The following is a 124796-nucleotide window of genomic DNA, read 5'->3' as shown; positions in this document are numbered from 1 at the left end:
GTCAACACCAATCTATTCTTTCAGCATAAAATCAGAACAGTGAAGGCAGGGCTGGGTGAGGTTCTCCAACGTGTATCTGCTGGGGGCCAGGCAGGAGGTGGGAAAAAGAAGTGTCTGAGGACTCTGCCAGGTGCCCCAAGCCCCATTCACCCACAAAACCTTCTTCAGCTGCTTTACAGTGAGGCCTCTCCCTCCAGGTTAGTCTCCATTGGTCCTATCTTGAGTATCTTACAAAACCCCAGAGGCCTTCCCAGCATGCCCCACTGCAAGGTCTTGGGACTCTTTGTTTCTCACCTTTGACTCTAGGCCCCTTGCTTGAGGTTCCTGACATGCGTAAAGACCACACGCTCTCCTAGTTTTCCTTAGCGAGCACCAAGGGGCTTTCTAAAAATTAAGGTATCATTCACATGCACTAAAGTTTATCCCCATGAATGTACAGCTGCCAGGTTGAGACCACAACCAAACAATGTTCTCATCACCACTAAAGCCTTCCAAAGTCACAGCTTCCTCTCCCTCAGCCCCGAGAAACCACCTACCACTTGTCTGTCTCTAAAACATTTTGCTTGTCCCTAGATGTCATATAATTAGAAGCACACAGGGTTAGATCTCCGAAAATGGCTTCTGGCTTCTTTTGTTTAGCATGATGCATTGTGATCACCTATCCTGTGCATTGGTAGCCATTGTCTAGTCCCGTAGTTTGTTTATCCACTTCCCAGAGAAAGGACTGTTGGGGTCTCACTTGATAGGTTCATGATAAAACCGCTATAAATAATTGTATGCAGAATTTCATATAAACCAAGTTTATATCAATTGGGTAAACATCTAGGACAATATTTCTAAGTTCCATGGTAGGTGTGTTTGGTTTTTTTTTCCCGGAGCTGAGGACTGAACCCAGGGCCTTGCCCCAACCCCATGGTAGGTGTCTTTCTGACTTTGTAAGAAACTGCTGCATTGTCTTGCAAAGTCTGAACCACTTTTTATGCCCATCAGCAATAAAGGAGACTGGTTGTTCCACACCGCTGATGTATAAGCTTGTGTGTGTGCGTGTGTATGCGCATGCACACATAGATATGCAAGTGTTTGTACACCTGCTGAGTGTGTGGAAGCCAGAGGTTAATGGCAGGATATTTTCCTTCATTTCTTCTCTATCTTTTCTTCGTCTCCTTGAGCTTGGAACTCTCTGATTTGGCTCTACTGGCCCTGGGATATACCTGTCACCACTCCCCCAGTGCAGGGACCAGAGATGCACACCAGCACACTTGCTATTTCACACGAGTTCTGGGGGCTCAACTCAGCTTCTCATGCTCACACAGAGAGCATTTTATCCGGGGAGTCATCTCCCCAGTTCTAGAGTATAAATTCTAAGAAGTGACATCATGTGTTGTTGGTGACCACACTTGTACAATTTTGCACACCCAACAACAAAACACAAACATGGAGTCCCTTGTTCTAAAGAGAAGGAAAGAAAATACCATTGGAATTACTGAGCTAGAGGCTTTGGTCTTTTTTCTGTGGTCTTTCTCTTGGCTTCTGGTGGGCTGTTTGGTTTGCTTTTTAAATTCTTCCTTTGATGTTCTCCTGTGCTCTGTGGTGTGTTTGTGTGTGTATGTGCTGGGCAGACATGAAGATCTAGATATATGGTAGGACTCTCTCACAGGCTCAGGGTCCTAAGCATTATCTCAGCCGCTTCCCAAAGAGCTGCTATAAATGTGGGGATACTGACTGACTTGTGTGCTTCTGGGGAAGCCGAACAAGAACACATTCCCCACCAGACCTTCTAATAAGAGGCGCTTTGTAATTAAACTTTCTCTCTGGCTGTTACGTTAATGGAAGCCGCTAAGCCAGATGAGGCAACTCTGTCAAGGGTAATTGTGCAATTCAGGCTCAACACTATGTTTGAAGGAAGGTCTGGGAGCTGATCTCACTGATATGAACTGAAACCCGGTGCTTGGGCAGCCCAGCCCTGGGAGCTGGCAAGTCAAAGTCACACACCCATTAGCTTTGTGAACTGGGGCCTCATGGCTCTGTGTGTGTGGTGACAGGAGACACTGCCCCTCACAACTGTTATTGTACAGGTTGGAACTGGAACAAAACTCCCACCCTGTTCTGGGTCTGAACTTGGAAGGAGCAGGCCCAGCTTTGGGCCTCAGGGCTGCTGCACCCACCACCACCTAGCAGTAGGAGCAGAGTGGGAGGGTCCTTTCAGGTGAATGTGTAACCCTTTCTTCTCTGGCTGTCCTGCCCACCTGGTACGCGGAGAAAACAGAGTGGCTGTGAATCTGCTCCTGGATAATTTAGTGGAAAGGTCCATTTGGATAAAAGAAATGTCCCATTGTGCAACCTTGTCACTGTTCTGACCCACGGAAACAGAGGCACAGACGGGAAGCAGCCCTGTCTTCAAAGGAAGATCTGTCTGTCTGTCTGTCTGTCTGTAGCAGGGAAATGTCTCAAATGTCTCTTGCAACTAATCTTCAAATCATCCCAGTTTCCACAGATGTGCAGCATGTCCTGCTGCCAGGAAAGAAGGCAGGTAAGAAACCATCAATACAGAGGAAAACTGTCTCACACAGACAAACAAACAAACAAACAAACAAACAAACAAACAAACGGAAGGAAGGAACCGTGAAACCAGGCAGTGAGACGAATCGACCAGCTGGTAAAGGGGAATTGCCACCAAGCCTGATGACCTGAGTTCACTCCCCTGGATTCTCAAGGTAAAAGAAGTATGACTTTACACACACACACACACACACACACACACACACACACACACACACACACACACGCACTGAATAAATATAAAGGACTTACCTTGGCCCACAGGGGCTCACAGAGACTGGGTCACCAATCAGGTATTATGCAGGTGATGGACCTAGAACCCCTACACATTTGTAGTAGATGTGTATTTTGCCCTTCATGTGGGTCCCCTAACGTGGAGCACAGGCTATCTCGGCCTGCCATTGGATGTCCTTCCCCCTACATGAACTGCCTGGTTGGGTCTCAGTGGGAGAGGATGTGCCTAGTCCTGCTGGGACAGGATGTCCCAAGGTGGTCCCAAGGGAGGCTCCCCCTTCTTTGAGGAGAAGGGGAGGGGCCAATAGGAGGAAAGGACTTGTAAGGGTGGAACTGGGACAAGAGGCAGAGGTGGTAGTGGTACTGTAATCAGGATGTAAAGTGAGTAAAAATAAATAAGTTGTTGGAGAAAATAAATATAAAGGAATGTAAGAAAGCAAAGGAAAAAAAAAAACCATGAAAACAAGTATGGGGCCTTGAAAATGAAGCAATCAAGCAAACATGGTCCTGAACCATGGTGAATGTTAAGGTCGGGGAGAGGGCAGCCTTCATCCGTGAGAACATAGCACAGAATAACTCCACCCAGCTCAAAGGCAGATGCCTCAGGAGTGACAAGTGGGGACAGGGGGATGTCTGTCTGTGGGGTGAGGGTAGACAAGCCTGAGAGGGTAAACTTGGTGTGGATTGGGGGACATGAGGCTTTGGCAGGATAATGTCAAAGTCACTGTAAGATTAGTAATGGCCACTCTAGTCACAAGGAGCTAATCCAGCTCCTTGGGGACATCTGGCCATCGGCAGGAGAGAGGCTGCTGCTTTGCCTGTGTGAGTAGTGACTCTCAGATGCTGCAAATGACAGGCTGCCTCCTGCCTGGCTGTCTGTTCCTCAAGCTGAACCCAAGCTGGGAGGAGGACTGTAACCTTCTGATGCCCTGGACACATGGCAGAGGAACTTCTGGCTGTTTCCCTCATGGCACATCTGAACAGTCTGCCCTCTCACCCCTCATCTCCATGCTCCCTCTATTTGGCTGGATGGCTTTCCCCTGCCCTCTGTCTTGCTAGAGACAGAAGAGATAAGACTCCCGGGAGCCTAACCAAGGCCAGCCAGGCAGGGGGCAAACCCCAGCCATAAGAGGTCAGCCGGGGAAACCTTTCCAGTTCCCAGAGGATGACAGCACAGAGTCTGCTCCTGAGGGGCCTCCTCCTCTCTCCCTGTTTCTTCTCAGTTTAAGCAGCGGTCACAGGGAAGGAGTCCTAGTGTGCAGAAGTTTGGAGCCAATTCCTCTGACCTTGCTCCAGCTGTGCAGTCACTACCGGGAACTGTACGACCAGGCAGAGGCCAGGCCAGAGGTGGCTCTTAAGCTAGGCACCATCCCTGTCACACAGATGAAGACCACGAGCTGAGGCTGAGGCAAAAGAACAGAGAGAATGAGGTGTTAAAGGTCCCAGTAATTGAGACCAGCTGACCTTCTGGTCTCAGCCTTTGCGTAAGTGGAAAATTGTCCTTGGGGGTCAGAGGACAGGAATGAACCTAATCTTCTTTTAATCTGCCCATAAGCTCTTCAGACTTCCACTATCCAACACATCAGTACACACACACGAGAATACCCATGTTTCTGCTGTGTTTGTTACTAACAAAACTTAGATCTTCTGGAATTAGAAGACCTTCCTATGACACCTAGAGCCGTCGTGGGTGGCATGAATAACGAAACATATTCTCTTCCGGACTTAGACGTTGAATGGCCATCTTGGATTAAAGTGTCTGCGGGGCTTGGTTCTCCCTGGGCTCTCTTATTGGCTGTGGATAGATGGTTATCTTCCTTCTGCACCCTCATAGGGTGCTCCCTCTGTGTGGTGCTCAGGTCCTCGTTTCTCATAGACACTCCAGGCAGTTATAAAGATGGAGAGCTACATGTGTTACCAGGTACAATGACTATTCTTGATGGTTAGGTTGACAACACCTGGAATTAACGAAAACCCAAGCAGCTGGTGTGGTGGTTTGAATAGGAATGACCCCCATAGACTCACATGTTTGAATGCTTGGTCCACAAGGAGTGGCACTATAAGGAGGTGTGGCCTTGTTGGAGTGGGTGTAGCCTTGTTGGAATAGGTGTGACTTTGTTAAAGGAACTGTGTCACTAGCTGGGAGCCTGGAGCAAACTGGCCTGCAGCCAGATCAACAGGTTGGAGAATGTCCCTTCCAGGCAGCTCAACTGGTCTGAGAGTGTCTTTCTCAGCATCGCTTCCTTCCTGCTTCTATATGCTGGACAGAGGGAGGGATGGGATGAATCTGGTCAGTTTCAGGAACTTCCTGGGGTCACTGAGTTGCTTGCTTCCTGAGCTTAAGGAGCTTCTCTGTAGGATGGAGTCATTACATATCAAGTGATCACTAAATACATGCAGACATGCAAAATTCTCAAATGAGAATCCAGATCTGTGTGTTGTGAGTAGAACACACAGTAATGGCCTGTACACTCATCCACACTGCCGGGGCACCAGTTGTGCTGATTGCTTCAGGCTATTTCAGACAGAGAATAAAAGAGCCACATGTTGGAGGTGGTGGCAAATAAGCTGCCTTATTGGCAGTCAGAAAGGAGATAGGTGGGGGAAAGAATTAGTAAGTTTCAGAGGATGTGACCTTTGACCTGACTGTTGAAGGAAGGAATCCCAGTAGCATGGAGAGGACAGTCAGGTGGAGGCAGTGGCCTGTGTATAGTTGATAGTGGGAAAGACCTGTTCCTGCAATTCCAGAAGGTACATTCTGGAACACTTTGTCAGCCTGTGGGTCTGAGACATGGCTGTCTTAGGTCCCTCCAAGCTTGTAGTCCTGTGGGATGTGGGGCTAGAATACCCTTGTATTCTGAACTCAAAGCCAGAGGCTCAATCTGGAGTCCCCCGTGGAATGAGTACACTTGCTCCAGGAACCAAGAATCTGGGCCTGGCATGTTGTTCACGTACCCAAAGGCTCCCTACTGCCTTTGACAGTAAGTGGGACCCTGTTTTAGTTACTGTTCTATTGCAGGGTTAAGACACCTTAACCAAGGAAACATATAAAGGAAAGCATTTAATTAGGGGCAGGGGTTGGTTTGCTTAGTTTCAGATTAGTCTATGACCACCCTGGGGGAACATGGTAGCAGGCAGCCTCTAGTAAGAGCAATAGCTGAGAGTTCACACTTTATCTGTAATATGGGGGGCGGAGATTATGAGACTGGGCCTGGTGTGGACCCCTCCAACAAGCCCACACCCCCCCAGTTTTCCTAGAGAGTACACCAATGGGAACCAAGGATTCAAATATACGAGCCTATGGGGCCATTCTCATTCAAACGGCCACAGATTCATATTTAAAAGATCCAGACTCCCTATTGAGCAGCGTGTTTGCTTCTCGAACAATGCAGCTCAACTGGAGAATCCCGGGTGCCTGTTAGCCTTCCCGAGCTGTGCCTCCTAGAGCTCCCAGGGACGTCCTGGGGAAGCTGAAGCAAGGTGGCAGAAAGGGTGCACGAGTACGCGCATGCTTCTAAATTATTACCCGAGGCTCCTTCGCTCAGTTACGCCGGGTTAAGAGTGACCGTGAGAACCCAGCATCCGGAAGGAGGCCAGGAACACAGTAGGTGCCCAATAAATATTTCATAACATCCTGAGCGTGTGAACTCTATACAAAAGCTCACAACAGTCTCTCTCTCCCATGCTCTCCCGCACCAGGACAACTTTAGCAGGCAACCCATTGTGTCTGTTGATGGACAGAGGGGCAGGCGAATAAAGACAGCGCGAGTGTAGATGGGCTGGTCCCAGAAAGGCAAGAAACTCCGAGATTTTGGAAACGCTAACGGAACTTAACCCTTTGAGCATGCGCACTGGGCTTTCCACCAGGGTCTTGAGACTCAGGCCGGAAGCTGCTCGCAGGTGCCTCGTTAGCGCAGTAGGTAGCGCGTCAGTCTCATAATCTGAAGGTCGTGAGTTCGATCCTCACACGGGGCACAATACTTTTGGCCGTTCCAGGTCTAATTTCTTGCTAGAAGCGGATTTATTTCTGTTGTGGAGCTCTCGCAACGCAGAGATTCTTGTTCTGTCTAGGCGTGGAATGGCTTGGCGTGTTCTAGGAGGACTTGGATCTTGTAAACTGGTAACCGCTGAGATCCCGGACTGCCCGGGGGGTTGGGAGGCTGTACCTTTCTGGCTTGTTCAGGGTCGGGTGTGCTGCGAGGGGCGAGCCGAGCCGGGCAGAAGGCGGTGGGTGCCCACCCAGGCACGCGATGTCTTTAGGGGTCTCAGCCACTTCTGCAGGCAGCAGCCGTGCGACCACAGGTCAAATAGCAAGTCACATAGGGATGTGTCGGATATCACCCATCCCCACCTTCCGAACTGCTAACCTCCCCGGGATAACTGAGGCAGGGAGGACTCTTAGAGAGTCGTTTTCTGCTGTGTGTTTACTTCGGTGGCAGATTCGGTTGCTTGGAAGGTAGACACAGGTGGCTCTCTCCACTCCCTGGGATTCAAACTTCCCTGAAAACTCCCTGGATCACCACAAGCCCCCACTTTGGGTGGTAGTCCCCAGTAATGTCAGTTCGTAGTCTAGTAATCCCTCTCACGCTTGGTTTTCCTTTTCCTTCGTACACATCATTGCATAGTTTCCTTGGAGGAAGCTTAGAGAATACTTAGCAAGCGGACACGTGGCTCTACCGCAAGGTCCTTCCTTAAGGAGATCGAACCCGCCTTCCCTTCAACCATGAGGTTTGGGGTCTGGACTATAGGAATTGCCAAAAATGGAAACTGAGCTTCTGGTCAACTGTGTGGCTCAAGTTGGACTCTGGGCCATTGGGTCTGGAGTCTTTCTTCTTACAGCATTTTTGTTTTGATTTTTGAGACAGGATTTCTCTGTGTACCTCTGGCTGTCCTGGAACTCTCTCTGTAGACCAGGCTGATCTCCAACTCAGAGAGATCCTCCTGTCTCCACCTCTGGAGCATTTGAATTAATGGCATGAGCCACCATTTTAGTAGTCTTTCCTTCTTAGAGACCAATCGACATCCAAAGAGCCCTCACTATGATTGCCTAACAAGACCTTGCTGTCCACCGCTCACCTGGGTCACTGGGTCCCTGCTTTCACAGACTGCAGTCACAGGTGTGGCATTTCTTACTGTCTGCCAGCAGAGCCAACATGGAGAGCTCAGCTTCGCGAACTATTTCGCCATTGATGTCCTACTGAAGTCAGTCTTTGGGGCTCAAAGCCAGGAGTTGGGAGGTGTGTGTGGGGTCATGCCATAAATCTGCCTTTCTGTTCCTAGCTTCCTAAGCTTTGAAGACCTTCATCCACTAAAATTCCTAAGATTTTTTTCCACTCATGACCCCTCCCTTTTTGGCCTGAGAAATTTTGCAGGAACCTGGGTTTATAAGTATATAAATATGCAAATAAAATTTATTTTTAAGTTGAAAAATATCTTGTGTTTGGGGAGTCTGAAAGTTCATGGGCTGCTATAGTACGAATGCTGTGAATGTCCACCATCCACAGTGGACTTGAGGCTTTTCAGGTCTTCTTAGGTAGTCTGAGGGGGGAGCTTTAATTTTAAAACCAGTCTTTAACACCCATTCTGGTTATACATATAATTTAACCATTTATTAAAGATAAAAGCAAATTGGCACACTGATAAGATGAAAGTGTTCATTTAATTTTACACAATGAATTAAATCTTGGCTGAGTATTTGATTCTGCAACATATCGAATGTTTTCACCCTTCTTCAGAGATGACAGGTAATGTGTTGGGTATGGTAGTGCATGCCCGTTCTCACAGCACTTGACAGGTGGGGGTAGGCAGGCAAGTTCACAGTTATTCTCGGTCTCACAGCAAGTTTGAGGCAAGCCTGGGCTACGAAACTATGTCTCAAGAGAGCAGGCTCATAACCCACCTCGCAAAGTTGATGATACTTTGATTTTATAATTAGCAATGTTAAGAACATTGCTTTGCATAAATGTGTACATTCTGGGCCACTGCAGAAATTGTTGGAAATTCTGACCTGATCTCCAGCCAACATTTGCTTAGTGATTTTATTTTGAAACCCAAACAGTAATTTTGACATTGCGAGCTAGATCCCAAACACTCTACCAAGGAGCCGCATCTGCAGCTCAAACAGCAATTTAAAAAACCAAACATTTTAACTGTGATACAATCTAAAAATGCCCTAATTTGATGCAAGCTGAGGGATGGCGGTCCAAACACAGCAGATGTTTGTTCCTGTAGTTAACCTGTTATTTTTTCTATACAAACCAAAAGCTCAGCAGGTACAGCAAAAACCTGGGGGTTCATAGCATACAACAATCTCAAATCGGAGCTGAGATGTTTTAAGCAGTGGATATTGGTGTTTCGTGGGGTGACGTAATGGGACGGCCACATCAGGGCGCCATGGGAAACACTTATGCACAGACAAACCAAGGCTGGTGGGCGATACTCAAAGTGCACCTGCTAGCCGCGTTCTGGAAGTGCCCAGTGCGCATGTGCGTTTAGAACAGAGGCTGAGGTGGGACTGTGTGGTACAATCTTGGTAAGCGCCGGAATCATTATGTATTTGATATTGAACTAAGTTTTGTTTGTTGTGTGTTCAGAGACCTCTTACTGTTGCCAAAGTTTCATGACTCCCCCATTCAGTGGCAGGACTCCACACAGGGTCATGACTTACAGTTTAAGGAGCTGGGGTCTATATCACACAGGGCAAATGCTGGGATCTCAGTTTTACCAAACAGAGGCCAATATTGGGTCTACTTGTCAGTTAACCAAGGAGCTATAGAGCCTCTTCCCGCTTGATCGCGCTGACACTGTGCCCCTCCGATCCCTGCTCTGCAGTGGGGCCCGAAGCCCCGAGGCCCTCTTCTTCTGTGAAGCTGTCATCCAGCTACGCATCTCTGCTTTCTTTTGTTTCTGTTTCAAGGCCCCACAGCAAAGTAACGTGCGTGCGGGTGCGTGTGCGTGTGTGCGTGTGTGTGTGTGTGTGTGTGCATCCGCACGATGTTCAGGGTGTCCTGGAGGAGAGTGCAGCTGCATTCTGAATGATGCTACTTCACGGCAGGTTCAACACGAGCTGGGCAGGTTCCAGATCTCAGCTAGCAGTTGCACTTGAGCCTAGCCCATCAGCCTTGGTTTGTCTGTGTATGTGGGCCTTTCCCATGGTCCCGATACGGTCACCCTGCCCTGAATCTTTGTGCATGCTTAGTTGTCAGCCTGGAACAGTGTGGGTCGCCATCACTGTGACACAGATTCCTGCTGCCTGGGGATGTAGACAAGCTCTGGCAGAAAGGCAACCCCCATAAGTCTATTCTTCTGGCGTGCTCTCCTTGGGCTTTCAGTACCCTCCAGTGTTCGCATCTATACTTGTTTCCCTGTGAGTTTGTCTTTTGTTATGCTTGCCCTGCGTAGTTGTGTGGTTTGGACCCAGACTGGTACAATGACATTTAGCATCAAATTCAGAATCTCTGATAAGTGCACCCATACTCATAATCATGCCACATGCAGTCCTTGTCCATGTCAACCTCTATGGTGGTCACTTTGGAAGGTCCCCTTCCAACATACACAAACCTTGTTCAGCACTGGAGGAAAGCCCTACGAATGAATGAAAAGGACTGTGACCCACAGCACAGGGGCTGCGGAGATGGCTCAGTTGGTGAAGTGCCAGCACGAGGAGCTGAGTTCAACCCCCAGAACCTGCATTAAAAAAAAAAAATCTGGACATGTCTCAAAAGATAAGGTGGATAACACCTGGCAAATGGCATCCAGTATTGTTCTCTGCCCTCCACAAGCGCATACAAGCATGTGCATGTGTATACTGTCCCTCCCGCCCCCAATTCACACTGGAGTGTAGCCAGATGTGGGCTTAGCCCAATAAGAAAGAGTTGGTGCCAGAGAGTTTTACAAACAGAGCACTCATCTAGAGGTTGCTCACACACTCAAGCGAGCCCCTGAGAAACTCTCGATGCAGCCAGAACATGAAACATTTCAGTCAAGTTCAATGTTTATTCAGTCGTGGAGAGTTCACATTATTTATTTAAAAGTAACAAACATGGGGTTGGGGATTTAGCTCAGCGGTAAAGCACTTGCCTAGCAAGCGCAAGGCCCTGGGTTCGGTCCCCAGCTCCGGAAAAAAAAAAAAAGAAAAAAAAAAAAAGAAATAAAAGTAACAAACAAAACCAACCTGGGCAAGACTATGGATGCAGTGTTAAGAAGCAGGAAGAGATAATGGGAGATGCACTTTATATATTTGATTAAAGGTGAGAACCTTTGAGATGGCAATGCACAGCATGTGGCTATTTAGCTCAGAAAACCAGAGAATGCAATAGAAAACTGTGGAGAGAATCTCTTGCAAACGTATGGAAGAATCACCTGTCAATAAAATGCTGTTGGCCTACTAGCTCAGGCAGGAAATAGGGAAGTGGGAGTTGTGGTACATTTCTGGGATAGAGTCAAGTGGAAAGGATTTGCTGAAACACTGAGGAATATGGTTGCTCGAAACTGAAGGAGAGGTAACCAGGCATGTGGCATGACGTAGACTAGTCTAAACAGGGTAACTGAGTTAAAAACTAGCAGAAAACAAGCCAAAGCTACTGGCCAAGGCAACTATTCACAAATAATTCCATCTCAGTTATTTCTGGAACTTGTGCGAGGGTGGAAAAGCCCAAGGTTAGAAAACCATCTTCATTTGGGCAAGAATGCCTTTTGGGACAAGAATGGAAACTTTAAAGAGGTATTACATACAATTCTATGTCCAAGGTCACATATGAGTGCATGCACACACACACACACACACACACACACACACACACACACACACACACACACACAATTAGAGTAGGTCTAAATTCCAGTCAAAAAGGACCTAAATGGGATGGAGATGACCCAGCACCTAGGCGCACTTACTCTTGGAGAACACTTTGGGTTGGTCCCAGCACTCACAGGACGGTTTACGACCACCTGCTAATTCTTGTTCCAAGGGATTTGACACCTTTTTCTGACCTCTCTGGGCTCCTGCATGCACAAACTCACACAGGCACACATAGGCACACAGATAAATCCTTTTCTTTTGAAGGACTTAAGAGATGATGTTTGCAATACACAGCTGATTGTGGCAGCCAGAAATACCTCGTTTTAGAACTTGAATGCTTTTAAGTCTGCAGGTTCCTTTCCTAAGATACCCACCACCTTCTACATTCTATGTCCTCTATTTCTGTGGCAAAACACCAGCAAAGTCCTACATTGTAATCACTGAAAAGGGCCAGACTGAGGAAGAATCCCTGAGAAACCAATATTTGCACCAAGACAGGTAGTATCTTGTAATTATGATTCTGTGGATAATATAGAGTGTTTTCCAGATGTATTTGGTTTACCACAAGATTCTTCTTAGTGACCCCAGAAAACAGAATTACTGCAAAGTACCACACAACTATCATATAACCTAGCACAGGGCTGGGACCTCAGATGCCTGTTGAATAATCTTCACAGGTCCTCAGGGACGAAGGGAGGCCCAGGCAGCAGAGGGGGAGGGGTAGAGGCAGCATAGTGGCTACTGTCAGTAGAGGGCAGGACAAGCTGAGCCTGAGCCAGTGCTGTGGGTGGGGTTACAGCAAGAGGCCTAAAAGATCCGAAGCGCAGAGCACAAGTCTGCCATTCATTCCACTTCTGCAGGCCTCTAGCCCAGTCCTGCTTGCTGCTGGAGTGAGGCCCAGTTTTTGTTTGAAGTCACGTTTGCCTATGATGGGAATGTGAGTATGGCAGCAAGAGTGCAGCTTGGTTCTCTCCTTCCAGCCTGTGGGCAGCCTGTGAACTCAGGTCATCGGGCGTGGCTTGCCCCTGTCCTCACTCAGCAGCCTCCTCCACTTGAGTCCTGTTGTTTATCTCTCCATTTATCTTTAAAATTAAGCCCATCTCATCGGCTGAACTCTGTGCAGTCTTTGTAAGCAAAGAAGACAGCTCAGTTTTGATAATTTCCAAAAAGCTTTATGTGAAATATTCTAGAAGCCCTTTACAAGCCAAAGCATTATAATTCAATAAAAACATAATTTTATAGATATATTTCTCTATACAAAAGGCTGATCGTTACAAAAATTAGAATAAATAATTGGAAAATGAGTGCCACTGATTTAAAAAAGATATCTCTGATTGCTTCATGGTGAAATGCCTTCTATGTCACCAAAAGATGAGGGCGCGGACAGCTGCTCCGAGCCCGGGCTGTGAGTCCCCTGCGAAGATCTCGCACATTCTTGAGAAGATCGGATTCCGTGTGGTTCCATTCTGTTGGCTTATCTCTTGAAAAAACTGGAAAATAAAATTTATAGTTATTAGCAGCTCAGTTTTCTGATACTAATATAGTATTTACTTTCAATGAATAATCAATAACAAAACCAACATATTAAAAACAAGTTTCTTGAGCAAAAAGCCAACCATATTACCCTGCCCTCTGTGCTTTCATTTCCCAGTCAAGGAGATTCTGTTGCTGCTGCTGCTGCTGCTGAACTCAAAGTCCGCAGAGAGCTCTCACACTGTATGTGTAAGTCAGACACTGTGTGTAAGTCAGACACTGTGTGTGTAAGTCAGACACTGTATGTGTAAGTCAGACACTGTGTGTGTAAGTCAGACAATGTGTGTAAGTCAGACACTGTGTGTGTAAGTCAGACACTGTGTGTGTAAGTCAGACACTGTATGTGTAAGTCAGACACTGTGTGTAAGTCAGACACTGTGTGTGTAAGTCAGACACTGTGTGTGTAAGTCAGACACTGTATGTGTAAGTCAGACACTGTGTGTGTAAGTCAGACACTGTGTGTGTAAGTCAGACACTGTGTGTGTAAGTCAGACACTGTATGTGTAAGCTTGGCACGCAGAGAGGAGGACAGACTGACTCCGGGTCAGGAGCCTGTCCACAGCCACGTCCCTCAAATACTGGACAGCTGTAGTGCAGGGCAGTCCAGCTCAGCACTGAAGTAACTTGCTGCTGGAGTTTACACTGCTCCATCCCGATGGGAACACTGGGAGGGAGGGAGTACCGCTCCATATTTAAATGGCTTCAGCTTCTGAAAATGAGTTCCGTCCCCCCAATACAGGCAGCCATTACACTTTCATTTGCTGCCAAACAACGGGAGCTCGGCGGTGAGGCGCAGATTATCTGGGTGTGCACCGCTCCAGGTGTGTGTGTTGGGGGTGGGGGTGGGGGTGAGGTGGGGCTGGGGGTCCCTGCTGCAGGCTAGAGACCCAGGGCCGCGCCAGCTGCCTGAGTAAGACAGTGGACCTTGTCTACCAAAGCAAAATATTTAAGTCTGAAGAACGGACAAGGTTTAATTAATCTTCTGGCATAGAATGTCAGATGCAGCTTCACATGATACTGGAATTTCATGATTTGTTATTAGTCATAGTTCTTGTCTTCTGGGGATCTGTATAAAAGGTTGTTCTTCTAAGAAAGCTCAAAAGTCTCTCCAAAAATCAAATTTTGCCTTATCTAAACAACAGCTTTATTGGAAAGCCAGTTAAAAGTCTACATATTTTCTTGTCCTCTCCTTATCAGATTTTAAAAATTATATATGTATAATACATATATGTATAATTATATATGTATATAATACATAATTTTTGGTTTTGGGTTTTTGTTTTTTCTTTTTTTTTTTTTTTTTTTTTGGTGATAACCCAGGCCCTACACTGGGCCTCTTCATACACCAGGCTGCTCAGACTGGCTGGGCCTTGATCTGTCTTCTTATAGGACAGATTATAGGCTTGGAATATACACTCACCCACCAGCTCCTTTTCTGAGTTACTGATTCTACTGGGATAGGATTAGTTCCTTAAGGGCCAACTCATGATCTGAGCCCTATCCTGGGCCACAAGTTACCTAGTCAGCCCCAACCCCTACACAGCCATCAGGCAACCTGCTGAACTCCTTCAGGGGGTGGGGGTGGGGAGTGTTGCAGCCGTGTTACCAGTCTAGTCAGTGTCTACGCCTGCTAAAGAGATGGAGTCGTCTGACCTGTGTCTGAGGCTGCTCCTCGTCCTGTGTTCCCCAGCAGAGCTGCGAGGTTCCCACTGTCCCATTCTAGACTTCCTCCCACCATTGCCCTCGGCACACCATGTGCTCTACCTCCTGTTAGTCTCCACTCTGCTGAAATATTGTGAAATGTAAAATAACAGGCGGAGTCTTCCATATTTACCAACTTACTCTGTGTCGAGGAATCCATGTCGGAAACATCATTTAATCGTAAGGTTTGAGGCAAGCAGGTTGAGTCCATGTGTTGCTTTTGTAACCAAGGCACTTCTGCTCATGCAGAGGAGAGAAAAAAGATGTGTGAGCAGAAACCCTTTAGTACTGACAAACAGTGCTCGGTAACGCACACTTGCACGGACGGTTACCATCTCTTTCTTGCTTTGGGAAGAACAGTGCTGCCATCAGCAGACGTGGAATCAGTGTCAAGGACAGAGAACTGCCCAGAAGCTATGCTAACGCTTAAGAGCATTCTCAGCTAAAACAAAGGCCAGCAAATAGTCAGGAAATAGACGCCAGGCGCCAGAAGCATGGCTTGGTGGGAGAGCAATGCCTGGTACACACAGGCTCCTGGTTCCCAACACCAAATGACAAGATTATGCAACGTCACCGAGAAGCAGTGTGAGTGTGTCAGAGGCCCAGGGTGGTATGGCTAAGTGGGCTACCATGGCACAGACCAGGTGAATAAGAAGCAGGAACCCCGATCACGGTAATGAGCTCAGCAGCAAAACCCCAGGAGCCCTTCTGCTCAGTAACTGCACTCCTCCCTGTGACACTCTCACAGGGCTGGTGAGAAGCTTGGCAGGTCAAGGTACTTGCTGCCAACTCGACCACTAGAGTCATTCCCTGGGACAGCACAGTGGATGGCGAGAACCCTCTTATGGCCATGCTGGGTCCCCCGCACTCCATCATGTTCATCTGTCCCAAGTGATATCTTTCTCCTAAGCCCTCACCCTTCTTCCTTCAGCATGTAGTATTCTGAAACCTGGCCTAATGGCTCCTTCTGGCCACAATGTTCCCAACGTCACCTTTTATTTCCTGTGACTCTGTGGTGGGGGAGAGTGTGCACACACACTTAGTGATCAGGAGTCAGCACACCCACCCACCGCCCTCAGGAGCTGCTTCTCCTTCCACTGGGAGTTCTGAGGAGTAAACTTAGGTCACCGGGGACATGTGGACAACACTTTTACTGGCTGCGCCATCTTGTTGGCTCCCACTATCTTTAATCTCTGAGGCGTTGTTCTATTGATATATGCTTTGTGTTTCATGGCCTTCCTTTCACTGGAGGCAGATTCTCGTGTAGTGCAGGCTGACCTTGAACTTCTGAAGCTCTTGTCTCTAGCTCCCAAAGTGCTAGCAACGTAGGAGTGTGCCTCCACACTTGGCCTGTTCATCTTTTTAAAGTGAGTAATCCGATGTTATCGATACATCAGAAGTTATTGTAACCATCGTCACTGACTTTAGAACACTTAGTAGTTGTTTCCCCAGCACTTTCTGACGACCACTCATCTCTCCTCTCAGTACAATTGTGCCAGGCCTGACTACTTCACACAGATGGGCTCACAGTGCATATACAACCCTTCATGTCTGGTTTCTGCAACGAGACATGTTTCCAAGGTCAACTATTCTGAAGCACGGAACATTTTATTTGTAACAGAAGACCATTTCCCTGTGTGGACACAGACATCCTCTCTCGCCTCACGTTTCACTATGCAGCTCAGACAGACCTGAACCTCCCCACACCCTCAGCTTCCTGAGTGCTTGCTTGCTTTACAGGTACAGGTGCCAAGCCTGAACACATGTCTGCTGTTCACTGTACGAGGCAAGCTGGAGCCTGAGGGAAGTACATCCGGGGGAGGCTGCTGTTAAAAGGTAACACTCATACACTATAAAGAGACTGGCGGGAGGAAATGCAGTAAAGAGGACTAACCTCCCCAGGCCTTACTCTGCTTTAGGATGCTAAATTATGATTTCCATCTAAAGTTACACTTGTCCGTCTGTCTGCCTGTCTGTCTCTCTTATCTGTTTTGTGCCTGTGTGTGCACATGTGCAGGCTGGAGGACTGTGGAGTGAGTTCCTCCTCCATCGCAGGGATCCTGGGAATTCTACCGAGGCTGTGAGGCGCGGCACCAGGGGCCTTTACCCACTGACTCACCTCAACCAGCCCGACAGAGTTCCGACTTTTCAGGTGAACGGTTGTAGGCCTTATCCTACGTAAGCTCGGTGCTGGAAGGCCCTGTGCTGCTGGACACGCTGCTGCTCTGGGGCCGACTGCTTGGCCAAGCATAATCCTTACTAAAGTCAGAGTAGTTCTTAGAGAACAAGGCAGACTCCAGACCAAGAGCACCAAAGACCACAGTCACGTGGACGAAGGCAGTCCCGGGGGCGTTAGAGGTCCCTTCATTTACTGCCTGGTGAGGTCTGTGCTGGGACTGAGCTTGGGTTTCTCGTATGTGAGGCAAGCATTCTATGGCTAAACTCTGTCCCCAGCTACGTCTGCAGCCTCCCATCCATCCCTTGTACATCTCACCCCCAACATAATCTGAATGAAAGTAACAGAAGACAGCTGTGGAGTTTATTCACGGTAACAGAGTGTGTTAAGGAATCTGTAATAGTGCAGACCCTGTAGACACTCACCTTCATGTTCCAAAGCTGCATTTGTCTCCTGCCCTAAAAACCACTTTCTAGAGGCATCTGAAAGGGCAGAGGCTTTCTTTTCTGATTGCAAATGGAATTCCTTCTCTCTGGCTTCCTTCCACTGTAGGCACACGGAACAGAAAGACCGTTAGAAACTGAAAACAGACGGCTCGGGCAGAGCGGCTCCTCCATTTTCCTCTGCCTCTCTCTTCATAGGATGACGCACACAGGCCTTGTGTGGTGCTGTGGATTTGGGGTGCGATGTAAGAACCCAGGGCAGAGGCAGGTCTTGTTAGCATATGAAGCACAAACCTGAGTTTGGTCAGCTCTGCCCGACAAGCAGCAATTGTTCCCTAGGTTTCAGGACTTATCAGACTCAGCTAACTTCCCAGCAATGGAAGGGAGTTCATTTCCCTTTAATGTGAATGCTGTGCCTCCGCTACGAAGACTAGAAAAGTCAGAGATCTCTTCGCTTGGGTCTGCGACACACAACAATCAATCAAAGGCTAGTGATTCCTACTGGGCCCAGCCTTCCCCCTATAAAATGAGGAAATTCATCTTAAATGAGTTCAGAGGATGACTAAGTAGTGAACTTAGGACATCCAGAAATGCTACACAGAAACACACAGACTAATTTTGTGATTAAAATGCCAATTCATCAAATACCAACTTTAAAGAATCTCACAATCTGAGGTCAAAGGACAACAGAGATCATTTCCCCTCTACTTATTGGGGCACAGTCTCCTGCTTTCCCAAGACCATACGACAGGAGAGGCAGCTTTAGAACTCAGGACGGTGGACACAATGGATTGTGCAGGAGACACTCAGTGCACCCTCAAGTCGTTATTTTACCTCAAGTAAATCTCACCAAAGTCTACAGTCAGTTGACACAGGGCCAGTAATCCCTGTCTTGAAGGGAGGGCTCCCCACAATGTTCCTATAGCTAATAATGTCAGCATTCTGGGTACTACCCCACACCTCAACCTTCTTTCCTGTCCTTAATAAAGGGCTACAAGGCAGGTTCCCTCATCGGGGTGAGGAGGAAGGTGAACCTGGGTCAGGGCAGTGAAGTGCTAGCTTCCAGGAGGGCACTGATGTTGACTACCTAAAGCCTGGACCTCCCAGGTCAGCAGAATCCTGGCAGGTCACTTTGCTAAGGCTCTGGAGCTGCTGGGTCAGCCAGGAGATACCAGCTGTGACTCCAGCATCTCTGAGTGAGTGACAGGGGGATAAAGGATGAAGGTCATGCAGCAGGGCACAGAGCGGGAAAGTGAGCGCAATGACAGCATCAGCCCGCCTCATCCTCCTTACAGCTATGCTACTCTGGGTCTGCCTACTACTGGCTACAGTGTCTACCATTTAAATTCTCTCTACATTTTTAAGTATTATAGCAGTACTATATCATCAAGTTAACAAGAACAAACCCAGAAGTCAGTAAGCTGAGACATAACAATACAAACCAGGAAGTAGAACTTACATTTGTAAGCAGTGTCAGGATTGGACAATGTTCTTGAATAGCACCCATTACATGAGAATCATTTAATGGGTTAGAGTGACTGCCTTGTGTTTGTAAGGCCTTGGGTCCGTCTTCCCGGCACGGGAAGAGGTTAGCTTATCACACTAGCCAGCAGTCTGTAGGCTTGCCTTACCTTCTTAGCCTCCTCCTCCATCATTGCATCTAACACTTGGATTTCTTTCTGTCTGTCCTTGCGGAGGAGAGTGGCGACCTCATAGTAGCCCTCGCTGCGCTGTCGATCCTCACGATTCTGCTTATGTAAAGTCTGAATCTGCCAGTCAGCATTCAGACAGGCTTGTTCCGCCTTTGCCAAATTGTCCTCCATCACCTAAGAAAAAGTAAATTCCAGAAAGATGCGGCCATCCACCTACTGTATCCAAGGATCTACTTAGCCTTGGTGGTGTGGTCCCATCACCAGGGTGTTTGGACAAACGGACTTCCAGGCCCCGCCGCAAACCAATCAAGTCCATCAGTTAAGCAGTTAGAGGTGTTGGGGGGGTGGGTGGGCAGGGTGCTGTGGGGACGTTCAAGGCCAGTTCAAGCTTGGGTGGTAACCAGACCCTCTCTTCACAATAGCAACAGTAAGCTCCTGAAGTGACTGCTTCACAGCCTGCACTAAGAACTTCTAGGTGAGAGAAAGGACAAGACAACAGCTTCTGGTTTTAACACCTTGAGAAGTAGTTAGAAAGAAAAGCCCCCTTTCAGATGTACAGGAACCAGGGAAAGGAAACAAACAGTATGGTGTTTCGGAGGGGTCAGCTAAGAGACAGATGTCCCCACCAGTCCTCATTTTTAGAACACTGCCAACCCGAGACACACCCACTTAACATTATGGTAAAGGGACAGCACAGAAGTTCTTTCTGAACGTCTCTTGTCCCATCTCAATCCACTTCAGTTAGCACTCCCGAAAGGGCAGTTCACAAGAAATGCAGAAAATAACTAGAAATATTTTCTTAAGGCCTCAGAAATATACAGTATTCTCAACTCTGCCGTGACCCCTGATTTCACGCCAGTGCTTCCAATCCTGAGCTACTGGATAAGATGCCTTGGAAATTCCTGTACGCCTGGTAGAGCCCCGGGGTTCTGTGCCCTTTGTGCTGCCCGGGACAATTCCAGAGAACACAGGACTGAACAATGTGGACCTTATTCAGTTCTCCTGTGCTGTCTTCTGTCTTACTGTCCTCTCACAGGGCATGTAAGCACATCACCGAGGCAGTCAGTACATGAACGCAAAGCCCTGGGACATCTAAGGACCTAGACAAACAAATAAACGAATCATGGCAACTTCAAACACTTTCAAATGTGTGCTCTCAGAGGTCCAGCCATGGTCTCAGGCCATGTCTGAGCTCACGCATGCCACGTGAGCCAGGCTCGGCAGACTCTCACCCTCGGAGTCCTTCTGCTCCCCATCTGGCTGTTCTCTAGCAGCTTCTGGAACACGTGTTCTTCGAGAACCATTTTCCGCCTGTGCGCATCTGTGTCTTCTCGAATTCCCTTGGCAATGGCCTCCTGACTTGCAGTAAGATCCTGTTGAACACAAACAGACTTTGCTTTGTTCAGCCCCAAGGACAACGTAACTTTCTCATTGTCAAAGTAAAAAAGGGAACAGGGGTGGATAACTCTGCTGACCACCTCAGGGTCCCTGAAGTTACTGTATATACACCAAGAAGGGCAAACATGCTCAGAATCGACCTCTGAATTCTGGAAGTTAACAGAAGGTGTGTGGTACGCTGTGGAACATGTCTCAAGAGGAAGGCATCCATTCCTACCCCACCCAGAAGCTCTCTAACAGCCTTTGAAAGCCAGCAGCCTTGGCAGGACACCCTGTATAATGTGTGTGTGTGAGTCAAGGTCTGAGTGTGCAGACCTGAGAGGGTCCCACAGTCCCTCTGGTTGTCAGTGAGATTTCACACAATCAGAAAGTGAAGTTGAAGCTGGATTGCAGGCTGCTCTGCTGAATGCTCAGCAAAGACCTAAAGCTCGTGGACCATACGGCATTTCATTGCTCAGCTATGGAAAAGAATGAAGCACTGACTCACGCTACAGCATGACGGATCTCGGAAACACTGCTAAGTGAAAGAAGCCACCCTCGGAGGACACCGTATATATGCTGCATGCCTAGGAGACATCCAGGATAGGCAAATCCACAGACTAGGGCAACAGAGCAGTATGGCCAGGAGTAGGGAAATGGGACACGATGCTAATGGTACGGTAGTGGGGCAGGTGGAAGGCAAACAACCTTCATAAGGTCTAAGGTACAAAGGCGGAACACAGACTATGTGTCAGCTGACGCGCTGACCACTGAGGATACCAGCAGTTGTACTTTAGTTCAGTATTGGGCTGAGCCCAGGGCCTGTGTGTTCTATCAAGCGCTCCACCACTGCACGCAGCCCCCGAAGTTATTTCTTTTTCCTTTAAGATTTGTTTTAAATTGTGTGTATGTGTGAAGTGCAGGTGTCCTCAGACATCCTGGAATTGGAGTTACAGATAGTAATGAGCCACCTGATACCTGACATGGCTGCTGGGAACCACACTCTGGTCCTCTGCAGGGTAGCACATGCTCTTAACCACTAAGCTTACTCAGTGTTCAAACTATACGCTGACAATACAGTCCCCAGGATTTACTTTATGTGCATGGACATTCTGCTTGCATGTATGCATGAGAACCACGTGTATACAATGCCCGCAGAGGCCAAAGAGGGAGCTGGGGTTACAAATAGTTGTGAGACCATGTGGGAGCCCTCAACCACTGTGCCACTGCTCAGGCCCCAGGACTTATTTCTTGATTTGGAGATTTTTAATTATTATTTTTCTAATGACCAATAAACAGCTTAATTACTTTTATAATTAGCTAAAAATATTTTAAATTATATGCAGAAAAGGTACATATATAAAGATGTTATTGCTAAAAGTTATAAATCACTTACATTTAAGGTTCAATATTTTTATTCACGTGTATGAGAGTTTTGCCTGCATGTATTCAAGTATAACACATGTGTACACACAGAGCCTGCAGAGGCCAGAAGAGGGCACTAGAGTACCCATCCTTCCACTCTGGTGGAGGTACAGCTGGTTTTTAGGTGTTGTTAATGTGCTGGGAATTGAACCTGTGGCCTTTTAACCACTCGGCTGTCTCTCCAGCCCAAACATTTAAGTTTAAATACGGTTCGGCTCTACAGCAGCTCCTGCAGATGCTAACCATGAACATCCACAGCCATCCAGAAGGAGAACTGCAAAATACTCTTTATAACAATGTTTTTCTCAATTAAAACCTTGCATTAACAGCTCTTTTCAATGATAAAATATATAACTATCCATTTGCTGATTTAATTCCAGATAATTGTAATTTAAAGCATTTCCCATTTCTTGCTTTGTGTTCCTCCAATCCCAAAGGTTCAGGGAATCTGAACCACTCAGCATGAAGCACTTTAGATTTGGGAGGGTTCTGGATTCTGAGTACCATGCAGGGTGATAAAGTTCCCAACATGAGAGATTTCAGACTCACTGGGGTGTTCCCATCACTGTCACGCAAACGCAAGGGAGCTTGGCAAACAGGAAACGAGAGATCTTGAGGCAAAACTTGGGCTCAGGCTGGTACTGCGGAAGTGTGGCTATACTACTGGAGAACCAGGAGTCTAAGCATTACACACACGCACTCTGCCATTAGCTAAGTTCCACACTATTCTGCTTAAAGGGTAAACCACAAGGGGGTCCAGCCTTGACACAAGTCAGTGCAGGGTCTGAAGGGTCTGAAGAAGGTCTGGAGAGAGCTGCTTTCTACCTTTTCATAAAGTCGTTTCCGTGCTTCCAGTTCCAGCTGTCTCATTTCCAGGTCTTTGGCTGTGGCAGCAATTTCTTGATCTCTCATTTGTACCTACGGACAAAGCACAAACTGTCAAGGCCCCAAACCTCACAGCACAACTTTTAATAGGTTTAGTGATCTTGTAACATGACATCCCACTACGAGCACTACAAAAACAGGCAGGAACCGGGTTGAAAACTGACTAACTGGTGACACAGCAGTGCTCTCTTGGCATCCAGGACTCATCTGGGTTAAGCGTATGTGTTTTAAATAGCAAGCACAGCTGCCATATGCCCATGGTGACAGACAGACTGACGAGCAGGTGGAGACAGACTGGCGAGCAGGTGGCAGCTCTTCCCTGTTACGGGAACTAGATCCCAGTTAAAGAAAACCAGGCAACTGAAAGTTGGGCTGGAGACAAACAACGTTTACTCTTATTAAAACAACGTGTGAGCTCCGTATACCTTGAAGCTTCCTGTGAGCTGTCTGACCTGTCTGTTCTGCTCTCAGCGTGGATGGTGTTTATTTGGAGCTCACTGTCCCCAAATGTAACTTTACTTGGGGCTCTCACTTTTGTAAGTCAGTGGTTGGGTGAGGCACTCTCCACAGAATCTTCCTAAGCGTTTGGATGCCTACAGACGTAGGTGTTGTTAGTGGTGAGGATAAGGTAAATCATGTGTTTTTGGAAAACAAAACAACAACCAATCAACCATCAGTCCCCATAGATTCTTCCAGCAAACACATAAGGACTGTTTGTATCATGGTCTCAGTCACTACTGAGTATGTATACTGTTGACAGACAACGCACTAGTAAATACTTGTAAGGAAAGAGGCCGTAAAGTGAGTGCCTGTAGGATGCAGACACACATCAAGGGATAAAATCATATGGTAACTGACCTTGAGGAAGCCATGGGGAAGCACTAGCTAAGGTGAGGTCTGAGTGTGAAGCCAGAGTCCTGGGGGCACAGAGAGGGGAGGCAAGGCTGGGCACACACCACCCTACTCTGTTGGGGGTCCAGGCACAGAGCTGATCTGATTATGAGTTTTCAGAGATAAGTAGCTATAAAAAACCCACATGAATGTGTGAGTATGTCCTTGCTGCAGGTGAGGCACTCAGAGCACAGCACTGGGCTGTGCAGAGGCCTCTCCACTGCTACTGAGAAGAATCAGGATGCCTTACTGTACGTCAAGAGGATCTGGGGTAAAGATACCAGAGTTCTGAGCATGGATCACTTTTGGGAAAAAACACACACTCTTTGTTAAGAATACAAGGCTATTAACTTGATTCACTAGTGAGGTAATTTAAAAGAATTGTAGATTGTAAAAGCCAATTAAAATCAGTCTTAAACAAAGCAAGAAATATTAAATTAAATCCTTTATAAGAGTTAAAAATTTAGTATTTTATCAAAACTGGATTTTAAGCTTCTAAAATTAATGCATAAATTTAATATAATACTAATGAGAATTCCAATTGAATGGGAGAGAGGATTCAGAAAAATAAAAGTATCCGTTGGGAATGTAAATATTGAGTCTCATGAAGGGAAAGAGCAATGGGGCGATGAGGTGAGAGGCCCAGTACTGGACTCAGTGTGGACGGGAACAAAGCCAGGGAGAAGATGGGGTGCACAGGCCTGTCCATGAGCAACAACCCTCGGCCAGCAAGGGACTCAACAGCTAGTACTGGACGGCCTGCCTTCCAGACAGAAGTAAGCTCGGTCCCTAGCTCAGCCCTACAGTCAGTTGTCAGACAGACCTTGGGCTGGCTAACCTTTTCTACCAAGCACCAGACAGCAAACACTTTAGGCCTTGAGAGTCACAGCCTTGTCAATAATTCTAAAATCAAGATATGACACTATTGACATTTTTAATAGGTACTAGGTAAAGACCAGCTGAAAATATTTACCACAGACAAGGAAGGGTTAATATCCCAACCACACACTGCGTGGCAGCCACCAGCTATGTGTGACTGTTGGGCAGAATGCAAATTTAAAGGCGAAACCAAAGCTGGCTGGTTAGGGTGGCGGGGGTGAGCCTGGAGATACCGCAAACTGAGACGAACCTGGATTTTATTTCTATTTTTAGGAAAAGGTTAATAACAGCGTTTTTGTGTGTTTCTGTAGGTGGAGGAATAACTATTTTTTTATATTTTCTTAAGTTAATGTAAATTTCCATCTGCCGTCTACTTTTGTGTGCCATGGTTACTTTAACTTTTGCACTGGTGTTCGGGTCACTCGCAGTGACTGTTTACAGATGGTACTATGCTGTGCGCTCAGGATAAAACCTGCTCAAGGCACCCATACTGTAGATACCTCAGCTTTAGAAATGAGGAGGCACAGAAGGGCCAGCTCTCTAGCTCCAGATGTTCTACACTGGAAATTCTTTTTATATTGACCACGTGTGGGTTTTTAAAATAGAGAATATTTCCCCCACCTCACAACTGATACCTGACAAATTTTACTTCTAAAGAAACAGACGTTAGGTTGATTACTTCTCTTGGTATAAGAACAGGTGCCTGTTACAGTACATAAAACCGAGGGAGCTGTTCAGTGTTCACCGTGGACTCCAGCATCTTACTTAATCTGACGGTGTTTGTTACATGAGCCCAAAGATCTTATGATTAAAGCTGATGAACCTTTCTCTCAATTTCATCTTCCAGCCTGCGTAGCTCCATTTCACGTTGATCTTGCTGAAGCTTTAGCAAACGTCTTCTTGCAGCATCCTGTAAGTGTATTTCCTTTATCTCCAGTTCCCTTTTCACAGCAGCTAGCCTGAAAAACAAACCCTATCACTTTCCAACAGCCCTTTGATTTTTCCCACTGAGTGGCCTGTGCTGTTTGGGTACATTGTATCCACCACAACCCAGCTCTGATTCCAATACATAAACACAGTCAGTACTCAAGGGGTGGTGGTTAGCGCAGTGGCCATACCCTTTCAGATTTGACTTCCAACAGTCAGCTACTTTCCCAGTGCAGGGATGGAAACCAGGGGCCTCCTGCATGCAAGGCAGGAGTACTTACACCAGGCTGCAGCCCAGCTGTCAGAGCATTCCAATACAAGCAATGCTCTACTACAGGAGGAGGGTGACCACAAAACCACTATAATGGCATCAAACATGGTACCGCATCCTTTACAGTTTTAGTGGAGACCATCAGTTCTAGAATTGCTTTAGACTGTGCAGAGAAATAAGAATCAATAAATGTACAGATTCAAAACATGGAGAGAAGACAATCTCCCAAGCTGAATGTAGAGGCTCCCACACTGTTTTCCCAGGGGGTTAACTGAAGTTTCCTCAGTACTAGGGAAGCCAGGGCAAGAGATTTCCTCCTTTGTCAAGGTTTAAAATTTTAAGACTTTATTGATTTAATGTATATGATGAGTGTTTGCCTGCGTGCATGCGTGTGTGCGTGCATGCGTGTGTGTGTGTGTGTGTGTGTGTGTGTGTGTGTGTGTGTACCCTGTGCATGCAGAAGTCATAAGAAGTCTTAGACCCCTACGAATTGGAGTTAGAGATGGTTGTGATTGCCTTGTGGGTGGGTGCTGGGGTCCAAGCCCAGGTCCTCTATGAGAGTAGCAAATGCTTTTAACCACTGAGTCAAAGGCTCTTGTCAAAGATCTTGGTTTTTTTTGCTTTGACACGGGGTCTCACTGTGTAACCCCGGCTGTCCTTGAACTCTGAGTTCAACATTCCGCATGCCTCTGCTTCATAAGTGGTGGGATTAAAACCAAGCACCAACACATCTGGCATTGCCAAAGTTCTAAATGCACAAGGAGAGGAATGATTTAAGCTTTAATTTGTTGGATCAGAGCTAAATTTAAAACATACTTTTGAAAACCACACTGCACCAAGAGTGATTTTTCAACACTCTTATTACAAAGCACTTCTGCCTACCATAAATGATTTAAAAAAAAAAAAAAAAAGAGAGACAAGGTCTTACTCTGCAGCCCAGGCTGATCTAGAAGTCTGTGATGAAGCAAGCCCAGATTAGCTTTAACAGCCTAACAATTTGGGAGGCTGTTAGGATTACAGGCATGAATTATGCCTGGTGTAGAATGAATATTTCTAAACAATGTTTTTAAAAATATTAGAGCTCGTATTACTTCTGAAATTTCATGCCAAGGGACAATATTCAACATTCCTTTAGAATTAACTTTACTACATGGAAGATTTTTTTCAGTGGCATATATGCTTTTTACTAATATACATATTTGCTTAATGGAAATTACACTGGGTAACTATATACGGTGTTTTAAGTAAGAAAAGGGAAGGAGGGGTTGGGGATTTGGCTCAGTGGTAGAGCGCTTGCCTAGCAAGCGCAAGGCCCTGGGTTCAGTCCCCAGCTAAAAAAAAAAAAAGGGAAGGAAACAGAACTTATCTGACTTCCATTCTAGATTTCCACAACAGTAGACTGCACCTGTCCCTGCTGGGTCATGTGACCTGCACCTGTGTCCCTGCTGGACCATGTGACCTGCACCTGTGTCTCTGCTGGACCATGTGAACTGCACCTGTGTCTCTGCTGGACCATGTGAACTGCACCTGTGTCTCTGCTGGACCATGTGACCTGCACCTGTGTCTCTGATGGGTCATGTGACCTGCACCTGTGTCTCTGATGGGTCATGTGGACTGCACCTGTGTCTCTGATGGGTCATGTGAACTGCACCTGTGTCTCTGCTGGGCCATCTTCTCCTCCTCTTGAAGAAGCATCTCTCTTCTTGTCTCCTCAGCTCTACGGAGCATCTCTTGCTTCTGGTACCACGCCTCATCCTTAGCTCTCTGCTCATCCACTTCAGCTTGCATATTTTCAACTGTCTGCCTTAAGTAGACACAATGTTTACTATTATGAAAATGCAAACAAGATACAAAATCTAGAACCTGGTGAAAGCTCAATATGTGACTTTATTTCCAGATAATCTTTAAAGACATCAGCTGCCTTCAAATTTAGATTTGATACATGTACTTTATAATTCAAACTGATAGCTCATTAAAAACTTTACTTGAGGTTGGAGAAAAAGCTCAGAAGTTAAAAATCATGTGCTGTTCTTGCAGAGAATCAGGCTCGATTTTTAGCACCATTTCTGGCAGCTTATAACTACTTGTGATGACCCTCTGACCTGTCTGGGCATCTGCACATACATAGTGCACACAAGCCCATGCAGGCACACTTCATACACATAAGATAATCTAGAGAAAAAAAACTTTCTTACTTATACTGTTTCATTCTTTGAAGAATAATTATGCCATGATTACCTCTCTCTCAAAAAGTCCAGTTCATCGTTCCTTATCCTTTCCCGTTCCTTTGTCTGATAGTCCACAATGAACTTTGGATATTGATTAAATATAGGATACTGCCCTTTTGTTAGTGCAACAAAAGCATCCAGCATGCTATTTGGATGAATATCAGCAGGCGTGGTCTCCATGAGATGATAAACTTCTCTAATTACAACATTTAAGTCCAGGTTATTCCGATGGTGAAAAAAGTACTGTAAGAAAACTTGAAGTTCAAATCAAGGCTTACCAGCGAAGCCCACTGTTAATACCCGGAAGAAGCAGTAAGAACGAGTCCACATGAGATGCGGAGACACATGCTAGGGAAGGGAAGCAGCAAGTGACCTAGAGGAAGTTATGGGCAAACACTAGCTAAGGTGAGGCCTGAGCTATGCAGCGAGTCCTGGGGGCACAGAGAGGGGAAGAAGACGCTCTGTGTGTGTGTGGGTGTCCAGTTACACAGCTGGGTTGCTTTTATGTTATTGTGTAATAGTTTATGCAAGCAGAATTGACTACAAATCTGGGACTAGCCTCAAACCTGTGATCCTTCTGCCTCAGCTTTCCTCATGCTGACTTTACAGGTCACACATCTGCAACTCCAGCTCGGGAGGCAAAGGCAGAAGGGTTGCCCTGAGCTTCATGCTGGCCTGTGCATCAGAGGGAGTTTGAAGCCTCCCTCTGGGCTACAAGACACAAAAACACAAAACCGGCCAAGCACAATGAAACTACCAAGTAGTAATCTACACACATTTCTAGACAATCACAGACCAGAGGGGACACTAATGAGATCATTCAAAGAACAAGCAAGCAAGTGTTCAACAGTCTTTACAAAGGAAAAAATAAACAAAAAGCAGTTATAACACCTGCTTGCCAATAATCTACACAAGGTTAGGGATGTGGTCCAATTTTTTATCTCTTATATTTCTACCACCTAACATCAATGTCCAATGCAAGCAGGTTCTCAGCCAGGAATGTGCTCCTCAATGTAAACAACTGAGACTGGAGACTTCTTGCTTGGGATTTGCTGTGAGGCAAGCACGCTATACACTGTCTGTACATCAGCGCCGAGACCTTTCTCTTACAGATGGGCACTTACCTCAAAATCATCCTTAAGAGTGCAGTTGAGCAAAGGCGCTCTAGAACAGGTATTGTAGGCCACCACGGTCATCAGGAGGAAGGAAGGGTGACTGGAGAAGATATTATCGAACAACCGAAGCCACTCCTCTCTTGTCAGCACTTCAGAGAACAACGTTTCAAGGAGAGGCCAGGCATACACCTAAAGCAAACATGAAATGTTGGGACCACACCAGTATTCTAAGAGCCACAGCAGCACTGCCAGTTTAAGTTATGCAGCAACTATGCTATTAAGAGCACTACGTTAATTTGGATAGCACTTTGCTTCCCCACAGGCTAGAGACTAAACCAGGCCTAATGCACACGAAGCCAGCGCTCTACCACTAAACTACATCCTCAGCTCCTACGTGGCCTCTTCGTAGACTTCCAGAAAGGCAACTTAATAAAGAATAGCAAATTGTTAAAAATTCAGAATGTGGGCAGGACAGCCCAGCAGCCCAGCTGTTTGCCATCAAGTGGATCAAGTGGATGACCTGAGTAGGCCCACAGATAGAGACCGCACACTCGCACACACACACACACACACACACACACACACACACACACACACATTCCCACATGCACACAATAAATTAAAAATTATATTATTCATTGGGGAAATAGTGTTTTATCCACTCCAGAATCAATCTTAGCTCTCAAAATGAATGTTACTCTAAAGCCCTTCTATTTCTTACCTGGGAAGTTATATCACGGTCTATGAAGTGCTGTAGCAGTTCCTTGTCATGAAATGCCAAAACATTTTCTATCATAGTAAGAATATTGATGGGAGGATTGGGAAAGTACTCAAACCAATGTTGACACCAATTGACTACAGAGGGAAAAAGTCAGAAAATCTGTCTTTAAATACCTTTATTATTATAAAGGGATTTTCGACAGTCACATTCTGTGACTGTCTATATGCATATATTCATATTCCCAGGCTAGTCTTAAATCTCTGATCCACCTATGTCAGTCTACCTAATTACACTGGGCCTTTTATCTTTAGTATTGTGGTTGGCCCTAAGGGCCTCGTTACATGCTCGGCACTGCCTATCCCTAAGCTACACCCCAGCCTATTTACTCATTTGCTCCTCTAGTTGCAGGTTTGAAGGCAGGTGTGAACCTGTGGCCTACCTGCCTCATCCTCTGAACTAGCTGGGATTACAGGACTGTACCATCAAACCCTATTAATCCTCTTTTTCTTCTCAATATGCTTGTGAATAAAGAAGAGATAATATAACTTTTTAACTGCTAGAACATCAGGTTCCAGAACTCACACTGATGGTGGCTTTTCTCACCTCATTTAAACCTCTGCTGGGAATGTCCTCACAGGTATGCCCAGCAATTCGTCTTGATGATTTTAAGTCTGGTCAAGTTGACCATAAGGATAAATCACAACACACAGCCTTTCCTAAGAAAATCCCCTTCTAATCAAAGACAGCAAAACAGGAGTCATCAGGAACCAGAAGGTCCAAACATGTTTGATTAGGAATGGTTTGGATTTTGTGTGTGTGTGTGTGTGTGTGTGTGTGTGTGTGTGTGTGTGTGTGCATACATGCCTTTATTGGCACATTTCCAACCACTGCCCTGCTTAGCAATAAAGAAAATTTACCAATGTGGTGCTCCATTCTATAGATGGAGCCCTAGGTAGAATAAAAAAAAAAAAAGCACAAGAAATGGAAGGAATTTATCACAGTAACAGGAAAAGCTAGATTCCTCAATGTTATGACCTCCTATCTCAAATTAGCAACAGAAGTTTCATCAGCAGAATATTATATAGTTTATGAGCGCTATTAATTCATTTATTACTGTATAGTTAGACTTGAGTTAATAATTAAGCCAGAGGTAAAATCTGGCAAAGATTTCAACTTCTTTAAACTGCTGTGGTTAGTGTGAGTCACTTTACACTGTCCTAACCTCGCCCCAGAGCTTGGGGTCTCTGCCTCGGTCTCATCTGTAGAGAGGGGACAGTCGTGGCTATAGCACAGGGTAGTGATGGAAAAAAAAGGAGCCAACAAAAGTGAACTGAGGACAATGTGCCATACAAACCGATAAGTTCTGTGAGCCTCAGGAGTGTGAGGGCAGCAGCCAGCACCTGGGCACGGGCGGCAGGCGCCGCTCACCACTGTTCAGTCCTGAAGCAGTCCCATGAAAAGCACCAACCCTCAGGAGGTGCAGACCCAGCCCAGAGCAATACTGTCTAAGAGACTCACCTCTCTGCATTTCCTGTAAGGTCCCCCTGTAAATGACTGCCCTGTCCGCTTTTGCTCTAAACTTGACTCTCATGCTTCTTGACCTAAAAGTAAAACCTTCTAGATTCCCTAAGTGTAGCAAAGGTGCAGTCGTTAAGTACTTACTTATGAGAGTAGCAACAACTTCAAAACAGATGAGCTGATTGTTCTGGAATAATTTTACAAATGGAAATGCCAAAAGTGGAAGATACGGCATGTCACTGAAGATTGCAGACCAGTGAGCTAATGCAGACAGGGTTCTGGGAGCAAAAAAAGGAAGACAGACCAGAAAGCAACAGCATTACTAAAGCATGTCTGGTAGGTGACTCAGACTTGGTGGAGACTCTCTCCCATCCTCAGTGCACAGTTCGTCTCTTTAGAAGCACTGTGTATTGTGGTGCACACCTTGACCCCAACAATGGAGGAACAGAGACAAGCAGATCTCTGGGAGTTCAAGGCCAGCCTGGTCTATACAATGAGGTCTAGGCCAGGTAGGGTTATAATGAGACCCTGCTCCTCCCCCTCAAAAGAACCCAGTCTCCCCTTACCACCAACAAAAGAATTCAACCCCACACAAATGGTGGTATTACATAAACACTGTTCTGTGCCTTGAAGTTTTTAATTAACACTTGAAACATTTATATAGGATATGTAGCATAAATATCCTCATGTATTCTTTGTTCCTATGAGAGTGTGGTGTTGACCTACCTCACTTATTGGTATAAGATTCCTATCATTGGGTCTCTAGAACCTTTGTGCTTTTATGGCATCGAGTATCATTACATGAATACCTATCTCAGGGGTTAAGAGCACTGACTGTTCTTCCAGAGGTCCTGAGTTCAATTCCCAGCAACCACATGGTGGCTCACAACCATCTGTAATGGGATCTGGTGCCCTCTTCTGGTGTGTCTGAAGATAGAGACAGAATACTCATATTAAACAAATAAGTCTTTAAAGTTTCTTTAAAAAAAAGTGTTATCTACTTGGTTGTCAACTTAACTGTATCTGGGAACAACTAAAACCCAAGTGGCCGGAATCTTCTGAGCTGGGAAGATCCACCTGTAATCTGGGCCCTCCCTTCTGGTGACAGCACACAGAAAGGACACTGAAAAAGGAAGCTTGCTCTTTGCTTGCTTGCCCTCACTCTTGCTGGCAACCCTGTTCCTTCACTGGCATTAAAGCCTACTTTCTCAAGACTCTGGAGGATACCGAAGACCAGCGGAGGCGCCCAGCCTGGTGGACAGTTATTATTGGACTGGGTGGACCACAGCCTGTAAGCTACTGTGCTAAATCCCCTCTGTGTGCGTGTGAGTGCGTGCGTGCGTGCGTGTGTGTGTGTGTGTGTGTGTGTGTGTGCGAGTGTGTGTGTACATACATACCAACCACATATATAAATTCACATTCATTCTATCAGCTCTGTTCCTCTAGGGAGCCCTGACTCATACACATTTACACATTTCTGTCAAGCTTTTAATCTAACGGGAGGCAGGAGAGATTACCCAGCCATTCAGAGTGAGTACTGCTGCTGCAGAGGATCCAAGTTTGGTTCCCAGGAAAACTGACACTCCTCAGAGTCGGCGGACCTTTCCGAGAGCTCTGTTAAACATAGAGACTCTGACCTGGCAGTCCCCAGTGTGAGTCTGTTCCATACAGTCATCACACAAGGGTATGCACATGGATCAATGTTGTGTGTAAAGCAAAAAATAAAAATAAAAATAGCAAAACTAAACCAACCAAACAAACAAACCCCTGTAAACCACTCTACCTGCCTACTAACAATATAAACAGTCTAAACTGAATTATCCCTCCATGTGCATTTTTAAAAGTGATGCAGGGCCAACAAGATGGTTCAGCAGACAAGAGGGCTTGCCACCAAGATTGACAGTCGGAGTTTGATCCCTGGAACCATCATGTACAAGAGAACCAAATGCAGGTTGTCTTCTGACCCACCATGTGTGCCACAGCACATGCGCACACAAAATCAAGTATTCCGACATGTACTACAGAGGGCCGACGAGAGACTTTTAAAGGAAAACAAAAAGATAGACATCATATATCCTATTTTGGTTATCTGTATGTGCAGTAGGGACATGTATCTGCAATCACTCTCTACTTGGGAGCCACGGCAGAAGATTCCCCAGTTGTAGGCCAGCCTGGGCTAGATGAGATGTGGGGTGAGGAGATCAAATCAAAGTAACTAGTGTGCCTTATCTGCAGTATATACCTATGGAAGTCAGCAAGCAGACAGCCAGTTGCCTCTGGTGCAAGTCAGCTTAGGGCAGAAAGTAGCAGTTCCCTAAGATCTTCTAAACTGCTCATCGATTTTACAAACAACTACATCTGCTTATAGGTTTATCTCATGTGTCCGTGTGTATGACATGCATATATAAAGGCAGAAGGCATTTGCTTATAGGTTTATTATGTTGAGAGCATGCGTGTGTGCATGTGTGTGTGTGTGCGTGTGTGCACCTATGGCGTCAGAGTCTCTGGAACTGGAATCAGGAGAGGTGTGAGCTGTCTGACACAGCTGCTGGAAACCAAGTTTTGATCCTCTGCAGGAGCGGCAAATGTTCCTAACCAAGAACTCTGTTCTTTTCAAAACATTAGAATGAACAATTCTCAGGTACTCCAGATGTCCAAACATGTGAAGGTAGATGGTGCAGTCATCTGCCATGCGCAGTTGCCCATGCCGACAGAAAGACACTATCTCCACCTTACTACGTCTGTTAAAGCAGGTCTGTACTGTATCACTGCATTCACTAATCGTTAAACACACATCTTTAGTACAAAGAGAAGAGGGAGGGCATGGCAGTGCTGGCAGCATGGCTTAGCAGGTAAGTGCGGTGACCTGAGGTCAATTCTGGGGACTCACGCGGTGGAAGGAAAGATGTAACTCTCACAGCCCCTTATCTCCACACATGCGCATCACTCACACACATACATGTGCTCCATAAATAAATGAATGAATAAATGTAATTTTAAAAAATTTAAATTAACAAACCAGCATTTTCTTATGTAGTGACATAATTATAAATATAAAGAATAAACACAGCTTCTTCAGTAGAGCCTGTAGCCAGGCAAGTCTCAACTTCCTGTAATAACAGAATTAAGCTAAAAACAATAATTCTCTCATTAAATTATGACTTTGAATTAAAATTATAAAACAAATAATGTAAGAGTAAATAAGAATTTTGTTTCATGTGTAATGAGTACTTTGTCTGCCTGGTGCCCTGGACGGCCAGCAGAGAATGGCGGACTCCTTGAACTGGAGGTGCAAATGGCTGTGAGCTGCCATGTGGGTCCTCTGAGGAGCAGACAGTGCTCCTAACCTCCAGCTTTCTCCCTAGCACCTAGTTTTCAATTTTTAAATGAAAACATAGAAAAAAAAAAAGTAGGTGTGATGGCTTCTCCTTCTAAGCTCAGCATGTGCAGGCCTGAGGCAGGAGCATGAGAGTTTGAGGCCACCTGGGCTATGTGGGTACGTTCCAGGCCGCAGTGATCTAGAGAGTGAGATTCTATCTCAAAGAAAAGAAATTAGAAGAATAGAAATTGAAAAACAAAAGAAAAAAATGAAGACTATAGTTTGAAGTATTTATACAGAATTATAATTAAAACAGTAACTTTAATGGTAAGTGCTATATACAGAATGGCTTCATGCATCAAACTTACTAATGTTGTGAAACTCTCTTGCCACCTTAGCAGAGCTTAGGAAACTGTCTTCAGGAAGTGCCTGCCCACACACTCTGTAGGAAGAAATGCGACGAGAGCATTTCCTGACCATCTGAATCATCAGGCAAATGTCAGCATCTCGGATGCTTTTATTTACTGACAGAATTCATTCTTGATTTCCTACAATGATGGGATCAACAGAAGGAATATGTAATCTGTTCATCCCCCGAATACGGGCAAGTTAGCACTGCAGAGGAATGTGTGAAAATATTACATTTCTGAAGTAATATATTCCCAGGGCTTTCTGCCAAAGTGCTTGCTGTGTCTAACTCTGCAAACTTGAATCCAAGCATCAGAGGCAAGACACGAGGGTATTCAAAAAATATCTGAGTGATAGTGTTATTTTATGAAGACTTACTATGCACAGCAGGCAAGCATATTAAATGTAGAGAGTAAATGAATAAAATAAGTCTTAACATCAGCTGATATTTCATAGAAATCAAAAGGGCAATAAGTTAAAACTTAAGGTACCTCAGATTTTTAAGAGTATGTACGGCAAAACTAATGAACTCAGCACCTTTTCAGAGCAGGAGACTGGAAACAATCCAAACGCTCACTAGTAGGGACAGGGCAATGGATCATGTGATGAGCACAGGCAGCTAGAATCAGATGCAGAATACTTCTGCACACTGTGAAATGCTCTCACTTAAAGCAGGGCCTAGGAATGTGTGAGAGGTCTAAACAGCTGCATTAGGAAAAGCACAGATACACATGTGACTATGTCATGTTTGCTGAGAGCATTACTAATGGAGAAACAAGGTGGAGGGAACAGAAGCTAGACTGGCTTGAATAAACCTCATTTTGTATGAGAGTATAAAACAAAACAAAGTTCAAATTAAACAAAAATATCAGGGGCTAGGAGACAGTCAGTGACCCCGTGTTCAGCCTCTACTGAACCAGGAGCACTGGAAATAAACAGGACAAATTAACCTAACCGTGCAGTGAATTTGTGCCGTTAGCATAGAAATGGCCATGTCATTTTAAAATAATAATTTGATTATACAGGCTATGGGTTACAGTCTAAAAGAAATAAGAGAAAAAGCATTTGAACTATTTTCAATAATCATAACATGAACCAGGCCTGGTGATACAAGCCTGCAGAACCTGAGGCAGGAGAATTGTCAGAGTTAAGGCAAGCTAGGCTAACATCCCAAGTGTGGAGCCTGCTAGAGCTTTATAATAAGAACCCACCTCAAACAGAAAACAACAAAAATACCAACCAACCACTCAAACATACACGTAAAGTCTAGCAGCCCCATTCTCAAACATACAGGACAGAGTTCACACACACACAGCACCAAGTTCAGAAGTCAGGGTGTATGAGGGAAAAGCCAGCTGTAGATGTAGCTCAGTAGGAGAGAACTTATCTACCATGCAAAAGGCCCTAGGTTTGATCCCAGTCACACACACAGACATGCACGTCAATGCTATTATGAATCAAAATCTTTTTTGACTATTAAAAGATTCAAATATAAAATCAAAGCTATGCAAAAAACTAAATCCTAAATGGATAGAAAATATAAACTCTTTCCTGGCCCTGTTCACTGGAAAAACATGTTTAAATCTGAGCTTATAATATATAAATGTATGGCTTTGGGCATTTTAAATTAATCAATTTGCTAATTTGAAAACTGTTAACATTTTTAAAAGGTACCAATCATTTAACCTGTCCTTCCTTCATAAACTGTACACTAGAGGGGCCTGGAGGTTGATGGGAACCTTGTCTGTCTTTGTCTGTGCACACGTTCTCATGGGGAGTGGGGAATGTGGGGAATACATGTGCGTGAGGAGTCCACGTGCCCGTGAGCAGAGGTCAGAGGGCAATCTCAGCTGCGTTCCTCAGGTACACGTCACTGTGTGTGAGACAGGGTTTCTCCTGGTCTGAGCCTCACCGACTAAGCTGACTGACCAGCCACTGAGCTTGCACAGACCTGTTTGTCTGAGTCCATCTCACCACCACTGGGATTGCAAAAATGCCCACGGCCCCCAGGTTTTTATTGGGTTTTAGGGATTGAACTCAGATCCTTTGGCCTACAAGGCAAGTGCTTTATGAACTGAGCCATTTTACCACCCCCAGGAAATTTTTTTTTTTTTTTTTTGGTTCTTTTTTTCGGAGCTGGGGACCGAACCCAGGGCCTTGCGCTTCCTAGGTAAGCGCGGAAAATTTTTGTTATAGAAATTTTCCACAAAATAAGAAATGGCGGAACTAGATTGTCAGTGTTTTGCTAATCTCTGGGAAGCAAAGGATCCAGATGATAATCAACGGCCAGTAACACTGTCAAAAGAGAGACAACCCGTGGTCACAAACCTCCTAACAGAGGCACACAAAGCCACCTGTAACGTTACCTGGAGAACCACCCACCAAAGTGGAGGACATTAACGACCCGACTGTTATAAGGAGCCCTGTATGAATGATCAGGTTAGAGGACATTATGGAGAAAGAGAAACAGCTGTAAGGGAATAGCAAAATCCAGACTCTGATGGAGTCTGTCAGGTAATTCAGGTTCTCCAGCAGACACATCGCCAGGGAACAGAGGGTCTGCGGATGAAGTCTCAGAGGCCTGGTGTGGTGGCCAATGCCCAGAGTCCCAGCTCTCATGAGGCAGAGCAGCAGGACTGCAGTTCCAGAAGAGTCTGGCGTACACGAGCTCTGTCTCTAAAATACCAAAACAGTGGAAAATAAAAATATGGTCTACAGAGCAAGTCCAGGACAGCCAGGGCGCAGGAAACCAAAAACCAAAACAGCCAACCAACGAACCAACAAACCTGGTGGGGGCTACAACTTGATCAATCCCGAAGTGAACGAGTTAGCATAAACTTTGCCAAGTCACTCAGTAAGGGGATGCTGAGTGGGTATGTGAGGAGAACAGAGCAAGCTCTTCCTTGATGGTGGGGTCATGGCAGGCAGCACAGGGACTCGTGTCAGAGGAAAGGTCCCTGGCCTGAAGGCTTGTGTATGCATGTTTAGCATAGCACGTGTACGTGTGTAGGGAGGCAGCGGGGAGGCTGGTGTGGAGAGGACAGAGCTATGCAGCGAGATGGCCCCGAGTCAGCAGCTACTCAAGCGAGCGATGGCTGCTCTTCACCATGTGGGTCCAACTGTCACATATGCTTCACCTTCCCATCACAAAGCTTAACTCTGAAAGCCGGCCTTGGATTCTGGAGACTGGGTGCAATTTCAGCTCTGACAAACGTGACCACATCACATTACCAACCTCTGTATACCTTGGTTTCTATACCTGTAACACGAATTAAGTACATATTTACTTAATAATGAAAGATATTTGTGCTCAGCCTTGCATGTCACCTATAAACTACACACTTGAGAGTATTGCATAATCAAGTTACTGAAAAAAAGTCTTACGATGTTTTAAGAAAGTTTACAATTCTGTGCAGAGTCATCTTCAGAGCCATGTTCAGCTCTGTGCAGCACTTGGGCTGCAGTTGGACATCCTCGCAGGTGACGCTCATGACCAGCATTTACCAAGTATCTTCTACAAGCCAGACACTGGTGTGCGCAAACACCCCAATAACCTCATGATGTTGGGGTTCTTAGCTTCAACCCTATTTCCTGGCCAAAAATAATCAAGGACAGGGGAGAAAAGACACAGCCTTTATCATTTATTAAATGGCTGAATAGAGTCCAAACTGCATATTATGTCTTAAAGCCCAAGCTTTCTGCTGAGCTGAAAGAGATTACAATTTTCTGGAACGTCAGCATGAACTACTACCTATGCACGATGGGATGTGTTCAAACGAGCAGCAAGGACAGTCAGTGATGAGCAGACAGTGCTGTGTGAGGTAGGGATGTGGAAGCACTGCAGGCCTGGGTGCCGCCCCGCGCCTCGCCGTGGCGTGCGAGCCTACCTCTGTAGTACTCTCAGCAGCCTTCTACTTTTGATGGGGTATTTCTTCTGAAGGTCGAGATAGGCCGCGTGGGTCCCTTTATCCATCAGGCTACTAAACGCAGTGTGGTTTTCAGGCAGCTGTAGCAAGGAACGCCAAATAAACATCCTGAAATAAAAAGTTAATTTTAAAAAGTTAATTTCAGAACTTTTTTGAGCAAAATGGACTTAAGAATAAAAGAATTTGGAGCTTACCTGTATTTTGTTGGATATTCCCCATAGCCTTTTAATAAGACTTGCAAGCGCTTTTTATTTAGTCCTTCTGACAATTCGTTCTATAAAAAGATTGTATTAGTAAGTGACAGCTATGCAACTGAAAACATGGTATCTAGGCCACAGGAGCTTCCAAACTTTGGGACACAGCACAGAAGACAGGCAGGAGCGCATGCCTGCAGTCTTAGCACTCAGAGGATAATGCACTTGAAGCCAGTCAGTGCTGCAGGGAAGAACCTGGTCAAACAGCACAACAGAACTGAACACAACACACAATAAATACGCGAGTGGCTGGACTCCGTGGCAGACATGCTCCCTTTCTCCCACCCTCAAGTACAGACAAAACAGAGTCTATGACAGTCACTCCATATTATCTCCTGACAACACTCCAGCACAACCACACCCATTTAAATGTTTATAGGAAACATTATTAAAATAAATGTGAGCAATAACAAGTGTTGTTGAGGATATGGAATAACGAGAACTCTCTCTTGCTGTCAGGTTATGAATTATGCCAGCAACTCAGGAAAACTGACAGCATGTAGTGAACAAAGCTATGGTACCCAGAGGCTCAGGTGTGTGTCAGAATACATACTTAGTATATATGTGCAATCCAGAGTCAGTCCCCAGCACTTGCTCTTCCCAGCAAAGACAGCATTATCACTGGGCAGAGGCCATGAGTAGCAGCAACATTCCACTCTTTGACGTGGTTGTGGGTAGCATGGGTAAATTAAGTTTGTGAAAAATCACTGTGTATTTTACCTGTATGTTGTACTGTCAATAAATAAGTTCCCTGAAGATACTATTAAACATTTCTATGAGTATATTTTTTGTTTCAAAATAATATATATGCTTTGCAGAAAAAAATTAAAAGAATAGGAAACCATTTTAGAGAAGAACGCAGGGCAGCGAGAAGGCTCGATGTTTGGTGAAAGTGCTTGCTTGCTGTGTGGCCTTGTGACCTGACTGTGACCCTGGAGCCCAAAGTGGAGGAACGGACTTGAACGTTTCCTTATCTCAAAAAGTTTAACACACAAAACATACACTTACACAATGCACACACACACATATGCATACATATATATGTACATATATACATACACACATGCACACATACATGCACATACATTCAGGCATGCACACATACATGCATTCTTGCATACACTTATTTTAGAAAACAAAACCTATAGAACTCTTTGCCTCAAGGCGCTTGTGGTATTGGCCGCCTCTAAGGAGTACAGCGACTCCAGAGGGAGCAGTGCGAAGTCTGCTTCCTGTTTCCCCTTATAACCTCCTACAGCAGCACTGTCTAGCAGAAATGCAATGTGAGTCACAACTAGAATTTAAAATTGTCTAACAAGTACATTAACAAAAGTAGAGAAAAATAGGAAAAATTCATTTTTATAATTTTTAACCCAACATAATCAAAAGTCACTGTAACACATAGTCAGTATGACGTCAATAAGATTTTATATTCTAGGTTCTCCTACTTTCTTGCTGCACATGTTTTACACTTACAATATTCTTTAAAAACATTTATTTAGTATGTGCAATGTGCATGTGTGTATACACTGCGCAACACACATGAAGATTAATGGACAATTTTGACAGTTGGTTTCTGTCTACTGTGTGGGTTCCAAGGATGGGACTCAGGTTGTGAGGGTCTGTTGTATTTTGTTTTGAGATGCTGTGTCACTCTGTAACCCAGGTTGACCCAAAACTCACAATCCTGCCTCTACCTCCTAAATGCTGGGCTGCAGGTGCGAGCCATGCCAGCCCTTCGAGAGCCTGGATTCATAAACCTCGGTTCAGATTCCCACACCTCAAACATCATCAGCCACACATAGCGCAGAAGCCACAACGTAGTCTACAGCAGGTCACAGCAAGCTGGAGCGCAAGTATAAAAATATTCTTACCTCCTTGTTTTCTAAGTTCCCAGTCAGGTCCTGCTTGAGTACTCTAGTTTGATTTTTCCTCTCTTTACATCTTGCTGGGCGCTGTACCCTTCCTGACATTACTTTTACCTTCAGATTATTGGAACTCACTGTATTGTTAGGCAAATCTTCAATCACCTTAACTAGAGGAGGAGGAGGCTGAAAGAGGAGGGAAGACACTCTGTGTATTTATGTCCCTGTATGGATCTCCCCCGGTCGGCATTCTTGGAAAGCATGTCAAGTTTAACTTTTACAGTTAGTTTTTAATTTATACAGGTATTTTTTATACAGTTAGTTTATACAGTTAGTCTTTAAGTTATGTCTAAGAATACTTTAGAATGCTTACTGATAAGTAAACCATAGCATATGTCTGTCAAAGTCCTCTAAGTATAAATATAACAGCAATAAATAGCATTTAGTCCCAAAAGGTGGCTCAAAATTATATGACGGCAAACCACTTTCCCTTGCCACAATGAGGTCACCACATGATGACACACAGGACAACACACACAGAAGGCATGGCTGGACGGATGGCCCAGGAGGACGCTGAGAAAAGCACCCTCACTGCTGCAGTGCACATACTCTGAGAGAGCATGGGGTCCCCTGCCCTGTGTGAGTCAAGGGCTGTGGTCCGCACCGAGGGCTGACTGTCCCTTCAGCATCAACTGTGTTAGAGACAACGTAGGCAACACCACGCACAACCCAAGAGCTCATTGTTAGGGGCTGCCAAACGGGAAAGATCTAAGTCAGCTGACTTGAACAGACATGACTCAGGAGAACACTCTCCTCACAAAAGGCACCCCCTTTGAAACCAAATGGTCTTCATTATTCAGAGGAAAGAAACAAATAAGGACATGGGCTGAGTTCTAAGGACAAGGTCCAGTGCTCACTTCTGCGATTTAATTCTTCATCTTAGGATGGAATCAAAATGATCTGACCAGATTATGCCAGCCTTTAATATTGCTGATCTGCCATTCTTTAATTTAAAAAAAATTATTTATGTTTAAATTTTTATGTGTGTTAGTGTTTTGCCTGCATGCATGTTTGCCTAAGGGCGTTGGATCCCTGGGAGCTGGAGGTACACAGGCAGTTGTGAGCCAACATGTGGGTGCTGAGAATTGAACCTGGGTCCTCTGGAAGAACAGCCAATGCTTCTGACTGTTGTGCCTTCTTTCTAGCCCCTTATTCTTTAATTTCAATCCATTCTACTAAATTTTTGTTAAAGCCTGTAGGATGATGTCACAGGTGAAGGCAGGTACAAGATAGAATGAGGCCTGTCATTGGATGAGAAGGAAGGATGGGCAGGAGAAAAGTTTTAGGGAGGAGGAGACTGGAGAGGGAGAAGCTGTGGAGAGAACATGGAGGCGGATGTTAAGATTCCTTCTGCACATTTACAGGTTGTTATGAATGTTCTTAAGGGATGGATGTGCACAGGGCTTTGTGTGTCTAGGTGGGCAATTACATCCTATCAACTGGATCAGAGGTTATTGTGTTGTGTGTTCTTTCATGTGGTGACTTAAGTTTAAGAGAGTGTGTGGTGGCTGCCTTGGATGTGTACGTCTGGCATGGTGGTAACCTGCCTTGGGTACTAGATAGGCAGAGAGATTGCTGCCAGGCTCAGAGAGAGGCCATCGGCAGTGTGATATGGGATGGAGAAGAGCGGGTGAGAGGCTTTGCTGACTGAGATGACGATGTCTACCAGATACCTTGGAGCACTGCAGTGCCAGATCTAGTGTGGGATAAAACATAGCATTTTTTATAATTTTACAGCAACAAAAGCCCATAAAGTTATTTCCCCTGCTGGGGCGTTTTCCTTGGCTTTGAGCACAATCTTTCCGAGGCAAGAACACTGGATGTCACTAGATTCAATGTCACCTCTGTAATGAATACATAAAAATTCACTGACTTCATTAGAATATCATCAAATGACAAGAAAACATAGTAAAACTCAGGTCTATACAGGAAACATGGCTAGTTATTTATGAAGCAGCCACACAGACACAGGACGATGTGTCCTAAAAGTAAAGGGCGACTGCACGTGGGAGCTAGCTGTCCCTCCCTGTGGCCCCGTGTGCTCAGCACCAGCAGCATGAGGAGGTCTGTAGCTCACTCTGTCCGCTTACTTTCCATCCCCGTCAACGTTTTCTCAGCAGTAGAAAGTCAAACGGAAAAGCTGCAGAGGCTCAGCACGAGCGCGTGACAGACTGGCGATGTAAAACAGTAACATATACTAAATGTTTCAACAATATAAAAGTAAGAACTATGGCACCTACACTGTATATTTGATGTAGATTACATGCAAGAACAACAGATTATAATCCCATATTATAAAAAATATGAATACACACATACAAAACCACATATATTAGATGAGTCTTGTGATTTGAAGTATATAATTATATAAAATTATCGCAAGAACTGAGTTAGTAGATGGTGAACAGATTTCATGATAACCAATAAGATAGATAGATAGATAGCAGACAGACAGACAGTAACAGAGAGAGATGATAAATAGGTACCTGATAGTTGACAGGCAGAGATGATGGGTGGATGGTAGACAATGCCTCTATCCAATATCTAGTTTCAAATGTAAGAAAGCCTAGGATTTAGCAGTGACTTGATTAGGAAAGAAAGAGAGAGAGAGAAAGAAAGAAAGAAAGAGAGAGAGAGAGAGAGAGAGAGAGAGAGAGAAAGGAAGGAAGGAAGAACGAACCAGACACAGGCTTGTAACCTAGACGAGGAGAACACAGAGCAGAACAGAAAGGAGGAAATGAAGTTAGGGGCCTGTCTTGGGAGAGCGGTCACAGGAGACACTGACGGGGGTGAGCACCAGGCTGAGAAGGAGCACGGTGAGAAGTTGGAGCTGGAGATGCAGCTCTTCAGGACAGAGTGCCCTGATGACATTAGAAGGAAGCACAGAGGAAGTACTTCACTGTTGGTGGCACAACATGACAGCAGAGAGCACATTCAGTTTCTCGATGCCATACCTTATTTATTTCTTGTGTTAAAGCCTGGACTGAATACACATTCAGACTTCCATTTTCCATGATAGCTGTTATGTAGCGACCGTGTGGGCTAATTACTGATGAGCTAACTCCTTCTTCAACAGTCCCGATTTGAAAGAGAAGTTTACAAGTCTGTATGTTGACAAACCTCATAATCCCATCTTGACTTAGCACACCAAGCACCTGAAGAGACAGAAATGATGGGGCCTTAACATTTGAAAGCTAAAGCTGAAAGTCTATATACATAGACCACGGTGTGTACACACACACACACACACACACACACACACACACACACACACACACACGCACACGCACGCACACGCACGCACACGCACGCGCACCCCTCTGTAGCTGAGGACTGAACCCAGGGCTAGCAAGCGCCCTACCACTGAGCTAAATCTCCAACCCCTACATATTTTAAAAGTAAAATATTCATTTTATATAATTTTTAAGAGGGCAGCTCAATTTCCAGTGAGCCATTACACATTTTAAATCACCAATGATGGCTCATGTGGATGTGTCTTTAGACCCAGACATGTCTGGCTCTGACTACACAGTATGGAACGTACACTGGGAAGCTATGGAAGGCCTTGGCTTCTCCCGGCAGGCCTCCTCCCCTGAGACACAGGGACCAGTTGCTGACTCTCGTCTCCACACGGCTGTCAGAGGTGGGAAAGAGACCACGTGCTCTTGGCAAAGTGCCCCACTCTCTGCCTGTGTTCGGCTGTCCTGATATTGGAGAGAGGACTGAGATTACAGTTTGTACATTAGATGTGGTAGAAGAGCAGCTGGGTAGCTAGTCTGTGAAGGGGAAAAATTAAACTTGTTATATAATTTGAAAAATTAAAGACATACTATAATGACAGCATTAAATGAATAACCTCTCTTGCTGCATGAGGGTTAGGGCCAATGGCTGATGGTGTAACTGCACGTGACTCTGACATTCCAAGCAGGGTTGTTTTATAAAAGGTAGTCTGGCAATGTCCGGAGGGAAAGTGTGCTGTCTGAATGGCTGGCTGGCAGACATAGCCGTCCACACGTGCAGCAGGCTGTCCTGAGGGCAATTTACAAGGACCCTGTTCCATCTGCCTTCATGAAACTATCTCAGCTCTTGGATTTTTATACTACAAAGAAGATAATAAAAGTGACATTTGCACAAATTTAGTCATCCTACAAGGCTTTATTTATAACAGAAAAGGACTAAAAATAGATTAAGTACCCAATAAAACAGAGGGCTAGTTTAAAAAGAAATAGGAAATATTAAAAAGCCATGAACGAGAAAGACATTTTGAACTGATACTAATACGGGATAATTTCCAAATTAAGAAGACAGTGGGGGCTGGGGATTTAGCTCAGTGGTAGAGCGCTTACCTAGGAAGCGCAAGGCCCTGGGTTCGGTCCCCAGCTCCGAAAAAAAAGAACCAAAAAAAAAAAAAAAGAAGACAGTGTAAGGCTGTATCTACAGAGAAAACACGCATGTAACAACAGTAGTTCTGGGAAGGAGTGACTGACTACCCAGACAGCAGGAGACGGGATGAGGCGCACCGACGCCTCGTGGTAATTTATATTCCCAACCATAGAACACATCAACAACTTAGAAATCTTACATACTGCGTGTGTGTGTGTGTGTGTGTGTGTGTGTGTGTGTGTGTGTGGGCAACCACACGAAATGTGTTCAATTTAACTTCATCACTGCGACTGTCAATGAAAATAAAGGTAAACAACTATTTGTCAGTAATATTAAATAAATAACACAAGCTTTTGAATTCTTATTTTCAACTCTAGATTCTTTACGAAAATAAACTATTCAAAGTTTTAGATTGGAGTCAGTTGTGCAGTTAGTTACATCGAGAGCTGAGGAAGACAGAGCTGGGATGGAGGCGAGGCAGGGAACCACAGGGCACTAGGGGAGCCTGTGTGGCTGGAAATGGCCAACACTTTCAAAGACTAAGGATTATTGCAGAAGAGAAGTGCATGAACAACAGAGCCAACACAGGCCTGGAAGTGGGAGCTTGCTCTTCCTGTTACTAACCTGATTGGAGCCAGCATCAAAGCTATCAGGCAGGAATTCCAGATGGCGAACAGCTCGTACCTTCGTAGGCATCTGAATGATTCTGAAGAGCTGTGTGGCCTCCAAGCACCACAGATGCACGTGATTGGATTTGCCTCCAGCAGCCAAGATTCGGCCATCTCTACATTTAAAAAGAAAACCGAACAGTGAAGGGTGAGGCCAGCTGAGCGGCTCACACTGCAGAGCTTCCTGTGGGGGTAAACTCCTTCAGTCATGCTGGCCATGGGCGCCTCTGGCAGCTATGAACTCTGGAATCGTGGCTATGCTACTGAGGAATGGAAGGCTACGTGTGGCCAGTGGACTAAGCAGGGTGGCTCAGGCTTACTGAAGAACCAGAAGTGTTACCTATGGCCTTAAAGCACCAGCTTAACTTTGTGGGTGACTTGCTGAATGAGGTATTAGGGGCTGAGGATCATGTACACTTTAATATATTTTTAGATTATTTATTTATTAGGCAGGTGGTAGTGGCACTTGGGAGGCAGAAACAGGCGGATCTCTGTAAGTTTGAGTCCAGCCTATATGTGTGTGTGTGTGTGTGTGTGTGTGTGTGTGTGTGTGTACATAAACACATATAATTTGTGTGAATGTTTTGCCCGCATGTTTGTATGGTTACCATATGTAACCCCAGTGCCCCTGAAGGTTAGAAGAGGGCAATGGGTCCTCTGGAACTAGAGTTATAGGTGGGTTTGAATCACTGTGTGGGTGCTGGGAATTTATGTCTTTTGCAGAAACAGAGCAAATAAGTAAATTTGATGTCAGCTAGTAAGAAATTCTGTGCAGCTGTAAAGCTGGATGGAGACTTGCTCCCTGGATGACATGACTAGACTAACTCTCGGAAACATGGAGAAAGTCCACATTTGCCAGTAAAGGTGCTGTGGAAGGATACGATTCTTGTACAGGACAAGAAAGAGCCTGTCAAGTGTGCCTGGAGCAGAGGGGGAAGAAGATGGAGAGGGGGTTGCCTGTGGCAGGTGACAGCCTAGGCTACACGCAAGGCAGTGGATGGACTCTCCTCTGAGTGTGGTGGGACGTTCAAAGGGAATAAAGCAGGAAGGTGACTGGACCAGTGAGATGATGTGCAAACAGCACTTGACTAGTTTGGAAGAGATACATTTACAAAGGAGGGATAAAACAGAGCAAAACGGGATATTAATGTCTGAACGAGCCTGGGGTGGTCTGGATTAGATAAGAATTTATGCCAGTGAACAAAATATCATGAATAGTTCAATATACAGGTTGGTAGAGTTGGTGAGATTTCCTAAGCCCTAAGAAGAAATGTGTGTGTGCATGTGTGTGTGTGTGTGTGTGTGTGTGTGTGTGTGTGTGTGCGCGCACACGTGCGCGCATGTGCAAGAGGGAGAGAGGGAGGGAGAGAGGGAAGGAGAGACAGACACAGAGACAGAGACACAGAGAGACAGAGAAACCAATCCACTTCCTAGTCTTTCCAGCAAGCCTGGAAAGGTCTATAAAGAATGAGCAGTCCAATCCCAAGTCCCCCTGGCATACAGGGTTTCAAATCATCATTTCCCACCACGTACTACTCACTCTTTAGAGAAAGAGCTGACTGTAGGATTGGAGCACTTAGTTACAACAGACCAAGTGCCTGAAAATGAGACATAACTTCTAAAAACTCCTAACTACTGTGGCTTGAAATTTCCCACCTAAATCCAGGAGTTTGGAAAGATTAATGATGAAAGAGAGAGTTCCAATGGCCATCTTTGGAAGATGCCAATAAACTAACCTATTGTTTTAAAAACTGGTTTTAGAAGGAAAAAAAAAAAAGAGAGAGAGAAGCACTAGGGAGGCTGAGGCAGGAGGACTGCCATGAGTTTGAGGTATGCCTGTGTTAAGAGTAAGATCCTATCTCAAAAACAAATACAAATAAGCAAAACCCAAAAATAACCGCAAAAACAACTAAGGAAAAAGAGGGGCGGGGATCGAGTTTTTTTTTTTTTTTTTTTTGGTTCTTTTTTTCGGAGCTGGGGACCGAACCAAGGGCCTTGCGCTTCCTAGGCAAGCGCTCTACCACTGAGCTAAATCCCCAGCCCCGGGGATCGAGTTTTAATTTGCCCTTCTACTCTTTTCTATAATCTATCCCAAAGCGGGTAAAGCGCCAAGGTGAATGCTCGCTTTTACAGCTTTTATGTCCTACGTGAACAGCTAGAGAATCAGAAGTGAAGGAACAACAGAAAAGGAAGTTAGTGAGAGGCAATACAGAGCTAGAATAGCCAGCACCCTAGGAAGAGCAACAGCTCACAGCTCAATGGCACGACACTACTGCTTGCTCACACACCAGGCCGGGGTAGGTGGTGAGCACAAATCCCTAGAGACAGAGGCCTGCACCGCTCCTAATGGAAGCACACGTACAGATGCACGTAGGGGCTGGAAGACAACCTTGGGCTGTGCTTCTGTAGGTGCCATCTCCTCCGTCTGTCTGTCTGCCTGTGTTCTGTCTGTCTCTCTCAACAGGAACTTTCCAGGGCCCGGAGCCCTATGGACCACTGACCAGCATCTTCCCACTGGCGTGACTATAAGAATATGCTATCACACATATAAAAAGATGCTTTTTAAAACCAACCAACCAACAAACAAAATGAACATGGTTCTAAGGATTAAATTTAAGCTTTCAAGTCCTCGCACATACTTATTGATTAACTTATGTATAAGAAATAAAATTGAAACATACTGTCAAATGAGATGTATAAAGCTTGCTACGTCCTGATCAGAGCACAGCGGTCATTGGATCCACATACTGGACAATCACTGCTGTCTCAGCACTGGTGTATGACAGTGCTAAGCAGCACTTGTTCATTTGTAAACATTTGATAACAATAACGTGGTATGTTCCCCAAAAGCAGCCCTTAATCTTCAGAAACATATTCTGGAATATTTACCAATGAAATAACACATGTAAACTTTGCTCCTAGACAATACAGCAGAGAAATAAATAGTCAGAGACAGAAACAGGACCCGAATTAGCTGACAACTGCTACAGCGGATGAGTCCTTAGGAGTTAGTGTATTTCTCCATTTTTACTTATACTTAAAAGTTGCACAATAAAGTAAAAATAAAGCCAAAGTAAAACAAAGAGTCTGCAGATCATATCTAAAGCTGAAGGAATCTTTTCCTAAAACTACTGAATGGAAATTCAGATTTTTAAAACAGAAACTAAATTCCTTAAAATGTTCATTACCTGGTCACCGCAAACACTTTGTATAAGATGTTACAGCCTTCAGGTGGACCTGGCAATTGGTACTTGCAAAACAGAGTGTCACATTCCCAGGCGAAGATGGAGTTGTCCTTAAAACAACTGAGGATGGTGTTACTTAATGGTAGAAAGAAAACCTAGGGACAGAGAAGGTTGGTTACCTTTCACTGAAGGCCACAGGGTCCCCTCAAATTTAAAATTATATATAACCATTTTCTCCTTTATAAACTGATCTCCTGAACTAGAGAAAATACGAGTTATTGTATAACAGAATATTGGTATTTTATGAGCTATACTTAATACAACTGCAATGTAAAGTATAAAGTATAAAGTAAAGCCTTCAACTAAAAACAATCGACTACACTGATGAGGAAGAACACAAATTCTAAATGATAATACAAAATCTGTCACCTTTTAAAAATTCAGAAGAAAATTAGATACCTTTTTATCATGTTTTATAACTAATGAACATATGTATACACATATACAAGTTACACATGTATTTATGGAGTATACAATCATCTGCCTGCTGTCCCATAGATGTAATGAAGATGAAAATTTGCATCACCAACATTACAGCGTGTTGTAAAGCTGTAGCACCACTCCCTGCTCAGTGTCTGTGGTGAAGCTGCGGTAAGCCGGCCTGCACTGCAGTTGTATTAAGTATAAAGCAACGATGTACAGGGCCTGACGCGGTGATAATGACGGGTTCTAGTTCATACCTACTCTACTTTTAGCCATTGCTGCAGAGTATAATCCTCCATCTTTTAAGTTCACTGACTCATCTGGCTACAGCTTCCCACACCTCATGCTCACCTGGTCATGACTATGTTAGGAAGCCCCCCAGGGTAACCTACCTGCTCCATCTAGACTGTAAGTATGTTACCATGTTCACACAACCAAACTGTTCAACAATGCATCTATCAAAACATGTGCAGGGCTCACAACTCTATTCACATGGACATTTTTAAAAAACTATTAACAATGCTAAGGAATACTACATGTTGGTGGAAACCTAGAGAAGACTGTCCCAGTCAGTTGGTAAGTAGGATAACGCAACCTGCCTCCAGAGTCTGAAAGCATTGCTCCTGAGCTAGTTAACGCATTCCTAAGTGTAAATCCTCTGGGGGCGGGGGAGTGTACACACTGTCAATCCGAGCACTCAGAGGCAGAGGCAGGCAGAGCTCTGACTTTTCGACAAGCCTGGAGCTACAGAATGAGTCCCAGGACAGCCAAGGCTACACAGTGAAACTGTCTGAAAACAAACACACGAACCAACAAGAGAGAATCCTGTGGAAATAACTGAAAAAGTGAAGACAAATGTAAATAATTGTGTATAAAGCAAAGTGAAAGTGTGTATCATACCACATTTTATTGGAGATTTAACTAATTTAATGGGGAACTATGGGTGAAATTCATTGATAGCAAGGCTGAAAATAGCATCTTTTATTCCGCTTCCTACTCTTTTTTTTTTTTTTTTTTTGCATAAGCTTTATTTCACATTTCCTTTTCAATACAAAAGTTTTGCCAGGGCCAGGGTGTGGTTGTGGCTCAGTAATAGAGTGATCATGTGTTCTAGCTCCTCAAACAAGACACTGAAACTGATCACTCACAGCTTCAATATAACGCTCTCGATCTATCTGCACAAAAATAAGTGTGTGTGTGAGTGTGTGTGTGAGTGTGTGTGAGTGTGTGTGAGTGTGTGTGTGTCTGAGTGTGTGTATGAGTGTGTATGTGTGTGCGTGTGTGAGTGTGTGTGAGTGAGTGTGTGAGTGTGTGTGCGAGTGTATGTGTGTGGATAAAGCCTATGAACACACTAGTTAAAATTATCCAGTCCATTGATGATAAGACACAATAAAAGGCTAACCAAAGTACATAAGATGCAAGACGCTGACAAACAGGCAGGGTCCAGTCCACACTTGTGCTCAGCTCACACGTTACACTTCTGTGGTAACTCACTGTGTGAGATTTCTAACGTGGAGTCACAGAAGGAATCTGCAATGAACACACTACAATCCATAATGAATGTATTAAGACACTTTCAAAACTGGTGTCTGAAGTGACTTTGGAAAATTCTGATTTTAATTAGCAGTCATTTTTTTTTTGAAGAAAAGTAATAAAGTTTATTCCTACTGGGAGAGGCAAAGGCTTAAAAGCTAATAAGCATCAACTGCTATTTTAGGTGAATAGCTGTGATAAGATTATTGCCTACATGATTATTCATTACCAGATTTGTGATTTTAATTGCTAGATTTTAATGATTATAAAATTGTTCCTAATGAAACATGTCATTATTATTTAGATAATGTCATCTCCTGACAACATTAAGTACTTAGAAAAAAACTTTAAAAAAATTAACAAAATATACAGGCAGCGCTGGGAGGGGGGCATTGAGCTCAAGGGGCTAGACTTCTTTCCTTGTGTAATAGAATTCTAAGCTTCCTGGATTTGCCATTTTCTGTTGCCAAGACAAAGTGCTGTGGTCTGAGTAATTTGTAAAGAAACAGTGTATTTTCCTCCCAGCTCTGGGGGCGCTAAGAACATGGCACTGGCTCCTGCTTGGCTCCAGTTAGTCTGACTACATCACCACACTGCATCCCAGCAGCAGAGGAGCGGTCACCCATCTACACAGGAAGCCAGAGGGTTCCAGGCTAAGGCTTCCTTGCTCTTTCTCTAATTTTATCACCTTTCCCCCTTCCTGTTTTCTCTGCCGGTTCCACAGAACACTTAACCCTCTGAGGGCTGAACAGTTTAAAGTCCTGCTAAACACCCACACAGCCCACCTGGGACACATTTCCAAGATGAGCACCTTCAAGAGGCAAACACACCCAACTCAGCATCTTCTGGAACGTTGGGGAGGTATGCAGACTCACACCAAATACGAAACTCAGGCCGATCTGTGCCAGAGCTGAGGCTGTCCCATACCCAAATCCGTCCTGGAGAAAACTGGTCTTCCAGGAGTGCTCTCACTCCTAAGATCACAGGCTCGGAGGCCCACAGGAGGGACAAGCTCCAGTCAGAGACAGCAAGACCGAGTAACACGAGATAATCAGATGGTGAGAGGCAAGCACAAGACCCTAAGCAACAGAAACCAAGGGCACTTGGCAGCATCAGAGCCCAGTTCTCCCACCACAGCAAAACCTGGACACCCCAACACACCGGAAAAGCAAGATTTGGATTTAAAATCACATCTCATGATGATGATAGAGGACTTTAAGAAGGACATAAATAACTCCCTTAAAGAAATACAGGAGAACACAGGTAAACAAGTAGCAGCCCTTAAAGAGGAAACGCAAAAAATCCCTTAAAGAATTACAGAAAGAGGAACACTCCTCCATTGTTGGTGGGATTGCAGACTGGTACAACCACTATGGAAATCAGTCTGGAGGTTCCTCAGAAAATTGGACATTGCACTACCTGAGGACCCAGCTATACCACCCTTCTGGACATACACCCAAAAGATGCTCCAAGGACACATGCTCCACTATGTTCATAGCAGCCTTATTTATAATAGCCAGAAGCTGGAAAGAACCCAGATGCCCTTCAACAGAGGAATGGATACAGAAAATATGGTACATTTACACAATGGAGTACTACTTGGCTATCAAAAAGAATGACTTCATGAAATTCTTAGGCAAATGAATGGAACTAGAAAAATATCATCCAATCACAAAAGAACACACACAGTATGCACTTGCTGATAAGTGGATATTAGTCCAAAAGCTCAAATTACCCAAGCTACAATGCATAGACCACATAAAGCTCAAGAAAAAGGAAGACTAAAAAGTTCAGATGCTTCAATCCTTTTTAGAAGGGGGAGCAAAATACTCAGGGGAGGTAGAGGGTGGGAAGGACTTGGGAGGAAAGGAGGAAGGGGAAGGAGGAGAATTGGGGTGGGGAGGCAGAATCAGGTATGAGAGGTGACTGGGATAATATACAGAGGGTCAGGAATTTGAACAGAGGTGTGTAGCAATGGGGGATGGGGAACTGGGGGTTGCCACCAGTGTGTCCCAGATGCCAGGAAAGCAAGAGGCTCCCAGGACCCAATAGGGATGATATTAGCTGAAATGCCCAACTAAGGGGAGGGAGAACCTGTAGAGACCATATCCAGAGGTTAGGCAAGGTTCCCAGTTGAGGGATGGGGGTCACCCACCCTTCTCAAAATTTTAACCCAGAATTGCTGTCTAAAGGAAATACAGGGATAAAGTGTGGAGCAGAAACAGAAGGAAAGGCCATCCAGAGACTGCCCCACCTGGGGATCCATCCCATATACAGACACCAAATCCAGACACTATTGCAGATGCAAGGAAGCACTTACTGACAGGAGAGGCTCTGCCAGAGCCTTACTGATACACATGAGGATTCTTTTTGCTTTTGGTTTTTTTTTTTTTTTTTTAGGAGCTGGGGACCGAACCCAGGGCCTTGTGCTTGCTAGGCAAGAGCTCTACCACTGAGCTAAATCCCCAACCCCAAGGATTCTTGCTGCTAACCATTGGACTGGGCACAGGGACCCCAATGGAAGAGTTAGAGAAAGGTCTTAAGGAGCTGAAGGGGTTTGCAACCCCACAGGAAGAACATCAATATCAACCAACCAGACCTCCTGACCTCCCAAGGACTAAACCACCAACCAAAGAGTACACATGGATGGACCCATGGCTCCATCTACATATGTAGCAGAAGATGGCCTTGTCTGGCATCAAATAGGAGGAGAGGCCCTTGGTCCTGTAATGGCTGAATTCCCCAGTGTAATTATGCCAGGGTGTTGAGGTGGGAGTGGGGGGGGGAGCATTTCATAGAAGAAGGGGGAAGGAAGATGGGAGGGGGGAACCTGGAAAGGGGATAACATTTGAAATGTAAATACATAAAATATCCAATACAAATATATGTGATTAATAAAAAAAGGAGCAGGACTTCTCTGTGGGCAGAGTTTTGCGTGCAAATACTCTGTGTTTGAAAATAAGACAGAAGCAAAGTGGAGATGGCAGTGCACCCCTAGTCCCAGCACAGAGGCTGAGGCAGGAGAGGAAGTTCAGAACAGCCTGGGATAAAAATGAGAGCCCATTACACTACAAAACCAAAAGCAGAACAACAAAAGTCAAGGCTGGTAACTGTAACAAAGTGAAAGCCAGGTGAGTAATTAATTCACAGACACCCAAAGAGTGCTCTTGTATACAGACTGACTGGCAAGGACTTTCTTTATGAAACATTTTCTGACAGAGATCATAAAGTTTCTTCACAGAGAGATGAACAAAAGTCATCTCAATTACAAGGATCTATTCCTCAAGTCCTTACTGAGAAATGAAAATCTTATCACTCACCATCACAGCAACCAAGAGTTCCTAATTTGAAGAGGACAACTGGTTCACCTCTTGTTATTTAAGGAGCTCTAGACCAGTGGCAGCTGTGGTGGGGAGGGAAGGGGCTGAGTTAGGGGCGCACAAGGTGAGGCTCTCAACAACTGGCTTCTATCACTCCCTATTTTTGTTTTGTTAAGATGAGGGTCTCCCTAAGTTGCCCGGGTTGGCTTTGAAGTGAAAATTCCTCAGAGAATTGCCCGCCCCCCTCCGTGGGTAAAGGCACCTGCACCAATCTGACCACCCAAGTTCAATCCCTGGGACCACATGATGGAAGAAAAAACTGGCTTCTGAAAATTGTTCTCTGACCACATGGCATCCTTGTGTATGTGCACCTGCACACAATAAATGCATACAGAAACAAACTATTTTTAAAATATAGCATTATATTTAAAAAAGGTCCTCCTGCCTCAGCCTCTGGAGCAGCTGAGAGTACAGTGGGCATCACTGTGCATGGCTGATGTTTAGCATTGCTTCCAGACTGCAGACAAATGCAGTGGGAAGACATCCGGATGACAGTCAGTCCTTCAAAGGCACTTCAAGGGCCTAACACACGGCTCTGGGTTCATTTCCCACCCCGTCCCATCTCCTGAAAAGAACCAACACCACCAAGAACAACAAAAGACACTTTGAAATCAAAGATTTCCCTAACTGGCCATCACAGGAGTGGCAATGTTTGAGTCAGTGTCATTACCAACTGGAGAAGGTTCTGGAATGATGCATATTACAGGGTCTGACCCAGCAGCAGCGCATCCTTGAATACATGGGTGCTTTAGGTCTCAGTCAGCTCAGTTCAGATTAGGCCACCAGGCAAGCAAGGTCAGGTCAAACTTTGCCATAAACTGAGATAAGTCCTTCTGAGTTTTAATGTTAATAGACAATAAATACCTACAGCTCAAGAAAAATATTACTATCTTATTTTTAGAACACATTTTAAAGAATACATCTAGAGGCTCAGGGCGCAGCACAGTTGGTAGGGATCTTGCAGGAAGCCGTGGGTTCAAACTCCAACATGGCATAAACTGGGCATGATGGCACACACATGCCTTAGTCCCAGTACACAGGAGGCAGAGACAGGAAAATCAGAAATTCAAGACCATCATTAGCTACATAGTGAGTTCAAGGTCAGCCTGTGCTTCGTTAATTTTCCTCAGGCAGACCGATATGTAATGGATGGGTGGATGATAGGTGACAATTTCCCTAAGCACTGATAGGCCCTGCACACATTATCACAGTAAGTCTTGAAGTCATCACTTCGGTAGGTGCTGCTGCTGTTTGCCTCTTCCACTGGGTAAAATTCCTTGTGGAGAAGGTTACCAGGAACTGACTCAAGCCTTTAGACAACTTCTTACTTATAAGAAAGAGAGGACAGAAAAGAAGTTAAGCAGTCTTATTTTGAAGACTGGGTTACAGTTAGTTTCCATTTTAACACGGTGCGCAGAGGCAGAAACTATTTGGCTCTCCCCAAATTTTGCAAAGGCCAGGAGTAAAGAGCATTTCTATTTACTTACTTATTTCTGAGGCAGAGTCTCACTAGATAGCCCTGGTTGGCTTTCGGCTTGCAACTGGCTCTGCAGATCAGGCTGACCTTGCACTTGGCCTCCAGTGGCCTCCTAAGTGCTGAGACTGCTGCATATGCTGCATATCAGGCTACTTTACATTGATAAACAGGGCTGTATAGTTCTGGGTCTGTACTATATTTACATTTGTGCACATGTGTGTGTGCAAGCACATATGTGACAGCATACATATGGAGGTGAGAGGACAACTTGCAGGTCTCAATTCTCTTTTTCCAGCCTGTGGCTTCCAGGGATCGAATTCAGGTCAGCAAGCTTGCTGGTGAATGCCTTGACTTGTTGGGTCACCTTGTTGGTTTGCCCAATGGTCTTTTTTTTAATAGTTTGCTGGTAACTTACAGACTACAGTATTCTATTACTTTACAGTCTTTTTACAAATACACATCACAGCATGTTCACACACACACACACACACACACACACACATATATATGTATGTGTGTGTGTGTGTGTATATATATATATATATATATATATATATATATATATATATGTTGTATCCTCATGCTAAAATCTGGAGGTATTTGTACTGGCTGTGAGTGAGCAAGCAACGTCCTTACTGGGAGCCGTGGTAAGAGGAGCAGAGGCTTCCCCTCACTGTTCTGTGATCTTCTCCACAGAGGGCACAACTCACCGCACTTCTCTGTCTGCTTTGGGATTTAAAATTCAATTTAAGTGCTAAAGCAATTAAAGAGGAGCAGACCTACTAAGACATTTGGTCTATGTCCCTAACAAATACTTGGCTACAACTTCTATTTTCTTTTTAATTGTTAAAGAACTCTGGGATTTCCATGGAGAACATATGACAGATTTTTGGTTGACATGTATTAGTAGCTGCTCACACTAATAAGGAAGAGATTAAGGCAATACCACATTACAATACAGCCTAAATAAAGCAATCTCACTGGAGACACGGGTACTCCTGAAAACAGTAGTTAGCTAATCAGAGGGGAGAAGTAAACTCTGAAAACAAAATAAGTGAATATCTTGAAGGTACTATATTTATACATGGAATACTAATTAGTGGTTAAAAGGAACGAAACACATAAAACAGGGCTTATAGAAAGAGTATTACCAAATAGTTTACTTTATGAATTTTATGAGAGACAAACCAAACCACAGTAGAGAAGTATTAGAACTATCTATGAAAGGATATGACTACTGAGCAAGGGAGGGAAGCGATGCATACTGTGAAACTACGCACTGAGAAAGAACATAGAGAAATGTCATGAATTAAAGAGAATTCACTGTTGGTACTGTTGTGTGGAGGTTTTTAATCCATCCACATGGCTGCTCTGGCAAAGGATTACATGCAAAGACCTAGGTGTGTGACCCGGCTGGAATGCAGGCTGCCACATACCTTAAATCCCTCTGCTGAAAATATAGACACACCCTCAGTGCACACCTTCAATACCAAACCATGGCGCTAAGGTTAGTTTGAAGAAGGAAGCAGCCAAGTTTGAAACTGGTGTCAAATAGAGGGGCAGACAAAGGGATGAATCAGAGAAAGGCTTGACAGAATGAGTCAGAGACAGGATACTCCCAACCCCCATGAGAACAGACAGGTTGCGGATGAAGACAGAACAGACTAGAGAATGAGAAGGAGACAGAAGATCAGAAAGAAATTGCTAGTTTGTTTGAAGCCAAGCAGAGCAATTTAGTCAGAAGCTGAGTAAAGCCAGTTTGAATGAGACAGCTTGGAGAGTTCAGGCCTGCTGGCCAGTGTTCGGAAAGAGCTAGAATGGGTGAGTTTATTCAGCAGTAGGCCTCTGAGATGACAATTAAATCAGGTGAGTAAAAGCTACTTTTACATTGCTGGCTACGTCCAAGTAGACTTTCTGGTGTATTTCTGCATGCTATTTATCTAGTACAGCAAAAATGAACGCTAGTTTGCTTTTGAGCACGCCATCCTCCGTCTAACCTTCAGTTCACGTGTTGGCAGTCCCTCATAAGTGTTAATGGCGATCACTTGATGCACACTGATTGACTGCCTGCTTTCTGTTGGTTTCCCTCTGGATGCTTAGTTGGATGTATGTTACTTTTTGTCTTTTTTGGTCAATTTACTCCTTTGAAAAGTATGGCTTCATACTGTTCTTTTGCTTAGGGTTACCCAAGGTCATTTATGCTTCCATATGAATGCAAAAAGCATTTTGACTTCTTTAAGAGGACATGAAGCTGGGGCTGGGGACTTAGCTCAGCGGTAGAGCGCTTGCCTAGGAAGCGCAAGGCCCTGGGTTCAGTCCCCAGCTCCGAAAAAAAGAACCAAAAAGAGGACATGAAGTTGAGGTTTGGTGGTGGGAGAGTGAAACTAGGAGGTGTTGGGGGGAGTATAGGGGTACTTGTGATCAAAATATGTTGTTTGCATTTAAGAGATTCTTAAAGAATTAATGAAAAACATTTTTTAAAAATTGGTTTCACCACGAGATTTTATTCTCACGTTATCTTTTTCTCTAAGTTTAAGAAGCAAGTGGCGCACAAGGTCCTGGGTTCAGTCCCCAGCTCTGAAAAAAAGAAAAAAAAAAAAAAAAAAAAAGAAGCAAGTGGCCATTGCTACCAGCAAAAGTCACAAGACTTTTTTTGGTTAATTTTTGGTTAAGATCAGATAGTTCTGAACCCAATTAATGGAAAGTTCCTGGATTAGTTCAGTGACACAGTGTTGTACAGTCAGCTTTGCTCATTCCTATGTAATCGTGCTTCAATATAGACTCACCTTTAATGTGCTTTACATGTTAGAAAAAAATGAATCCACAACAAAAAGCGCATTTTCATCTCCTTTGCCAAAAAAAGAAAGTAAGAGAAGAAAAAGAAAAGGGAAGGGGTATGATGAAAATTTCTCAGGCAACAGTAAGGATCACCTCACATAGGTCACAAGTGTATGCATCTGCCACACTCAACTGACGTGTAGGCACTTTGATGTAAATTATTCTATTAACAAATACTTCAACCATGATCCACTAAATGCAGGCTAAGTACCTAAGTACAATGTTGCTTGCATTTAAACTTACTTTATAGTAACATGTATCAAATTCACAGTAGAGTAACACGTAGATGACAAGAACCCATGTTTACTAAGAAGTTCTTATAGATCTACTGCATGTTTAAAGTTGTTCATAGCAAAACTGGAAAACATCTTAAATGTTTTAGATGTTTTAATGTTAAGCCAAGACATCTTAAAGTCTGTGGTTACAGCAGTAAGCATTTCCCAGCTATAGTAATTTAAAAGTCTCAGTGTTCTGAGCATAGCCGTAAGCAACACTTAATCCCAACTACTTCGCCTGTGTTGTGCTGTGGGAACTCAGCTACTGAAGCTTCAACAATTCATGGCTAGTGTACTTCTCTGAATCCTGTGCCCAGGACTCCGGTGGGAGAAGCACAAGCCAGGGCGCTGACCTTCTGGATCCCCACGGACTGGCGGACGTTCAGCTTCCTTTTCCTCTGGAAGGTATCCAAGTCCCAGAGCTGAGCTGTATCAGAGGAAGTCGTAATGGCGTATCTCCCAGATGTGTGCACAGAAATGGAACGCACAGACGATTCATGTCCTCTCATCCAGCTAACCAGCTCCTTAGTGACTGTGGTAACAGTGAAATTGTAAACCATCACTCACCGATACACAAAACACTATATACACCATGCCTGGACTGATTCAGCTACTGGACATAAAGGGGTCATTGTGGCATCTGTTTGATCATCAGCAAAGGTGGCTAACATTTACCACGGGGAGAGTCGGTAACATACAACCATGTGAAGGTCAGGCGAGGCCTACTGAGAGCCTAAGGACAGCCTCAGTGGGGCACTAGGGCTTGAGTGTTACCACATGTGACAGTTTTATGTTGCAGAGTGGTATAGCTAGGCCTCTGTTTCTCAAGGGGTAGTTTGAGGATGTGATTCATACACTGAACGAGGGGAAGTGATTAGACGGGACTAATTTACATTGTTGTAACAATCCAGACAAGAACTAGGGGCTTAAACTTAAAAAACGGCAATGGAGAAAGGAGAAAGTTTAAAAGCTGTCAGTAATGGAGAAACAGCATCTATGCACTAAGCTTCTGGCTCCAGTGATCCTGGTTCAGCTACCCAAGCAGCCGGGTGCTGTGCCAAGTCACGTGGTAAGATGCAAAGAACAGCCTTAGCATGTCAGGAAGAAGGATAAATCTGATTTAAAGAACTGATACTGCCAGGCATCATGACTCGTACTTGGGAGGCTGAGGCAGGGGGATCACTATAAGCTTAAAATCATCTTGGGCAACATAGTAAATATGAGGCCAGCTCTGACCATACTTTATTTTTTTTTATTTCAAAAGATAAAGAAAGCCATATAGTAAACATTAAAATGGAATTTGGGGCAGGTGTGGTGGTATGGGTCTCTAATACTAGCACATGCATGGCAGGCTAAAGCAGAAAGGTTCTGAGTTTGAAGCCTGGGCTACACAGTCAATTCCAGGCCAGAGGCCGCACAGCAAAACTGTCTAAATAAGTAAACAAACAAACAAGTAAAGGTTTTGACTTTGAGGTAGTCATGTGCCTGTCTGTGTAAATAGAGAAAACAGAACGGTAGAGAAAATACCCAAACTATTCATGGTGATTAGCACTGGGTAACGGAATGGGACTTTTATCTTCAGGCATGTGTGAATGTTTCTAAGTTGTCTCTATTACATCACTCTTGTGATCCAAATTCTTCTAGAAAGATAGAAGTGAGGAGAGAAAGAAAGCACAAAGCGGTCAGATTGCCTCAGGGAATGGCAGCTTCCAAATACTAGCCTAATGTCTGCCATTACTCCGCATTCCTTCCTGACCCTCAGCAAAAGAGGGAGGGTAACACTGTTGCTTTTCTTAAGCTACATCTAAAGCACTACTTTTCAATTCATTATGCTGCCCTCTCAGCTTATGGTGGGGAAAAAAGCTCCTGTTTCATGAAGCCCGATTCTTTTTTCCCTGATGTTGAATAGAGAATTAAGAGCTGGCTATCTATGCTGCAGCTCTTTGTCTATGGGTGGAGCCTAGGAGACTGCTTCCTTCCGGGACAGCATGGCGTGGGGCATCACAGCTGGGGTCTTGTTCAGACAGCCACCTGTTGAAGTACATGTGTGTAGTAGCTTCTCTGTCATTCCGAGGAGACTCAATCGCAGAGACTTCCTGGTCAATTCCAAGTTTTAAGTGCTATCAGGAAGTAGGCCAGCCGGCCGAAGATGAAACAGTCAGGGAGACTTGCCACCTTGGAGAAGTCTTGCTATTGTGAGGTAGTGTTGCACTGTAGGGAGTAGCCGCTCAAACAGCTACTAATAGATGCTGTGAGGAAGCAGGAAATGGCCACAAATAGAAAGAAAGAGGTGAATAGGAAGTTGGCATTTAAGGATCTTAATGGAGTGTGCATTCAGTGAGAGTAGGCTATTAAAATATGGAGCTCAGACAGAACAAAATGGTGTCGTCCAAGGAAGCTAGTTGTAGGCATAGACAGACTTAATGTTTTAAAGAAAGAGTATTTGTCCCAGCAGGGTTGACTGGGTTTCTAGGCACTACTAAAGAAAAAATAACTATTTCTGCTTATTTGCAGGGAGAGTGCAGGATACAGATTCCAAGCTGAATTCTGGCTGCTTTGCTTTGCTTTATATAAATGTGGAACCCTGGTCAAATTATTTCACTGCCTTAGTTACCTCATCTGTAAAATGGTGGTAACAATTTACAGTGAGTTACTAGGATGAAAATCAATTAGTACTTAAGGTCAGGAAATAGTCCTTGGAAAAGAATAAATACAATATAATTATCTATTGTCACTATTATTGTTAACCATATTTATATCTTTCTGAATATTACATACTATCAATTATTTAGTAACAAAAAATACAATTAGTTTTTTTTCCTTTTCACTTGTGAGTGAAGAGTAAGAGGTTTAAACTATAGCTCTCCCGAATGTCAACTTAAAGAATATATGTAATATAGTATGAAATATGTGGTGTTTTTTTGTTTGAATTTAGAATACCTACATGTAGGATGTCATACAGGTGAAGGCAGGTACAAGACAGAATGAGGACTGTCATTGGACGAGAAAGAAGGATGGGCGGGAGAAAAAGTTTGAGGGAAGAGGAGAAGCTGTGGAGAGAACATGGAGGCGGATGTTAAGATTCCTCTCTGCACATTTACAGGTTGTTATGAATGTTCTTAAGGGATGGACGTGTACAGGGCTTTGTGTGTCTAAGTGGGCAATTATACCTTATCCATTGGGTCAGAGGTTATTGGGTTGTGTGTTCTTTCAAACGGCGATTTAAGTTTAAGAGAGTATGTGGTGGTGGAGACATTGGGCCGCCACAGAATTGGGATGTGTATGTCTGGCATGGTGGCAGCCTGCCTCAGGAACTGGATGGGCAGAGAGATTGTTGCCAGTCTCAGAGAGAGGCCATCAGCAGTGTGATATGGGATGGAGCAAAGCGGGTGAGAGGCTTTGCTGACTGAGATGAAGATATCTACCAGATACCTTGGGGCACTGCGGTGCTGGATCTGGTGGGGGTAAAAGACAGCTGACTTTTATAATTTTACAGCAACACCTGCAGAGTATGGAATTTGGCCTCGAAAGAGAGGTGCCATATTTGCACTCAGGGGAAGAATTCTTTAATCCTGGGGTTTCCCACATGGTAGGAATATCTTTACTATTCAGTTGTTCCTTAGCTACAAACAAATGGCTTCTACAGGGACTCAAAACGGGGACTGGTCTCACCAGCAATGCTAACAGACTGGACATCATGATGGCAGGAGGACTTTAGACAATACTTCAACTCTGGTGCTAACGGGGTGAGTGATGTTACAGTGTACACAAAAGCAGTAATTCAATTAACTATCTGCACGCTACAGCCTCAATCAAACTTGACATGAAAGCTTGAGAGACGCTTCTACCTCAGCAATAACCAGCATCTCAGCATGTGTGCGGGAGGGATTCACCACTCAAGACATAGGAGCACCCTTCTATAAGTCTCCCAGACCCTATGCAACTCTCTCATTGGCTGGCTCATATGTATGTATGTATGTATGTATGTATGTATGTATGTATGTATGTATACACACACACACACACACACACACACACACACTATATTAAGGCTGTAGTCAGTCACAGGTCCAATGCTTTTGTAAGTTCTGTGAGCAGTCTTGAACAGACTGCTCCTGAGACTTATAGACTGGGGAGGGCCTTGCAGTCTGCTGGGCTATTTTTTAGTCTGCTTCAGAAGACAAACAGGAGGACTTCTTACCTGTATCAAAACATTTAATAGAATAATCAGCTAATGCCACAAGGAACTCAGACTTCCTACGAAGATTAAAGGCCAGAGCTGTGCATGCTTGTGCTGTTCGCTGAACAAGATTAAACCTATTAAGAAACAGCTGCGTTAGTATCAGAAAGTCTACCAGTGATCATAAACTTTACAGTGGTGAAGTTCTCAGAGGGGAAAAAGAGACCTAGATAATCGTGGGCCAAAACCAGACAGAAGGTCTAAGAGACCCCCTGTGACTAATGAGAGCATTCCTACCACAGGCAAAATGTCAGGACTACGATAACCTCTCAGGAGTCATGCTAAGGGGCTGGATTCACTTCCTCAACTGGGAAGTCACTGTTAAGTTTTGGTTAATTTTTGTTAATAATTTGTTAATTGGGAAGCCACTGCTAAGTTTCTGTTATTCAGCATAGCAGAATTACAATTGCCCATGTCTTTTAGGAAGATGCTTCTGGAAGCTAAGACAACTGACAGATGGAGGGACAGAGAGGACAAGGTGGCTGTTGTGAAAGCTACTAGAGAAGCCCTTGCCCAGAGCTACAGGTACACACGAGATGTGCAGGACGGGCTGTGTTAAGCCCAGAGACACGGGTACACATGAGGACGCGCAGGACCAGCTGTGTCAAGCCCAGAGAGACCCGGCATGCATTAAACACAGGGCAAGAGAAAGAATAGGAGTTTCTCCAGTGTTAAATGATGATCAAAGTAAGAGGCCTAACAGGGCTGGGGGGTGAACTTGGGAGGACTGGGAACTAAATGTGATTGGGGTACGTTATGTGAAATGTCCAAATAATCAATGAAAATTGTATGTTAAAAAAAAAAGGCTAGGAAGCTTAAGAGTTTGTTGTGATAAAATGTGTGGGGAGTTCTTAAGAAAGCTTGACATGTAACTACATTTTCATTTACAAAACATTAAGCTTCTGTGCTTAGGAGAAAGGGCACAAGCTTGAGGATAGGGAATCTTAAATCTTATCTTAAAGATGTTAAGTTCTGGGCTGGAGAGATGGCTCAGTGGTTAAGAACACTGACTGCTCTTCCAGAGGTCCTGAGTTCAAATCCCAGCAACCACATGATAGCTCACAACCATCTGTAATGAGATCTGATGCCCTCTTCTGGTGTGTCTGAAGACAGCTACAGTGTACTTATATATAATAAATAAAAAAATCTTAAAAAAAAAAAAAGGGGGGGGGGTTGGGGATTTAGCTCAGTGGTAGAGCGCTTGCCTAGCAAGCGCAAGGCCCTGGGTTCGGTCCCCAGCTCCGAAACAAAACAAAACAAACAAACAAAAAAAAGATGTTAAGTTCTCCTTTCCGATCTGCCATCATGGGTGGAGCAGCCGACACAACACAGATTTTTGTGAAGACCCTTACAGGAAAGACCATCACGCTCGAGGCTGAACCCTCGGACACTATAGAAAATGTGTAGGCCAAGATCCAGGATGAGGAAGGTGTTCCTCCTGGTCAGCAGAGGCTGGTCTTTGCTGGTAAGCGGCTGGAAGATGGCCGTACTTTGTCTGACTACAACATTCAACAGGAGTCCACGTTCCATCTCGTGCTGAGACGTCGTGGTGGTGATCAGAAAAGGCAGAAGTCTTACCCCACCCCCAAGAAGGGTAAGCATAGGAGGAAGAAGGTCAAGTTGGTGGTGCTGAAATACTATAAGGGATGAAAATGGCAAAACCAGCCGACTTCGTCATAAATGTCCTTCTGATGAGTGTGGTGCGGGAGTTGTCATGGGTAGCCACTCTGACAGGCATTACTGTGGCAAGTGTTGTCTGACCTACTGCTTCAGCAAGCCAGAAGACAAGGAGTTGTGTATGAGTTAAGAAAAAGAAGGAACTGAAAAAAAAAAAGATGTTAAGTTCAAGGCCCCTATACAACATTCAGATCTATGGGATCCAAAAGATACTACACAGGCCATTTATGTCCTACACAGGCCATATATGTCATTTTAAACTTTCTAGGAGCTATGTTATAGTAAAGAAAAAGATAAAATTAATTTTAATATCCAAATCCTATTTCAATGTTTAATCAAATATTCCATTTTCCTTTCATACTAAGTCTTTGGTGTATATTTTAGCATTACACCTACAATGTATCTGGTCACCTTTTAAAGGCTCAAGAGATGTAAGCGGCTAGTAGCTACTGGAGAACTCAGCAGAGTAATTCTAGAAGCCAAATCTCAGTTAATAGAACACACATGACACCCGGTCACATAATGCCCAAGACTCCGCTGGTGATGAGATTATTAAAGAGAGCACTTGGAATAAGTAATAAATAAATAAGAGCACAGGAGGACGCAATCCCAGAGCAGGTGTCTGAGCAACACCAAGCATGGGGGCCGACACTGGAAGGAGCCAGCAAAGCAAGGGATGACACAGTCAGAGAGGTAGGGACAAACAGCAGAGTTTTAACTCGAAGCCTGAGGGAGAAGGGGAGATGGAATCATTCAGTGTTTCACTATACAACAAACTGAAAAGAGACCCTTGTGCTGGACATAGAAAGGACTGAAAGGGCTCCATGGGAGGAGTGCGGGGGTGGGGGAGAGGCTGCTGAGATGGCTCAGCAGTTAAAGAGCACTGGCCGCTCTTCCAGAGGTCCTGAGCTCAATTCCCAGTAACCACATGGTGGCTCACAATCATCTACAGGGGGAATCTAATGCCTTCTAAAGGCAGGTGGATGTATATGCAGAGAGCCCTCACATTAAATAAATAAAATTAAAAAGAATCATATCTGGTATCAGGACCCTGTGCTTACTGCTTAGTTAATGTTTACCCTTAAAACACACTTTGGTCTAAGGATTATTTTGAGCTGAAAACAATCAAGGGACCTATACAAACAAAGTTCTATGCTTTTCTAGTATTGATCTGTCTGGTCTACATAAATCTGAATAAACTTACAAGGGTGTCCCTCCTCCCCTGACTATCACAAAGGACAAAGGTCAATTAAAAGGTAGCCCCTTATCATCTTGGGGAAGGCACCAGAGAGGGATCAACATACCACATCTACCACTGTTCTATGTATGTTCACCTTCCCGCAGCTCACTGTCTTTCGAGAAGCAAGTCGTTTTCCTGTTCACTCCCACTCCTCTAAGGTTTTTTTTTTTTTTTTAAACATTTATTGATTTATTATGTATACATCATACAGCTTTCTGCCTGCATGTATGCAACTACAGGCCAGAAGAGGGCACCAGACCTGATTATAGATGGTTGTGAGCCACCATGTGGTTGCTGGGAGTTGAACTCAGGACCTCAGGAAGAGCAGACAGTGCTCTTAACCGCTGAGCCATCTCTCCAGCCCCTCCTCTAAGGTTTTATTGTTTCTGCTGCAAGTAATCTGGCACTTGGTGGCTCCCTGAACACCCACAGACACTCTGTCATAACCTGTTCTCTCCTTGTTAATCTCTTTTGCTTTAAGAACCCTGGCTCACAACTTAGGAGGGTACTTTTCCTCTCCTAGTACAGATAGCAAAGAGACGATGGACAAAACAAGCAGGGAAGGCCCAGGTGTGAAGGCCCAGGTGTGAAGGCCCAGGTGTGGAGGCCCAGGTGTGGAGGCCCAGGTGTGAAGGCCCAGGTGTGAAGGCCCAGGTGTGAAGGCCCAGGAGAGGCCGAAGGCATGGATAGGACGAGGGAGCAACCAGAACCACCATTTGGGAACAAGATGACAAGTTACAGATGGCTTGAACGTATTGGCATAATGGAGTCTGCAACGGGGGAAAAGAAAGAGAGGCTTTGGCATCTGCTTTCTCATAAATCAGGAGGCTGAGCAGTGAGAGTAAGATCTATATCCAACACAAGTAGGCAAAGAAATTGTAAAGCATTTGCAGCAGTTGCCGGAGCATGGCAAATAGCAAAGGAGCAAGGAACCACTAAGAATCACTGATGATGAAACGTGCTATTGTTAACGGGAGCCCTCACGCAGCATCTTGCTGTCCAGCAACAGGAGAAACTACAGGTGAGACTGCTAGGGAGGGTGAGGAAGAATGAGGGTGGGGCAGCCAGGGTCAATGCTATGTTTAGTGAGTAGAAATGATGGTTAGCAGATTTCTAACAGACAGCAAATAAATCTGTGACTTCCTCTCTTGGACTATCTGAGAGTAAGTTACCAAGGTCATGTTCCTGACCTAATCATCAAAGTCCTTCCACACCCTGCCAGGTGTCCCACAGCCTGACAGGAGGATGATGGGTGCAGACTCATGCCTTCCCCATGTCTCTTGTTTCCCTCCATCTGGAGGTTCTACTCCCTTTACTAACATTCTTGACTGTGATCTCTGTGACAGTTCCAGGACAATTTTGTTAGTGAACACCCCTACTAGCTAATGAATGACTCCATCTGGCTGCATCTGGGTTCTGTCTTTGTCAAGAACCACATAGAACTGTGCGCTTTTTTACTGTTCATCCGCCTTTATTGGTCCTATTAACTTTAATCGCTTGGTTTATACAGTGTGTGCCAGGCCTTTTCGTTTTACCCATTATTCTGTTTCTTCTATAATAAGATTTTGTGGTGAGGCTGGGGATTTCTCAGCGGCAGAATGCTTACCTGTGTGAAGCCCTGAGTTTGAAGCCCCAGCACTGGATGATAAAATAAAGAAAAGAATTTTGTAGGGAGAAAAAATTTTTTGACTGTGCCACATCCCAGTCCACATTAAAGTGCTGCTTATAGTAGGACTGCAGAGGTTGTGACTGGCATCAGGGGCATAACTCATCACTCTGTGTACTTATTTACTGCTCAGATTATCTCCTCCGTGGGCACCCCTGCAAGCTGGCTTTGTGTCCTGACAATCTTATTACTGTAGGGATAAGTTTTCTATGAAATGTTACAGGTTCATACCATAGCATGCCTGCCCCTGTACTGAAACTGGCCATTTCTGCAACGATCTCTGGTTTCTTTTATCAAGGATTAGTTCTTAGAATCTAAGAACTGAGCACAAGGTCTGTTCACTGCTCCTGGCATGCTGTCCTGGTTCTCTGACTGGACAATACTAGGAAAGATGTGCATGTGTAGTGTGCTCCTCCTCACATAGATGGCTGTTTATTTCTTCTCTATGCAAACCCACAGTTTATGCTGAAAAGTCCAACTTTAATCTAAAACCGAAGGGTTCACTCTAGCTTTCTTCGTCTCCTTATCTGAAGTCCTCCTGTGGTAAGCCAGACTCTTACTTTCCCAATATTTCTAATCTGATCACGGCTCTCTAAACCGACAGTGGCACTCGCCCCATGCAGACACTCTCTGACTGTTGCTGGTCATTCCCCTCCCACCTTGCCTCATGACCGGGCCTCACCATGGAGACTTAGTGATCGATCCTACTTAACTGCTTCTGGACCAAATAGGAAAGGAAGGAGGATGACTCCAACTCTGTGTGGTTCTTGGATCTAGTACACTGTAACAAAAAGGTCCAGAGGAAATCAAGTTTCTAAATCACCCAATGAAGTACTAGAACTTAATGACAAATAAGCGGTGATGGAAACTTAATTAAGAGAAAGTAAGCAGGTCTGGCGGGATGTTATCTCAGTGGATAAAGGGGCTTGCCCCTACACCTAACTGGCACGATTTCAACCCCTGGGACTCACATGGCAGAAGGTGGCAATCAACTCTCGGAAGCTGTCCTTTGACCTGCACATGCAAGCTGTGGCCTGATGTGTACGCGTACACACACAGACACACATAAAATGAAGTGCAATATAGAAATTGTAATGAAAAGAAAAACCAAGCAGGCAGGAACGGTGGCTTCCTGCAATGGGGAGGTTGAGGCAGGACCACTGCAGGGTCAAGAGGCCAACCTGGGGCATAACAAGACCTGGCCTCAGGAAGAAAACTCAGAGCTGCCAGCAACCCTGTAAACCACTTAAAGCAGCTTTCTAAGAACTCAGCAGGACTTTGTAAATCCTCGGTAAGTAACTGGAATAGTCAACGATCAATCAAGAACTCCCTAAATAATAAGGGACATATTGAAAGGCTCTGCTTACCTGTTTCCATGCAAGTCAAAAACATAGATGTTCCCCTGATGGTCCCCAGCAATGAAGGAATCTCCTGAGCCATCAAAAGCCACATTCAAGAACCGCAAGACTTTCGGATGGTATTCAGAGGTGCTGTGAACAACATTCACTATAATTCTGTCAAAACACAATTAAAACACAAAAAACAATCTAAATGTTACAATCTACACAAACCAGCTTTTGAGTACTGGGTTTTACTGAAGGCTTCCTGCCTGCTAATTCTTCCTACTGACGTTCCTTTTGTCCCTACATCAGTCTTATAAGGATTTCTAAACAGTTCAGAAAGCCATTCATTAGGAAGAAGCTGTACTGGCTGGTTTTGTGTGTCAACTTGACACAAGCTGGAGTTATCACAGAAAAGAAGCCTCAGTTGAGGAAATGCCTCCATGAGACCCAGCTGTAAGGTATTTTCTCAACTAGTGGTCAAGGTGGGAGGACCCGCACATTGCAGGTGGTGCTGTTGCTAGGCTGGTGGTCTTAGGTTCTGTAAGAGAGCAGGCTGAGCAAGCCAGGGGAAACAAGCCAGTAAGAAACATCCCTCCATGGCCTCTGCATCAGCTCCTGCTTCCTGACCTGCCTGAGTTCCAGTCCTGACTTCCTTTGGTGATGAGCAGCAATGCAGAAGTAAGCTGAATAAACCCTTTCCTCCCCAATTTGTTTCTTGGTCATGATGTTTGTGCAGGAATAGAATCCCTGACTAAGACAGAAGCTAACATTCATTTATTCTTTAAATACCAGAAAGCTTGCTACCTGTCAGAATAGAAGAAGCCAGACACTAGGGATAATGGAGACAAGGTTGTCACTTACAGTTTAGTAGCAAGGCCAACAGTAATAGGCACGTATAAACAGCATTACGATGCCTAGCAACAGGGTACAGAGTTCCTTTCTGTAACGTAAAACGCCCCGCCAAGCGTGAGTTGTAGCTCCACCTCTGAGACCTGTACAATGCCCTGGCAAGCGCGTGCTCTAAGGACTGTGCTCTTTGCTGTGCTCCTGCCCCTGACCTACGATAGTTAGCACTCACGCCACTCCTGTGCAGTACTTCATATCACTCCTTGAAAACCCATGAATCAGACTTCTACTCCAATGGTAAGAAATGAAGTTAATTCTTCAATATCATCCCATAGATACATTTAGTATGCACTAAAGCTATGTGGAAAATTCAAACATTTTAACCTTGGGCTTTAAATTACTCATACACGAATACAAGCGAACATAAAGGGGTACACATGGGGAAAAGATACACATAAATGTTGCTCACTGTGCACAGAGAACAGTGACATGGGTGGCTCTCTCCCCCTCTGCTTTCCTGAATTTGATACGTATTTGTTCATGATCATATTTGCGGGCAAACTTTGTACAGAATGTACAGCAACATTTATCTAGATTTACTATTTTTGGAGGAGAATTTCTGCGCTGTACATCTGCTGAAAAACTGTTTAGAAAACTGACTGGGCCAGTGGGATGGCCCAGCAGGTAAAGATGCTTCCCACCAAGCCTGGTGACTGGAGTTTGACCCCCTAGGCCCAAATGATGGAAGGAGAGAAAGATACCCATAGGTTGTCCTCTGACCTCCACAGATGCACCATGCTGTGCACACACCAAATGTAAGAATAAACTTGCGGCCCAAAACGTTCCTTTACTATAGAGTTGCACGCACCTGTAATCGCAGGATTCGGGAAGTGGAAGCAGGAAAACTGAGAATGTGAACACAGCCTGGGCTGTGCAGTGGGATCCTATCTCGAAAACTAGAATGGGAAAACAAAATCATGCATCGCCATTCGGGTCTTGAAGACCAGCACAATCCATTGTTTAAAATTACTTTGTGTGCATGAGTGCTCACACATGCCTGACACGTGGAGGTCACAGGACAACTTACAGGGGTTGGTGCTCTCCTACTATAAGGTACCCAGGGACTAAGCTGAAGAAGTCAGGCTTGGCTGCAAGCTCTCTTACCTTCTGAGCCCTCTGGCTTGCCCCCTTCCTTTATTTCAAGGATAGTATTTAACCATGAAAACGTTATCTTTTGTGTATGAATCTTTTAAAAACGATTTGTCTTTTGATTGAGTATATGTCTGTGCACCGTGCCCACGCCTGGTGCCTGCAGATGCTAGAAGAAGGTATTAGGTTCCCTGAGACTGGAGTTACAGAAGGTTGTGAGGTACCAAGCATGTGCCGGAAATTAAGCAAGAGCAACCAGTGCACTTAAGCTCTGAGCCATTTTTTCTAGTCCCTTGTATGTTGAGTTTTAATATTCCAAATTAAAATCTCATTTTCAAAACTTACAAAAGGATGCTACATTGATAAATGGATTAAACATTTTCCTCAAGGCTTCAGTGGTAAAGCACTAGTCTAATACGTATAAGACCCTAGGTTGAATCTTCTTCAGCAGTGAAAAAATTATTTTTCTTCAGGTTTATCTAAATATAGCTTTTTTAGATTGATCAGGGGCATAGAAAAAAATCCTACCTTACTGAATCTCGTGGTATTGAAAATACAAAAATTAAGCCACGCGTGGTGGTACACATCTGTAATCCCAGCACTTGGGATGTGCAGGCAGGATCACAAGTTTAAGGTCATTCTCAGCTAAATGCTGAGTTCGAGGCCAGAACTGACTAAAAGAGACCCTGTGCCAAAATAAATAAGGAAATAATAAAACAAAAGTTAATATCAGGGTATCTTTGGGTCTGATGACTCAGTCAGAAAAGTTCCTACTGCACAAGTATGAGAACCAACTGAGTTTGGATCCTCAGCACCGTGTAAGAGCTGGGCATAGTGGCCCACATCTGCAACCCCAGTGAAGGGGAGTTGGAAACAGACAGCTGCTTGGAGTTCACCCGCTATCCAGGCTAGCTAAAGCAATGAGCAGCAACAGTGAGAGTCCATGTCTCAAAAACTAGGGAGGAGAGACCTGATGCGGATCTCTGGCCTTTACAAGCACATCTACATATACACACATGAACGAACACAGACACACACACACACACACACACACACACACACACACACACGACCAACAGCCTTTTTTCTGTATCATTATAGTTTGGTGCCAAAAATTAAATGATTGTTCACAATATTAAAAATAACCAGCCATAGTGGCAAGGGCCTTTAATCCTAGTGGTCTGGCAGCCCAAGACGGAAGAATCACAAGTTCCTACCCAGCCTGCGCTACAAAGTGAGACCTTGTTTCACAAAAACCAAAGCCAGGCTGTCCTGACGGCTCAGCCAGTAAAGGTACTTGCTGACAAGCCTAATGACCCAAGTTAAACACAAACAAAAAGAAAGGAGTGTTTTTGTGGAGGCACAAACGAAAACTGCTCATTTTTTAAAAATCTTACACACTAGCTAGATACTCTGTGACAGCAAGAAATAGTAGATTGGCTATAGTTCTTAGACTTTTTCCAGGAGCCAAAAGTATGCTGCTTAAACGAACTCCACATTTGGAAATGAAAACGCTGAAGAATCTCCACTATTGACAAAATTGTTTATTCAATAGGTCGATGGGTCAATAGGCTAGATAAAGGGTAGATAGCCACCACGAACCACAGTGGCTGGCTAGTCAAATAAGTGGCTGATCCACTTATAACTGCACTTTCAGCCTACAAAAATGCTTAAAGTTTGATTTCTGGGGAAGCAACTAAAAAACAGAAAAGTCTCTAGGGAAACAAACCTCGAGACACGAACCCAAGTGATACCATGCAATCTAGGTGATCAGAAACACCAAGATCACTTAGACATGCACCATGGGAACCAAAATAAATGTATCACATGGGCAAAGACTCCCACTGACGTCACACAAGAGGCAGAATCTCAAACCAGACTGTCTACTCCAAACGGAATAAGAAGCACAGGCGGGTAAAAGTCTCCGCATTGTTGACAGTCCCAGCAACTGCAGAACGTAAGTTTGTTCCAGCACTGTTCCATAGTGCTTAGAAGTGTGGCCCACACTAGGCTCTCAACATTACAGATGTGTGCAATGTAATGACTTAAGGATGTAGAGCTTCGGCTTTTGGAGAGGTAGGTGGGCATTGCCTTCTTTGCTCCCATCACCTCCTGGCGTTTTTTTCCCAACTGGAAAGGACATTAATAAATCAAAGCAGGTGGAGTCTTGGCACTCAGCTGAACTGCAAATTCTTTTGCATAAATCGTAGAGCCTTCTCCTGCCTCCCTCTATAACCCAGGACCAGAATCTGGGACGCAATTGCAATCTATAGTTTCTGGAACTCCTCCTGAGGTCTCAACCCAGGGATGCAGCGCACGGCCAGAGTCAGAATCCCCAGGCCCGCATCCCTCTGCCACGCTATCCACCTCAGCCTCCCGCAGACCCGCCCCCTCGCTGGTCTCCACAGCCTGCGGCCTCACCCGTTGTGAGTGGCTGGCGATGGCTTGCGGTGCCATATCTTGCCGCTCTCCTTGTTGCCCAGGTTAGTGCTCTGCATGTCGAATCCCCCGCCCCCCCCCCGACTCTGGACTACAGCTGACCCGATGGGGTAACCGTCCCGAGAGCTTCCCAGCAGTCCCCGCGCGCACAACCCGGGAAATTCGAGCGGCCGCCGCGGGTCTCCGCCCCCAAGGACTGTACCAATTACGCGGGGGACGCCCTTTCTAGCTACAACCAATCAGAATTCGGATCAGCCCACTCCGCTCGGGCTATCCCTCCGCTCAGGATAATGGAAACGACCAACGACTTCTCTCTAGACTCCACCCCTTTCCTGAGGTTTCTCTCGTAACCCTGCGACCCAAAGGCTTCAGGGAGTTGTAGTTTTCTGAAGTCTGGGACTTCAGTTCTCAGACGCCTATAGAATCAAATAGACATCAAAAGTGTTTTTCTCCTGAGAGCCTGCTGCTTCCTGCATTTCGTTCTATATTGCGTTTAAAATAAGAGATTCATAGAAACAACTAATAGAAAGCAAAAGGCAAGCTGGTTGAGAATTGGAGGAGTTCCTTTCCTAGAACTTACATGCACTGCAGAACCCCACAGACCTAAATGAATTCCGTTTTGTTTTGTTTTTGTTTTTGCCGCACTCATCATGTTTTAATTGCGTAAATTTACGAGACGCTCCCACATTATGGTTTCCGGCCCACTGTTCACAATCTAGAAAAGCAAAAACGTCAAGAACCAGCTGCACTGGCATCGGAAATCTTTTTCACTTAGCAAAATTCACTTAGTGTTTCTCTAGTGCTTACAATGTGTGACTGATCCGCGTGCTTAACATACCAACTCGCTTAATTCACAGAGAAACAGTTTAGGTAATACTTTTAACTCCACTTCAGTGCTGTATGAGGTTGCAAATTAGTTTCTAATTAAATTGCCCCACATTTGGTATATAAAAAAGAAATTATGCCAGGTAGTGGTAGCACACGTTTTCAATCCCATTACTTGGGAGGCAGAAGCAGGCAGATCTCTGAGTTCAGGCTAGCCTGTTCTACAGGACTAGTTCCAGGACTGCCAGAGTTACTCAAAGAAATCCTGTCTGGAAAAACCAAAAAACAAATGAAGAGACCAGAAATTAATTCTCTCAGCATTCCCTGTCAATAGAGTCTGTCAACAAAGATTGTCTTCTTTGTCCAGGATAGCCACCTTCTGAAGCTTGTTGCAAATATCTCTGTACTTCTCTCATATATCAAAATAAACGAACAATCGTAAAGTAAAAATTGAATGAGGTCTTCAAAAGGGAATATAAACATTTTTAAGGAAAAAAAAAGATGTGAGTTCACCTCATTGCCTAGGAAAACGACCTTTTGCTCCTGATCAGTTTTGAGCTATAGTCCTCTGATGAAAATGTTGCTCCTGAGACTTAAGATATGTGTCACCAGACACCCTCGGGCTCTGCTCTAGACGTAGTAGATGCATATGTATGTATTTCCACCTTATTGTTAATAAGTCACGTAGCACCTGTAACACAGCTCTTGCCTTTCCTCAGCTTCAGTAGGAGCTTCCTACAACTGCTTACTTGTAGATCATCACTTCTGACCCACACGTGCTTCTATTTTCTTGTTTCCTTTGGGGCACGCATGCAAGATTGTTTGACTCTATCTGTGAGCTGAAATTCCCGTGTCCCTAATAAGGTTTTCTCTAAGTCTCAGAGCTTGACTTGCCATTTACTAAGGACACTTACAGTTGGTTTTAGGGTTCACAAGAATAGTCCAGAATAAAATTCTTAGATGAAACTCCTTAGCTTCAAGACTGGTGTGTGGGGGAAGGGGAAGCCTTTGATTTGCTACAGGTAAGCACTACCATTATCCCTACTTCCTTGGAAATTGGAGTAGGAGGAGAGACAAAATAGAATTATGATCTTTCTGCTCCTGAGCCCCATGATTTTCAACAACAGAAAAGCAACAACAAAAGAAGTGTTTGGTCAAGCATCATGACACACACCTGTAGTCCTAGCACTTGGGAGGCTAAGACTGGATGATTTCAAATTGGAGCCCATTCTGAGCCACAAAGGATACTTTGATTCAGAAAAAAAAAATCCTATGGATCATTAGTCACTAAGAGATAGACACATACTATATATATAAAGTGTATAATTGCATAAGTTTGACATAAGTACTCATCGTGAACCTACTACCAAATCAAAAGAATGGCTGTATCTGTCACCATAAGACTCCCTCCTATCTCTTTTTTGTGATCTTTTTCTATCCCCATCCTACTTGGTGTACTGACACGACTGGATGTTGCCTATTCCTCACATTAATTACTTACTAGACATTTATATAAATGGAGTCCTATTTGTTGGTATTCTATCTAAGCTCCACCCCCACAGCTACGGGGGGGGGGGGACAGCCAGGTATGCTCCGCCCCACAGTTGCCCGGCAACAGCCAGCTGTGCCTGACTATAAAGGGGGCTGCTTGCCCCCTCCTCTCCCTCTTGCTCTCCCTTTGCTCTTTGTTCTTCTCTGCTCTTGCCCCTTTCCTGTCCCTTCTCTCTATCCCCCTCCTCCCACCCTCCACGTGCCCATGGCCGGCCTCCTTTCCTCTCCTCTCCTCCTCTTCTCTCATTAAACCTGTCCATGGGCTGGAGAGATGGCTCAGCAGTTAAGAGCCCCGACTGCTCTTCCAGAGGTCCTGAGTTCAATTCCCAGCAACCACGTGGTGGCTCACAACCATCTGTAAAGAGATCTGATTCCTTCTTCTGGTGTGTCTGAAAACAGCTACAGTGTACTCATATGTAATAAATGAATAAATCTTAAAAAAAAAAAAAACCCTCTCCACGTGGAACCATGTTGGCTTGGTGTGCTTTGTCCATACACAGGCTGAGATTTAAACCCCAGCATTGGCCCTAACACTATTCACCTTTCCCTTTCACCCTCCAACTGGATTCTTTTATATACCACAAGCTTGAAATTGTTCTTAAGAGAGTCATTGTTTTGTTGGGACACCAGTTAGTCATCATCTTCATTGCTAAGTACTGTTCCATTATACCCATATAATCTGTCTGTCCATTCGGGAACATTACCATGGTTTCCCGGTTTTCTTACTCTACATGAATGCTCCTTTTAGTTCTCTGGGAGGTGTTCCTGAGAGTGGAGCCATCGCCTCGTGTGGCAGGTATCAGTTTAGCTTTTCAGGAGACCTGCAGATGTGTGCAGCACACGTGCACTGCCCCCCCCAACCCCCAGAGCAGGAGTCCCGGTGCTCCTCATTTGTAATCAATCTCTGTCATTTTGTCCACTCTGGGAATATCATGGTATCCATGGTGATTTTAATTTCTTCTTCTGAAATGGCAAACGAGGCACAGCATCTCTTTATGCAAGCATTTGTGTTCTACGTGTGTTCTTGCTAAGTATCTGTTCAAATCCTTTATGTGTTCTTAATTGGATTGTTTGAATTCTTTTTTAAAGATTTATTTATTATATATAGTACTTATATATTATAGTACTTATATATAAGTATTATATATAACTGTCTTCAGACACACCAGAAGAGGGCACTGGATCCCATTATAGGTGGTTGTGAGCCACCGTGTGGTTGCTGGGAATTGAACTCAGGGCCTCTAGAGGAGCAGTCAGTGCTCTTAACCACTGAGCCATCTCTCTAGCCCGTTTGAATTCTTTTTTTTCCTTCTCCATCTTTATTAACTTGGGTATTTCTTATTTACATTTCAATTGTTATTCCCTTTCCCAGTTTCCGGGCCAACATCCCCTTAACCTCTCCCCCTCCCTTCTATATGGGCTTCCCCTCCCCATCCTCCCCCCATTACCATCCTCCCCCCAACAATCACATTCACTGGGGGTTCAATCTTGGCAGGACCAAGGGCTTCCCCTTCCACTGGTGCTCTTACTAGGCTATTCATTGCTCCTATGAGGTTGGAGCCCAGGGTCAGTCCATGTATAGTCTTTGGGTAGTGGCTTAGTCCCTGGAAGCTCTGGTTGGTTGGCATTGTTGTTCATATATAATTGGGCTTTGAGACTCATTCATATATCCTTGCTTCAAGCTTTCCTTTGTACAATCATTTGCTTTGCAAATACTTTTCTAGTCTGTAGCTTGTATTTCCACTTAAAAAAAAAACAAACAAACAAACCAGTGTTTGTCAAACAGATGATATTAATGAAGACCAACCTATCAGCGTTTCATCTTTGGAGGGATTTTTTGTTGTTGTTTTTGGTTTTGTTTTGTTTTTTGGCAGTTCTTTAACTTTATTTGACATTGAGCAGGTTAGTTCTCATCCACATTGACCGTCTGTAGATTTTTGAATGTGTAACAGGCACGTAAGTTACCAGTGTGTAGAGCTTGTTTGGTGAATCCTCATCCTTGTTACGCTTTCTGGATAAATGTACTCAGAACATTCCTTATTCCTTTGGCCCAGACGGCTTTATTGAGCCTGGTGTCTATGCGCACATGCGGAGTCCCCATCTCCTTCATGGCGAATTTCCGAACTTCTCTGAGTGCCTGAGGAGCACCCTTCTTGAAGCCCACTCCATGGATGCGCTTGTGAATGTCAATGGTGTATTCTAGGGTCACCACCTCATTGATGGCAGAACGGCCCTTCTTCTCGCCACCCTTCTTTGCGGGAGCCATCGAGCCTGCCCGCTCCGCTTTGGGAGTGGATGGAGTGGGATTTCAGAGCCACGACCCCTCAACCATACTCACACTTGGAGGGAGTTTTGGGAACCATCTTTAGGAAACCTTTTCCTATGGAACTGGGGGGATGGCTCAACTGGTAATGGGCTTGCTGTGCTGAGTTGGGCATGGTGCTACACATTTATAATCCTGGTGCCGGGGAAGTAGAGACAGGCAGATCCCAGGGTCTCCATGGCCAGTAAGCCTTGCCTACACACCCATGAGTAAAAACGTACCTACCCAGCCAGCACTCTAGTCCTCCCATAAACCCTCAACTCCATCTCTTTCCCCTCTATAATGGGATCTGATGCCCTCTTCTGGTGTGTCTAAGGACAGTAGCAGTGTACTCACATACAGCAAATATATCTTTAAAAAAAAACCCTGAATTTAAAAAAGAAAACAAACTAAATTGGGGGGAGGGTGAGGTGAGAGGGCTACTTAAAAGAATTTAAGGGTTGGACTGGGCAGACCGGCCAGCTGGTAAACCTTTTGCTATCCAAGTGTGAGCACCCATGTTTGGATGCCCCAAACCAAACCAGAAGCTGAGCATGCTGGTGTGAGTTGTAATTGCTGCACTGCTGTGGTGAGATGGGAGTGGAGACAAGAGAGTAACCAAAACACGTACAGGGAGCAGTAAGAACAGTTTGTCCCAAACAAGGTAGAAGGCAAAGACTGACACCTGAGAGGTTGTCCTCTGGCCTACATGCACACACTATGGCTCACATATACACACACCACACACACACTCATGCATGTGAAAAGAACACACACATACATGTGCATACGTCCTGTGCACACCTACACATGTGCACAAAATTAAAAGAAAGAAGTTTGAATTTGAGGTTGGGGAGGGAAGGGGCTGTCATTTCCAATGAGAACCAATGGATTTGGAGTTGGCCAGGGCAGTCACTGAACAAGTCACGGCAAGCTGTCTGACACTGATACATTGTGTAGGAAGGCTGACATTTCGAAAGAAGCCGTTCTGTTTCATCAGGACAAAGTCTGTGTGGCGCTGCCAGCTAATGCAAACCCAGGCAATGTTTTCCATTCCACTGATGACTCAGCTCTGTGACCTTGTGAGAGGGACAAGAGAGGCAGAAGCCACTCTAGGCAAATCAGGACATGGGCCACTTCCCCCACTTCTTTCATATGAGTCAGAAACAGAGAGAGAGAGATTGAATATTTATGCCTAGGTGTTCTCATAAAACATGCATGAAAGCAAGCAAGAGCGGCATTTCATGTAGAATGCAAAGGATTTGGCACTTACAGCTGAAAGTGTACGATATCCCAGGATGGGACAGAAACGAGCTGCTGATTGTGACAGGCAGCAAGTCCGTGTCCACGTACGAGAAGACGACTGCTGACATAGATTGGGTTTTTTTTTTTTTTTCCTCTTCTCTTTGTTGTTTCTTGGTTTAGTTTGGTTTTCAAAGCAGAGTTTCTATGAGTAGCCCTGGCTGCCCTTGATCTTGCTCTGTAGACCAGACTGGCCTCAATCTGCCAGTCCCTGTCTCTGGAGTGCTGGGATTAAAGCCGTGTGCCACCGTGCTTAGTTTAGATTGGGGTGTTTAAAAAGACCTCAAGGAAGGGTGAAGTTTTCTATTCCATAAGAGAATGGGCTGTGCCTGTAATTTCTGCTCTTCACAGAGCTGGAGAGAGGAGGAAGGTACAGAGTTAGCAGCCTCTGTCATACTTAAAGCTGTCCTGAAAGGCCAGGCCAGTCTAAGACTCGGTTCTTAGTCACACTGCATAATACTCCATCTTGTGGGAGATATGATTTTATGATTCCCCAGTATTGGCGAATGGTTTTTTAAAGGATAGACAGAAAAAGGAGCCTTAACCGTGCTATTGGGGACATTAGTATAGCAGCTCAGGAAAATGCTCTCAGTCGAGGCTAAACCTTCAACATTGTATTACCAGCTCTACCTGAAGACCTGGCCGATGGCTTCAAAGAGGATGTTGGGAATATTTCCTACGGCATGGAATAATTAACCTGATTCACAGGCTTCTAACAGCATCTGCAGGCTCAGAGGGCAAGCCATCAATCAAGCACAACAGGACGCTAGTAAACCACGAGTAAAGCTCCTGTAATTGCTGTAAGGAAAGAAGATACTTTGACTGAGGTAAGTGTTAATTATCCAGGAAACTGCTCTAGTGCCCCAGTCGGAGGAGAGTACACAGAGAAGCCATCCACCCACGCAAAGATGACCTAGAAGAAAGCTGTTTCTAACCCTTCTTCTCCAATGTTGTCACATCTCAACTGCTATTCAGGATCTCTCTTTTTCCATGTAGCCTTCTTCAGTGGTAAAACTCAGTTTATTCTTTTTTTTTTTTTTTTTTTTCGGAGCTGGGGACCGAACCCAGGGCCTTGCACTTGCTACGCAAACGCTCTACCACTGAGCTAAATCCCCAACCCCCCAGTTTATTTTTGATGAACTATGAGCGAGGTGTCCGTGTCCTCGTCTGTGTCCGTGTCCGGGTGTGCGGGCGTGTGTTCGGGCGTGTGCGTATGCTCTCTTGTGCATGTACTTGAAGGGGAGAGGTCAATCTCAAGTATTGCTCCTCCAGTACTGTTCACCCTGTTCTTCAATGTGGGATCTCTCTTTGGCCTGACGCTCCCCAGGTCTGAGATTACAAGCACGTATCACCGTGTCAGCTTTTCGTGTGGGTCCTGGGGATTGAAAGCAGGTCAACATGCTTGCAAGTGAAGTACTTTATAGACTGCGCTCTCTCCCGGGCTCATTTTTGTTGTTTTTATGTACTGGTGAGTTTGGGAAGTGCTGTACACACTAGTGAGGAAAGTGAGAGAGTATCCAGTGAAGTATTTGATCAAATCGACAGACATTAGAAGTACTGTCTTTTTTAGGAATGTCCAACGCCAGCCGCTCAGACTACCTAACTAACCCTGCAGAGAACCCTGTGCAGAGGAGTGAGGGTAAGCGCGCCCAATAGGACTTACACTGACTGGCATCTGTGGCTCCACCATTTTTCTTTTCTTTAGGACTTTTAAAAAATTCACTAGGGCTCTTCCCGTCTCTTTGGCCTTGACGGTAGAATCAAGATGATGAAGGAGCGTCATCCTTTGGAAAGCGTCTCAGTAAGACGCGCACACGCCGTGCCGCTGCTGTGGCTCTAAGGCCTACGACCTTCAGAAGTCGACCTGTGGCAAACGTGGCTACCCTGCCAAGCACCAGAGGAAGTATAACTGGGCTGCCAAGGTCAAGAGACCAAACACTACCGGGACTGCTCGGGTGAGGCACCTAGAGATTGTCAGCTGCAGATTCAGACATGGATTCCGTGAAGGAACAACACCTAAACCCAAGAGGGCAGCTGTTGTAGCATCCAGATCATCTGGAGGATTTCAATCGGTCATAAAATAAATGTTCTGGTTTCAAAAAAAAAAAATCACTTGCTCTTTTATTTTAAATACCATGGAGTCTTGTGTTTACATTAAGTAGAAACCTCTCATTCAGTATCTCATCTGTTCGTCTACCAACACGCTTAGAGTGATCATCTCTTTTAGTAATTATTTGGAAAATATGGATTAGAAACTCAGACATGGGACTCTACCTGTGTTCTTTGAATCCAAAGTTTATAAGGACTCTTACTTTGGGCAAAGAATTTAATGTCTCTGTGTCTTGATTACTTTATCTGTAAAAATCAGGATAATAAGGGGGTTGGGGATTTAGCTCAGTGGTAGAGCGCTTGCCTAGGAAGCGCAAGGCCCTGGGTTCGGTCCCCAGCTCCGAAAAAAAGAACCAAAAAAAAAAAAAATCAGGATAATAATGGTACCTTACCCTGGAACTATGAGATTCAGAACAGTGTGTGGCATGCGTGTGGGTGATGGGCATTAGGGAAGTCCTGCTCAAAAGGGTGCCATATAAATGTTTAGCAGCTGGCTTGCTGGGCTAAAGAAAAAAAAAAGACCCAACTGTGGCATTTATATTCTGGCAATTCTGTGGTGTAAATACTCCTGCCTTGACCAATTTCAAGCTACCAAAAGGCCTCCCCGACTAAAGAGTTGAGCTTCAATAAAGGTTTGTCAGACATAGAAAACCACAAGCTAACAGATGATAAAATGTGGCATTAAAAACTAAGACATATTTGTTACATCTTAAACTTATATTTTAACGAGAGCTTGTTACTTAGTTTTTAGTAACAGCTGTGTTTAGTCATTGACTCAGGGCATCCCTGAGAGAGTGTCATAGCTTGTTGATGCCACTTCAGATAGCGCACAGCTCACTCACTTGGCCATTTAGTCATTTTATTCAGCTGTCTTCTAGTGTCTAACAGACCACCTCAAAATGTACTGTCGTAAAAACAGTGATTTCCTATTTCTCACACTTTTGTGTATCTCTCCTCAGTCAAACACTTCTGGTCTACGTGGTACAGCTTTGGTCATTCATGGTTGCATTTAGTTTGTAGCTCAGATGGGGTTAGAACATCTGGGATAGTTTCTCACCCACCCATTTCTATCCCTCCTCTCTCTCTTCATGGGGGTCTTTCACCATTTTGTATGACTCTGGCTTCTAAGTGAGGGACATTACAATAGGAATGGCACAGAAGCGTGTCCTCAAGTCCACAACTGATACAGGAAGGAACTGTGTAAGTGCAGGAATCCTGGAGGCATTTTCTTTGAGCCTGACTCTTATTCTATATCCCTGAGGCTCTTGAGCTCCGGGTGTTTCTCGTGCCTTCACCCTAAGTACTAGGATTACCCATGTGAACCACCAGGCCTGGCTAAGAAACAACTTGTTAGAAGTTCTTTGTATAATAGTTTTTCACAGATGTCAGCAGGAAGTCCCAGAGGGACATCTGGAAGGAGTATGCAGAGAAATGAATCATCTTGTATTGGGTGGGGGGTTGTCTTGAGAAGGCTAGGCTAGTTCCAGGCAGCCTTGGCAGGTAAGGAGACTAGGCCTAAGAACTGGGCAAGTCCAGGCAAGCACAGGCAAGTTAATTACTAATAGAGAAACCCCAGATCCAGCCTTTACACTCTGATAATGGTTCCAGAATACCTAGAGATAGAGCAAGAGAAGGCCACCTACCTGGGATTTCTTCACAACGGTTTCCAGCCTCTACACCCTGGCAATGGCTCTGGAATGCCTAGAGATAGGGTAAGATAAAGTTCATCTACCCCAGAACTTTAATGTGCTCTAAATAGAGCCTGGGAACTCACTTGATTGTCTCTGTCTTGGTAATGGGAGACCCCAGCGTGCTGGACTTCTACAGAATAAAACACTCTGCATTTATATACTATTTGAGTCTGGGGTATCATTCTTCAGCAAATCATGGACCCTTACAGTCTTAGGGGCGTGTGTGTGTGTGTGTGTGTGTGTGTGTGTGTGTGTGTGTGTTCTGGAGTAAGTATACAGCTACAAAAGGAAGAGGGGGTAGATAAGCATCATCAGTGTCACACATAACCGCAAGCTTCTCATAGGGGTGATTTTACCCCATCTACTCACAGGGTATTGAGAAGACCTGCAACACATCAGTTGTCATAACTGGGGAAAGATGTTGTGGTGGCCCAAGGATGCTACTGACTGAGCGGTGGCCCCAGTGCATAGGTCACAGCCTCACAAAGAGCAAACCAAATCAAACTGCAACCCCTCTGAGACACCATGGGTTGCAACCTCACACAGGCACAGCACTGACTGTTGAGTATGTACACTTCCTCTTTCCAGCACATTTCCCCTATTGCTTTTGACAGCATGAACAAAATGTAAAATTATCCCTAAGCTCTCGAAATGTGCACTCAGCCTATTTGGATTGCCTTCAAACAAACACGACAGATGTAGCATTTTGGACTCAGATGCCTTGCCAGTCAGGCATATGAACGTTTGCACATCAACAGCAATAACGTCCTGTGACTAAAGGAGTCTGGGCTTGTTCTGTTCACTAAATCTCTGGTGACCTTATTTCCCCCTAACTCTCTGACATTCTTTGCACTACTCTTTCCTCTCTCCTTGAACAGTTTGATTTCTTAGGATACAAAGGTTTCCTGTGCTCTGCTTTGATTGAATGGGGTGATAACCATTCATCAGTTAATAGTTGCTCATTGAGCTGCTACTGTGAAAAGGAGCTGCTCATTGGACTGTAGTAGTGAATGAAACAAAGTTCATTTGCATAGAGCTTGTTTTCTAGTTAGACAGACTAGTGTTATATATATATACAGGAATTCTTGGCCAGATCTTAGCACCAGGCTTGTGTTTCTTCCTGTGGAGTGGACATTAAATCCAGTCAGAAACAGTTGGCTACTCCCTGGACAGTCTTGCCACTATCACATCCAGGTGCAATCTCTTACCACCCTAGTCACTGCAGTGCACAGAGGTCACAGCTGGGTGAGACCCTGGTGACTTCTTTCCCTCACCAGCAGCTGCACCGCACCTTCCAGTACTGTGAAAGCTGTGTCCCTTTAAAAAGTTGGTCTGGGCACATACTCTTTTTTTTCCTCTGCTTCTCTGTTTGAAAACTCCTGTTTTATATTGTAATTCACATCCTTCGTTCTCTTGCCCAGGGATGTTGGCAGTCACAAGTACTCATAAAAATAGTGTGCCCCTCATTCTTTGTTTACAAATATGACTGTCTGTTTGACCAATTATCTCCTACATATACACATTTCATTTCTGTGGAGTATGTTGCAATTACAAATAATACAACATTACATTACCTTATATTTGATTCCTTGTACAGTATTTTTTTATACTGTTACAGTTTTGTTTCTAATGTCCAGAGTTTTCATCTGTCTGTCTGTCCGTCCGTCCGTCCGTCCATCCATCCATCCATCCATCCATCCATCCATCCATCCATCTATATCATGCTTTTGTGGAGCTATCTACATGGCTCTTCCTGACTCTTACTCCCTCTCCTCATGTGCTTGGCCACATTGGTCATGTTAAGGGCCTTCTCTGATGCCTTACAGGTCTTTCTATCTCCCTAGTGCATCAGCTTCCCCTTCTGTCTTAGTCAGGGTTTCTATTCTTGCACAAAACATCATGACCAAGAAGCAAATTGGGGAGGAAAGGGTTTATTCAGCGTACACTTCCACATTGCTGTTCATCACAAAGGAAGTCAGAATGGGAACTCACGCATGGTAGGAGCCTGGAGGCAGAAGTGGATGCAGAAGACACGGAAAGATGCTGCTTACTGGCTTGTTTCCCCTGGCTTGTTCAGCTTGCTTTCTTATGGAACCCAGGACTACCAGCCCAGGGATGACACCACCCACAATGGACCCTTCCCCTTAGATTACTAACTGAGGAAATGCCTTACAGCTGGATCTCATGAAGGTATTTTCTCAAGGGAGGTTCCTTTCTCTGTGACAACTCCAGCTTGGGTCAAGTTGACACACAAAACTAGCCAGTACACCTCCCCACCAAATATCCAGTCTGTTGTTTAACCATCTAGAGCCCCTCCGTGGCTCTAGAGGTCTCACTGAGGCCTTTCCTGACCAGCACAAGCTTCCTCCTGTTGGTCTTTTCCTCAGCATTATTCAGCTCCTCACCTATTACACATTGCTTGTGCCTTTCAATGGCCTCTCTGCCTGCTGTGGAAAGTAAGCTCCAAAGGGGCGGAGGTAACCGGCAAGGGTTAACTAGCTGGAGGAGTGCTTGGTACACAGCACACTTTGAACAAAACATTGTTAAATAAACAAGTGAATGTGTACCACCATTGGCTTTAGTAGATCATGGCTTAAGTATTACATAAGCTCTTGATAGCAAACAATCAGCTATATCAGGTTTTTGTTGATGTTTTTTGAGACAGGGTGATGGATTTGAGCTGTGGGACTTGGGATTGAGGGTCTCGAGGAGCTGGAAGGTTTAAGAAAATGTGTGGAGATGGAGGCAGAACATCTTCACTGCGTTATTAATTAATTAATTATTGTCTTAAGGAGTGAAGGCAAAGGTGACAAGCTTACCTCTGGAATCCCCAGATATGTGGCGGCGGCCATTCTGTACTGACTCATAACCCCTGATGTTTGGCGTTCCCTCTTGGCACTGTTGGATATCCATATCAGCATCACGTTGTCTAAACATAAAGTGGCCCTACCTTCCTCTGCTCCATCCACAGGGCTCCACTCTGCGTGTAGTATAGGCTAGCCTTGAATGTGCTGTATATCCTCCAGTAGCTTAAACTCAAAGTCAGTCTCGTCTCATCCTCTTGACCCTTGTGACTCTGGTTGTGCATCACACCAAACTGTTATGCGATTTCTCTGCCGCTCCTACTGAATTTACTATTTACTTATTGAATTATTACTATTTATTATATTGTTATTTTTTATTTTTCTAGACAGGGTTTCTTTGTGTAGCCCCGGCTGTTCTGGAATTAGATCTCTAGACCAGGCTGGCCTCGAACTCAGAGATTAGTACACAGCACACTTTGAACAAAACATTGTTAAATAAACAAGTGAATGTGTACCACCATTGGCTTTAGTAGATCATGGCTTAAGTATTACATAAGCTCTTGATAGCAAACAAACAGCTATATCAGGTTTTTGTTGATGTTTTTGAGACAGGGTGATGGATTTGAGCTGTGGGACTTGGGATTGAGGGTCTCGAGGAGCTTGGAAGCTGCTTCTGCCTTCCAAGTGCTGGGATTAAAGGAGTTCACCACCATTGCTGGGCTCCTTCTGCATTTATAAATAAAATAAAATTACCTGGTTATTGTGAAGACTTATTGAAATTATACATGTAAGGGACATAGGTCAATGCCAATCAAATTTACACACTCAATGAATGTTAGCTGTGAGTAAAAAGTTATTACTGTGGGAAAATGTATATACAGATATAATGAAGATGTTCATTATAGAGCCATTCATAGCATTGGGAGATAAGTTTCAAAGTTTGGAAAATAGTCTCAGATCATACAGAGATAAACACACAGAGATAAACACACACACACAGAGACACACACATACACAGATAGATACATACACATACAGAGATACAGATACACACAGATAAATACATAGAGACAAACACACACACACACACACACACACACACACACACACACACACACACACACGCACACACAGTTACCCACATGATAATACAAATTTTGCTATTCCTCTCTTCTTGGAAATTCTCCTCCTCTGCCAAACCTTCTTTTAATACTTCCCAATAAACATCTTCCCTTATCATTTTTTTTGAGGTGGGGTCTCACAATGTAGTCCAGGCTCGTCTGCTACAGCTTCTCGAGCATTGGAATTCTAAATACACTCCAAACAAATTCTCTCACCCCTATCATTTTAAACAACAAAAAAGCACACTCTTGCTTCCATTTTGCTGTTTCTTGGTGATGGTGGGAAGAGACACCAACCAAGTCTGTGCAAAGGTCAGGGCTCTTTCCAATGCTTCCTTCTCCAAATGTGTTTCCAACTTCCACCTGAAGGGCTTCTTTATGTCGTTTCAAAGGGCTTTGTATCTTAATTCCAATAGAACCTCCATATCATAATTAATAAATTCAAGGCCCATAGAAAAGAGCCCTCTGCATTCAAATCCACCTCACATTTAAACAGTTTTTGATTCAGACAGAAGTCACTTCCAATACACATAGAACTTTCCCAGTACATACCAGAAGAGTACTGGTAATTCTTGCTCTATTTTTTTTTTTTTTTTGTGCTACTGCAAAAAGCTTCACTTCTTGGCATAGATTTAAGCAGTTAGAACAGGTACATCATAATTGGCAGTCATCCAGCTCTTATTCATCACCCCACTAAATGTCCCTTTTAGAGAGGAATCTTGCTCTATTTCTGAATGTAAGCTATGGGTCGTTAAATATCTGTAATTATTGCTTGAATTGATGTTATTTTGATTCTTTGTATTTGTAGGAATTGTTTAAGTCAAATGTTAAGCTTGTTTTCTGTTTGCTTTTGTTTTTCTTGTTTGTTTTTTCTTCTTCTTTGAAACAGGGTCTTACTGTGCAGCCCTGTCTGGTCTGGAACCTGATACACAAACCTGGCTGACTTCAAATTCGCAGAGAATTCTCTGCCTCTTAGTGCTGTGATTAAACACTTACACCAACATGCCCTACTTTTTTTCTTCCCCTCCCTTTGAGACAGAGTTTCACTATATAACCCAGGCTGTCCTCACACTTGTGATCCTCCTGTCTCAGCATCCTGAGGACTGGAATTACAGCGTGTACTGCCAGACTTAGCTTAGAAATTACTTTCTTCCCAATACTTTCTACATACACTCCTTTGTTCAGGCGGTCTGGCCTATGCATCTGTTAAACACTGAATGCCTCCTGTTCTCCTTTTGCCAAGCAGAACCCAACTGGTACTCACCAGAGGCTTTGGACTTTATAGTCTTTCCATTTGTCACACAGGCAAGGCACAGTCATGACAAAACAGAAAAAGGGCTCTGTAGCCAGATTTAAGTGGATTTTTCAATTTTGTATTTAATTCTTAAAAATTTGTGTTTGCATGTGTGCGTATGTGTCTGTCAATGAGTACACACGTGTGTGTGTGTGTGTGTGTGTGTGTGTGTGTGTGTGTGTGTGTGTGTGTGTGTCTGCCATGACACACATGTGACAAACAGTGCCAAAAGACAACAGGTAGGTAGGTATTCTCTACTTCTAGTGTATGGGGTTCCAGATATCCAACCCAGACTATCAAACTTGGCACTTTTAGATTTTGAGGTTCGTTTTCACCCTGTAGCCCAGGCTAACTCACACAGAATCCTTCTGCTTCAACCTCTCAATGGCTGGAATTATGAGGGAGAGTTGCTTTGCCCAACTCTATGGATTTGGTGACAACTGTGATCTCAACATTTGATGTGACTCTGAGGACTCTCCCTGCTTTCCAGTTTGCATAATTACAGTACTCATCTATGGGTATTAATATGTTAAGCAAGATAACATATGCAAAGTGGAAGTGTAGAACCTGGTAGGCTCTTCAAGCAAACTCAGTGTAGGCACCAGGTAAGACGAATCTTTTGGGGGTGCCGGGTGTGTGTGTGTTTGTGAATCAGCTTAGTGAATTGTCCACACCACACAAACAGCCCAGAACAGAAGAAGGAATGGAACTGCTTTTTAACAGACTGACTTTATAACGCATGTATGCATACAAGGATGTGTTAGTATGTGTGTACACTACAAAGACATCAAGAATAATAAATAAATACTGTGTACATTGTGAGGCAGTCTCTTTATCTCCTAGAGTGTCAAAGTTTGGACGGTTCCCATAGCTGTGACTGAAAGACAGGACTGGTTCTGCTGGGAAAGCCAGTGATTTGTCATGATTGTTACCATAGCATCTTCATTTGGAAGGTGGGGCCGGCCGGCCTGTCAGTCGACACAGGATTAATTACATATTGCCAACAATTCCATAGGCTGCGAACTGCTTAAAGAACTATGCTTTCAAGTTTCAGGCATCTCCCTAGGACAGTGCTCCTAGATGACGGTGGTAACACACTCTCTGAGTCACTAGCCCCCTGCCTGTCAGCGTCAGGGAGCAGTACAATACAGAGCTTCAGCTCTAGCCAGACTGTTGGCCTCTCTCCAATTTTTTCTAATTTCAGTTTTTGTATGAGAGAAATGATAGGAAATGGAGTTTTGTTTCTTTAAAAAAATTTAAGCCAGGCATGATGGTGCAATGCCTTTAATCTCAGCACTTGGGAGGCAGAGGTAGGCAGACCTCTGTGAGCTTGAGGCCAGTCTGATCTACAGAACAAGTTCCAGAAAAGCCAAGACTACATAGAGAAACCTTGTCTCAAAAAGTCATTTAAAAATGATTTTTATGTACATGAGTGCTTTGCCTGCACACATGTATGTGCATGGTATGTGTCTGTACCTGGTGCCTGCAGAACTGAGGTGGGAGCAGATCCTTTGGAACCAAAATTATGGATGTCTGTGAGCTACCATGTGGGTGAGGGGAAGAGGACCCAAGTCCTCTTCAGGGCAGAAAGTGATCTTAACTCCTGAGCCATCTCCCCAGCCTCTGCCTCCTCCTATTCCTCCTCCTCTTCTTTTATCCTTTTGCATTTTTGACAGACTCTTGCTATGCAGTTCGGAGTGGCCCGGAACTCTTGCTCTCAAGCTTCCTGAGTGTGGGGTTGCAGGCCTGTCCCACCACACCAACCTTGGACTCCTTCCTGGGCTTTTATGTGGATGCCATAACTTGAGGAGCTTTTCCAACTAGGCCATTTCTGCAGCCCAGTTCCCAGCTCCTTCTAAAGGCAAAGACACCAAAGAGAAGCGAAGTGACTTTCACAGCATGGTATTGCTAAGAAGTGGTTTGTCACAATATAAAGGACAGTGTCTCTAATGCCAACACTCAATCCAGACCACTTGCTCTGTGAATCTAGGAGCACAGTCTGGATTGGGCTTCACGATATTTTTTTTTGTTCTTTTCTTTTGCACACATATTGCTGAGCTCGTGGGTGGAACTTTCCATAGCCATGGTGGATAACCAGTTTCTTATTCCTCATACCTTGGTTAAAATGTCAGTGCCAGCGGATAGAAAGAGGCCATTTGAACTCTCCTGGCTATGTATGAAGATGTTTCTTATAGACTTTCTATACTTGATATTCTTACGGACCCTAACTTTTGTATCCTCTCATTAAACTGAGAAATATTTAGTATTTTTCTATTCTGTAAAATGTGCATTTCTTAAGACTCGAAAGGGTAGTGACCAAAGTCCTTTGAAATAATGGAATACTAGAAACTATCTGGAAATGCATGTGGACCCTATCCTGTGGGCCACTTGGACCTAAGACTTTCAATTCCTTTACAAAGTAAAATAATAATTTTTTTCAGATCCCCAATTCCACATTTTTTTAAGTTTGAGGAATTTTTTTTCCCCTGATATGTGAACACTGAGTCTGTTTGTTTTCTTAGGTCCAGACCTGATGGTAATCAGCTCTCCTCTGCTCTGAGTTTACAATGCACTGCCTCTTCTAGTTTGGCCAACAGTTCCTCTCTTTCCACCATCCAATAATAATGATTTTGGATTTTGTTTAGTGAAATGGGTCCAGTTTTCTTTGCTGAGCAATCTCTTTTATTGCAGTAAGTTCAAACACTTTGTTCACTACAGGTCAGTTTACACCCGTGTTCTTTACGGACAGCTTTACTGATCCTAAACTGTAGTTCCAAAACAGAAGTTCTAGTGAAATCATTTATCTTACCATCGATTGTTTAAAACAACCATCTTCATCGGTTTCTAATTTAAAGCTCCCCAATGAACCAGATTATGTCCAGTATTAAATGCGGTCTCAAGATTTTCCAGTTCTCCGCTGTCACTCTACCTTCCTCCCTGCCCAAACCGTCCTTTCCCCCCCCACCGTCTGTATCCTCTGAAATTTGTCTTGATTTCTCATTTGTTTTTCTGTTTACCTTGAGACTGCAAAGTCCAGGTACCACGACCATGCTGACAGCCGCACTTGCATCCCCAGTGTCTAGAAACCTGCCTGAAGTTGTGAACAAATTGTTGATGTGACTAAATGAGGAACTATCCAAACTACCGACTCCTTTCCCTTTAAATAAATACTCTTCAAGAGGCACTACTCAGATTACAACCCGGGCGAGAACGTGGTGAAGAGCATGTAGCTTCCCCATTTGCTGGCAGTACTGGCCGTTGCTCTGGGCAACCACTGTTTCCCACTAGACGTGAAGGCGTCGTCGTCCCGCCTCTCCTGCTTGGCCCCACCCCAGGATGTCGAGACCGGGTACGGCGCTTCAAAAGACAGCTCTGGCCCTTTAAGCCGCGGGGGGCACTTCTGGTCACGTGGCCCGTGGCCACCGGAAGGGGAAGTTTCTCTTGTGATCGCTACCTAGCTCGTCCGAATTCGGTGGCGCCACGTCCGTCGGTCTCCGCCTCCTGCGCCTCCACTTTCCCTGGCCCAGCCGGCCGCGAAGCGCGGGGTGGGCACGGGAGGACGCGCGGCGCTGCGCAGCCGTCCACCTGACGGGCGACCATGTCGGACATCGGGGACTGGTTCAGGAGCATCCCGGCCATCACGCGCTACTGGTTTGCTGCCACCGTCGCGGTCCCCTTGATCGGCAAGCTCGGTATTATCAGCCCGGCCTACTTCTTCCTCTGGCCCGAAGCCTTCCTCTATCGCTTCCAGGTAGTAGCTGGCGTTGGGCAGTAGAGACTACAGCCCCCAGCTGTCCCCGCGGCGGCGGAACGGGTTCTCCGGGCTATGGGGCGCGCTGGGACTGGTGGGATCTGTAGTGCATCCGGCTCCAGGGATTTAAGGCTGAGGTCCTTAGGGTCCCGGGAGGTCCTGGGGTCGAGTGCTAAGGCTTGGATAATTTAGAGTCGCGGATTGGCCTGCTGGGACGTGACTCATGACCTGTCTGGCAAGATTGTACTTCCCGCCTTCCGCACTTTGAAGGAAATAGTGAGAAGGTAAGTTGCCGTCCTGTTGGCAGATTGGGCCCACCTGCCTTAATGTCCTCCTCCCTCTGTCCCGTCGTGGGTCGTGATGCCATCTTAATCAGTGGTATCTACTTGACATGCTTCTGCATGGGTTATTTGCATGTTTACAGTTTCTCTTCCCGCCCTAAAACAGTGGTTTAAGTTTAAGGTCAGAGATAAATAAGAATGAATTTATCTGTATTTCCTGCGGTCCCTATCCCATCACCTGGCATACGGTAGTTAATGTTATCAGTGAATGAGCAAACTACTCAGGAAACGGGAGATGGTAATTTTCTTAAGCATTCAGGAAAACAGTCAAAATTATCCTCCTAAGCCAAAGGATGTTAATTTTCTAGAGGTTATTTTTATCGATTGTGTGGTATAAGAATTTAATCAGGGGACACTCAGATCCCAATATTAGATCTCGATTTCCACATTTCTTGGTGTTCTCTTTTCTGCTCTCCACCGGATATTGTTTTCTTGTCTCCTTTGTTGATTTCTTCTTTTCCTGACCTATTTGTTGGGACATGCTCTAGGAATCCGTTTTAGGATCCTCTGTTGTCGCTCCTTTGGACTTAGGTCTTTTATCACAGAGGGGCATAAATACATGGATGGGAGACTGTCAGACACAGGAGTATCTTTAGTGTGGTGGTGGAAATCACCACCTAGTGACCATAGACATCCAATCAAATCTCCCTTTCATCTTTGCCTTAGAAGTAAGTAGCAACTGTGTTTGCTAGAGGAGTTTAACCCTAGCAGTCATAAAGACATCCCTGAGTTCTATTTTGGTTTTACTGTTTAGTGCTGGGACTCAAACCCAGAGCATAGCACAAATGCTCTACCACTGAGATACACACCATGTACAGCCCCTTGACTTCTTTTTCCCACCCTAGAATCTCTCTAGACAATTGATTCTACCTCAACTGTATATCCAGAATACAGGCCTTTCTCCACTGCAAGCTGTTATTATGCCAGCTTTGCTTTTTTTGGTCTCCCTGAGCAGCAATCCTGTTAAAACATAAATCATGTCTTGTCAGTGTTTGAGAATTCTCCAGTATCTGTGACTCGTGATGAGTAAAGTCCTTTGCTGTCGAAGCACCAAAGTCGACCCCAGGACCTTTGCACGTGTAATTTCTCTCCTGAAAAAGATAGTCATGGCTCATTCACTTAGATCTGTGTCTTTCAGGTCTCTGCCCAAATGCCAATTTACTTTGAAGACCTCTGATTGCTGTCCACCAGAGTGTTCCTCCTTCACTGTTTCCCTTCCCTTTTTCCTGCTACATGTCACCTGTTGGTATTTGTTAGTCCACTTTCCATCGAGAGCCTAGATAGTGCTGCACACAGCAGATGCTTATATATTGCTTGAGTTCATAGAAATTATTGGGGGCTTGCTATGTGCTGGGCACTTGTCTACAGCAGTGAATAGGACAGAGGTCCTGATCCTATGAGACAAACAGAGAGGCACATTGCTAATGACAGCATTTAAAGTACCAGTGTTCCTGAAAAATCTAAGAGGACACTTGAAAATGTCTTTGAATCTGGCTTTTGGACCCAATCTTTCAGAAAGGAAGAATGATTTACATTTCCCAGTAAACTGGGAAAACTAGGCAAAAAGTGGGAATAGAGAGAAGACTGGGTATCAAGTAGAGAGCCAACTGAAGTGGGAAGCCTGGTAGATGAAGACAGGGAGTTACCCCGGGGTTTGTGCTGTAAAGCACAAGTGGATCCTCGAGGGCCTTGTAAGAGGCTAACAGTTTTTACAGCACCAAGGATCAAGTTTAGGGCACTGCACATGCTAGGCAAATACTCTGCCTTCCAACTTTTCTTTGAGGGCACCAATGAAGCCTGGGAGGATTTGAACAAAACACTGAAAGTTGACTGCCTACTTGGAAGAGGGAGTTAGTGTGTTGGGGAGTACTGGGTAAAGACTCAGAGACATACAAATTTACCAAGAGTGGAAATGCTCAGAGAGCTTAGAGAGCCATGGGCTTGGTAGGAAGTGTGAATTAATGGTGTGCTTTGTGACGAGTGTTAAATCTTGAGGTGTTTTCCAGGCATCCCAGTAGAGACAGTTGGTTGTAAGAACATGATTAGCTTGAATTGTATAGTGTTGTGTTAATAAATTATGTGTTAATAAAATAATTGCGTTAATAAATATATTTTGGCAGAGTGCTGTTGTGAACCTTGTACCCGGTGGCATGTTGGGTAACATGAGTGCATGGGGAGCGTTGGCTGTAATCATTTTATGAGAATGTGGTCAAAACTGATTCTTTGAGCCTTGTGAAATCTTGCTCACTTATGTAGCCAGATTGCTAGGATAATCAACATCAAAAGCTTTTCTAATAAGCTATAGACGTAATAATGTTTAAAAAAACAATAAACAGGAACCCACTAGAGGCATCATTTGTGTCACACCTCATGTATGGATACATCAGCCTCTCAGATGCAGATTGTAACAGGCCGAGGAGAAACAATGCAAGAAAGATGAGAAGCACAGAAGGTGTGCGTTCACAGTTTCTGCAGGAGACGCCTCTCCTGAGACACTCCATCTGTGTCAGCCTAGAGAAATTGTGGGATAATTGATTTAGAATTGTGCATTCACAACTTGAAGTAACTATACTTTTCCTTACTTCTGTGTAATGCGAAGTGCTAGTTCTCTAGTTTGGATAACAAAAACAGCAAATGGGCTAAGACTCACTGCCTGGCTGTTCACAGTTCCTCCTTATCACACACGTCAGTGACAGAGTGTCTTCCTGTTGGCCCCTGATCCAAGAGAGGTGGCATTTTCCTGATGCCTTAGTATTTATTTGCTGAGATGATAAGCCTCCCGTGGAGCCTGTACTATATTTCATTTTTTAAAAACAAAGTAATGTCACTCCCTTTGTTAGTGCTGTGCTGTTCTGTACATGGGTTATCTCAGTTTCCACAACCAGCCTGGCCTGTTTATGAGCAACTACAGCTGGTTTCTGTCTCACCTAGTTAATGGTCTAAATTCCTTACTAACCCTTTACTCCCAAAGTGTTTAGCAAAGTGTTTTGAAAAGTGATGTCTTCCAAACTAGTTATAGAAAATGATTTTCCTTTTCTTCTAGAGCTGGAAGATCATAAGGCATCAAGTAGTTAATTCATCTAGGATAGAAAGATTGCAAGCTTCAAATATTTCAAGTAGTTGGGTCATAACATCAAGGCCTAGTTCAGACCCTTACAAGTTAATGTATCTGTCTAGACCCAAAATGTCTTTGCCTAGAAGCAGTGATAATATAGCAACATGCAGGCTTATTGGGTACAGGACTCCTGACCATGGAGCACGCCCTCAGTTCAATGCTTTTTTTGGAAAGGAGAAGAGTAGAAATTGCATTAAGTGATTATATTAATTATGAGCTAAGTCCTAATTTCATAAACATAAACATAAACATAAGCACCTTCAAATCAAGGACATGTGTCAGTTATTTCATACCTCTTCAGTAGAACACACAGAAAATTGTATAATAGTTAATAGTCTTAATAAAATATTGAAATGATTGACCATTTTTATTAGTAATAATAGAAGATTTTATTATTATTATTATTTTTTTTAAAGATTTATTTATTTATTATATATAAGTACACTGTAGCTGTCTTCAGATACACCAGAAGAGGGCATCGGATCTCTTTACAGATGGTTGTGAGCCACCATGTGGTTGCTGGGAATTGAACTCATGACCTCTGGAAGAGCAGTCGGGTGCTCTTAACCGCTGAGCCATCTCTCCAGCCCAGAAGATTTTATTATTAAGTTAAATTAGAAATATAATTCTTGAATTATTGTTATTATTTAATCCCTGTCAAAGAGTCCCAACTTACTAGTCATGGTGATACCTACCTATAATTCTAGTGTTGGGGAGGCAGAGGCCAGGCTGGGCTGGATGTAGCAAGTTTCAGGCTAGCTTTACTACAGAGTGAGGCCCCATCCCAAGAAAGTAAAAAGTAAGCAAGAACAACAATAGCAAAAAGGCCACCAAGGGCTGGGATGCGGCTCAGTTGGTGTGGTGCTTGCTTAGGATTCACAAAGTCTTGGGTTTGATCTCCAATACCACAGAAAGCTAGGCGTGGTGGCCTGTGTCTATAATCCCAGAATTGGAGAGGTAGAGGCAGGAGATCACAAATTCAAGGTCATACTTGACTATAATATAATAGCTTCAAGAATAGCCTATCTCAGGAAAAAAAGAAAAAGAGGCCCAATGAATAACAAGACAAAAAGGCCTCTTAGAATGGAAAGATGTGAGCTCTCAGCTTTTCTAGCTTGTTTTCCAGAATTAGATATTGTCACATGTAACCCAGTGACTGCCAGCTTAGCAGGCTGTTTTAAGAGTATTCGGGTTATGCTGTGTGTTATCTGAAAGGAGAGTAAACTTGAACTGTGGGCTGACATGGGAGTAGCAAGCTTTGCTTACACCAGTGTTCAGCACACACGTGCTACTGTCATCTTGCATGTGCGAGTGCATGTGCATGTGCATGTCTGTGTGTTTTGCATGTGTATGCATGCACAAGTGCACAAGTATTCGAAGGCCAGAGGTTAACCTTGAGTGATATTCCTCAGTAGGCCTTGTCTTTTGAGACAAGGGCTCTCATGGGACCTGGGGCTCACTGGTTAGGTTAGGCTGCTTGGCCTTTTTCCATCTTCCCTGTTCCTTTGGCTTTCCAGAGTTGAAAAATACACCTTTCTACTCATGGCCCTGCAAATGAAGCCTGCTTCCTAATCTTATTTACATGTCAGATAGAGGAAAGAAGGGGGCTGACGGGGATTTCAGAAATAAACATATCCTTCTGAAAAAACTCAGTGCCTAGTGATTTCGAATTATAATTTTAAATAAAAAAATAATAAGTCTCTTAGATGAATGAAAGCAACTATAACTCAAGGGTAAGCTTAATGAACAGGGAGAGAAGTGAGGTATTTTGACAGACACTGATTTCTAAAGAACAGGTGCACACGGTGGCTAAAAATAGTATTGTGTCATCAGCATCAGAGAAAATGTAGTTGGGGGAAAAAGCCTGAGTATTTTTCTTTCTTTCTCTTTTTTCCTCTAAAATCAAGCATTGAGTAACTTAAAGGAATATTGGAGTAGGTGAGATGTGAATTTTAAAAACCAGGTCAGTGGGTGTTTTCTGAAAGGTTGGAATAGTAGTACACCTCCATATATGCTTTAAAACACTTTGAACAGAGTACATTTAATTTACTTTCTTGAGTCCAATCATTTAAGCTGTATAAGACAGGATGAGGGCAGGCATCCCAGGACACATGTCACTGGGTAAGCGGGAAAAAGCCACCTCAAAAGGCTGTACTTAGAAAATTCCAAGATTGGGGACTTGCTTCTGCCCTGTATTGCGGTGCTTTTGCAGATAGGGAGGCAGAACTGACAGTTTACTCTCAGTTGGTTTCTAGGTCATAACAAGGATAGCAGTATCGGAAATGTAACTAATTGTAGTTGTAATACGGCGATCTCTTTTGAGTGACATTGTAAAGAGGAGGGTTTAGTTAAAATCCTAGAGTCATGCTAGGGCGGAGTTCTGTCCTCACCAGTTCCTAACTGCTATGTAACCTTTATCAGTGCTGTCTCCGCACCTATAAAAGCCACCTTCTGAGTCATTTTGTGTACATGAATTGAGTAGCACACTTTATTTTTTGTACAGACCTTGATCAAGGTCTGGGGATGTGCACAGCTCAATTGTTAGGGCATTTGCCCAGCATGTTGAAATTGGGGCTGAGAAATGGTAACTTTACAGACACTTCTCTCCAGGGCTTCTCATGTCATCTGCAGTGCCCCTTTCTTGGGACAGTGCTGCTCCTGTGGTCAAGTTGATGATTTACCCTGGTGCTTTGCTGCTTCGATGCGGGGCGTTGGAAGGTCACATGTGGTCTATGTGGAGCGTCAGGCTCTGAGGTTCCATCATTTCTGTCCATGGAAATGGGCCCGGCAGCTCTGTCTGGCTGGTCTGTGCCTGTTGTCTTTCATTCTAGCAGCTCCGGATCGTTAGCAGCCGCTTCTCTTTATTGTGCTCTTGCCATTCTTGGGGGCTTTGTGCCAAGAGTGTATTTTCCCTTCCTTGTGCCAGCTCTTGCTCATTTTGACAGCCTTCCCATGATTGATCCAGCCATGCTTTTCGTGCCTGGCACATGATAGTGTGCAAGAAGACACACAGCTTTTAAGTCAAAGGTCAGCATTATTCTGTTTTCCAAAGTCTGGGGGCCATCACTTTATTATTTAATAATCTTTTGAGATATAAACCAGTGAATGGTAAGAGCGAAAGGGGTGAAAGAAGATACCTTTATTTTTTTGTGGATAGACTTGTGTGTTTGGGAAGACCAAAGTTCAATTTTCAGATGCTACCTGATTTGGTGGTTGATTATGAAAGGAAAAAGAGAAAACTCTGTAGAAAACCATGAAAATTAAAGTTATCAGTTATCCAGTGACACAGGGATAGAAAAAGATACAGATGTTGGATCTGATTTACTTTAGTGTTGGGGCACCAGTGGAAGGGGAAGCCCTTGGTCTTGCCAAGGTTGGACCCCCAGTGTGGGGGAATATGGGGGACAGTAAGGGGGATGTATGGGGGGAATACCTGTATGGGAGATAGGGAGGGGAGGGGATGGGGGCTTATGGACAGGAAACCGGGAAGGGGAATATCATTCGAAATGTATGTAAAGAACTATATCTAATAAAAAATTGAACATGTTTCTATCCTTGGGAAAAAAGTCTCAGAGAAGACTTTACAAGCATGATAGTAATGAGTATATTTGCCTGTGTGTTAAACTTTTGTGATGAACACACAGCAAAAGTCCTATAAAATCAGTATATTTTGGAATAAATATACTATAAAATAGATACTGCTGTGTAAAATACAGTAAAAGTATTCTAAAAGTGTAAGGCTAATGATAGAACAGGGAATAACTTGCAACAAGAAGCTTTCCATAATACATACAGAGATGCAGGACTGTCAGGGCAGTGGATGTGCTAAAGGCTTTAAAATGAAGAAAGATGCTCAGCTTTCTCAAAGCAAATAAAAATTAGTTTTAGGTTAGTGGCTGTAAGTATCCTTTGTGGTGAATATGTGCAGAAATATGGCAATCATCTATATTTTAGGAGGAAGTATAAATTAATTAAACATTTCTGTAGACATTTGGCAGTATCTACCAAAATAAGTGCATATGTCTGTTGATCTAACAGATTGATTCCCAGGCATTTATCCTGTGTGTGTGTGTGTGTGTGTGTGTGTGTGTGTGTGTGTGTGTGTGTAGAGAATGTACAAGAATATTCATCATGGCATCATAACAGTTTAAACGAAGTTTGGCTATCCACATAAAGAAATACTGTGAAGCCAATAGAAATATTTTGTCAAGGGCATGAAGATATAAAACTGCGATATAAAGCATGGCGAGGAAGGAGAAGAGTGGCAGAACATTCAAGGAAACGGGCCGTGCATGCAGGCATGTCCTTGGAATTCCAGCACTCAGGAGGCTGAGGCAGCAGGCTGATTGAACATTCTGGAAAACCTGGGCTGTGAGACCCTAAAAACAAAGGCAAGGCCTGGTGTTGTGTACCTTAAATTCCAGTGCCAGGGTTCTGAGTTCGGAGCTAGCCTGGTCTATATACTGAGCTCCAGGACAGCCAGGCCTATGTAGAGAGATCCTGTCCCAAAAAACCAAAACCAAACCAAACCAAACCAAACCAAACCAAACTAAAAAACCCCAAAGCTTGGCGAAGTGGAGCAGGCAACTCTTGTAATCCAGCAACTCTTGATGCTGAGGCAGGAGGATTGAAAGTTTACGAAGTATCTGAGCTGCAGACTAAGTTCAAAGCCACCTGTGCAATGTAGTGGGTTCCTCCCCTCTCAAAATAAAATGTGAAAAGGGGGGGGGGGCTGGGATGGATCTCTGGTAGAGTACCTAATGGTCTCTGGGTTCAGTTCACAAAGTTGTCCCTAAAGGAAAGCAGTTAGTTGTTGCTGAAAATAACATTTGGAGATTGGAGTTAGGATTTCACCTCTTCATATTGTGTGTGTGTGTGTGTGTGTGTGTGTGTGTGTGTGTGGTGTGTGTGTGTGTATGGTGTGTGTGGGGGTGTGGTGTGTGTGTGTGGTGTGTGTGGTGTGTGTGTGTGTGTGTGTGTGTGTGTGTGTGTGTGTGTGTGTGTGTGTGTTGGGTTATTTGCTTTTGAGCCACCGTGCCTATTTACACTTTATTTTGATTCCTGCTAACCTCTATCATTTGAGAATGCTACTTTTCTTATCTCAGGCAAGACTAGCCATACATTTGCATAGTATTATTGTGTTAACTTGTTTAAAAATATCTACCAATTGATCTGTGAATCGATGTTATATAAGGCAACAGGAACTACTCTGTTTCCTCATACTGCGGTGATGATGTCACTTTAGCACTCGTTGAAAAACTGCTTTGCATAGTGTGATTTTGTTTGGTAAAAATAAGAAAAAAAGGTTCATCCCAGGTAGAGAAACTGACAGCTGTTTGTTTTGATCTGTTCAGATATGGAGGCCGTTCACTGCCACCTTTTATTTCCCCGTGGGGCCCGGAACTGGATTTCTTTATTTGGTCAATTTATATTTCTTATATCAGTATTCTACACGGCTTGAGGCAGGTAAGTTACTTGTCATTTTTCAAGTGCTGTTCCATTTACTAATCCATTCCTATGTTGACTTGGATTTTGAGGGCCATTAATATTGTATAAAGAAATGTGTGTTGATAGTTCTTGCATGCTCACTGGGCCATATTTGAGTTTTGTTTTTGTTTTTGTGTTTGTTTGTTGGAGACAGCGTCTCATCTGTCCCCAATTGACCTCCAACTCAGAGATCCACCTGCCTCTACCTCCTGAGTGCTGGGATTAAAGGTGTGCACTCCCACTCCCAGGCTGATTGAGGTTTTAATCACAGAATGAGTTGTGATTTATTATAGAAGGAAATAACATCATAAAAATTTGCATGTCTCCCATCCCCGGACTGTCTGGGCTGTGTTCTCACACTTACTCCTGTCTTTGTCCTGCTAGAGTAAGACCAGGCTAGAATGTATGCTTCTCTCAGACAGAGCGGGAGGCAATTCAGAGCTTAGTCTCCTCAGAAGCCCACCCTGGGGCTGGAGAGAATGGCTCAGTGAGGATCCAGTCCGGACCCCTTCAGTGAAGCAAATAAGCTGGGTGTGGCACTCACCTGCAGGCAAGTGCCTGGAGACCAAGACCCCCGAGGATTCTGGGGGCTCTCTCCACCTAGAGGAGTCAGTTACTGGGGTTCAGGTTCAATCAGAGGCCTTGCTCAAAAAATAAGGTGGTGAACAATAGAAGATGATACTGTCTGTGACTTCTGACCTTTACACATGCACCATGGTCACCTGCACATGCACACACATGTATATACATGTAGAAAACAACTTTAAGGCAGGATTTGTACATGGTACCTTTTCATGTATAATATCTTGTATGATATAATAAAGAAGCAATACAATGTTTTAAAAGTGTTGTTGAATTAAGTATTTCTGCAATACCTTATATGCTAGTTTGAGTTGCTTATACAAGGAAGCAGGAAATTGATGTCCTAGTCAAAATACAGATCCACTTTTGTTGAGTGTAAGCGATTTGCAAAGGTTGGCTGACTTCAGAGATTTTATAAAACTGCTGGCTCTTACTTAGGTCAGGTTTCTGAATTGTCCTTAAGAGTCTACTCAAGTATTTGAAAATTAATGCCTCTGTCTCACACCTGTTGCCTCCAGGGCTGACAACCTGAGTTCAAGTTCCTGAAACCCACGTGGTGGAAGTGTAGAACTGACTCCTAGCAAGTTATCCTCTGACCTCTACTTACATGCACACTAATATACATGGCTATATGTGCACGCACACACTCACCCAGACCCACACACAAATAAGGGTACTAGGCCTCACCACCACACCAGAGCTCCCCTGCCTCCCAGAACCTTTGGGTTTCACTCTCCCTTGTCCAGTTCTTGCTGGTAGTGCTGCGTAGAGCTGAGTAGAGTGGGGAGAACATTCTGCTCTTCTGGTTTATCTAAGTGATGGCTAAGCTGTTGGAGTAGCTCTTATTTAAACACCAGTGTGGTACATTCTGGGTGAAGTGTGAATGATCCGTAACAAGTTAGTGATGCTTTTACTATGGAAAAATGTAAACATACACAAACAAGGTCTTCTTAAAGAAAAAGGTCAGTAAACCTTTGAGAAAAAGTCATCTCACAACACATTTCAACCCTTTGTGAACCTGTGATTCATTTTTTTTTTAATGGATTTGTAACCTTCACAGCAATTTAATTTCACAATGTTTTCATCAGCACCCCTATAGTAGACACAAAGCAACCCTGCCCCCAGTTCCTAGCTATTGCCAGTCTACTTTCTGTGTGGATTTGCCTGTGTGGGCCATGTTTAATGTCATTTTGTGACCAGCTTCTTTCCCTCATGTTGGCTTTGTTAGTGCTGACTCCTGTTACAATTCACTCATGTTGTAGTATGGTCGATGTGAACCTCCATTCGACTGTTGTCCATCACAGTCTTTTGTCTTTATCAAATGCCCCTGTCTCTGTTATTGAAGCAGAATGTCGCATATAATTCCGTTTCACTCATCAGTACCCAGCATAGCTCTGAAGTCAGGCCTTAAGGACTCTTTCTGATGTGGAAACGAGATCTGGTCTAACTGAGGTCCAGATTCTGCTCTTGTTTATCTCTGGTCTTGGATCCACTTACCCACTTATTAGCTTGGTCAGATAACTCGAGCTGCTCTGAATGTTCCCTGTGTGAGAAGTAGGCAAGGGAACCTGCGCGGTCAGACTGCTGGTGGGTGTTGTTTGCTTTGTTCCTTAGAAGTTGCTTCCCTTCCTTTCCTGTCAGTGCACATTTGAAATGTTCAAGCTGAGAGGCATTTTTGAAACAGTCTCTTTGAGATAAAAAGTTGCTCTCTTTATCTGTGGATTCTGTGTCCTGAGTCAACTGCCTGAAAATTGAAAATATCTGGGAAATAATAAGTCTTCTGAACTTGTACAGTTTTCCCCTTGTCATTACTTCCTAAACAACACATCGTAGCAACTGGTTGCATACAATCTACATTGTAAAAGGACCATAGGTAGTGTCCTCTATCTGACAGGATATGCCAGAATATGTAGGTTCTATAAAAATATTATACCCTTTTATCCAAGGATGGTGGATACTTGTAGGTTTTAGCACCCAGGGAAGCTCTTAGCTTCCCATGGATTCCAGTGGCGGATGGTAAGCTGCATCCCATCTAGCTTCCTCATTTTACTTAAAGGGCACAGTTCAGTTAGTATGCATGTAGAGTTGCACAGCCATCATCATCATAAGTATAACTTTTCTTTGCCTCTAAACGTCTTTATCTGATAGTACTGTCCCCATGCAAGCCATAGGAAACCATTAGTTTCCTTTCTGCTCTTTAGAGTTGCCTCAACTAGTAATTTCTTGTAATAATTGTGATAGGATCATGCCACATACGGTCTTTTGTGATTGTCTTTTACTTAATGTCATGTTTTAATGGTTCTTCTATATAGCATATAGATGTAGTTCATTCCTCATTATTGTCAAATTATATAGATAATGTTAATGGGCACCTGGTTAAGCCATTTCATGGCCACTATGACTAACGCTGCTGTGAGCATTACTGTAGAAATGTAGACTCTTCCATACCATCCTATTTAAGCCTCTATTTCACAGATAGCCCGACAGTTGTCATATGTCCTACACATGTCCTGAAGGACACACTTTTCTTTAAAGAAGTGATGGTAAATGCTGTCATTTAATTTTTCCAGTATTTTTCTCTGTAGAGGCTACTTTCTTCCCTAGTTCTAAAGCCCGTTGTTTACCTTATTTTTTTTCTAGGAGCTTTTGACGGGAGGCCAGCAGACTATTTATTCATGCTTCTCTTCAACTGGATCTGCATTGTTGTATCCTTCAGGGCTGCTCTGGGTCATAAATGAACTCCCTACCCCCCTTTTAAGGTTTTGGGAAATAGTATTCTATAAAAACATTTAAATCAGTTTTTATACCTTTTAAAAACTATAGTTAATAACGAGACTATCAGATTCCGTTTTTGAAGCTAGGGTAAATCCTACTTTTGGGGGATGCCTTCTCTTACTATTATCTCTGGGATTTTCCTCCATATTCAGTGGAGTTTTATTGCTGCCTCCTTGAGCCCAGTTCTCTCTGTTCTCTGGAATGACAGTTTGTTAACTGAAGTACAGAGACTCCATGCCACAGACAACGTTTGATATCTCTGGTTCTTAAGAGAAAATTAATTTACAGCCAGCACTATTTTATGACTTTGTCGCTGTCCATGTTTTGGTCCTAAATAATAATCTATAATAAGGCACCCCACTCTGGGCATAGTCTGTCTCTGTGTGAGGCACAGTTGATAAGCAAACAGTTGGACCTGACTGCTATTTAAAGTTGGCCAAGAGCCAGAAACATAGAGGGCACAGAATACACCCTCTTTTTAAGAGAATGAACATTTTTGAAAAAGGCTATCCCTGACTGTGTGCATTTGTTTCAGATGCACAGACCTCTCCATCTTGTACTTGAATGCTAAACAGTAAAATAGTACCAGGTATAGAAGGAGATACCGGGTGACCAGGTCACGGTGTGAGGTGCTTCATTCCCACGTCTCCTGCTCCACTGACTAACTGTACAGGCTAATGGGATAGTTCTACAGTTATCAGAACTTTTGTGTGTTCCCATATCTTAAGTAATCTGATTGCTAGAAAGTGTTTTCCTTTGGAACAGTGTAGTGAAAGTCCCCCAGAGGGAAATGGTCAGCTCAAGCTTGCTACCTGTAGAATACTTTCTACCTATGATCTTTAACTACAAACCAAGATTACTGGCTTAGCCATGGATATGCAGGTAAGGCTTTCAACTGTTTGCTGTTCTGTTTGTTTCAGAAATTGGGATTACATTGAATGTACAGAATGAGAACTGAATATATAGTTAGCTAAGCCTTTGAGGCTCTTGTCGGCATTATCTACACCATTGGCTTTCTTGTTCATTTCTGGACTAATGCTTGAACACTCGGAGTAATGGTTATGTACTATTTCCTGGGTATTTGTGGAGTTAGATAGTCATTGAAAACAGATTAGATGCTTAGGAAAAAAAATTTCTTTCAAATAACAGCTTGAACTGGTATTTCTGACTTCATGTATTGGTTATAGATTCTTATGGCATTCATTGTATGATAGATAATGCGGTTAGTTTGTAATCATTAGAGATTCCTTTGCAGAGTGTTGGGGGTGGGCAGGGTAGACAGTTCAAACTAAACCCTGGTTAAGTGCTTCTGGAGCTGAGCTTCATATCTTGACTTCATTTGCAGTTGCTGATGATTCCTCTAATCATGTCAGTACTTTACGTCTGGGCCCAGCTGAACAGAGACCTGATTGTATCATTTTGGTTTGGAACACGATTTAAGGTATTTTACCTCAGAGGACCACAACTCAGTTTTGTCCTGAGCTCAGATGTGTACCTTCTGACACTTCCAGAAGGGGTCACTGCAGAGTAGTGTACCATAGGCAGGTGTCTTCCTCCCCCTTCAGTCCTGTGCCTAGCCATCCCAGCATCCCTTGCTGTTGTTACTTCCAAACCCTCTGGATTTCTTCAGGGATATGTCCCTCAGTCCCTCAGTAGTGTGTGTGTGTGTGTGTGTGTGTGTGTGTGTGTGTGTGTGTGTGAGAGAGAGAGAGAGAGAGAGAGAGAGAGAGAGACAGAGAGAGAGAGAGAGGATGGGAGGGGGTGAGCGTGAGCACACCAGAGGGGTTATAAGAGAGACAGACAGCATGCAGGAATCCTGCTAATTTCTAATCTTTTTGTCACTCCTGCACTCTCTACATGCTATACCTAGAAGAGCACCCTTAGGTGCTACCTGCGCTTACTGTTTTCTACCTGTGATGTCCTATTCATTATAGAATTGAATATTGCTTTAGTCTCCTGCCTAGAGTAGTCTGGGGGCTATAAGCTTCCTTTTACTAGTTTCTGAAGTTCCCTTGAAGTTCACCCAGCCTAAGTTTGTTCTAGAGTGTCAGATCTGGAAACCTAATATCCTGTTGGGAGACTGTTAGTTCAAGACATTCACACACAATGTTAGATAAAATCCAAGTTAATTATTTTTAACAGTCTGCTCCTTGGAGTATTGCAGTGGTTCTGTTTGGGGTGTTTTTTCTGTCCTCCATAAGATACTTGTTTGTTTCTTTGTTACTATTAACTCAGCAGGACTCTGTCCTTTGAGGTTACAGGTGTACAGATAAGTCTAGTTTAGATAGGAAGATGTATGTGCAGTAGGGTTGGCACTAGATTTCAGAAATTTTGTAGTGACGTAGTGGTTTCTATAAAGCCCTGGTCACTATTTCCTTCCCCATTTTCAGTACCCCTGATGCCATGTGTCTTCAGACGCGGGCGGCTCTTCACATCTGTGTCCTCTTTCCTAGGCCTGTTACTTACCTTGGGTTATCCTCGGATTCAACTATATCATTGGAGGCTCGTAAGTAACGCTAGATTTATTCCTCTGGAGGCTAATCCTGGGGAAACTTTATTCATCTTTATTTTCCTTTCTTATACCTTTAAAGACTTTAAAGACTGAGTGTTACTATGTTAGAACCTTATAGAGAAAGATGTTTGGATATAATTGGTTGCACTGCAGGACATAAGCACCTTTGACATTGGATGGCTCTCATTTTGTTAGCTGGTCATTATATACATTGTGTTTCTAGACCTATGTGTTTGAATACATATATGCCTGTCTGGATTCAGTATCCGTACTGAGCAAATACAGAGCTCATTCGCCTTGGTTCACCTTAGGAACTTATCCATAAGATTACTGCTTGTTTTTAAGGCACTCCCAGAATGCCTTGGAAATGGCTTACTGCCACAGAAATGGAGATTCTCAGATGAGAAATACTTCTGTACATGGTTTGATAGTGTAGAACTTACGTTAGGCAGGATCAGAATTTTCCTCCCTTGGTCTGGAGTTGGTATTGAGATGTAGGAAAACTTTCATGTTTCTAGTCTTGAGTTTAAAGAGAGACCACCTAGAAGGATCTGTCTGGAGAGATAGCACGGTTAAGAGCAGCTGCAGAAGGTACCCACGTTGGGCAGCACACAACCACACAAGACTTTAGCTCCAGGGGTATCTGATATCTCCAGCCTCCTTGGGACTTGTGCCCGTGTTGTGCACACACACAGGCATGTACAAATTACAAATACTTTTTTAAAGTCTGAATGAGAAGAACTTTCCTCTGATACGGTGGCACACACCTTTAATTGCATGCAGCGCTTGGGAAGCAGGGCAGGTGGGTCAGCCAGGGCTACATTGCTAGACTCTATCACAAATAAACCAAGCCAAAACAAAACACAAGCTAGAGATTCTAAGAGCTCTTCATTTTTTACTTACCTATTATTTTCAAAAGTTAGATTTCAGAAGTACTAGTCCTTCATACAGCTGATGTATGTGACCTGTGGTCCTTACTACTCCTGTGTATTTCCAGAGAGGAGTGAGTGGACTGAAGAGGGGGACAGTGTAGAGATTAGCACTTTTTGACGTTGGTCAGCCCCCTCTCCGCTCCCCACCCACAGGGCAGAGTGTGGGGAGTCGAAGGTGTTCATGTGCTCAGGGTAAAGGTGGAAGAAGGATATGTAAAGAGCAGCCGTGGATGCTGCAGGCGACTGTGTGAGCCTTGGGAAACCTGAAGACGTCTGTACTTGCTTTAGGATGTAGGGCAGAGCTCAGCTGTCCTAAGTGATCTCTGTGTGCCTCATCTCACTGACAGGGATGCAAGTCACAGTTCAGAAGTGAAGGAGCAGTGGTGTTGTCTGTCTCTCCCTCTCATGGTCTTCCCTTGGTAGTCTGCTTATTTATCTGTTTTACAAACATCGTGTGTGAAGGCAAAACTCAGACACTAACTTGCTTTGCACAAACCCACCTCCTGAGACAAAACTAGCGTTTTGAGGATGGATTGGGGGCTTGGAAGAAATGTCAGAGGTGCTTTTGGCCAGGACGAGCTGTGGGCCTCATTAGTTCTTCAGGCCTGATTTCTCTCTCCGTCAGCATACCTTTGTCACTCACTCGCTCTGTAAAAGGACCCATTGTAGAGCTGTCGCTGACTCCCCGGGACTGTAATGGACTCCAGTGAAAGCGGCTCTTTCCCATGCTCTCAGTTACAGCTTGCTGCAGCTCACTTTGTTGCCTGGATGTCTTTGCACTGACTTGACTCTCTTTGCAGGGTCATCAATGAGCTCATTGGAAACCTTGTCGGACATCTTTATTTCTTCCTGATGTTCAGATACCCAATGGATTTGGGAGGAAGGAATTTTCTGTCCACACCTCAGTTTTTGTAAGTTTTTTTCTCTTCTCTTATTGAGCATTATGCTGTCCTATGTTTTCAAGTATCCTGATAGGAGACACTTTCCAGAGGAGATACTTCACTGCCCTCTCTAAGGGAGAAATGTGAGCCAATCAAGTTCTTACTGTGGTCACAGGAAGCCAGGGATGGGTGCCACAGCTTAGTCCCTTTCATGACACCTGGCTAAGCATCACTGACTGGTTAAGCCGTCACAAAGATCACCTGTGCTGAGCAGGCTTGAGTTATCTGATGCTGCTAGAGTGCCAGCAGACTGGGGGACAGTTTTCATAAAGGATAACACTGCATTTTTTTCATGAAACATTGGTTTCACCCATATGTTGACACAGTAAGTTAGCTCATAATTTGAAGTTTTTAAAATGTTTTTCTTTGTTTCTGTTTTTGGGACAGGGTCCCTGCTGTCTAGCTCAGGCTGACCTCAAACTCTCCGTCCTTCTGCCTCAGTCTGCCAAGTGCTAGAACCATCAGTATGCCCCCACCCTGCCTGCTTTAGACTCATAGAGTAAATGTTCTAGACTAGAACTTTTGTAGATTGTTTAAAGTTAAAATGAGAGACTTGAGATTTGTGTAGTAGCCCCAACTCCTTGGAAGTAGGTGCTTGGTTGTTTTCTTTTTTAGAGTTAATTAAGTAGAAGAGGCCAAGGGCAGTAACTTGTGGGGATGCCATTCCCTTGTGCACTGCTTTGGATACTGGTGAATTTACTGATTAAAACCTCCAACCTTTGGTTCATAAGTCTGAACTGAAGGGCTGTCCCTGCCTCACAGGACTGGTTAAAGTAAGGCTCATTGTTGGAAGCATAATGGTGGGTTGTAGGTTAATGGCATAGTACTGGGTTCTGGGTTAATAAAAGCCTGTGCCTGATGTCTTGGGGAGGACTGGTGGCTGAGCAGAGATGCGCACACACTGGAGTGTATAAGTATCATGGCCATTCTGTGAGTGGAGCAAAAGGCTTGAAATCGCGACCAGTCAAATCACCATATGGGTATCCCAGTCTGCCTGACAACAGTCACACCTAAACTCATGAGGGATATGATATAATCACTTGCATCTAAGAACTTAAAAGACGGGTTCCCTTTGTATCAAGATGTTACTTTAATGTTTACAGTTCTCTTTTGTTTTCAAGGAATAGGTGAGGGCAGAAGCACTTTAGTAGTCCTCCTCCACCGCAACTCTGTGCAGGTTAGGGTATGTTGGTAGAAGATATTTGATTGCGAACTATAATCAGAAAAATCCAGTGGCTTGTTTGTTTGTTTTAAAAAGAGAATAAAAATTTGATTGCGAACTATAATCAGAAAAATCCAGTGGCTTGTTTGTTTGTTTTAAAAAGAGAATAAAAAAAATTTTTGTTTCTCCTTTGTGCCTCAGGTTGCTTTTAGGCTGAAAAACAAATGACCAGTCTGCTTCGTAGTTAGCGAGCGGCATACTGGCAGCAGGTCTGGGTCTTTGGTCTAGGTTTATCAAGTAGGGTGGCAGATGCATTGGCTATGAAAGCCTGTGTTCTGGGGAGTCGCCAACAGTTACTTTACCTTAAATGGCTATTTTCTGACTTAACAGCTTACAGATATTTTCGAATTGTGGACAAAAGTGTAGAAAATTCCAATGGTAAAATTACGGCAGCACCCTGGAGCCCGCCTTCCACTAGAGCTTTCTCTGTTGGTGGATGCCCTTCTGTTAAATTTTGCATAAAGATCAGATGGTAAAATGTAGCTCCTTGCAAAAGCAGTAACTGCTTTGGAATTACCATAAATTTTTGTTGATTATGTATAATTGGGTGTCTTTTTATTCTAATTACTGGCATTTAATTTCACTCTGAGCCTAAGCTATGAAGCTGCTTCTATATTGTTTTGAGTATGCAGTGGAGGAGGCAGCCAGTGCCTTTTTAAGTGCTGTGTTTTATTATGGACATCAGAAGAGTATTACTGTACAAGATGTCATAGATGTTGACAGTTTGGTGCCTGGAAATGACACTTTGATTTAATGATAAAACTGTGTTTTATTTTTATATTTTAGTTTTTTAGAGACAGTTTTGGGGGATTTGTCATCCTGCCTCAGGTTCCCAAGTGCCTTATAGGTGTGGGTCACCATGTTTGGCTGTGTATTTATCTGAGGGAGAGGGGTTGACTTACAGATTTCTAAGAAGATTCATATTCTGCATTCCATTTGAAAAGCAGCTCTTATCTTCTTTTATACGGTTCTTTCCAACAGTAAATTTACTGTCTAAAGGGGCTCTTTTCTTCTTTGGGGAAGGAGGATGAAGGTCTTAATGTTACAAACTGATACACACTACTAGCTGTTGTTCTATCAGTGGTTCTAAGTGTCGTAGCATGGTATGGAGGATAAGTAGGTACCAGCTTAGAGCCAGGGTGTCTGGGCATCAGTACTGATGGTTATTCCTGAAGAACTTCACTCAGCTTTGCTTCCATTTTCTTGTCGATTTAATAAGCTTGATTGTTGGGAACTGAGGCATATGTCTCTAATCTTAGATATTTGAAAGGGAAAGGCCAGAGGTTCTGCAGTTCAGGACTAGCCTGGGCAACTCAGTGGGATCTTGTTGCAAGAAAAATTTACAAAAATGGGCTCTGGGCCCATGGCTCAGTGAGCTCAGTGGTGGAGTACTTGCCAAGAACTCCCGAGGTTTTAGATTCTACCCTCAGAGCATCCATAAAGGAAAAGAAAGGGGTAGAGGGTGTGTGTGTGTGTGTGTGTGTGTGTGTGTGTGTGTGTGTGTGTGTGTGTGTAAGTGTAGTATCCTCACAGGGTTGCTGTGACAATCCGATGAGTTTTCAAACATGCTGTAGCACAGGTGCTCCTTGGACAGTAAGCTGCTTTAGTTTTAGGTTGTGTTATTGGCTATGGGTGTGAAAAGTCATTTGTCATGACTTATTCTGGGTACAGAGGACTTAAAACCAGGCTATCAAGTTTGTACTCTCTGACTTCAAGCAGAAATGTAAACTTTAGAACCCTAGAAACACATTGTCAATTTACTAGTAATGCAGACAGTGAAGAGAAGTGTTGGGAACTGTGTACTGAGAACACAGACATGGGTTGAAGTTTTGTTAGCTGTCCTGCGATGCCTGGTTTATTAATTTGTAAGGTGAGGCATCATTGGACCTTTTTTGGCTCTGGTGTTGATCTATCTGGGATGGGAAGGATGCAGTTGGAAGGCAGGTGATGAGTAAACTAGACACACACTCATAGCTTCCAGACAGAAAGCCTTGTGGCCTGCATGTCTCAGTCCAGAGCCAAGGAGATGCTCTGCGGGCTCAGACCTGCTGCTTGTGGGTTTGTCCTCTGAAAGTGAGTCATTTTGAACTCTTTGATTCAGTGTGTCCCATATTCTGACACACCAAGAAGCCATTGATGATTTCTGCTCATTGGGCTGTGCGTGTAACCTGTTTGTTTCCATATTGCTGTGCATAAATTACTTTTATAACCAGTGGGAAATGTGAAGAGCATGAATTTAGTGTGAATTTAACTGAAAGCTTGGTAAAGTTAAAAATCATGAAAAGCAAGTGCCATCTGCAGTCAGGGCATTGCAGTAAGTGCTGAAAAGAAAACTAAGAAGACAGTGTCCCTGGCCTCTTTCAATGTGACAAATGTTCTGGAACATCCAGGAGAGGGAGATGTTCCAAATGACTGGAGATGGCATCCAAGTGACTGTTCTCATTGTCTCTTTTCTTCTCTCTGCTCCAGGTACCGCTGGCTACCCAGCAGGAGAGGAGGGGTGTCAGGCTTCGGTGTGCCCCCTGCAAGCATGAGGCGAGCTGCTGATCAGAATGGCGGAGGTGGGAGACACAACTGGGGCCAGGGCTTCCGACTTGGAGACCAGTGAGGAGCAGCCCTGGCCTGCTCACCAGCCATGCTAAGCAGATGACAGTCTCCTCCCAGTGCTGGGCACGCTTAATGGCCGAGCTCTTGCTGCCGCTCTTGGACCTGACCCACACTGAATGTAGTCTTTTGGTACAAGACACATTTTTAAATCCCGAAGGAAAATACAAGTGTTCCTCAAGTTTCATGATTCTCATTCAAGTCCTTTCTGCTGTGAAGAGCAAATGTCAGCTGTGCAGATTTCAGAACTGACTCATGTTCTGCTGTCTTCTCCTCTCCCCTTCCTTCTGATTAATGAACTGGGCAAGAGGGGCTGATGAGTCAAATCCTCTCAGAGGACCCTCTCCTCTCTCACACGTCCCCAATCCCGTCAGAGGACCCTCTCCTCTCTCACACGTCCCCAGAGCTGCAGCTAGCATTGTCCACAGAAGGATTTTGCCTTTGACAAACTTACTGACTTGCCAAAGCTTGGTCACAAAGAGCTGGCTCACACATGGTCCTTGGCCATCACTGGCAGGACTGTAACTGTAGGGAGAAGATTGGAGCAGCAGAGGAAGAACTTTCTCCGCTGTGGGGCCTGCATTAGCCTGTCAGCAGTGCTGCCATTTGCTGCCTCTCACATATTTATACACAAAGGCACCTCTGAGTCAGTGAGGGCCCGGACTGGGAGTAACGAGGATTAGGACTTGTTGCTAGGCACTCCTATCCCTCTGAGCTGAGTGATCAAAACCATAGTGGAGTTGCTCCTGACACAGGGGATGGGTTTAATCACAATCCCTTGTGTTTCTTCATGGGGTGAACTGGCTTTGTGTGCCCAGAGCAGCTGTGCTGTGCTGTGCTATGTTAGGAGGTTCCTGATCACATGGCCAGACAGACACACGTCCCTGGAGGCACTGATTCTGTTTGGTCCTCATTGCGGGTGTGTTCATTCAGTCGGTGGAGAAGAGAGGTTTAGACTCTAAATTTTTAGTTAACTGTTTTTTGGACCATGCCTTTTCTGGTCAAGTGTTTATGTTAATGCTAAGGGAAGTGCCTCTTCAGATGTGTGTTGGTCAGTTTTTAAGGCTAATGGAGGCACATCTGAAGGGGTCACTCGTAATTAGAGGTTCCAATAGCTTTAGGATCATTTGCATTTGAAGGTCTTCATTACCTTGGGTCATGCATGTATACACTTTGTGAATCAGACCTGCTCCCTTTTTATAGGTGGGCTTTTGCCAGCAGAGCTCAGCTTATCACTAAATAAAGTTTTCTGAAGGCTCCAGGGCTTTACAGTTACTTTATGCTTTCATTCTGGAATCAGGCTGCTGGCTGCAGTGGGACGGGCCAGTATGCTCTGAAGGCTTTTGATACTTTGGTTTTTCCCTTGAGGAAATGTGCCCAAACAGGGTGACTTACCCTTCTCTGCTCATTAAAACTGTGATGTGTATTATATTAGGAAGTGGGAGTTTGAAAAAGAGCTCCCCCTTTCTCATGTGTACCTCTCCATATTTAATTTATATGATAAACTATTGAGTGGAGAGAGGCTGATCCTGAACCATCTGGTTCTCCTGCTGACCTGAGGCTATGATAAATGTGTGTCTGTCAGATTCAGGAAGGATTGCCATTTGAGTGAGCAGGAGATTATGCTTCGTCCTGGTACCAGGCTGTCTCCTGAGAGCACTGGCTTTTCTAAGGATCTGCAAGTACAGAGAGCTTTTCTGTACAGGGAAAATGTTCAGAAAATTCTTTCTCCTGGACATGATTGGGAAGCTGATAATTTTATTATCTTGCCTGGATTACTAGTCCTTCCAAGATAGTTTTACCAAAGTGAGCTGTTTGAGTATTGACTTCACAAGGTAAGAATTCACAGTGGGTTCTCTTTATGAATGTGAAAAAAAAAAACCCTTATTTTGTACAGACAGCTTTCCTTTTTGTAACTAATCCTTTTTACTGGTAAACATTGTAAATTAAAATGTGCAACTTGAAGGCTGTCTGTGTTAAGTTTCCATACCTCTGCTATGGTGTGTTCACGATGTAATTTGTTATTTTCTTCACTGGATTGGTTTTATGTGATCGCCAGTAGTTTTTGACTAGCAGGACAGCAAGCATTTTTGTATGTGATTGGTATTCGTGTATTAGAGAATGTCTGAATTCCTGGAAGAAATTGGTACTGAGTTTTCCTTTGTGTGCGCATGCACGTGCTTGAGGGGGTGTGGGGGTGGGGAGAGCATGTGTGTGGGGGAAGAGATGGTATGTGAGTGCCTGTGTGTCAGAGAGAGAACAACTGAGCGTGCGCGTGTTGGGTTTTGGTAAATAGCCTAGACTATCTGCAAACTTAGAATCTTCTTGCCTCAGCCTTTCCGGTTCCAGAATTAGGCATATTTCACCACAATTGGCTTGGCTTGGTCTTTATTAATGAAGCAGGGTGTTTACAGGTTTTAAATTAGGAGTCAGAGCCGACAGTGCTATGCTTTATAGCATTTCTGTAGCTTTTACCCATGAGTGTGAGTTTTGGAACTCTGGAGTTAGATAAACCATTCCCTTAGGTAAGAACACCAGACAAGAACACACATGCCAAGTTTTTGTTAAAGGCGAGCGGTTTGAATATGGCTTCCTGGCCTTGTGATGCATTTGTTCCAAGATAGGTCAACACCAGGAAGCAGAGCTGTACACCTTTTTCTTAGTAGAGAAATAATGGGATGATAAGAAAAAGACAGGACATTGCAGTCTCCTGGTAGGTGGGCTACCGTTTGAATAGCTAATAATGGGCAGTGTCTCGGCTGCCAGTGTCTTTACTGCCAACTGTATGTGAGGTCCCTTGCCGTTTTACGTTTTCAGTAGTAACAGTACTGGATAATGAAACTTGCTCGCCCTTGGGGAAAGGCACAGGTCTTTTTGGACTTCTTGCAGGTAGTGTCTTAGAGGCCTGGCTTAGGCAAGCATGCTTGCTTTATTTGCTGGATTTATTTGCTTTCCAGAGTGGCTCTGGATTGGGATTGGGGTGTCAACAGGATACTTGCCCAAATCGGTTGTTTTGTTTGCTCCTATATGTCCTGACATATTAATGTCTGGATTCAGTTGTATTCCATTTTGAATATTTTAAGACTCTGTAGTTTCCTTTCTGCTTCATGATGAGAATCATTTGGGATCAGAGGGAAGTAATTGTCTTGTCGTGCCCTTTCTACGTGTTTTTAAAGTTTCTGGTGATTTAGTTGGCTTTGGGAACCAATGTTTAAACCAACTTCTTTTTCTTTTATTAAATGTGTTATTTTGATAATTTCACATATATGTGTCTATATATTACATTCTAATTACTGTCACCTTCTTCCTCTCGTCTCCCTCTCCATCTATTACCAGCCCCCTACAAGTCTCTTTCACACATTGATGGTGCTTGGCTTTGTGACCCAGCATGTAACCAGAGCTACTTGTTTAAAGGTTTACTGCTAATCACAGGAGCATGGTGAACTCGCTCAGGGAATCCAGTTGAATACAATGTCTGGATTCCCCCTGAATGTATCAGTGGCTCAAAGTTGAGCAGGGAGAGTAGGACAGTGTGGGTCCCTTCTTGGTCGGTGATTGACTCTTGACACGCCCCGTCTAGTGTAGGCCTATTGCTGGCAGCTGCTGCTGCTGTGAGGTTATGATTGCAATGGCTCTGTCATACCCACACAATCATCTTGCAGTTCTTAACATTCTTCCTCTTTCTTCCTCGTTGTCCCTGGAACTTTAGAGGGAGTGATGTGGATGTCCTTGACTGTAACTTAGTTCTTGAGCAACTCTTTTTTTTTTTTTTTTTTTTTTTTTTTTTAGTTCTTTTTTTTCGGAGCTGGGGACCGAACCCAGGGCCTTGCGCTTCCTAGGTAAGCGCTCTACCACTGAGCTAAATCCCCAGCCCCACTGAGCTAAATCCCCAGCCCCGCAACTCTTTATGTACTACCTTTTATTATAAAGTTTTTAGAAAGCAGCTTGATGTTTTTACTAGGATGTAAAACTTCAGCCATGACTTTTAAACTGTTTTATAGCCAAGCATGGATCCTTCTTGTGGGATGGGACTCAAAACCAACAAGAGTGCTTGGTTGTTCCCATAACAGTTGTACCATAATTGCACTAGTGGACACATCTTACTTAGCAGGCTGGTATTGAAGTTCATAGGTGTTTGGCTGGGGAAAGCCACTTTCTCATCAGCTTACATTGTATCTTCGGATACTCAGAAAGCTAGCCAGCTATTAAGGAGGAAACCTGCAGCTCAGATCCATTTTCATTTCTTATATCCAATGTATGTATTGTCTTCAGCCATAGGGTCTTATCAACTAGTTCTCCAGGGCAGCCAGGAGGAATGGCAAGAACCTATATAGTACTGAAAACTTCTGGAGCCTCCCTGACCAACAACGCATAAAGAGGTATGTTGGGGGGTTAGTCTGTTGCTATGTATACAGATACTAAATTCTGAACACCAAGATCATCTTGCTATCCAGAGTCCATTCATGTACACTGGTCTTTGTTGTGTAAACTTTACTCCCCAATTTAAAGCTAGTGGTTAATAAAAGGGTAGAATCTATGATTGGGCAGGAGAGAGAGAAATACGGACCTAGAATCGAGTGAGGGATCTGGCGGAGAGTGGAGGGGACTGGAGAGAGCAGGAGGCCACTGGACCAGGAACATGTGGCTGTGAGAAGAGCACCCTGAGGACAGTCTGATGCAAAAGCACCCTGGGAGACATCAGATTGGCAAGTGACTGACATTTGCCTGGGTTTTAACAGGTATAGCCCAGAACCTGCCCAGCTCAGTGCCAACTTCTTTTTAATAAATTTCATTGTTTCTGTGTTGTTTACTCAGGAACGTACAAACAAGTGAGATAGAAACCCCAGGAGTTGGGGTTGGGGGTTTAGCTCAGTGGTCCTCAGTTCTGGGGGTGGGGGGAGAACTTAAGGAGTAAAAGGGGGTGAGCTAATCCTCCCCAGAAAATACTCCAAGAGTTGGCACCCCACATGGGGCACTAAATGTAAATGTATTTTTTTTTTCCGGAGCTGGGGACCAAACCCAGGGCCTTGCGGTTGCTAGGCAAGCGCTCTACCACTGAGCTAAATCCCCAACCCCGTAAATGTATTTTTAAAAGTGGAAGTTTTTCTCTAACCCTGGATAGTTCCAAAATGAATGAGACTAAGTTTCTTAGATTTATTTAATCAAGCTTTACTGCACAATACCTGGTCATTAATCTATTCTAATCCTCTAAACTAATCTGGCTACCTCCCAGCCAGAATCTCTGATATTTACATTTTAGTACTAGGCTGGCTCTCTGGGCTTCAGGTGTTTTTCCATGATGTCTCTTTGGACCTCTTTCTCATAGTGAATTCCCTCTTCCTCCTCTCTCCCCATCTCTGGCTGGTGGAAGCCCAGCCCTGTTTCCTCTTCTGCCCAACCATTGGCTGATGAGCTTTTGTGGACAAGTCCGAGAATAAATGGGGAGAAATGCTTATACAAACTTGAGACAGGAGATTCTTAGAATAAGCATTACAATGCCATGTCTGGATTGCAACAAGATATGGGGGCAGAGAAGTCAGCATTTGAATAAATACAAGGACAGTCTTTACACAGTGTCCAAGAACATTATATCTAGCGAGATATCCCATACTTGGCACTAGGGTTTTGCTTTGATAACTCGTGGCTGTTAGTTTTAGCATGATTGAGCCGTGCAGGCTTACCAATACTTCCAACTCATATTTAATTTACTTGGCTAACAAGTAGTAGGGTTTCATATGGCGTTTTCCTGTGTCTTTCATTCTGTAACCCAGATTTTGAAGAATTTTTTCCACATAAGGAAAGACTCAAAGATCAAGTTATGAAGCTAAGTGCCAAAGACGAGAACCTTACACTGTGTTGTTTATGATTGAAACCAAAGCGGATGTCAGCAGGACACAGTCTGCCTTCAGGATGAGTGCTTTCTCCGGGGTCAGTCCGCTTGCCCCACTGTAGGTGATCTGATAATTGTTAGGAACACACACACAGTTACAATTCATCAAGCTTCCAGAATATGAATGCTAGAAAAGAACATCTCTGCGATAAAGACTGGCTAGGCAATCACAGGCCAAGTCGGAGAGAAGCCTTTTGTTCTGGGTAGCAGAAGTTAGACCGCTGGGTGCAGCAACCTGTGTCTGTAATCCTGGTGTTGGGCGTGGGGCATCCTTGAAGCTCATCGACCTGCCAACCTAGCCTAATTGATGTGCTTCAGGCTCAATGAGAAGCCCTTGCTTAAAACAATTGGTGGAGTGTAATGAAGGAAAGATACCTGATGTCCACCTTTGGTCTCCGCATCCAGGCGCACAAATGGACGTATAAACTCAAACATACAAGTACAGCACAAGCCACAGAACTTTTAGAGCTGAGAGGACTTTATGGCGGGACATTTAGAAAGCAGTAGCTGGGGAAAGGCTGAGAAGGGGGATGGAGACCTAATCCCCAACCTTTGGTGAGCCAGTTTGAACTGCAGTGTGTAGGCAGTGGTGAACAAGTGAAACCCATATCAGCAGAGAGTCAGCAGGGGAGGTTAGGGAGACAGGCAAAGACAAACTGGCCGAATTCTGTGTTGGTGCTGTGGTGCAGTTTATAAGGCTTGCTCTGACCCAAGGCACTGGGACAGGATTGGGTCACAAGGGTTGGATTGAGAGAGACCAATTGCAGGCAGAATTGCTGGGACTTAATGAGGAAGAGGATTGTTTATGCTAAGTGGTTTCCATTGGACATCCTGGCTCAGGGTACTTTACCAGTAGGAAGAGGCCTGGTGGACTTTGTTTATGGGCAATGTTGGTGCAGTACATGACCAGCCCTCGTACTCCCATCATTTGTACACATCTTTTTGTAGAAAAAGGCAGCATAAAATCCAAACCCATCAAAAATTAAAAAAAAAACAAAAAAAACCCTAGCATTTGCTGTGAGTGGGGCGGCTCTGCAGGCCCCTGTGAAGGAGAAGCAGTTCTGATTCTGTACCATCCTGTGGGGCCCAGCTCAGGCAGTAGTTCATCAAGGAGAGACAGAGTCTGCAGGGAAGAATTAAGTGCCATCCCATGTGTTCCCTGGTGGCCTGGTCTATACTTGTGATGCTAGTCCTGTCGTTTGCTTATCTTTTCCGTGGTTAGTACCTGCCATTCCATATTCAGGACTATTCAAGAACAGCAAAGACTCACCAAGTAAAAGGCAGGCAGTCTGAGGGATTCCGTTTTGTTTTTTGGGCGGTTGGTTTTGAGACAAAAGCTCTTGTAGCCAATATTGATCCCATTTGGTAGCGAAGATGGCCTTGAACTTCTGATCCTTCTGCTTCCTAAATGCTTGGGTTATAGGCTTGAGCCAACCCTGCCTTATTCTGTGCTGTTTTATGTATGCTAAGGAAGCACTGTACCCACTGACTCGACTCTAACCTTGTGATGTGTTTTTGGAATTGAGTAGAGACTTTGGCCTGCTTTGGGGGAGCTCTAAGGACCTGGTCTCCCAAGAGCATTAGAAGATTTTGTTGTTCATATGAAAAACAAACAAAAAACCCCAGACTTCCAATTCGGGGCGCTCAAAGAGTTTGGAATTAATGCTAAGAATGCACACTTTAAAATGTTTCTTTTAAGAGAACAAAACAGCTAGTCCACCGGGTGTAGTTGCATGTTAATGAACCTCATTCTTGGGGCGGTTGGGTAAAAGGAGACTGTCCAGACTGAGGGCAAGCAAGAACATGTGGGAATTAATTGAAGGTGTAAATTTAGTTTGCTCTCCTCTAAGAAATCCCCCTGGGGCCAGTGCAAATGTCAGTGTACTAGGGAGAGAAATCCCTGCCGTGTCATGGGACCACACAGACCTCATGAAGTACAGAACTGAATTTAGGTACAGGGCATAAGATCACGTTGACAGAATAACAGGCCTCATTGGAAACCTTCACCTGACCCAGATGAAGCTGATCTCTCCTCGGTGTGCTTGCTGGCCTTTTCCCCAGGGCTGGTGTGGACACAGTGGGTGTCCTTGTTAATTAAGGACAGTCACTGCTGGCGGGAGGAAGCCTTTGGTGTTGGCTGTATTGTCTTGATAAAGAAGTAGTAAACCCAGCTCAGAAGGTGCAGTGCATCCCTGCTGTCCCAGCCGGACTGGTTCTCTCTTGGAGGAGCCTGGACCCATTCCTGGAGATTGAGACTTCATGATTTCTGAGACTTCATGTAGACTTAGTCTTGAGAACCCTGGCTAAGTTAAGCTGGCAGAGAATCTATTGGAGGGATACGGACCCACCAAGAATTCTCACATTGGCAGGACACTGGTGTCCAGGAACAAGCATTAGACCTCTCTGTCGGTCCACATTCATTTCATGATTGAGTCTGTTCTTGTGTGCTGTTTAGGATTGCACTCCTGAGTCTTGTTGACCCAGATTAAACACTTTTCTTCTGGCTCTAAATTCAGAGAAAGACATTTGACTGGCAGTCCCATTACAGCAACCCACAGTAGGCGGAGAGGTCATTGTCTGAAAGCTCATCAGAGTGGTCTTACTGGAAGGAAGAGTGGGTACTGGGTAGGCAACAAGCCCCGAATAGCTATGTGCACCATGCACCTGGAGAAGCCTCTGGCTTTGTTTCAGTCCAGCCTGGAAACGAGACAGTGTCCCTGTGCTTGGGCTGGCAAGAGGTTAGCAGGCAGTGTTCAGTTTTCTAATTCTTTAGGGGAGGGCAGACATTGTGCAGTTTATGCAGCATCAGAAGCTGAGTGGCCTCCCGCACTGAGGGGAAGTATTGTCTGTCACGGCCCTATCAGATCCTTCCCTCCATAGACTTTTTGAAAGAATTATTGAAGAAGAAGTATATTTCATAACCTAAGGTATTATTTGCCATGACTGGCTCTCCTTTTCTCTCTACCTTGCTTCACGCATGGCCTCCTCTGATCTACTTAATTTAGCTCTGGTTTCAAAGCCTTTACCCAGCAAAACAAAGGCTTTGTGGACCGATCTATCTCAAGACCACGTAACAAAACCGTTCACCAGGTACAAAGGTCATAAATGAGGGAAGCAGGTGAATTCTGTTAAAGAAATTACACTTGTTCCTTACAGGTCTGTTCTCCAAGATTCTTCTATGCCCCGAATAGTGGGTTCAACAGGGGTGCCAAAATTATATGTACACGTATAAATTAGATTTCCAAAAGCCGGAGTGTGACCTTATTTGGAAAAGTAGGTCTTTGCAGATGTAATTAAATGCTGTTGAGATGAGGTCATCTTATTATCTGGGTGATTCTGGATCCAGCGGCAAGTGTCTTAGGAGTCACATGGGGGGAGGGGAAGCATGGAGGAGAAGATGGTATGTTTGAAAATGGAGGGAGAGCTGAGGCCGTGTGCCCACAAACCAAGGCATACCTTTAGGAAGCTGAAGCTGTATTAGCACTGTGGAGGGGAGGTAGTCCCGCCGACACCTTGCTCTCTGATTTCTGTTTTCCAGAACTAAGAAAACCATTGTCTTATTATATATTATCAAGACTAATTATTTGCCACAGCAATTCTAGAAAACTGATACACCCCAAAGATTTCAGCTGAGCCACGCCCCATCTCTGCTCAGCACACCAGTGGTTGGCCACATTGTTTAAGGTTGTGTGTATCTCTTTGCTCCCTCAAGAACTTTTAAACTAGTTTAGAAGCTGACCACAGGCTTCTTTCTGCAGCCTAGTGTCAGTCTTCTGTGTCATGATCACTGTTAGGGGTAGAGGGTACCTAAATCAGATTTTCATATTGTTTTTATACATAGACTATGGGCTCTAATGGAATCTACGCTCTTATTGAGTAAAAGACAAGTGGAGCTGATCTAAATTGTGGTCCAGGTGAGTCATTAACTAGGATTACATGTATATGCCACTGTGTTCTGGGTGAAGGAGATACCTCAATTAGTCAAGTGTGTGCTGTGTCAGGATCTGAGTTCAGAGTCCCAGCATCCAGGTAAAAAGCCAGTTATGGCTGCGTATGCCTCTTATCCCAGCTCTAGAGGGGCAAAAACAATGAATCCAGGAAGGCTGCCTGGCCAGGCTGCCTAGGCAGTTGTTGAAGCGCCAGGTGCAGTAAGAGAATGGTAGAGACAGTCAACCGTATCCTCCACATGCGCACACACAGGCTAGCACTTGCTACTATACACTTGTGTATATGTGTGCACATGCACACACACATACAGATTTCTTCTAATCTGGCTTCATTTCTGGGCCACCACTGTATAGGATATCTTTGTAACCTCAGATTTTTCAGGGAGCCAATAGCTCATCTTCTCCTCCATGGTTTTGCCACTGGGGAATAAACACAGTTATTCAATGGAAAGCAAATACTAGCATCATCCTAGAGAGGCTGTCACTCAGGGCTGTGACTGAGTGGAGGTCCTAAAACTGAACTTCAAGCTTTGAAAGCCTCCACTGGCCACTGGCCCCACTGGGTAAGTAGAGTCAATTTCTGCCTGCTTACATGGGGGGAAAACCAGGGCAGCTTCTGGGCATACAGCTGCTTTCCAGAGCTGTACTCAGTTCCTTACCAATTTCTAAATCTTTCTCTCAGGGGAGAAAAATTGAAGGTTTCCTATATTTCCATTTGGGGAAATTGCTTCTCTTCCCTGGAAGTTCAGGGGATGAATGGTAAATATTTCCTAAGAGGGTTCCTTCCTATTCCCATCCATAAGACAGAAGATGCCTCTTGGGAGACCCAGGACCTAAGTAAGGGTTATGTGTATTAACAGTTACGACATTCCCCAAATCTCTATTTCTTATCATACTAGAGCTTTACCTCCTTTCAAATTACAGTCCACTATGAGTAAACAAGTAGGATGGGGGTGGGGGGTGCAGTAACGAGGCAGGAAGTGAGTATGGGGCCCCCTGCAGATATTCAGGGACCAGGAGTCCTTTCATCCACTGCAGAAATTTTTAAGCATTGTTTTGTGTCATGCTAAGTACTCTAAGCTACTACAGATTCCAGGACCCAAGATCCCCATCCAATCCTTAGGTCCCCATCCAATCCTTTGTGAGTAGGGGTCAGGCTGAGGGAGGGACAGTAGAGAAATGTACAAGGATACCTTAATGGTCAGGCTGAAAGCACACACCCCTCTGTCCATCAACAGTTGGCCAGAGCCAACTCACAAGGTCCCAGTCAACCACAACTCGAAAGTGTAATCTTGTGTACACGGAGGAAAATCCAAACACCATCTCAGTACAGTGTCTTCTCCCCATGATCAACTCAGCCAGTCAAGCGGTGAGGCAGACATTCATGTCCTTACTCGGACCTGCTACAGAGTGACTTTTAAAGCGTGCTGTTTGTGTACAGAAATTTATATAAGATTCATTCAGAAAGCAGTATTATACCGTGAAGGGTTGTTATGATGTGCTTCTCCGCTGTGGCTGACACACAGCCTACAGGAGTAAAGCTTATTTTGGCTCACAATTGGAGAGGAAGCCTATCATGGTGGGGACGGCATGGCAGCAGGAGTATGAGGCAGCTGCCCCACTGTCCTGCAGGCATCTAAGAGGCCAAAGCTGGCACTCGGCTAACTTTCTCCTTTTTGTGCACTCAGGACCTGAGCCCAGGGAATGGT

The 124796-nt window shown here is 44.3% G+C and overlaps 2 protein-coding genes, 1 long non-coding RNA gene, 1 other non-coding gene and 2 pseudogenes across 10 annotated transcripts; 5 read left to right on the top strand and 1 right to left on the bottom strand.

The window, feature by feature from the left end:
- Window positions 1–6695: 6695 nt before the first annotated feature.
- Window positions 6696–6768, top strand: Trnam-cau2 (transfer RNA methionine (anticodon CAU) 2). Its single transcript has one exon. It is a non-coding gene; the product is annotated as a tRNA-Met (tRNA).
- A 5975-nt stretch (window positions 6769–12743) lies between these two features.
- Tbc1d31 (TBC1 domain family, member 31) lies at window positions 12744–92273 on the bottom strand. 6 transcript variants are annotated; one of them, XM_039078789.2, is made up of 22 exons: window positions 92006–92273; window positions 69580–69726; window positions 63591–63706; window positions 59743–59921; window positions 49407–49558; window positions 46175–46334; window positions 44122–44322; window positions 41117–41293; window positions 39183–39262; window positions 38950–39096; window positions 31480–31613; window positions 29818–29951; window positions 29106–29285; window positions 27992–28224; window positions 27405–27557; window positions 25379–25514; window positions 22726–22818; window positions 20331–20471; window positions 19078–19272; window positions 17429–17549; window positions 14969–15064; window positions 12744–13083 (listed from the first exon to the last, which is right to left on the bottom strand). In XM_039078789.2, the coding sequence occupies exons 1-22, from the start codon at window positions 92056–92058 to the stop codon at window positions 12950–12952; spliced, it is 3162 nt and encodes a 1053-aa protein (XP_038934717.1). In that variant the 5' UTR covers window positions 92059–92273; the 3' UTR covers window positions 12744–12949. The 6 variants fall into 6 exon arrangements, with proteins under 6 accessions (XP_038934717.1, XP_063119326.1, NP_001128314.1 ...); XM_063263256.1 differs by lacking the exon at window positions 63591–63706 and adding an exon at window positions 83722–83779 and having other exon boundaries at window positions 92006–92023; NM_001134842.1 differs by lacking the exon at window positions 92006–92273 and adding an exon at window positions 73972–74131.
- Rps27a-ps10 (ribosomal protein S27a, pseudogene 10) lies at window positions 64916–65453 on the top strand (annotated as a pseudogene).
- On the top strand, window positions 79150–81668 carry LOC134479907 (uncharacterized). The gene is made up of 3 exons (XR_010053799.1): window positions 79150–80016; window positions 80594–80796; window positions 81540–81668. It is a non-coding gene; the product is annotated as an uncharacterized LOC134479907 (long non-coding RNA).
- Rpl37a-ps14 (ribosomal protein L37A, pseudogene 14) lies at window positions 81731–82078 on the top strand (annotated as a pseudogene).
- Window positions 92274–92538: 265 nt separating the features above from the next.
- Derl1 (derlin 1) lies at window positions 92539–115215 on the top strand. 2 transcript variants are annotated; one of them, NM_001014202.1, is given in 8 exon segments: window positions 92539–92739; window positions 101550–101661; window positions 104905–104969; window positions 105895–105921; window positions 106385–106480; window positions 107493–107545; window positions 109284–109394; window positions 113116–115215. In NM_001014202.1, coding segments are annotated over 8 exon segments (756 nt in total). In that variant the 5' UTR covers window positions 92539–92586; the 3' UTR covers window positions 113255–115215.
- Window positions 115216–124796: the final 9581 nt, after the last annotated feature.

This window comes from Rattus norvegicus, chromosome 7 (assembly GCF_036323735.1).
Source record: "Rattus norvegicus strain BN/NHsdMcwi chromosome 7, GRCr8, whole genome shotgun sequence".
In the NCBI taxonomy this organism is placed as follows: domain Eukaryota; kingdom Metazoa; phylum Chordata; class Mammalia; order Rodentia; family Muridae; genus Rattus; species Rattus norvegicus.
Note: the sequence above shows the minus strand (reverse complement) of the source record. Positions and strands in the feature narration are given on the sequence as shown.

Excerpts from the sequence above, each read along its gene's own strand:
- Tbc1d31 (NM_001134842.1), bottom strand. The coding sequence starts at position 74,048 with ATGCAGAGCACTAACCTGGGCAACAAGGAGAGCGGCAAGATATGGCAC. Across the intron at positions 41,294-44,121 it reads TAACACAAGAAATAAATAAG|CCTCCTCCTCCTCTAGTTAA; the intron begins GTATGGCATCGA and ends CTCCTCTTTCAG. Across the intron at positions 29,286-29,817 it reads ACCGTGATATAACTTCCCAG|GTGTATGCCTGGCCTCTCCT; the intron begins GTAAGAAATAGA and ends TGTTTGCTTTAG.
- Derl1 (XM_039079517.2), top strand. The coding sequence starts at position 104,940 with ATGCTTCTCTTCAACTGGATCTGCATTGTT. Across the intron at positions 104,970-105,894 it reads TCAACTGGATCTGCATTGTT|ATTACTGGCTTAGCCATGGA; the intron begins GTATCCTTCAGG and ends CTACAAACCAAG. Across the intron at positions 106,481-107,492 it reads GGTTTGGAACACGATTTAAG|GCCTGTTACTTACCTTGGGT; the intron begins GTATTTTACCTC and ends CCTCTTTCCTAG.